The sequence below is a fragment of the Numenius arquata genome, chromosome Z, assembly GCF_964106895.1.
Source record: "Numenius arquata chromosome Z, bNumArq3.hap1.1, whole genome shotgun sequence".
NCBI classification, from domain to species: Eukaryota; Metazoa; Chordata; class Aves; order Charadriiformes; family Scolopacidae; genus Numenius; species Numenius arquata.
The window spans coordinates 16373349-16517224 of record NC_133616.1 but is presented as its reverse complement, the minus strand read 5'-3'; the positions used below and the strand labels follow the sequence as shown (position 1 = coordinate 16517224).

Genomic DNA, 143876 nt, shown 5'->3' with positions numbered 1-143876 from the left:
CTGTGACCGTAAACATGTTTTCAGCCCAAGTGTAAGATCAGAACATTTGTGCATTTATGTTAGAAGAAACATATGTTGGTAGAAAAGAGAACCAGCCTTTTTTTAAACTGGATTTAATGAGTTTCCATTGAACATTTGTCACTTTTTATTATCTCCCTATGTTATTTTTTTAAAAGTAAGGAGATTAGAAAAGGTGCCCAGAGTACATGCTGTCCTGAAAGCCAACTTCAAGGTTTTTACAACTCAGGAGAAGCAGGTTAGAAACAAAGCATCATTGCTGAACCGGACTGCCGACCTCTGTAGTCAGGTATTGCCTCTGCAGGGTGTGAGCTTTCACTGACTATATATTCGTAAGCGCACCTTCTGTACATTTCCCATTTTGCTTTTTGCCTTTTAGAATCAAAATAACAGTCTCACTTCCTCATTCAAAATGTCAGTTACAGCCTAGGACAAAAAAAGAATATCCAAAACTTAAGGGGAACCTGGTCCTTGGCACTCAGCTTTGTCATGAGAAGTCTTTTGGGAGGCAGAGCTGGGAAGAGGCTGTGCAGACAACTCATGTAAACACATTTTTTACTCGTTTTTTGAGAATGACTAAGCTATGTGATTAAGAAAATATTTTTATTTTTTAAATAATAAGGAAGCATGCAGAATTACTGGTCTTTGTTCTATTAAGAAACACAAATCCCAGTGTACTTGTTTCCTGCTTGTGTATCTCGGGATCAGGCTTTCTCCTGAGCCAGCCAACCATGGAAAACATCTGTCATTCTTTCTCTTCAGCACCTGCGGATCCTCTCAGCACACCTCTTGTGGTACTCCTCAAAATTATGAATATTTTTTTAAAACTAGAGATTGAGAAGGGACGGGTCTTCAGTTTCTCCTTTTGCTCACTTCCTCAATGAATTAGGTCATTTTTCTAAACCTACATAACATTATGTCAGCTTTTAAATGTCATATTGGCTGTACAGAAAGGGTTATAATTTGGCCATCTCAAATGATGGGAACACGCCATTGGAAGCAAAGCTTTCCAGTTCACCAGCAATGATGTACTCCTGGGCAGTCTTGAAGACAGTTCTTGAGGTGAATCATAGAATCATAGAATGGCTTGGATTGGAAGGGACCTTAAAGATCATCAAGTTCCAACCCCACTGCCATGGGCAGGGACACCAACCACTAGAGTAGGTTGCTCAAAGCCCCATCCAGCCTGGCCTTAAACATGGCCAGGGATGTGGCATCCACAACTTCTCTGGGCAACCTGTTCCAGTGCCTCACCACCCTCACAGTAAAGAATTTCTTTCTGGTATCTAATCTAAATCTCCCCTCTTCCAATTTCAAACCGTTACCCCTTGTCCTGTCACTACACTTCCTGACAGAGAGTCCCTCTCTGGCTCTCCTGTAGGCTCCCTTCAGATATTGGAAGGCTGCTGTGAGGTCTCCCCGGAGCCTACTCTTCTCCAGGCTGAACAACCCCAGCTCTCTCAGCCTGTCTTCATAGGGGAGGTGCTCCATCCCTCTGATCATCTTCGTGGCCCTCTGCTGGACCCTTTCCAACAGGTCCATGTCCTTTCTTTGTTGAGGACTCCAGAGCTGGACACAGTACTCCATGTGGGGTCTCACGAGCGCAAATATCCTGAGGCTCTGCTCAGAGGTGACTTCCCAGAACAGTTCAACATCTGCAACGTGTTGCTAACATGGCCTTCTGTCAAATGGTACTCCTTGCTTCTTCAGTAACTGGATTTCTGGGTGTCTGTTTTTTGTCTGCCTCTCATTCTCTAGCCTGCAGCATTTTTATGCCCATTTTCCCTGCAGTCTCTGTTTCTTGCCTTCACAGAGGAACAGAGTCACAGAACTTTATCAGCCTCAATTTTCCTCCCTCTTAGTTCTTATTTCAGAGAGATTTTCACTTCCCTTTCGAATGTCAGTCAGCTTCTTGTCTCTGTCAGCACCTGCACCGCATCCTCCTCTCCTCCTCTTGTGGTTTGGCCTCCAAAGCGCTGCCCTGTGAGGAATGATCCCTATTGCTGTGTACTAGTGGTAAGGGCTTTCTCTGAGTGCTTTCCACTGGTGATGATAGCTACCACCACAGTAAGAGCTAAAATCCAGTAAAGGCACCTCCAGGTCAAATGCCTGGGTCTTAGGTTTTTTGTGTGTGTGTGTGTGCGAGTGTGGAGTCAGCTGCTTCAGATGGAATTCAAAATACCTGTGATGAAAGTTTTATTGAAATGGCCAGTAGAAAATACTAAGCATTTCTCTGCAATTTTGGCACTACAGTCAGAGCTGGCACCTTTGTCTTCTTGGTGTGTAAAACCTAAAAACCTCTTCTTCAGGACAAAAACCTGTATTCTTCCAAACAACTCGACTTTCACCCTATTCTATCATAGTTTAATCGTCAGAGAGTGGAAAGTCCTTGCCCGAGGTGCCCAAAGTGCCAAGCAACAGCACAGGCTGGGACAAGGTTCCAGCTCCTCCTGCAAGGGCTGGAGATCTGTGCGGCAGAGAGTGCAGAAGTCCTGGGGAGACCAAGCACAGCAGGAGCTTGAGAGCATCATCTGCTTGTTGGGACATCCACCTGGTGGGAGGGATGTGGGCGCTCCAGTCCCCCCTCAGGTTTCTTCTCTGTTTTATGTGTTAATAAGATGTTGTGCTGAATGTAAAATAATACCACCCTGGGGCCCTAACTGGCTGTTGGGGCAGCCTTCCTGAGAGGTGAGTGTATCTGTACCCTCCCTCTCGGGCAGAAAGTGGCCGGCTGGCTTCTTAGCAAGTGCATTAACCATTTAAAATGTTCACAGCTCAAATTTTAATTCTGGTCTCATTTTTTCGTTGTGTGGGGTTTTTTTGTTTGGTTGGTTGGTTTTTTTTGTTTGGTTTTGTTTTGTTTTGTTTTGTTGGGGTTTTTTTGTTTGTTTTTGTTTTTGTTTTTTGGTTTTTTTTTCCCCAGAGAAAACTACCCACAGATAAATTTCTGATATGCACAAGGCTGAATGAGAGTTATACAGAGAATTTTAAATTCTGGGGTTTTACTGCAGGCACAGGGCCACCTGATTCAGTCTAGAATAGGGGACACCTGAAGAGGTCACCATTTGGGATTTTGGTACCTATACAAACAATTGGAGACAAGTCCAAAGTACAATTTTAAATTATGTCCTCTGTCTATTCATGATTTAAGCCAGTCTAGGAAAAAATAAATTTATTTTTGTGAGTTGATTATTATGGTTATTTACAGGGTAGTGGGAAGTACTGAAGTAACAGATAAGCCCATTGCAACTGTTAGTATATTGAAGCTTTCATCAATTAAGTCTTGCTGGAGACAGCAATGGTCCAAAGTTTTTTTAACATGAATTATCCTGCTTTAACAAGTGGTCAGTGGTTTTCGTCTTCTTCAGTAACCAGCACTACTGTTGCAAAAGAAGATTGTCTGAGGGCAAGGAGTGGGTTAAAGAAAGAGTTTACTCTTGCCTCTGCTTGAGTAACTGGAGAAAGCCATATATAACTGAAGGCATTATATTACAATGCATATTATCGTAGAAGAAGTTACAATCATTAACCTCTGCTCCAAAATTAAAGGTTTGGTTTTACAGAACTGTCAGTTTTAGCCTTTCCAGCAGTCTGGCATTCACAAATGAAAGGTATAAGTTCAAAAAGGATTAAAACAAGGATTTGCTTGGTTTCTCAGTGTAGAGGAATGACTACCTTCTCATTTGCAATACTTTCTGCCTGCAGGTTAGCACTTTCATTTGAGCTTTGGATGCAGTCCAAATCAATATGTCAATAAAACTCGTCACTTTCCTTTAGCTGAACTTGTAACTAATGCCACTGTCAACTATGTCAGTGCAATTCTCGGAAAAGAGTTTCTGGGGTAAATTGTTCTTCCATTGTAACCTGGATGGCTGCCTGCACGTTTGTGTGGAGCCATAGCACAATAATTGCTATTGTTCCCTGCCTTTATTTTTATTTTTAATTTCTTAGTCTCATAAAGCAAAGTTGTTTCCTCTGTTTACATTCTGTTCTGCTCTAATAGGTTTAGCATTTTAAATTGTTGACACATTATATGGCCTCCATAAAGTGGCAAGCGTGTTCCGGGTCTGGCATGATCACAGGTTCCTTGCTGCACTTTCCCATTGAAGTAAATAGACATTTATTTTATTTGGACCCATAAAGGACACCATGAACTCTGAGGGAACACGAGATGTAAACTTGTGCTCAAACTGAGTAATGTGACTGAAGAGGTAAGTTTTATTCAGTATGCTGTAGTTTGTTGCCCGCAGCAGAGAAATGAATACCTGCAGATATATGTACTTACTCTGCGTTTTTGAGTGTGTGTCTGAGCATCCACCTGGGAACGTGTTGGACTTGTCACTGCAGGAACCGGTCCTGAAAAACGTGGAGTGCTTTGGTTCTTCCCCTATCCCCATTTCTCCTACAGCTCCCCATACTCCATACTCCTTCTGTGGTGAGACCCTTGTAACCTGCATCAGGCCTTTAAAACTGTATCCGGAGACCACGTGCAAAACATTTGTCAGAACCAAATAGTTAATTATCTGCAAGGACACAAAGCACCCCATTTTGCAGTGTCAAGCAGATACTGGAATACAAACTCTAATACTGACCAAAGCTGTTTCTTTCACATGTCACTCCAGTAACACCTGCCTCACTGTATTTCTTTTAATCTAGCTTGTTCCTCTCCGTGATACTTTGAAGGACATTAATGCTGCTAATAGGTTTGTCCTTATCTAAGTACATGTTATAAAGGTGTTGTGAGCTGTCTTAGCTTTGGTTGCGGTGGCTTAGCTTTCATAACACAGATTTGTCACTGTAATTAAATGGTGGCAATGAATAAGCTTGTTGGTTTCAACATAAATGACTTCCCTGAAATCATACTTTAAACAGCACACATTATTATCTGCTACTTTTTCTCCTCTTAACAGTAGACTTTCATTTGAAAGTGTTGTACTCTGCATTTGCCCCGTTCTCTTATCCTGGTAGATAACAGCGTCAACCAGAAACCAAGAGCTACCAAGTAAAACTGTGATAGCCAGAGCATTTGATTGCACTATATTCACTGATTATTAGGTGGAATTAGAAAACTGGTGTTGGGACAGTGTAAGTGTAGATTAAAGTCCCTGAAGTTAGCAATTTCTTCTGTCATGTGTTCTGGAAATTTAGGAATGGAAAGAACAGCTGTAATGAGCCAGAGAAAAGGTGAGGTTGGTTGAACAATCTAGGCACTTCCCAAACTGATTTTCTAGTTGGCCCCTGGAAGAGGTCAAAGCAGAGAGCCTGCCCTGCAGTAGCAGCAGCAGTGGAGTCCGGTAAAATACGGCAACTGCCCACTACCCATGTAGCCATAGTGTTCAATTCAGCCAGAGACCGCACGATAATCTTTTGAGGTTTTAGAGGATTTGAACCAGTGGCATATGTCCAGCGTAGCAAGAAATTTGAGAAGTTATTTTCCCCATAGACAGTTTCCCCTATCACCTGCACGAGTCAGAAACAGTCTTTTCCGATGCGACTCACAGAAGTGCTACAGAAAATATCAGCCCCCACATACATATCTTTTTTTTTTTTTTTTTTTTCCCCAATGAAAGCCACAAATTGGTTTGGATTGAGTGTTCCTTCGGTATCACGGGAAATTATTGAAATGGGCTGCAGAAAAGAGAATCAGGAAAAAAGAACTCCTGGAGATGCACCGGCTGCAGTTTCTCTCCGGCTGCCTTTCACCAAAAAGATTGCAGCGTCTCTTCCGTGAACAGCACGGCTGCTGCGCTACCAGTGGGCAGAAGGGGAGCGAGGTGTGCTGAACGACACGGCCCCTGCTGAGGCTCTGCGCCGGCTGAGACCGCGTGGGTCAAAAGCAAAGACAAAATTTGTCCTGGTAGACAGCAAAATGACAATGAGCAAGCAGTGTGCTCTTGTGGCCAGGAAGGCCAACGGAATCCTGGGCTGCATAGGGAAGAGTGTGGCTAGTAGGTCGAGGGAAGTCATTCTCCCCCTCTACTCTGCACTGGTGAGGCCACAACTGGAGTATTGCATCCAGTTCTGGGTTCCACAATTCAAGAGGGATAGGGAACTACTGGAAAGAGTCCAGCGAAGGGCAACAAAGATGATTAAGGGATTGGAGCATCTCCCTTATGAAGAAAGGCTGAGAGAGCTGGGACTCTTTAGTCTGGAGAAGAGAAGGCTGAGGGGAGACCTTATTAATGCCTATAAGTATCTAAAGGGTTGGTTGAAGGAGGAGGGAGCCAGACTCTTTTCAGTGGTTCCCAGTGACAGGACAAGGGGCAACGGGCACAAGTTGGAACATAGGAGGTTCCACTCGAATATGAGGAAGAATTTCTTCACGGTGAGGGTGACAGAGCCCTGGAACAGGCTGCCCAGGGAGGTTGTGGAGTCCCCTTCTTTGGAGATTTTCAAGACCCGCCTGGATGCAGCCCTGAGTAGCATTCTCTAAGCAATCCTGCTTCAGCAGGGGAGTTGGACTAGATGATCTATACGGTCCCTTCCAGCTCTAAAAAAATTCAGTGAAATTCAGTGAAAGCTGGTGCAAAGCCCGGGCGTCCCCGGGGCTGCGCCTGCTTGTACTGCAGCAGGTTTGGTCCACGTTAAAAGTTGCATGTTTAGCTCTCATGGAGATGATACCTTCTTTTTTTTTTTTTTTTTTTTCTGCCTTATTCCTGCAAATATTTGTTTCTGAAGCACTTCTAGCCTTGGCTTTTCTAGTGTTGAAGAGCCTCATCAGTGGGGAGGGTTGGGAGGACCCGGCCGTAAGGCCTTGGGGTTCTGTGTGAAAAATAGCCTCTCTTCCCATCTGGCAAAACACGTAGCCACGTGCCCACAGGCGAGAAGAGGAATCCTGCTGAAGTCCACAGTGCCACCGGGGACGTCGAGCTGCTGCTCAGGGTGGGGCTTTGAGCCAGGTTGGTGGCCGGCAGCAGGAGGTAGGGCCAGGCGCTGGCTCCGGCAGCTAGCCGCCCGCTCCCTGGCTGCGCTCCCGCCGCTCCGGCAGGAATGGATGTGAGCTTAGTCACCCTTCTGGCTATTCTGGCCGTCGCGATTAGTCAGACGTCTGAGAGTAAGTAAATTTTGTACTTTATCTATTTCCCTACTTAAAACTCCTAGAAGTAAAAGAAAGACCTGAGGGGGATCCACCTGGAGTTGTGTCTGCTTGAGCCCTGAGCACGGGACCACAGGTGGTGGCAGCTTAGAGGTCTGTGCTGTAGCGTAAGGAGAGTTAAAAAGTGAAACCTGGCTGTCTTAAACTACATAGAACAATTGGCGTTTGTTTCAGTGGAGTCGGGGCTTTACCTGAACATTTCCTCAATGTTTCTACAACAAACGTGGGGGACTTGGTTCTGTAAAATGGCTTAAGCAAGGAAAAGTCCAGCGGGTTATTTGTCATGGCAAACACCACCAAGAACATCGTAGCTGAGAGATTTTAACTGCTGAAGGCGTAAGACCTTTAAAGCTGTGATTTCCTGAGGGAACACCTAATAAAATTTCACTGTTTGTTTAAAGGGATCTCTCTAGTTCAGCTGCAATTTCCTCCTTTCCAAGATCCTCAGGATGGAATATGTTTAAAAAATCACTTGGTCTTTTTCCTTTAAAGTTAAACTGCCCTGGATCGCAAAGATTTCAAAAAACTTTTTATTACAAACTTCACATAATTGATTTCTCTCTGCAGAAAACTGGCTTTGCATGCAGCTTTGCTCTGCATTCAGTGCAGCATGTCTCAGGGATTCGGGAGATCTAGTAACATTCGCTTTGTCTTCTTGCATTTTCACCAAAATTAAAAAAATTTCAAAACAGATTAGTCAGTGTTGTGCTGGAGTTCTTAGTTTTTCTTTGTGCTTTCTACTGTAAAATAAGCCACGTTCACAGAGAAGATAACTCAAATTCTGGAAGACTTCGGCCTTTGAGATGTTCCTTTCTCAAGTTCCACTGGCTTCAGCAGGAGTAGGAATTGTGGAATTCCTTGAGGATTTAGTCAATACGTGGACAAAATCTACCTTAAAATTTTATCCTGTTAAAATGGCCACTGCACCTGCTGGCGTGGGAAGGCTCCGCAAATGCTCTTCTATTAGATTTATGATCTGGCCAGTCAGCAAGGTCTTGCACAATAAGTCTGGCACGTACACGCACAGGTCAAAGTAAAGGTTCTCTTGGAACACGTTCTTTTGTACTGAACCATCTGGCACAGGATAAATACCTTCACCCCCTTCACTTTCCTCATGCAAACATGCTCCATACTTAGCAGCTATGCCCCGACAGCAGAACCCACAATAAAAATGGGCAGAACTGAATGTGACTGGGTACAGGCACAGCCTACCCTCATCTGAACTAGATTTAGGGTTGACCCTAGCTAGGGTTAGGCTGGTCATTATGCATCCATTTATTTCAGGGTCACGGCACAGATATACGAGTGAGATTTGGGCTGGTACATGCAAACTTGCAAAGGTTTCCTTTGCTTGTGGATGTGAATCGGTAGCTGTTGACAGAAGCCAGGAAAGCCATCTGGTGGCCAAAATTGCAGCCTGCCACAGGTAGGAACATGGCCCTGCCAGGCAGTGCCAGAAAATGAGGTCAAGATTGTTTTGTAGAGCGTGACAGGGATTTTTACTCTTCCGTAATATAACTCAAACGAAGTTTTTGCAATTTTACTGTAAAAAATTCCTGGTAGTCTTCCATCATCTCATCTCAGTGCCAGGGATTTACGGAGTGCGTGGAGGGAAGTGAGCAGCACAGCATGACAGACTATGCAGCAGGGTGGACAAGGGAACTTACTTCAAAGGTAGTTGGTTTGAATTTCAATTTGAGGAGGCAGAATTTCTCTTTCAGAAACTCCTACATATATTTTATCTTGAAGATATGAAGAGAAAAAAATTTATAAGAGCATCCAAAAGAAGTGTTGAAAGCGACAGGGTAGGAATGACAGCTAAATAAGACTGTCCAGGTCTTCCCAAAGGAGTTAGCTGGAGTGATCCTAGCCAAGTTATTCCAGTAATGCTGGTCTGGCCAGAGTGAGGGTGACCTGCGTAGTATGGGAGATGGATTCCCTCTCATCAAATTGCATTGTTTTATAGAAAAAAACCAGATGTATGTTCACATGACAGCTTCTTTTGCAATTTAATGTGAAAGACGTTATGTGGTTTGGTTTTGCTAGAAAAAGCAGAAATTTCACTTTCTGATAAGGCATTGCATACTTGTGTTTGTTTGACTACATCGATATTACACACTGTTTTGCCAATTTTTAGCCTGCATTTCCTTGATGACATAGTCCAGAGCTATTGAAAGACCCATTTGAAAATCATGAGCTATATGATGTATCCATATGTCCACCTTCAGTCAGCCTTCCAGTCTTAAAAATCATAGAATCACACAATTATATAATAGTTTGGGCTGGAAGGGGCCTTTAAAGGGACCTAGTCATCTAGTCCAACCCCCAAATGTCCATATTAACAGCAGTCCTCACAGCAGAACAGGAAAAGCATCATTGCGTAACTTCATCTGTATTTATTCTAGGCCACAAAATTATATAGTATGATTTATATATTTATGTATTATGATTTATACTTTATTTATGGTTCTTTCCGCCACTTCAGCAGGTGTAGCGTAGAATCCTTTCTATCTTTAGTTTATCTCTTTCTCAGAATTATGCTTTACCTGTGTGTATTACCATGCAGCCAAAACAGCGGGATGCACCACAGCATTTTTCAGTATTTGAGTTTCCCTCTCATCTCCAGCTATTAAGTAACCTCCTTGTTTTTACAGAGTACAGCTATGCTACATTTGCCAAGGATTCTAGCATCCCACTATCCTCACCTGCCAACCAGGATCAGAGCCTTCTGCATAAGGAAATAGCTACTGACTTGCTTTAGGTTAAGCTGAGAAGGTACTGCTTTAAGGTACTGAATTCTTAAAATAGCCTCAAGTTGGTTTTTGAGAGACACACTTTCTGGCAGCTTCAGGAGCAAACGGGTACTAAATGAGCTGCCTTACAATAGTTAACATAAAGTGCAGGTGATGTGATAGTAAATTTCCTTCCAAGGACAGATCCTGGATTCTCTGCTCCTAAACCAGCAACACCAGATTAAGAGCTGTCTCTGGAAATGGCTGTTTTGACACCAGAGCATTTCAGCAGATGTCATGTTCTGACTAAGCAAGACATTAATCTGATTAATCAATGCAAGGGTTGTGGGGTTTTTTCCCCAGATAGACAAAGCCTACTTTATAACCACAAAAGAACTCCATTAGGAAACACTAATGCTGATAGCTCCAGGTGTGCCAAAATTGTGCAATCCCTGAGGAGCTGCACCAGTTCATGGTGGACCCGAGGCACATTAGCAGCAGGTCTCACATTTCAGCATAGGAACAGAGAGTGCCTTGGGTTTGCAGATCTCACCGTGTGAGAGAAGCTGTCCCTCAGACCACACAGTACGTTGTGGGATCCCATCCTGCTTAGTAACTACGTGCTTCTTTGCTGGGCTCCCTTAGTTTGTGCAAGTGCAAGAACCATCTTTCTGGTTTTTGGGTTATGTAGCAGAACGTCTACAGCGTGGCCTCTCACCCAGCAATCCATGGGTCACATCCAGTTCACAAAGGTCAGCCAAATGCTCTGCCAGAAATACTGGCAGGCTCGTCTCTGCTACCAACGGGACTCAGGAGGGACCACCAAAGTCCTGGTCAAAACACTAACTTCTGGAGCGAAGCCCGTCAGGAAAAGAGCTGCAGAAGGCCTGCCCAAGGCAGCTGGGTTGGATCTAGAGCAGAGCGAAATGGAGAAGGGGACCAAAAAAATGTCTTTCCCACTCTTCTCTCCTACAGCCCAGCTTTTCCTATCTCTTTTAGTCAAAAGAGGCCAAAATGAAACCAAGCATAGTTAAGAGCAAGGACAAGGGTGGGGAACACAATGGCTCCATCACTCACCATCTATTGCCATGTCCTTCATCTCCTCTTTTTCCTCCATCTATCCCCACTTCCTGAGGCAAAGACCTCAAGACCCCCCTGTTGTGTTTAATTTTCTACAAAAGCCTGGCTGAACCAATGACTGCTGTGTTTCTGCTAGCCAGTGGTCTGCTCTACCTATATTGAGACTTTAACCCCTTCCTACCTACCTAAAAACTGCAGGCAGAGAATAGCAGAACAGCCACCAGCTACTCCCACAGCATGCCATAGCAGGGCTCTTCATCAGGCACTGCAGTTTCCCTAAATGGGTAGGCAAATCTGAGAATATGAGCTCGAAACTGAAGAAGGAGGGAAATGTCCTCTGTTGCCCCAGAAGCTGAGCAGGCAGCAATAATTGTTTTTAATATTTCTTGCCTGAACCCTAGATGATGCGACCTTCCTCAGCTGTTTAACGTGGCTCTCAAGTTTGAGATTGATGATGGAAAAAGCAAAGCAGAAAGGATGAGAAAAGTTTCTATGGAGTGGGTTTGGCCAGGTAGAAGATAGGAAATGGAAAAAAGAAACTTCCGTCAGTCAAAGAGACTTGATACTGGTCAACAGAAGTGTAAAGGCAGGTATAATGAACAGTACTCACAGAGGCCTTGCTCCATCAGAGCCGTTGTTTTTTCTGCGCTTCATTCTCTGGCACTCCACTGCAATCACATCAATTCAAACTCACCGAGTCCCACAGACTTTGGGGATCTTTTCCATTTAGGAGCAATATTTTACTAAAAGAGCTTCTATCAGGTCTAGCTGAATGCAGGTGAAAACAGTAATCTCTAGTTGCCAACTGCTTTCAGGTGCTTTTGAGCCCTAAGAAAGTGACTGACTACTGCGCCACCAAGATTTGACAGGCTTCCAAGGAAACAAACCACCATGGGAAGTTTAAATCAAGTTCTTGTGCTACATTCCTTGAACAACAAGCACTGTTTCAAACTAATTCAGAATTTCAGGGATTTCCTTCTTCTTTTTTCTTTTTTTTTTTTTAAAGAAAAAAATCAAGTGGGTTTTTCCCAAATGTGTTAAACAACTTGTTCTCACTAGAAAGGCAAAGCTTTCTTTTCTCTCCAACTCTTTTGAAATTGACGAAGCTATACATAGCGTGTTAAATAAATCCAGTATAATGAAAAGATCAGCACTATTGTATTCCACAAGACACATACAGCTGAAAAGGGCATCCTTTTTAGGCATCCTTGAGGGAGAAGGTGGGGTGAGTGAAGGTATATTTCCAGTTAATTGAAGTATTTAGATGCCACCCAAAAATATGAAACAAAACCTTTAAAAGCAATAGGTCTTTCCTTGGTGAAAGTTCCCAGGGAAGAAATACCAAATAGATAATACCACCTGCTGAAACAATGACACAGCAATGCCTGAGTGGACCTGTCTCAAGATCCATTGCTGAGCTTGTCAGCCCTTTCAGCAGCTCCTTTAGCTTACTGGTTAAAGAGGCTTAAGTGTCAGACAACAGGTCTAAATAATTTTTGGGTAAGCAGCTGTGGATTTCTGGTTATGCCATTGAGCCATAGAGGCAAATGAAATGGGCAACACTGAAAAAATTCTCTTTGCCTGATAAACGGCACGCAAAAGGTCATGCCAACATCCTTGTGGAAAACCACAGTTCTTTCCTTTTAAATACTGTTTAGACCAACGATTACTAATAAGCCTGATCTAATTGCTGAAACCACAAAAAATTTATGGTATGGGGTTGGGCTGAAATCATTAGCTTTGCTTATTACCTCCTGGTTGCTTCCCACTTGCAGGATTAGAGCGCAGTTACGGTAATAATGGATCGGGCAACGTAGCTGCAGGATGGCTCAGAGCTCCAGGAGAGCAGCATCCCCTCTCCTGGCGCTCTGGGGAAATACAGGAATTCCTTGGCTCACCGCCCTGATAGTTCTTCACACTTGGGAAAAAAAAAAAAATCACTTTTAAAACTGACTCCCACGTAGAAAGGTACCAGCTATCACAAGTGGCTCTGTCAGCGCGAGGTTGCTGATGACACTGCCATGTTGTCTGACAAAAAGACCCTGATGCCATGTATTCATCTGTAATTCAAAGATATTTAATTCCTCTTTTCCATATTGTGGCTGTACTTTCATGCACAGAACCAAAACCAAAAAGATATTTAAAAGTGACAGCTTCTTTTTTGTCAAAAAACACCAGTGCAGATCAGAATTCCTCAAAGCAAACACCCGTACAAACCTATGAAAGCAAGACAGCCTCCCCAGGCACATACCTCAAACAAAAAGCTGCTAGCAGGCTCTCAGTCTCCATAAGACATGCTTTTGCCTCTTCAGAGAGAACATAAGCACCACCTCGTTCACATTTTATGCAGAATTTCAGCCTGCTTTCTGTGGGTATATTCACCAGTTTCACACCCAGTCTGTGGCAGGTCCTCATGTTGAGAGGCCCAGCTTTTTGTACAGCAGCATGAATTAGATGTCAGTGGCTTAACAGTCCAATCCAAAGGTTGACTGGGCACCAGGTAACTGAATTTGGTCTAAAACTCCTACTCTAGTTACATGTGGGATCTGAACGTGCAATTATAAACAAGTTTCTAAAAAATGCAATTCCTGTTGTCTAAGTTCCTTGAAAAAGGGCCATCTGTCACAAATGGCCAGTGAGATACTCAAAGCCCACCTGGATGCATCAAGAATTTTGTTTTATTTTCCTTATATGGGTTTGTGTGTATTTGTCCTTATAAAGCTACAAAAGTACATCAATATTAATTTCTTCTTTTTCAGTTATAAAGCGTACAAATTACTCACGTAGTGCTATATAGTGCACTGTATTTCACTATAAAGTGCAAGACAGATGGTTCAGGTCTGGGGATCAAAGCAAGTGATGTTTCTGGGCACATAAAGTGGGATGAGGGCAAGAGGTGGTGGCCAGGCAGCAGAGAAACCAGGAGAGGAAGAGTTCGGGAGACGGCTGGCTCACCCTAAGGCCTTCCTTAATACCCAGCCATTCCACGGGAGGCTGGCAGTGCTGACCTTGCCAAATATTTTAGCTTACTAGACCCCAAAGAGGCACGGGACTAGACGTCTCCAAAAAGCACAGCCAGCAACCTCTGATAGAGTTTAGGGTATAATTACGCTTCCTTGAGTTTTTACCCTGCATAATCCTTCTGCCAGCTGACTGGCGACAACAAAAGTTCATACTTTAGTGTCACCAAAGTTGCCTTGAGCCCTCAGAAAAAAAAAATTAACTTGGCGGTGCTCAATGAGCTGAATTCCCATTTGCAAACATCAATTAATTGGCTTCACAAGCAGTATGCTATTAAAGCAAGGCAAGCAAAGGACAACACGAAAATAACACAGGTAACATTCAACACTTAATTAATCCTTCTGCACCATATGATTATTTATAGTCCTCCTCTCTGGGCTGCTGAGGAGGCAACTGCTAGGTCAGCTGCTTTTGTTCACCCTCCCTTCCGACTGTGAGACCCCTGGGCTCGGTGGTCAGTCCCACCGGTAGGACAGCCCCCCCGCAAGCTGCCATGGGTCGTGCAACTGGTCTCCGGTGACTCCTGCTGCGCTGGAGCTGCTCGAGCTCATGGCGACAGCTTTGCCAGCATCTGTTATTCCAGCGCTCAGCGAGCTCTCTTGTAAGGAACAGGGCACACAATCTTCTTGCTTACAGGAAAATATTTCAACAGACTTCTCATCTCCTGCTTATGGGAACTGAAATTGATTCTCCTGCTTCTTTTGTTCTTGACCGTTGCACTCCAAGGCTAAATGATTACTTAGAGGAACAACATGATTTACAGGCCAGGAAAAAAAATTAATCAAAACAAATAGGAAAAAGACTCTCTCCCCACTTCTCCCAGACTAGTTCATGGACTGGGGCACAGGGGTCTTTGCTGTGCTCACTTTGATCCTGAGACCCTCCTATCCTAGATAAATCCCTGAGCCACAGAGCTTTGCTTGTTCTTGAGCTGATGGAAGGAATCCCTTTTAGAAGACCTATTTCTGTGCTAGAGCAGAAGAAAATCAAACACAAAAATGTTAGTATTTGTCATCAAAATATCTTGAATTATGATCCGCTTCTTAAAGTTCAATGACTTTTTATTTTCAAGATGGTATTAGTAAGCAGGAAAAAAATATGCAGGAGGTCATTCCCTAGTGGACACACGTTCAGCCACGGGAGCCCTTGGGGCAAAAGAAAACACAAAACCTAGCAACAGCATTAATAATTTCAAAGACAAAAGATAATGGGCCTGATTCAGCCTCACAAGGCAGAGCTTTTAAATTATACTCTTGACACTTCCTGAGTCATTAATATTAGTGGTCTTCTTCCACAAATAAAACACTTAAAGCTTTTTTTTGGTTATTTTTATTTTACTGTAACAAGCTTTTAAATATGTGTGCACAAAGAGGGGTAGTGGAAACTGTTCTTTAAACAACAAAAACACCCATCTGTCTTGTGGGAGAAGCTGGGAGGGTGGTATCTCATCCCATAAGCTGTAATGACAACTAACCCTTGACACCTCTCTGAAATGCTCTTCCACCAACGCGTGCAGCATGGAGAGCAAACAGGAGTCATCAGAATTCTGTCTGCAGGTACAGGACCTCGTTAGGACCATGGAGACATGGTGGGATGGCTCACCTGACTGGTGTGCTGCAATGGAGGGATATGGGATTTTAGGAAGAATAGGATGGAAGGTAGGAGAAGGAATTGCCCTTCATACAAAAACAGCAGCAGGAATGCAGGGAGCTCTGCCTGGGGATGGGTGGTGAGCCAACTGAGAGCTTATGGGTCATGATTAGTGGGCAGACCGACATGGGTGATCTTGTAGTGGTTGTCTGCTATAGACCTCCTGACCAGGAGGAAGTAGATGAGGCCTTCTTCAAAAAACTGAAAAAAGCCTCATGTTCACAGGCCCTAATCCTCATGAGGGGCTTTAACCACCCTGATATCTGCTGGAAGGTCAATACAGCAGTGCTCAAGCAATCTACAAGATTTCTCAAGGGCATTGACGACACCTTCCGGCACAAGGAATCAAGGAACCAACAAAGAAAAGTGCTCAGCTGGACCAGATGCTTACAAACAAGGAAAGACTGGTCAGGGATATGAAAGTCAGAGGCAGCATTGGCTGCAGTGTCCATAAGATGGTGGAGTTGACAATCCTAGGAGAAGGGAGCAGAGCAAAAAGCAAGATCAAAGCCCTGGATTTCAGGAGAGTAGATGTACAACCTCTTCAGAGACCTCTTTGGAAGAACCCCATGGAATATGACCTTGGAAAGAAGAGAGGTCAAGGAGAGCTGGCTGATATTCAAGGGTCAACTCTTCCAAGCTCTAGAAAGGTCTGTCCTGGCAAATAGAAAACGAAGCAAAGTGGCAGGAATTCTCTATGGATGAGCACAGAGCTCCTAACACAACTTGAACATAAAACCAAAGTGTGGAATGAAGGGGTGGAAGTAGGGGCAGGTGACCCATGTGGAGCATAGAGTTGCTGTCTGATTATGCAGAAATGAGGTTAGAAAAGCCAGGGCTGAGCTAAAGTTGAACCTGGCAAGAGATGTGACGTGCAACAAGAAAGGATCCTGTAAGTACATAAATAGTAAAAGAAAGAGGAGGGAATATGTGAACCTGCTGCTGAATGGGGCAGGGCAACTGGTGACAAATGACACAGATAAGGCTGAGGTACTCAGCGCTGCCTTTGCCTCACACTTTACCATTCAAAATGGCCTTCAAGAATCCCAGGTCCCTGAGGCCAGAGGGAACATCTGGAGCAAGGAAGACTTCTCATCAGTGGAGGAGGATCAAATTAGGGAGCACTTGAAAAAAATGGACCTACATAAGGCCACAGAAACAGATGGGATGCACCACCCACCAGTGCTGAGGAGGCTGGCTGATGTCATTGTGAGGCCATTGTCAATTATCTTTGAACAGCCAAGGCAACTGCAAGAGGTTCCTGAAGACTGGGAGAAAGCAAATATCACTCCTGTCTTCAAGAAGGACAAGAAGGAAGATCCAGAGAACTACAGACTGGTGAACCTCACCTCAATCCCTGTGAAGATGATGGAGAAAAACCTCCTGGAAAGCATTTCCAAGGATCTGAAGGACAAGACACTGATCAGGAGCAGTCAGCATGGATTTGTGAGGTGGAAGTCATGCTTGACCAACATAATAGCCTTCTACAACGAGGTGACTAGCTTGGTTGTCAAAAGGAGAGCAGTGGATGTTACTTGCCTTGACTTCAGTAAAGCCTTTGATACTGTCTCCCATCACACCATCATAGACAAAGTACAGGTCAGATGAGCGAATAGTGAGATGGACTGAAAACTGGCCGAACAACCAGGTCTAGAGCATTGTGATCAGTGGCACAAAGTTCAACTGTAATCAAGTCAACATGGTGTACCCCAGGGGTCAACATGGGGGCCAGTACTGTTCAAGGTCTTCATTAATGACCCAGGTGATGGGATAGAATCCTTGGCAAGTTTGCAGGTGATAAAAAACTGCGAGTGGTGGCTGATTCACCATGTGGTTTTGCTGCCTTACAGATAGATGTCAATAGGCTGTAGGAATGGGCAGAGAGGAATCTCATTAAGTTCAACAAGGGGAAATGCAAAGTCCTGCATCTGGGAAGCAATAACCCCAGGCAGTAGTACATGCTGGGGGCCAGTAGGGAAGGGAGGAAGAAATCTGTTTGGTTCATCTTCTTGGTTCACAAGACTTTCAGGGCCTGATAGTGAGGGAAAGGGAACGAATACGTGACCTGCTCAGTCACAGAGAATGGCTGCCTCATAAAATGGCATTAGTTATGCTAACCCATGCTAACTAACCTAACATTGCCAGGGGTTGGAAACAGGGGGTACTGGTCACAGGGTTGAGGAAGATAATCCTTCCCTTCTACTCAGCACTGGTGAGGCCACATCTGGAGTGCTGTGTCCGTTTCTGGCCTCCTCAGTACAAGAGAGACATGGACTTACTGGAGAGAGTCCAGCAAATGGTGACAAGGATGATGAAGGTACTGGAGCATCTTGCATATGAGGAAAGGCTGAGAGAGCTGGGACTCTTCAGCCCAGAGAAGAGATGACTCAAGGGAGTTCTCATCAAGGTGTTGTAACCACCATCCCTGTACCTGATGGGAATGAAAGAAGAGGGAGCCTGGGTACTACTACAGTAGTACCCACTGACAGGACAAGAGGCAGTGGGCACAAATTAAAACACATGAAATTCAATCTGAACACAGGAAAACACGGGGTTTTTTTTTGCTCTGAGGACGGCAAAACACTGGAACAGGTTGAACATCTCCATGCCTGGATATTTGAAAGTTGTCTGAACATGGGCCTGGGCAAGCGGCTGCAGTGGGGTTGGTCGAGATGAACTGTCCCCTTCATATCTATGTTGTTTCTAACATTGTTATTACTCTTTTTAGCTTTGTTTCCTGGGGCCTTTAACTGTTGCACAAAAATTTCAGATGAAATTCCCAAAGGAATTCTCCGAAGAGTGGAGAGGTTTGAAATGCAGAAAGCGGATGGCCTGTGTCACCTAGAAGCTGTTATGTAAGAGATGTTTTGGGTCCTTCGCTGTGAAAGGGGTACTGTCAAGTTAACACCTACTAGGTGCCATTTAAACAAGTAGAATCTTAAACTGCCAGCACAAATTCAATGAAAACCAAAACTGGGTGTGATTTAAGACCTGTCCTTCCTTGTGCTATTTAAACTTCTGACTGCTAAAATTGCATTTCCTTTTCAGAAATAATATTGATCATTATTCAGCCTACACTAACTTTGATACTTGCTTTATTTTCAGAACTGAAGAATGAGTCATGCACCTTAAGACTTCTCTGTTTTTTTTTCTAATTATTGATCCTCTATGAACCTTCCCTAAACTCATTAAATCAGCTTTACTTTTGTACATAAGCTATTTCTTCTTTTTTTTTTTTTTTTTTTTTTTTTTTTAGTACAATATCATACCGTTCAGGTTAAATTGAAAAATTTCAAAGAAATCTTGGACTTTTTAATTTCTAGACTTTTGCATGATGCTCATGATGATAATAATAATAAACTGGTCTAACTAATTACTGGCCATAGAAATGTGCTGTTTGGCACCGTGGTTCTTTTCAGAGCCACTGAAGTAGTAAAGTTTTTTCACATTTTGGAAGACAAGTGCAATGTAAACCTTAGATCCTAACTTTTACATATTTGAAATCAGAAAAAAGTGAATAGACATAGTATAAAATATAATTTAAGATTAACTAATTCTAACTTTGTGGTCTTCATAGGCAAGTGATAAGTATGATTGTTTTAAAAAGTTGGGGGGGTTAAATTTTTTCTTTGAAACTGACAACCAATTTTTGCTCTGGCAGTCTCTACATAAAAGACAAAAAGTTCTGTGTGAGCCCACGGATTAGAAAACTTAAAAAGTGGATGAAGAAGAATAAGCACAAGATTCCCAGAAGAAAACCTCACAGTAGAAAGCAGAGAAGAACCAAAATTATTAAAAAGAAAGAAAAGAAACAGTAACTTGAGGAAGCAAGCTCCATGATGAAGGTACCTGTGGTGTTTGGCACTGTGAAAAGATACCAGACTTCATCAGCTATGGATCATTGTAGCATCAAAAAGACTTTTCAAATATCTATGTGCTAGAGAAAGCAGTAGCAGAAAAAATCACCTGTAGACAAGGACGACGCTGGTCAGATTACCAGCCAAATGACAAGGTGTTCCCGACAATGTCTTGTAGCAAGCGCTCGCTGTACCTTCTAGATCTACTGGTAGACTGAAATCCTCCTCTCTCCCACCCCGCTTTCGTGGCAACCTGCCCCATGACTTCTATTTTAACATGCCAGCATGCAGTTCCTTTTTATTGCTCCATTTTCTCAGTGATGATTGTTTGCAGTCATCTTTGGGCTGTTGCCTGTTTTGTTTCTATTCTTCCAGTCCTTAATCTTTTTTTTTTCCTTCTTACATAATTTTACAGATACCTCTCCAGATACTAGTTCAGTTTAAGTTGGCCAAAACCACGTATCTTTTACCTATTCCAAACAATCTCTGTTCCCAGCTGTTATCATCGTGAAACACCATTTCAGTGATAATAACTGAGCCTGTTCATCGGGCTCAAAGTGTGGCATCCGAGGCTATGCAATAAAGATAATCTCTATTGCTTTTGTTCGTTCAATTCACAATTAAAATCCTTCAGCTGGGTCCTTCCTACCCACTTTGCTGAATTTTTTGTAATTAACATTGAGGATTGCACGTGTCTGTCAAGGCCTTTCTTTGAAGACTGACGAAGATGTCAGTCTGGCTACCGACTCCCACTGCACGGCACTGCCTTCTCCCCTCTGTCACAACCTCCAATTCCCTCCCTCCTTCCTTGGAAGCTTCAAACTGATTTAGTATTTCCACAAAGCCGTGTCAGTCAAAGGCACTTTTCCTCAGAGACACACAGTGGAAAGCAGCAAATGAGGGAAAAAAGAGATCTTAAAAAGAGTAAGTGCCATAGAATGCATACTTAAAATACTTACCTAGTGAGACAAAAATACTTAATATAGCAGCATAATTCTCTTCTTCCTCCTCTTCCACTGCTAATTACTGTTTGTTTTCATTCACTGCATTTGGCTTAAATTAGCTCCTCAGAGTTGTCTCTTGTATTTGTTTTGTGATTACTATGTTTCACTACATACTGCAAATATGGGAGAAAGCATGGCAGATGACAGCAGACTGAATCGGCTGCTGATGCGCTCCCTAAATAAAATAAAGATGAACATCCGTAGCGAGGTCACCAGAGAATAGGTAGCAAACTCCCACGGATGCGTATCTGATGAAAGAAACTGACTCTTTCCAAAACAGACAAGAGAAAACAAGAAACACAATTATCTTCTCTGATGAGCCAACAGCCTGCTAACAGGGATGAGGCAACTCATCTCACTCTTCTTCCAGTTTCTAGGGAATACTGTGTACACCACACACACAACATGCATGGCTCCATCCTCTGCCTGCTGAAAGGGCACGCAGAAGCCTTCGGCTGGGAGCAGGAGCTGGGATTGCTCTGGCTCTGAACGTGCAGAGAAGCTCTTCCTCCTGAAGGCCATGTTCAGCAGGCTGGGGGGGCAGCCCGGGGATGTGACCCTGGCTGATGCAAGCTGCAATGGCACACGTTTTCCACTATTTCACTTGCACTCCGATGTTGCACTGCCTGGACACCACACGCATACAGCCAATGGCTCTTAGAATCCAATCCTCCTAGGCCCAGGTCAGCAGAGCACCAGGAACACTAAATTGCTGACATATATTACACTACGGTACCAGTATCTCACTGTTTCTGGCAGTTCTATTTATTTTCTTTTTCATGTTCTGGTCTGGATTCCAAATTCTACCTTCGTGCTTCCCTCTTGCGCCACAGGTTTCTAGGTGGGTTTATGGTGACATCTCAGCTCCTCATAGCTTCTCCATCAATGCAACAGTGGCCTTCTGAGTGTATAGAGTGTTCCCTAAATATTGACTAAAGCATGGAGTGTACCCCAATTTCCTTGCCTCTTCTGTTGGAGATATTCAGCGTTTCACAGGATTAGAGTATGCAACTAACTTTCCAGGCTTACGCAGAATCATTAAGTATTGCCTTGGTCAAGTTGGTCAAGGCAACTCGGGAAAGTTTGGGAGACCAGAGAAAGAAGGGAGCCAAGTCAAGCTGACAATATGTATAAGAAAAAGTGATGCTGTGGCTCCAGATGAGACCACAACAGCGCTGCCACCAGGAGTGGGAATTCCTGAATTCCTGGATACTCAGTCTGGGGAAGGGAAGGGAAGGGAAGGGAAGGGAAGGGAAGGGAAGGGAAGGGAAGGGAAGGGAAGGGAAGGGAAGGGAAGGGAAGGGAAGGGAAGGGAAGGGAAGGGAAGGGAAGGGAAGGGAAGGGAAGGGAAGGGAAGGGAAGGGAAGGGAAGGGAAGGGAAGGGAAGGTGCCTGTTGGTTTAGGTACAGGCTGCTGGGAAGCTCCACACACTCCTGGCTTGCAGACCTGTCCTCTGCCAGTTCTACCTCTGGTTTGGAGAGAAGTATCTGCTTCCTGGTGGTGACATCTTTTTGTTCTGTCAGCTTTCCTGGCCCCCAGATCTTAGATTCTTACCTGTTCAACAATTACTGCTTTGTATTTGAAATTTTAACACTGGTGCAGTTCATCCTCGTACCCACACTGTATAAAAGCAGCAAGGTGTGATTTAAATGCATTTTTATAGCTTTTAATAACTGGAATTGCTACAATTTTAAAAATATTTTAAGACCCAGCCAGATCTGCAACCCTTATGCTAATGAAATATTTGCATTTACTGGACCTACTTTAAGAGATGGGCTTTGATCATTTTGTTCACATCCCCTAGTTCTTCAGAGTGTGTGTAATCTTGTATCAGGTTCTCTTGGATTCAGTAGATCAAATTGAGAGATTACGAGGTGACAGAAGTCCTCTCCCGGCTGCCAACTGTGTTTCAAGTTTGGGTTCCTGTGCATTCTTTTGGGAATTGAATACTCGTCATTCAATCTGAAAAACTTTCTTCCCCAATGTTGGCATATGAAGCACCAAAACAGCACGTGAAAGATCGACTGTCTGGTACAGCTTCATTTACCCCTGAACCCTGACACACAAATACACAAAAGAAAAACCTTCCAGTTTCCAAACCTTTACTTAGGTGACCTCACACTCTCTGCGCGTGAGCATTATTTTTGACCTCTGCTGTTTTGTACTTGGCAACAAAATAAAATCAATACTTTTTCAGTAAAGTCATCTCAACACTTTGTTTTGTGAAAGAGACTGTTACAGCACATGACCTTGTTTTCCCTGAAAATGCTGGCTAAAGCTCTCTTTTTGACGGATTGAGGCACCTAAAGATGTAGTTGGTCTGAAAACCCCAGTGAGTATTTTAGTGATTTACCACTGTAGCTCCCCTTGAATAAAATCCAAATTAGGCCTGGAATGATTATTCTTGAAATTTCCCATAAATTCACTCTTAAATAGTTTTAAGAAACAACTATAATTGTCTGGCTGTTTAATTCATTTTAAGCGTTATTAACTGAAACTAATATGACAGCCTCTGTTTCTCTAGGACGCTTTAGGAAAAGAAAGTCACAGATAGAGCTGCTTAAGAATTACTAAACAGAAGCAAAGAACCTGTTGAGTCTATTGAGACAAAGCCAGCACCCTAAATTTGATACACTGGCTTAAAACTAGCAGTGAAGGTGAGTCACCTTTACAGCAAATGCTTTTCTTTCAAAACAGTACTGGATTAGGAGATCCCCCCCAACTTTTACACAGCTGAAAAATGGCAAGAGAGACTCAAATTCAAACTCCTCTTTTATCAAAACAGACGGTATTTTAACAGAGAAAGAGGAAGTGTGTTTGTCCTCTCATCAGCAGCACCTGAGCATGTTTCTGTTCCAAGAGTATTCTGAGTTACGCTGAGTTTCTTTGGTAAGACCATCTTTATTCAATGGACCTCTCCTTCCTCAGGTTTCCAAGCTCTAAGGTTACCGAGGCGCAGCATTCATTTTGGTACACTAGTTCCAAATCACCAAATACAGCCTCGACTGAAAAATCTCACTGGACACATTGGCCAAGCTCTAGAGCCATAAAAGGAAAACGACCTGCATTCTCACAAGCTGGGCTGGAAATAGTGGCAATCACGTGTCTGGAGCATAATTTGGTTAGAGGACTATAATTAATTGCCTAAGAGGTCTGGAACAAGAGTCATCAACAACTTAAATGTTATTACTGTAATCTTTCTGAGAAATCCATACAAAGTAATTGTAGTCTATCGCAATAGCAGTATAGGCAGATCCTTTCTTGTGGAGAAATAATAGGAATTTTGTTGTAAGTATTCCCTTGCAGTACACTCAGTGACAGGAAAAGCAGATAGGAGCTTCATAAAGCTGAACAAAAAGAATAATGCTATTGACAAGAATTATAAAATAAATTATACTGATTAGTAAGAAAAAGTAGTAGAGCTAAGGCTATAAAGAATTAGCCATCAAACTAGTCTGCACGAGGAGGATGTCTGGACATGATGTAAATTTAAATTACATCTGGATTCAGAAACATCCTGAGGAGAAAAATATAGTACTTCTAGCAGCGTAGATTAGAGACTTGGTCTGTGAATTTAACTTCAGGTAATTATCAAAAAACTGGGACAGCATTGTGTCCTTGACCTCAGTTTTAAAATTCTGAAAATCCAGCAACTAACTGTCACATTTTACTTTTTATCTTTCCTTTATCATCTGCAGGGTGTAATCTTTAAATGCACTTCAGTACTGGCACAATAGGAGAACATGGTTACAATTTTATTGGCTACAGGTGGTGGTTAATTTGGTGGGGGCATTTTTTTTGCAAATACATAATTTTAAATTAATAGCAATGATTCAATGCATGTCTATGTCATACTGTCTTCTACAACACAGAAAGTTAATGTCAAAGACTACGGGACATCATTCATTACCTCATACCATGGACCACAGAAAAGAAAGCAATAATATAGATCATCTCCCCCAGCTAATCTTAGCAATTTTGGCACCTTTTTTTGATCAGATCTGTGAAGATGTAATAAGGATAAGAAGATTACTCTATATCTGCATTTATTGTTGACGAGACACCAAAAAAAAAAAAAATTGCAAAAACCTATTCTGCCATTACCATTTTGAAAGCAAGTATGACATTAATCAGAAAAAAACCCCACAAAACAACCACCACCATGTAAGAGCAGGCTTACAGGTGAGCAGATTTCAGCTGTCAGGCAGCAGCAAGGGCAGAATGCTCTGCAATGGCCGGCAAGCCAGGAGCCGAAGGTGACAGCAAGGCAGGCAGGGCAGCGACCTCACCAACAAAGGCACGCTGCTCCCGCTGTGCCCAAACCAAAAAAAGTCAGAGCAGGGCCCGTGACGGCAAGCGGGGTCAGCCAAAGGGCCAGATTTCTGGGCAAGCCTGCAGCGGAGCAGGTTAGAGGTGAAGCTGGGAAGTCAAGTCAGTGGGTCAGGATTGGCAAGGGACGCAGCCAGGCACAGCCACACGTCCGGCGCCGCCCAGGCAAGGGACCAAGTTCCAACACAGCTCCCAAGAGAAGGGGAAGAGGCCACTGAGGAGGGTCCTCATGGCTCCTCATCATACAGCTCTTCGCTGCCGCCCCATCCCAGGCTCAGTGAGCATGTTGTACTGGAGCCAGCCTGGTGCCCCCAGCAGCTAAGCCCCAGGGAGTGGGGAAGGGGCTACAAGCTCCCAGGGGGCTCTCACGGCCCTAATGTGAGCTCCTGCAAATCCAAGATGGACCAGTTCATCTCCTCCTGAGTGCCTGGGCTGCTCCAAAGCCAGAACAGTCCAAGTACCCCCACGCCAGGAAACATTTTGCCACCAAAGCATCTCATGAGAGGCTGGCATTAGGAAACCATTCTGAAGTCTAGAACAAGAACACAGTTCTGGTTTGGAGTTTGCTTGTTTCTTTCTTCTTTTCTTTCTTTGTGCTAGGAAAGGAAAAGAAGGAGGAATCGGAATTTTAGATGCCCAGAACTGAAGTTCAACTTTTCTAAGAAGAAGTCCATTTGGTCTGTAGGTACAGAAGATAACCGTGTGTCTACATGATGTAACTGTGCCATCACCTTTTTTGTCCACGTGTTTTTTCAGAATTACAAACAGAACAGGCTTGTACACAGACTGGCATGAGCTTATCAGAAGACCGCAGGGTAACACGTGCAAACAAATCTTCTCAATTTCTCAGTAGCATTTCTCAATCCTTGCACTACAAAGAGTTAGACGACAAATCTGTGATTTTACATGACGATAGCAGATTAGTTACAAGTCCAAAACAGATTGAACAAACACGATAGGACTTAACAGTTTCTATGACAGCTTTTCCCTTCCTTTTGCATTATTTTTACCTGCCCCTGAGATGGTATGACACCGTTTTAACACCCTGACACTGTGTGAGGTGAGCAAGGTGGTGTCTTCTGGTAGCTGTAGCAGTCAGATCTCTCAGGGCCTGACACCAGCTGCTAAGGGAGTGGATTTCTTTGACTGGAGCAGTGTTTTACAATCAAATGACCCAGGCTTTAAAATTTGTGTGTGATTTCTACCGAGCAGTTTCCCACCTGCAACAATGGTTTGTACTCCCAGTAGGGGCAGGGAGGACTCCTCTGGGGACACTCAGTAACCTGCGCAGCAATGGGTAGATATAAATCATCACAGGGCCTAAAGGCTACAGAGGTTGGCATGTAAAAACCATCCATTAGCTAATTGTCCATTTGCCAAATAACAATAATGCCATGAGATGTGGCTTGGCACACCGTGGGTTGAACAGGCTGGGAAGAGACTGTTAGGGAGGACCCGTGGCTGGTGAGACGGGACATCGCACCCTCCCTGGAGCAGTTTCACTGGCTGAACCCCCGTGCGTGCCCCCAGCCCCTGGCCCCGGCCCGCCATGGGACCCTGCACAGGCCAGGGGGGTGACACAGGCCCAGGGCGGGGCGCGGGGCTGCGTTTCCTGAAGCGAGCGACCTGCTTCCAGGCCCCCGGCCTGAGCCTCACGGCCTCGCCACCCTCAACAGCCCCGAGGCTCCTTTCAGCTGCCTCCCAGCCCCTCACCCGCCGCCCGGCCTCGGCACTGGGGGGTCGCTGGGACCCCCGGGCCGGGGCCGGGGCGGAGGCGACGGGCTGGGCGAGCCCCCGCTGGAGCCGGGTGCGCCTCGCCTCGCCTCGCCTCGCGTTGCCAGGCAACGTCCCGCCGGTCTCGCCGGGGACCAGCAGACGTCCTACCCTCACCCGCGGTCGGCAGCGCGCTCCCATTGGCTGCCGCCGCGCTGCGCTCGCCTCCCATTGAGCGCCGGCCGCCGCTGCCGCGTCCTCATTGGCGCGCTGCCCTCTGGCCATGCCGCGTCACTTTCTCACACCATTCCCCCCGCCCGCCGCGCCGGCTGCGAGCCGGCAGGCGGGCGGGACTTGGGCGGTGGCGGCTGTGATTGGCCGGGAGAGCTGCCGCTCAGGGCGCGGGCCGGAGCCCCGGCGGCGGGGCTGTTTAAAGGCGCCTCACGCCGGCGCCCGGTGTTGTATCCCCGTGCGTGCCAGCGGGCCAAGGCGCGGAGCGGCCAGCGATACCGGGAGCCATCACCTCCGACAGGTGAGGGCGGCTGGGCACCCGGAGGGGCCCGCGGGCTGGACGGCGGCCCCGGTCTCGCCCTTCAGCCGCGGCGGGGGAACGCGGAAGAACCGCGTGGGGGAAACACGCGTGGGGCTGCGGGGCTGCCCGCGGTGCTCCGAGGGTGGGTCGGCGTGGCTGGGAGCGGTGTTTTCAGTGGGTGCAGGCGCGTTTGAAGTAAGTAGTGCCTGCAGTGCGGCAAGGGGTGGGGGGCGGGGGAGGGTGTGAAAAAAGAAAAAAGGGAGGAAAAAAGGAAGAAAGAAAAAAAAACCAAAAAGAAGCATGTTTGGGTGCCCCTTAGCGTGGGTGCCCCCCCGACGGGGTGAGCGGTGGTGGGTAGCTACTGCGGGGCTCCGCCGGGCTCTGCCCCCGCCTCGGGGTCCGCCAAGAAGCCTGGAAGCGGCGGTCCTTTCTGCGTGTCGCCTCTCAGTGTCGCGACAGAGGCGCCCACCCAAGTCGGGGCGGACATGCCCCCCCCCCCCCTTTCCACCTCTCCGCCGCCCACGCCGACCCCCGCGTCGCGCAGGGCGAGGGCAGCCGGGTGTCGCCCCCGGGGATGCCGTCGCCTCCTTTCGTGATGGCGATTGTCGCAGGGGTGTGGGCATCCCGGCGGCCACCCCCTGCGGCTGTCGGGGTCCCAGTCTCGGATGGAGGGACGGCGCTGCGGGTGGGTCCTCCCGGGTGAATTCAAGGTGCCGCCTCTGCCGTTTGCTGTTTTGACGCATTTTGCCGGTTTCCCACGTAGCTGCATCCCGTGGGCCGGAGATTCGGGCCACGGTGGGGGGGGAGGGGGTGGGGGTGCGTGCCACGTTCACGCAGGGATGGGAGGCAATGACCGCTCGTGGCGTGGCAGGCGTCTCACACGCGTGTGGTACCTTTGGGTGCGGCGGGGATGACTAGGTGATGTCATAACTGAAGCCACCAGCCCTTCACTGTTCAACTTCGGAAAAATCAGCCCAAAGCGGCCACATTGTCGCCGGTGAAGTCTCTTCCCAAGCCCTTCAGAGGCAGAAGGGCAAAGTTGGTCACCAAACGCATGGCTTGTGGCAAACAGGCCGGGGGCTGGGTTTCTAACTTTCTGTCAGGTGTTCTCTGTGAATTAAAAACTTAAGCGGGGAAATGGTGAGCTCAAATTATTGACACAACACGCTCAAATTCTTGACAAAAGCCACCAGTTGGTGTGGGAGAACGCATTTCTGGCAACACTGGCAGAAAGTAGTGTCTGTTTTATGCTGCTTGCCCATGCCCTACGTGATCTTAAGGGGACACAAACCAAAGTAGGTTTCTCATTTTAATATATGAAGGCATTTGGAGCTCTTAGACTTTTTAAAGAAGCTGTACTTTTGAGTACTCTTTAATTTTCAGTAAAAACCCCAGTGATGGGATGTTGTTTGCTGTTTGACCAGGAGGACAAAAGGCTGTTTGTTCTACATCAAGTAAACAAATTTTTTTCCTGTAATGACTGACTGAGGATGTCAAATGTCCCATTTTCTTCAGTGACCAGAGCAAGCTTATAAAGCAATTTTTTTTTTTTTTTCATTGCAGTACAGCCTGATGGCCCTGACGGCCACTTCATTAGATGTATTTGGTGAGCTTTGGTGTTGGGTGAGCCGTGAGAATACAATACAAAGAGCATCCCTTGAGTTGTCTTCTGCAGAAAGTTTTCTGATGGGAGAACTACGGCGAGGAATGTGAATTAAATGCCAGTTTTCATCTCAGAGCTCTGTGAGGAGCAAACACAGTGCTTTCCTCAGCCCCCACCAATAATGCAAATCCTTTTGGCATACTGAGTTTTCCAGTAATTCCCTGCCAAGTTAAAAGCCACTGTTCTGTGGCTATTACAGGCCAAGTGCATTATGGGCTGCATCTAGTGCCTTTTAGTATATCACTTAAATAAAATTAAGCGCCCTAAGAGTCTCTGCAGCCTCTAATTTTCAGCTTTCTGGCCCTTGGAGCAGAAATGAGCCCTGCTCTGGGTACAAGCCTTGCCCTCGGGGTGGCTGCCAGACACCGTGCTGAGCCGGCAGCGCCCTGTATTTCCTTTTTCGCCCTCTTTTTGAAGAAAAGCGAATCGGTTTTTGTGCCAGAAATGCAGCCGGACACCAAACTCCTTTTCCCAGCTGGTACGGGGTGTCCATGGCTTGTCTGGCATTCAGACGAGGAGTTGGAAAGCTTGATAACGCTCCCGGGGGTGCGGGCAGGACCGGCAGCGCCGCCGCGGCTCCGCTGCGCCGTCGCTGCCGGTCCTGCCCGCACCCCCGGGAGGGGCGTGGCCACCCAGGGAGGGGGCGTGGTTATCTCCGTGGGAGGCGTGGCCACCCCGCGCCTGCGCACTCCTCGCCTGCTTGCTGCCGCCGGCGCAGCGCGCATGCGCAGTGCCCCCTCTTCGCTCCTCCACCCCCCACCCCGCCCCGGCTGCCCTCAGTGCCCTCAGCGCCCTCAGCGAGGCCGGGGCCGCGGTGGCGGCCTGAGGTGAGGGGCTTCGTGACAGGGACGAAGGGAGCTGAGGTGCTCGTCGGGCCGCGGCAGCGTGAGGGCGGGTGGGGGGGAGGCGGCAGGGTCAGAGAAAACAGCGCGGAATGGCTTGTTTTGCTTAAAAGCGCGGCGGGCGCCCTGTGCCGCAGGCGCGGCGGGGAAACCGGCTTTAAACTGCCGCCTTTTTTTTTTTCTTTTCCTCCCGTGTGAATAAAGGCTGCCTGACAAGCACTTAATAATGAAGTAGGTGATCTTAAGCACCTCATAGGTATAGTCGAAGCTTTGTTAGAGGCAATTGAAGCGGGCGGCGAGCCGTGCGTACGTCGGTAAGACTTTAGGTCTTGCCTAAGGCTTCTTGTACCTGTGACGGAAAAGGCTTTTAATATTTTCGGATGCTTATCTTAGTGTGTGTCCTGCCAAGCCCTCGCTCGTCGGCACCGGTGGAGGGAGATGTGGCTTGTCCTCGGCTCTGCTGACAGTAAAGTTAGGGAAGTTTAAAATAAGAAAACTTGGTCTCTTGGGGAAAACCCCTGTGTGTTCATCCCAGCCTGTGAAATACTCTTCCAGGCCTGGTGTTGGGCATTCCGGTGTTACGGAATGCCAAAATGGAGCGTACTTCAAACAAACAAACAAAAAACCCAACCAAAAAAAATAAATAAAAAAAAAACCCTGTGAAATACTCTTCCAGGCCTTGTGTTGGGCATTCTGGTGTTACGGAATGCCAAAACGGAGCGTACTTCAAACAAACAAAAAACCCAACCAAAAATAAATAAAAAAAAAAAAAACCACACCAAAAAAATTTCTGCTGCCTTTGTTGCAAGTATAAACAAAATGGAGAGGCTTAAGTCACTTAAGTTAAAAATAAAAACAATTTTTTAAAAGTCCTGGCCTATTTTAAGGCAGACATTTCCTGGTAAGGATAAATTTTAAACTTCGGTTCTCAATGAGCAACATTTTTAAAAAAATCCAGTCTTTCTAGCTTGCTTGTATGAAATTGAGACTTTGCATATAAACAAAATAGAGTAATGAACATTAGGACAAATTTCACAAACACTTGTAAGCGTGTGTTTTACTTGAGTGAAATAACTTGGGCTTAACCTACATCTCTTCATCTCCAGGGCTGAAGTTTGTATTTTCATTTAAAAATACTGCTTAATATAAAACGTTGCAAAACTTCTAATTATGTTTACACTATGCTCAGATCAAAATCTCCCTGGAAGAAAAGGCTTGCCTTCTGCAAATGACCTTGTAGAATACCTGAAATTTAACTTTTTCTGTAAACCTACAGAAAATGAAAGTAAGTCTCTCAAAATGGAGGTAAATAAATCAGCTGATTTTGTGGTTTTCTGTTTTGTGTTTTTTTTTTTTTTTTTTCTTACAGATCTACCACGATGCCTGGGTCTCTTCCAGTGAATGCTGAATCCTGTTGGCCCAAAGATGTGGGAATTGTTGCACTGGAAATATATTTTCCCTCCCAGTACGTTGACCAGACAGAGCTGGAGAAGTATGATGGTGTGGATGCTGGGAAATACACCATTGGGCTGGGCCAGTCAAGGATGGGGTTCTGCTCTGACCGGGAGGATATCAATTCTCTCTGCTTGACTGTGGTTCAGAAGCTCATGGAGAGGAACGGCCTTTCCTATGATTGTATCGGGAGATTAGAAGTTGGAACGGAGACGATAATTGATAAATCAAAATCTGTAAAGACTGTCCTGATGCAGCTTTTTGAAGAATCTGGTAATACAGATGTAGAAGGAATTGATACCACCAATGCATGCTATGGAGGCACTGCTGCTCTTTTTAATGCTATTAATTGGATTGAGTCCAGTTCTTGGGATGGTAAGTTCAGGGAATTTTCTTGAAAAGTTACTTCATCCTCTCATTTTGCGTGATCTGCCTTATAATGACAGTGTTCTTGTTTAACCATATAAAACACAGAGGGTAAACTGTTTTCTGAAGTCTTTTTCTTAAACGCTCTGGGTCTTTGCTGCTAGTTCAGTTACAGTGTTCAAAATAACTACATGGCTAATAATTGCTGGTCTCTTCCTGTAAATTTCAGTGGCTGCCAGGAAATTGAAATGTGGGGGGGAAAGTCAGGATTGAAGAGCCCCTTAAACTTGGGGTCATGTCCTTTGTTACCAAAGCCTAAAAATTGCTGATGGATATTAAAATGTGCTGGACTCTTGGCTGTTTCTCATTGTTACTTCTGTGTGTTTTTCCCAGGACGCTATGCGCTTGTTGTTGCTGGAGACATAGCTGTGTATGCCACCGGAAATGCCAGGCCAACAGGTGGAGCTGGTGCTGTTGCTATGCTGGTTGGTCCAAATGCTCCGTTAATTTTTGAGAGAGGTTAGTCCTGTGAGAAAACAAATTATTGTTTGGGCCAGATAATCGGATCCATTCTGAAGCCTGTCCACTGTTTTTTCTGTGTTGCTGGAGGGTGGAATTAACTCCCACTAATGTCAGAAATTGTACTTTGTCTCCTCTTGCTCTGGGCTAACTTGGCTGAGTGCCATTACAGGAGGCAAAAAGGAACAACTAGAGATTCTCATATATGTTTATTTCCTTGGAGATTCTTCAATAAAATTATCAAAGAGTCGACTAGAGATGAATAACACTTCCAAGGCGAAATATCTGTTACTTGTGTTTGTCATGCTCAGTCCTATCATACTTAACAAGGAGTTGAGAATTGCGTGAAACATTGCCTTAAAGGCCTGGAGTGCTACAAAAACCTGCTGGACTGGGGCCAAATATTACTTGTTTCCCCAATGTGTTTTAACTGGTGAATTCAAATTGACTCAAAACAGCTGAATAAAGTCATTTTCAACTTTTGTCAATTTCTCTCTGTCAGGGTTGCGTGGAACCCACATGCAGCACGCGTATGACTTCTATAAACCAGATATGGTCTCCGAGTATCCTGTAGTTGATGGGAAACTATCTATACAGTGCTACCTCAGTGCACTAGATCGCTGCTATACTGTCTATCGCAACAAAATCCACGCCCAGTGGCAAAAGGGTATGTAGCCTCACCTGATGGCATTGTGAGATCTGGCAAGTGCTGGAATGTGTAACTACACAGGCAAGGTATTTTCAAGCTTTAGTGTTCAGTCTAAAGACTAGTATATGGTTCCCTTTCTTTGTGTTTGTGTGTTCTGAGGCAATTGGAATGTTTGCTGTCTCCCATAAGAAGGTTCTTATTTCTGTTCATGTATGGCTAGGTACCTGATAGTCAGTAAGCAGTGGTCTTTACAGGCTTTTGTTGGTGTTATGTATAATACCTTGCTTAAAAGTCTGTCATTCCCCAACTTCCACCCAGGCTCTTAAGATATTCAGGTTGATATTTAAATGTTAACGATACTGATTTATTTTTTTTTTACCCCGTATGCTTAGCAATTGCTTCCCTCAAGAAGCATAGGTGTAAAGATATTAGATAGTTAAATGAAGTAGATTACCCAGCATTTTGACAAAATAAATAGAAATATGCAGATTCGGCCCTTTTTCTTCTAGAAGAAGGGCAAGCAGTCAGTTGGTGGAAGAGATCAGTAAGAAACTAATTTTTAAGTAGAACTAGCAGGAGTGTTTTAAATGAACTTGACAGCAATAGTTAGTCTTAAGGTTCTCTTACATGCTGACATGTTATGATGACTGGCATTTTGCTACCCCCTCTATTTTATTTTCATAGTTGAAGTGAGTACTAATCATAAGTTGTAACACGACATTTCTGCCACTTCCAGAGGGGACAGACAGACGTTTCACCTTGAATGACTTTGGATTCATGATCTTTCATTCTCCCTACTGTAAACTGGTACAGAAATCTGTGGCTAGGCTCTTGCTGAATGACTTCCTCAGCGACCCGAATCCAGAAACAGCAAACGGTGTTTTCAGTGGTCTGGAAGCTTTCAGGTGAGAATGGGTTCTGTCTTCCTTATATATAGAATCTTAATTTGTTACACATCAAAGGTGCGTTTTTACTTTCTGCTATTTTAGTAACTGTTTCTGCACTTTTTTTAAACAGGGATGTAAAACTTGAAGATACATATTTTGACAGAGATGTGGAAAAAGCTTTTATGAAAGCCAGTGCAGAGCTCTTCAATCAGAAAACCAAAGCTTCATTACTTGTATCCAATCAGAATGGAAATATGTATACCCCTTCAGTTTATGGTTGCCTTGCTTCTCTTCTAGCCCAGTAAGCATAAAATTGGAAAAAAAGTCATAGCTCTTTATATGTAAGGTCATAAAAGGTTTTTGTTTCAGAAAGCCTTTTGTAAAAGCGCCATCTAGCAAACCTTTTCCTGCTAGAGTGCCTTAAGCAGAAAGACAAGTTAAAAATTATTCTGCACACACAAGTGTGTTCAAGTGACAAGCAGATTCAAGTTTTCTGTGTCAGAAGCTGATCTGAAGCAATTATTTACTGCCTTCCAAAGTAGGAACTCATTTGCAAGGTGGTGTCTTTTCCCAGCTTCAACCTTCTCTTCCACCACCACCCCTCCACTCGGGCCACCCCTCCCAGAAAAAAAAAACAAAAACACTGCAGTGGGGAAGAGAATCAGAATGCCCTGTCTTTTTCACTATAATAATGAAATCCACATTAAATTATTCTTGTCTTAACCACTTTTTTTTTTTTTTTTGCAATGACAGGCTTTTACTAAATCATGTTAAGTTTAAATTAAGCCATTCCTCTTGGGTTCTTTTTTCTTTATTCTGACTTTGCCTTCCAAGATGTGGTTGTTCATTTTAGGCTTTAGGTCACTGAATAATGAAAACTGGCTGCCTTCTAGATAATAATATTCTGGGCATTTATTTGCTCTGTTTTGCTTAGGCAGCTTTGGAACTCATAACAGCAGTGTTTGAAATTTGTGTTTTTAAAAGTCATCATTTATGCGCATAGCATGCTAAATTTGTATTATAGCCAGTATAATTTGCTGGCTGCATTTTCTCAGGTAGCTGCACTTTTTAGTTATTTAAAATAGGCACCTTGGCTTAATTCTCACGCTAACCAACTGTTGCTTGCTTTGCAGATACTCCCCGGAACAGCTTGCAGGACAGAGAATCAGTGTGTTCTCATATGGCTCTGGTTTTGCTGCGACACTGTATTCCATCAGAGTTACACAGGATGCCACTCCTGGTGAGTGAAAGAAAGAGGTGTTAATTAACTCCCTTGAACTGCTCACCTCTAAATGCCTTGTTACGCTACTCACCAGTGTAGGTAAACTTGCAGAGCAGCGCCTCATGGCAGCAATGGTAAACTGAAGATGTGCCAGCTCCAGGGAATGTTTGAGTGTCTCCTTGGGCAAATAAATAATATTCATCAAACTTTGTTAATGTTTTGATTGAGTAATTGGGAATATTTAGAAAAGACTAACAGTTTAGCTTCTGCAGTGCGAAATATTTTGAATGGGCTTGAGATGTTGACACGCTAGTGTGCAGTTCTCAGCACTGGTGCCACCTTATGTGATGGTTTTATATTGTAGGTTCTGCACTGGACAAAATAACTGCCAGCCTTTCTGATCTCAAAACAAGACTTGACTCAAGAAAATGCATTGCACCTGATGTCTTTGCTGAAAACATGAAGATTAGACAGGACACGCATCATTTGGGTAAGGTCTTCATAAATATAAGTCATTCCTAGTCTTACAGCAAAATGCTCATCACTTAGTTCACCTGACTTTAAATGATTCGGGTGTAGAATGAGGGAAATGTCCAACCGTTTCTGCTTCTGAATAGCTTGTGTTCCTTGGCCCAACGTGCCTGAAATGCAAATGCAGACTTGTTGTTTCTGGCTTACTACATCCAAACTGCAAAGGCCTGTGTTGTGTAAAACCCTTGCTCAGCACCAACTAACAGCGTGTTACTGGCTTTTTTTGCAGCCAACTACATTCCACAGTGCTCAGTGGAAGATCTCTTTGAGGGAACGTGGTACCTGGTGCGTGTGGATGAAAAACACAGGAGAACTTACGCGCGGCGCCCGCTCTTGGGTGATGGACCTCTGGAGGCAGGAGTTGAAGTTGTCCACCCGGGCGTTGTTCATGAGGTGAACACTCAGCACTCTTTTAAAGTTTGATATAAATGGTGGAACGGTTTATGTGCTTGTCTCAGCATGTGCATGTATGTTAAACGGGGAAGTGGTTTAACAAGTTACTTTCAATACTTTGTTAACATGTGTAACATACAAGCCAGAAGTAAAAAAAATGAACATGGGATTTTAAAAAAAAAAAGTACATTTCATCATAATGAGAATGAAGCTGCTCAAGAACGAAAACAAGAACAAACTGGCTCTTTTCACATAATCAGTTTGCATGAAGCATGACCGGTTTGATTGGCTTAAGACCGAGCTGTCCAGTGTAGCATGAATGTTGCTTGAGAATTGGACTAGCCATGAAGTATGAATGTCTGTGAACTGGAAAAACTGTATTTAATGTTTTTTTTCCCTTCTTCTTAGCACATCCCAAGCCCTGCTAAGAAAGTGCCAAGAATCCCTGCAACAACAGAATCTGAAGGCGTTACTGTTGCCATTTCCAATGGGGAGCATTAAGATACCTCTGTGAGGTGGGGAATGGAACAAGGTGTGAGGGTAGGCTGAGAGAGAGAGAAAAAGGATTGCAGTAGCGCTGAAGTTTCAGTGCACAGTAGTACTTCACTGGAGCATGGAGAAACTGTTCAAGCTCCTTGAAAAGATTTGTCATAATATGGTGTGCTGATGTAGTATTTTCAGAACACTAAAATCATGAGTATACTGGAGATGGAGGGAGTTGCCAGGGGTTGTGTGGATTCCTTAACGTGTCTGAATTTTTTTAATTGCTGAGTTGTAGCTGTAGTCTATTACAAGGTCTTTGTACATAGGAAAAAAAAAAAGGATCTTCTGCTTGCTCTTTCCATGTAAAATGACTTGAAACCTACACTGTTAACTTCTATTTGTATTTAAGCGTGTGGCAAAATAGTCCAGGCTTTTAACGTTAGGGTTCTCAGTGCCTTGACAGTGAGCAGTCAGCCTTCTGAATACTGCACTTCTTCTCTTTCCCTTTGTCACCTTCCCTTTCTTCTCCCAGCCTGCCTCCCATCACCCTTGCTTTGGGAGAGGTATAGAACCAAGTAACATCCATTGCCAGAACAGACTCTCTCTCCCCTGTCAAAATGACTGGATTAAGAACAGCGAGACTGACAGGTGGTTTTCTTCCCAGAAACTCTGTGACCCACTGTGTTACTTACTACATAACTCCTCCCAACTTCCACATTTTGTATTTTACACCTGCATTATAAATCACCGCAGCCTGGGAGGAAAGAGGAAAAAGAAGGGAAGTAGTAATTCTTTCTTCTAAAGAAACGGGTTCATTGATTTGGCACCTTTCACGATTGTTTAGTAGAAGTATCTAAGGCAGCAGAATTTTCAAATAAAAATTCTAGGTATTGTGGAGCTGTTTTAATTGGCAAACGAAGGGAGGAAGATCACTTTGTCTGGTGCTCTGGCCTCTCGCTATTCTTTATATAATACCTTTCTGAAAGACTATTTCTAACTTTGAATTTGGCTTTGTACTTTGAAGTCCTTCTCACTATTGGTAATATTGTAGGAGTGGGGTCTTTTATTCCTTTTTTTTTTTTTTTTTTTTTTTTTTTACCCAACACGCAAGCTGAAAACTATCCATTTTGCAAGTGGTGGATATACAATGCTAATGGGGACTCCATTCTGGTAGATTTTTAAAGCCCAGATTGGAAATGAACTATGACATGAGCCTTGTAAGCTTGTAATATATATTTAAATTGAGCTAATGTACAGAATGAAGTTTTGTTGAATTTATTCCTTTGCTAATTCTACAAAGCTACATTATCTAATATAAAGTAGCAAAAAATGATTTGTCTGTTGAATTACAAATTTTTTTTTGTGTGTAATGAAGTGTTTGTATTACCTGTCACTCACCAGGATTTAATAACTTGCTGTATTTGTACAGTCAAGCCTTGGTAAAATAGTTGTTTATTATAAATTGATGAATACTAACCTCTTTGTTCTGCTGAAAATGATGGAGCGATGATGCATGATGATAGCGTTTGCAAGTATTTTGGTTCAGGTTGCCCTCGTGAAACTTACCTTGGCACCAGAAAAGCAAATTGCCATGGAACAAAGTCCATTGCTGGCAGTGGACAAGCCAAGAAGGGAGCTACTGGCACAAAGTTAACCACAGGGACCTCACGGTCCGTGAGGTTGATCCTTTATTGAAATAAAGTTTGAGATATTTGAAACTTGTTGGAGTAGTGCTGACTTGTTGGGTTTTCAGGATGCATATTTTTTTTTCTTTAACAGGAAAGACAGAGGAAACTGGCCCTGTGAAAACTTGGAAGTTGTGGGTTCACAAGATGTGTGGACCTTCTGGATCTTTCTTCCTAATATTCCATTACAAAAGTGGAAAGGAAGGGTTGCTTAGGCTGGTGCAAAACCATTATTTCAGGGCTGTGTTTCAAGGTAACAATGGCTTTCATACGAAAACTGTTTGTAGTGGAGGAATTCATTCCCAGCTTATGAAATACAATTCACCTTTATTACTGTTTTACGAAAGATGGTATGTGTTATCTCCCTCAGAAAAACTGTGAAGGAGGATTGGTTCTTGCTCTGTGCTTACCTGAGCCTCACTGAGTCCAGTGTCCTGTGGGTGGCTTTTCAGAGTCATTCTGTTGCACATTTACAGTAATTACGCTTCTTAAAGTCAACTGATGATTTCATCAGTCCCCATAATAGATAGGGGATCCTGCCCTTAAATTTGACAGCACCAGCTGTGCCTCTCTAAACCCTCTATTAGTTTTCCTGCCTTAACTAAAATCACAGGAGCTCAACCCTTAGCTTAGGCAGGTCGGCGGTGCCTGTTCAGGGCAGGACAGCTACTGCACTTTTCCACCATTTGCACTGGAGCTGATGGTGTTGAAGATTGAGGTATAAAATAAGCAATTAAAGCTGAAAATCGGAGAACTGACATCTCAGTGATGCTCAGATCAATTGGGAGTTGTCAGGCTATCCAACTTTCAACTTGCAGTGGTCAGAGAGCATCGGAGTCGGCTTTGTGCCAGCCTTTGCTGCCAAAGTAGTATGGTCAATAAATAAGCAGATTTTGTTAGTGGTTGCCTTCAGCTTACTAATATCTTGTGCTAAAGCAAGAATTAAAACTATATGAGTTTTGGAGTATGCTTAAGTCTTTATTGGAGTGCAAGCAGTTCTAGGCTGCCAGAATCGTGCAGGCGGTAGAAGGTGAGAGGACGGTAGCCCAGCCAGCTGCACACTGGGAATGGCAATCCCACACGCGGGGCTGAAGCAGCATCTAGGAACTCTGGTCAACAACAGCATTGCTGTTTCTTTAAATAAAAATTATGTACATTTTATCATGTTTAATTTGCTGAAGAAGTTTTAAAGGAGAATTTGCAGTTGTTTAGATTATGGTCTGGTTTCTGCTTAAATTTAGTTCTCTGCAAAAACTGTCCTGGTTTGCAGTGGTGTCAAGCTGAGGTACAACTTTCTGAGAAGTTAGCTGTTACATGCCTGTACTGAGAGTCTCCCAAGTGTGTTAAATCAATACTATTTGATCTTTAACAGAAAGATCACCTCCACTAATGATCCCTTGCCCATTTCACTTACTTGGGGTTCCTGCACTGGCTATACCTTGTCTCTGGGGGAAGGGACAAACAAACGCTCTGTATTTGAGCGCTTCACTGTGACTTGAGAAATGCAAAGGAGATGAGGCATTTTTAGTTTATTCAGAAGTTACAAAAAATGTAACACCAGAACTCGTGAAGAGTGAATAAAACCCTTTGTTAAACGTGCTGAGCATAAAGCCTGCAGTGCAACTTACAAAATAGAGCACAGCTTGGATGTGTGCTTCATCCCGCTGTAGGAACTGATTCCTCTCCTCAAGTCTTGTTCTTTGGGGTCTGGATGGGACATGATAGGAACGCACTCAAGTGCCCTTTTCTTCTGTACTTTGTGCAAAATAATTCTGTAGACTCCTGTTATGGAGCTGTGCGAGTCTCTTCCCCGGTTATTTTGAATGTGCTCTTCTGTGATTCCCAGATCTGCCAGAATATTTTTCACTTCCATTTCTTCCTCTTTGAGAGTACTGGTGTCTGATAAGTACTTTGGATCCAGTTTAAACGGCTGCAGAGGTTTGGGGTACTGTATTCCTTGCATCCACTCGCTGTTCATAATAAGTTTGATGGAGTATCGTTCGGTTGGGACTGGCTGGAGGATTCCTTTTATCAGTTTCTGGCAAGCTTCTGACAGGCAGGGAGGCAAACTGTATGTCCCTTCAAGAATGCACTTTTTTAGTTTGGCCACTGTATCTGCCCGAAATGGCATGATACCCGTCGTCATGAAGTATAACAGGATTCCCAGTGCCCAGATGTCTACGTAGATGCCAACATAGTTTTCATCTCGGAAGAGTTCGGGGGCAGCATAAGGAGGAGAGCCGCAGAAAGTGTTTAAAGTTTCATCTCTTTTACTTAATGTGCTGAATCCGAAGTCTCCTACCTTAACACAGGTGTTACTGGTGTAGAAGACATTTTCTGCTTTCAAGTCCCGGTGAATGATATTGTGCTCGTGCTGGAGAAGAAGAAAATTTGATATTAGCTTGTTCACAGGAAAGTTCTTGAGTGACTAGCTGGTGTCATTGATTAACTACCACACGGGAAGAAGGGAGTTATCTTGGACCAAGTCAGAAATAAGCATCGAAGACTTAAAGTATTTAAACAAATTTAACTTAATTCTCTACTGATACAAAAACAATAGCATAGGTGCAGAAGATGGGAAGAATAATGCTGGGGTTTTTTTAAGAATAGCAGTCTCGTGCTAACTAATATAAATTATTTTCATGAAACAGATTTGTGATGGCATCATGGCTAACCGTACACGACTAGGTATCTTCATGTGCAAAATCTGTATCACTTCAGATTTCAGAACACTTGCTTTTGCAATGACTACATTTCTGTCATGATGTAAGTAACAAAAAATAATTTCTTTTTAACTAATTCCATTTTTTTATATATTGTAAGCTTGTGGACTTACAACATAAAAGAATTTAGTTCACCAAGTGAACATAATTGCAGATAAAGTAGGTTGCTAAAATTCTGGTGTGTGATCTAATGTCCTGTGAGGAACTGGTGGTGCCAGAAGAAACGGACTATGGGCTTGTGCCTTGTGGTGTTTCATGTTGTTGCAAGACACCAAGTTCAGTGATGTCCTCTAGTTTCCGAAATCTAAAATGAATACATACACGGTGACTTGTACTTTTTTTCCCTTGGAAATGGCAAGTGGTAGCCAAGGACAGAAACTGATTTTGTTCTGCTTAGTGTCGATATACCTGTCTTGATTAGGTAAGGGTTTAGCTTCATCTTTGAAATGGGGTATGGATGCGTTTGAGCACTCTCTGCCTTGCCCTTTAAAGTGACAAGGGGCATGTATCTGGGGGCAAATAAGGAAACCCTTAAAATGGTCATCAGTAACAGGCAGGGATCTTCTGTCCTCGTGTGGACTGGCAGCAGTGAGATGTGATTTAAGTAGCCCGGATTTGATGGCTTAGCAAAAGTAAAATGTTTTGCAGGAGCGTATTTGCACAAGTGAAGAGGTTGACCAGCTTGGTAGTCTGGGTTTAATGATAAGAAAAAACTCAATCTTGCAACATTAAGTATCAGTAGCTGCTGAGTATGTGTCCTATGGAAAAGGTGTTGAAGCTCATCCATCAGTTACAGGACTTAGGATAATTTTGTCAAAATATCTAAAAATAAAAGCTGTTTCTATATATGCCAGGAGCAGTTTGTAATGAGTTTCTAGGTGTCTGACCTGGGAACATCCTTGCTTTTACCCTCACCTGAGGCTGTTACATGGCAGGAGAGTATAAGCCACCGGAGGGCACCCTGAGCCAACTTTAACAAATACTCCTTTCACATCTCAGACTTGCAGAACAGTCTTCCTGTGTTTTTTATGCTGGTGTTTGAAGGAGCTGTAGTTACTGTGCAAGGTTCAGAGGAGATGGTACCAAAGTAGTTAATTGCTCCTTTTCTGCCTTTATAAGATGGTTTGAGCTCTACGCAAATAACACCACCCTTGGCAAGGGGAAGCGACTTACTGGGTGTTAACTTCACAGATTTGTGCCAAAGGGAGGACCGGGAATTAACCATCTTAAGTGCCAGTCTCCCACACTCATTCATAAGCAAACGGTATGTTTGCAACACCTAACAAGCCTCTTCTCTGGAACACTTTGTTCTATTGGAAGAGTGACTGATCCTGTGTTTTTAAATAGCTGGAAGGAAGAAATGAAGCTTTGTTAGCTGGTGCCTACAGAAACTTAAAGCAGACAGGAGAAGGCTGTTGCTAAAGGGATGGTTCCACCCACCAGGTGTTCCCTGTGCAGTCTTCTCACAAAAGCTGTCAACAGAGAGGCAGTAATTTGAGGTGGAAGTGAAAACTCTCTCAGATGCCTTAAGACAGCTCTTCTCTAGCAGTTTTGCTCTTCAGAATTGTGGGCCTGAAATCTTGGTAACTAGCTGAAAACCAACAGATGCATCCAGCAAATCTGCTAGAGTAGTAAGGGGCAATGTGCCTGTGGAAGAAGAGCAACTTACCATGTGCTTCACCGCAGACACAATCTGGGAGAAGATTATTTTACACTCCGTTTCTAGCAGCTTCCCTTCTGTGCTGACTTTAGTGAAGAGCTCCCCACCTCCTGCGTACTCCATTACCAGGTGCAGTTTTGAGAGTGTCTCCACCACTTCGTACAGCCTGATGATATTTGGGTGGTGCAGTTTTTCCATGCTGGATATCTCGCGAGACAGCAAACGTTGAGTCTTCCGGTCTAGCTTTGTCTTGTCCAAAATCTTAATAGCAACTTTCTCTGAAAAGAAGAACACTCGTCCCTGTTGTTAAGGGCAGTAGGTACAAACGGTAATACTATTTACTTACAAGGATGCTTGGTTATAGAAGCGCAATAGGATTTCACCTCTGATGGGTATAAGCCAAGCTGCAGAGACCTGCGAAGCCCTGTAGTCTTTCATGCACACCCTTTCCGTTGCCCCTGTCCGTCTACAGCATCCTGCTGACTGCTGGGGCAGCGAAAGGCTGGCAGAGTATCGCAAGGGCTGAGTAACCATCTCCTGTCTCCGTGTGCTCTGCTGCTGCCGGGCTAGTTCCTCTCTGATGGCCGCAGCTGCGGCCCCTGCTTTCCGTGCCTAACGCTGGTAACGAAAGTCTGCGCTTTCTCCTCCGTCGTTAGCAGCTCGGTGCCCCTCAGGGGAGCTAGGCCCTGAGCCTGCTACTTGCCGACTGACGGAGGTGTCAAATTTAGGTGCTTTGTTTCAGAGCAGACAGACGAACCCTGGGGGTAATTTAGGGGCTCTGCCTATGGTCCTGCAAGGTGATAACGGAGAGGCGTTTTTAAGTTGGTGCGACTTACAGAACGCTTCCCTAACTTCTTATCCCATACCCCCACGAGTTCTCAGTTACCAAAATCAGCGCTGTAGAGGTTTGTCTTTCTCAGGATAGGTGTGCCAGTTTTTCCAACACGTTCATGTATGAGTAGTTCTTGGTACTGTACAGAATACAGGAAGAGGACATTTTTATGTCTACATGCCACAGTGGGCCATGAATCCACATCACACACAGACTTTATTCTGAGGAAGGGAAAAAAACAGTGAAGCAGAATAAGTTAAAGGAACCCTGTAAGAGAGCAAATCCAGCTGTCTTAAGCTGTCCTGGTAATCCAAAGCTGCTGTTAGGCTACAGAAACACGTAGAACTTATCTATAGCGAAGCCACAGCCACAAAACACAGACAGACATCTGCAGCTGCACCACATCACCAGGGTAGCTCAGAGCAGTTATCAGGTCAATCACGATTGCCCTTATGTTTCTGTATTAATTGGTAGGTTGTGGCTTTTGTCTTCACTCTGTTGAATACAGCTGGTATTTGAAGGATTAGGCTGGTTAAAATAGGTTTACAGTGGCTTTGTATAACTTGTCAGGACAGCAAAATTAGACTGGATTGTGGCAATAAAAACAACTATTTATTCCTGGGAAGAAGTGTTGTTTTCCCAAGAATATCTTAGTCAAACATTCACAGATTTCTTAGCAATTAATTACTTTTATTGAATCATTCAGGAAAAAACTTCACCTCAGTTTCTAGTACATGGGAGTAAATTTAGAGAAAAAAAAGCCAGTATTGTTTACTTGTTTCTTTAAGAGAAGAGTGACAAGATATTACATTTGTACGTGTGTTCTGGTATAAAAGCATTGAAAGTGTTTTCACTTAATATTATGAAGCTATTTAATTCAAGGTTAGTATTTCAGCATCTCTCAAGGAGGTGTTAAGTATACATATGCACGTATCTGTACAGATCAAGAAAACTCCGTGTTTGGTATATTTACCTTTCTTAGTAACATACATGCATAAATTGATCTCCCTACTGAAGTGCAGCAGATATTCAGTGATGCTTGTGATTCAGCAGATCTGATTCCTGTGAAAGGTGCTGAATGATCCCCTGATATGCCTCTTTTCAGGAGGAGCCTGTGCTGGCTACAGGGCAGGCTTCCCCCCGCCGCTTCTCTCTGAACCTGTTCCATGCTTTCCAGTGAGCCCCTTGGGAAGGCGGGTACCTACCCCTGCGCGGTGCTGCGGTGGGGTGATGGGTCAGGAAGAAACATAGCTACTGAGCGGTTACAGCACAGGACACTCGGTCCTGGCAGAGCTCTGACTGCTGACCTAGGGGTAAAAGACTCAAACCTTTGTCAGGTTGGTAGCGTCCTGATCACCTAAACCAGGAGGAAAGAGCATCAGCTCTCAGTGGGTAACATTTGCACCCCTAAATTCTTAGATATCACAGGGATAACAGTTCTTACAATCTTAACTATGTGATGGCATCACTAAGTCTTGATTGATAAAGTTGGGGGCGTTTGGGCTTTACAAAAAACACTTCTAGGTTAAATTCCTTCCTTTTCCTTTTGCTGGAATCTGCTGTTACTCCTGCTGAGTTTTGCTGCAAAGTTTTAAAAGGAAGCAGGGCAGGGGGGGAAATGTTTAGCACTGAAGGGCCCGATCCTGTCCACACACTCCCATAAGTCAGGACCGAGCTCCTTTAAATCTACATCCTTGCAGTTGCATATGCATGATATGCAAAGGAAACCAGCCCACCTAAAGTGTAAAAACCTGACACCCTCCTTTTCTTTTTTAAAGTCATTCCCTCTCCTTCCAAAAACCACTTGCTTTACAAATCCTGTGTTACCCTTGCATAGCAACCATGCTGAACAGAATGGCATTTTCAGCAGGCAGCTTATTTACCGAAGTACTAAAACTGGCTATATGCAGTGTATGCTGAGGTTTGAAAAGAGCTAGCTGAAATCGTAGGAAGAGAAGTTAAGAAAAGGTTGAGAAATAATTTCAGGAAGAAGGGGAATATGCTCTGGTGGTGAAAGAAAACAAAATACAAACAGAACTAAGTTTAAAAAACTCCCAGAAAACTAAGTGCCTGGATGCTCCTGCCTTTGTAATTGATGTTTCACATTAGGCTGGCTTTTTACTAGCTGTAGATTTTGGATGCTTTTAATCGCATCTATTCAGCTGTGCTCTCTTACTACATTTGTCAGCTGGAAGGTATTATAAAATAAAGGTTACACAGAGCTTAGGAACCTAGTAGTCCTTAGCAAGCAACTCCGCAGGTCTCTAGAGAAAATCTCTGCCAAAATTCAAGTTAATAAAGTAGGCAATGCTCCCGAATAACCCAATACACATCACTGCACCAAAGATTTCCTGCATCCTCTCAGCAACCAAGGCAGCTCTTGTGAGAGAAACAAGATTCTTCATCTGATAGGATCCTGCAGGTTTTCCCTTTCTCCCCCTAGAAAGCTTCTTCCACATATCCTGCTGCCACAGAACAGCACACATATGTAATTGTAACAAAAGCTTATCTTGGTAAAGAACAAAATTGTTTCCTTTTTCAGTATAGGGTGACATGTAAGGAGAAAGACCATACATACTTAGAACTTAACACTATGACAGTAACTGAGGAGTTGAACATCTGCCTGACACAGACACCTCCCCCTGCAACCGGGACCCAAACAGCATTAATAATGAAGCCTTTGTATTTTATAATCAGCAAAAAGAAAAAGACTTGTACTCATTAGCACTGCGCAGGAACATCACTTCATTACCAACACAACGATGCTTATCTACTGGAAAAAACAGAATCCTCTTTGTGGTTGGTGTTGGGGGGGGTGTGTGTGTGGGTGTGTGTGTGTATGCATGTGCTCATGGGCGTGCGCACGTGTGCATGTTCCTATTCTGTCTGCATACTGTATTTTACGAGGACAGATAAGCTCACAGGCAGAGATGAGTCAGAAGATGTTTATGCTTCATCCTTCCTTCCTCATGACAGTTGCAAACTTAGTATCAAGAAATGAACTCCTTGCCCAGTGAACAGTTTAACCAAAAACATCTACTAACAAAAGAAAAATAATTCGAGAGTTCTCTGATGAAAAAAAGAACCTTTACAAGAAAAAAAATTATGATTTTGGTATTAGTTTGTCCAAGCTTACTGTATTCACTGAAGTTCAAAATTTTTCAATCAGCTCTATTCAAATGCTGAAGCAACCTGTCTCCTAAGTAAGTTCAATAGGTAAAGGTTCATCCAGATCAAATTTATAACTTCCTTTCATTAGCATTCCTCCTGTTCCCAGTACAGAAGCAGCATTTCCTCCAAGAGTATGCACAAGACAGTTTTCTCTGGAAAAAAAAATAATCACAGAACAGAAGAGGAAATAACTTGCTGTGGGCCAAGTAGAACAGAGATGCTTCTCTGAAACAAGCAAAACCAAAAAATCCACACCCAGTTAAAGCAGCCCTTAGGCGTAGGCAGGCTTAAATTTGGAAGAAAAATAAATACCATCAGTTCCCCATTTTGATTCCCAGTGCAATGACTGCTGCCCATGAGGGATAGATGTGAGCTTCCACACCTCCACAGGCTGGGCAGAAAGAGGTGCGTAGAGAAAATAACAACAGATAATACGGCATGAAGGCTTTGGGGTGTATCTCGTTCTCTCACCTGTGAGATGATGGAAGAAGAGTCAGTCAAACTGGAAAGGAAAGACTATGAGAAAAAAACCAAGATAGTAGTGTACAAAGATGAGGGGGAAACTAGTCATCCCTGAGGGAAAACAAGAACAGTTTTTGTTATTGTCAGACAGTCAGAGACAAGAAGAAACAGGACAGATGAAGACAAGTTCTTAATTATACCTATAACTGAAGTGTTTGCTGCAGTTACCTAGCCTTCCTAGTTCTTCCTAGAAGCAGCATATAGGGTGCTCTTCTGTACTTAAAAATAGAGAAATAATTGACAATTCAACACAAACCCTGCTTTGGCTGTACCAGAGCTCGTTTCCCTGCACCTGCTCAGCCCACACCTGTAGCCCTGTCCCAGCTTTTCACAGTGATGAACCACCTGCAAATGAGCCCGTAAAGCAGCCACAAAATTTCTCACCAAAATTGCTGTGACCAAATAAAAGCTTCATCCATGCCAGGGAAATTTGCGCTGAGCTTAGGAGACCAAGGAAGCCTTGCTAACCCCGTCTGGGGGTGGGAGCAGGCCTCACCAGGCTGCCCCGGGGGTCTGCCACCTCCAGCCCTGCAGTCGGTGAGCTGGGGCAGGGGAGAGGGCAGGACAGGCCGAGCTGCAGGAGGGGAGGAACAACACCATGCTTCAAAGTGTGGAGTGTCTGAGCCATGGGATGAGATGTGTTAACTCCATGAAGTGCAGAGGTGAACTTTTCTTGCAATAGCTGCCGTCTGGTTTCTTTAAAGCCTAATCCAAACCTGGGCATTTATCTGTGACCCTGCCTATAGATTCACTCAACAACAACAAGAACAAAGACACATATGCAAGTATTTAAGGTTCACACAGCATCTTTCTTGCCAAAGAGGTCCATTTGCAAACACATGGAACTAGGATGTTCAACACGCAGGCGACCCACACAGCGGTGCCTACCTTTGGTTAGGGAATGAATTCCAAGCTTCACTTGCGAGAAATTCCCACTTCCTATTTCTCCTCTGACTCGATAGAAGCCAATTCTCTTCCCCAGGGTTAATTCTTTCACCACTTTTTCATTCTGGGACATATCCTGCATCAGTTTCTCAAATGGGGTCAGCCTGTGCTGCCTGCCCTCTTCATCTCCTCCATAGCACTCCGTGTGCCCATCGTCTTCTCCGCTGTCCTCACGATGCCACCGTGAATAGCGGTGTTTTCCAGAACTTCCTCCATCCACATAGCCTGTTGTCATAGTCTATAGGGTAATCACTTCCCCATTTAACAAGATGTCCTGGTAAGGAGTTTAAATGAAACAATTCTGTATGAATATGCAATCCTGCACATAGTGGACACTGCAACAAACTTGGGAAAAAAAGCAGCTTACTGAAATTCCAAGGATTAGTTTGGAAATTTCTTCAAAGACAAATCTGGCATCTCTGCATATTGGAGTTCTGTTGAAAATCAGAGAGAAAACTGGAAGCTGTTTACATCCACCTCTCACTAACAGATTTAGTATGTCAGTATCTTCAGCTACAGGGTAAAAGAGGTTTTGCAATTAAAACTGTAAACTTTGTGCAAGAAAGCAGTGAGTTGCTGACTGTCTATGCAGTACATTTGACACATGCAAAACATTTGACGCGAAGTTTCAGGCTTTAGCTTGCTGCTTTGAAAACTACCTTGATAGATAAAGCTCACACAAATAGCCGATTAACTACTCTCAATAAATCCAGATGCTTCCAGTTCATTTTGAATAGCTGACCTTAAAAGCGTAGTTCTCCTTGATTCTGGTACCAGTCCAAGAGATGAACGTAGGGCTTGCCTTTGATTCATTCTTCAGCCCCTGAGCTTGTCACTGCGCCTTGGAAATGTCACTGTGCCTTGAAGCCTTGCTGTAAAAAGTTTGTTGCTCCCTTGTTTCCTCCTCATGGCAGGTTTCACAAAGCAACTGATCCTGGAAGATGACAGGAAAAGCACAATCTGTGGACCAGGCAAGAGAAAGGCTGCGCCTCAGTATCCCTGCAGTCACATGGGAGGACAATACAGGATTAAGTAACTGCAATGTCACGTTAACCCTCCTTTATTTAGATGAGCTTTCTTTAACGCCTTGAGCCTTCTCAAAATTTTGCCAGACGCATGGTGTTCCTAAGCAGACAGATGAAGAAAGTCATTAAAACCTTTACATAACAGCCATACGCTTCACTAAATGACAGGACATACCACTTCACCAATTTAACTCTGTTTGGCAGCACAAAGAAGTCCTGACTCTAAACGCACAAGCAATCACTTACCTTTAAAGCAGTACACCATTTTTTTTTCCTTCTTTCACCTTGAAAAATTAGCAACTGCTAATCAAGCAGCTGAGGGCGGTGAGCCGGGCAGGAAAGCTCTGAGACAGCGCAGGCGGTGGCAATGCTCATCTCCCCTGCTTTCAGGCTGCAGCACCACCTGACTGAGGAGTGCAGGAGACACCTCGCTGCCGCCCTGTATGGATTCACCAGATTGAGGGGGAGAGAATTAGACCAGTAACTCCATGCCTGGAGCTTAGGGAAGGTAGACGGTCACCTAAGGCGCCACACTAGAAGAGGGCATGTGACACTGCCAGGTGGAGCTGCCCTCTAAACCCCAATCTCCTGCGTGAGCAAGAGGACAAGAGGCCAAAGGCACCACCTAAGGGCAAAAAAAAAAAGGCAGCTGGGGACGATTTCATTAAATGGGAGTCAGAGTGGCACAGGAGCACTCAGCTGCTTCTACAGAGAGCAGCCAAGGAGACAGACCTGGTCTCCGCTCCGGGAAGCTGCTCCTTGCCCTCAGATGCATGTGAGGGATTTTGCAAGTCGCTTCTCTTCTGGCCCTGGGGAGAGGCAGGGAGCCTGGCTTCTCCTGGCTACAGGAGGCTCCGTCACTTCTCCCTGTCGCTTCTCCGAGCCAGGGATGCTTCTTACTGTGCCTGCTGCCGACACAGGGCTGACGCAGTTTATAACTGGAATGGAGGGAAAATGTACTTGTTCCATGAGGCCTTTGAACTCTTGTAACTCCTTTTGTTTTACTCCTTTTTAAAGAAAAGGGCTGTTCTCACAGTTGACAGGAAAAAAAAAAAAACAGCAAATAATTATATGTTATTCTCTGGATCTAAATAGAGCCAAAACCCTGACAAATACTGCATATGTGCAAGAACTATTGGCCAAATCCTGAAATTGTTAGGAGGGGAGAGACTGAGTGACAACTGAACAAAGCCTTCAGTATTCTCCCATCAAACCAGCCTCACTTAGCACCAAACGTTCCCTCTGACTTTATTATTCAATAGTAAGGAAGAGAAATCTACATGGAAGGACACCCCCTCTCCAAGCAAAGCAAACAGCCACCTAAACCCAGACCTTAACATTCTCTATTTGTTTTCCACCTCCATTTGGGGAAAGGATGACTTCTTGCAGGTTTGCCTGAATTTTGGCGCAGAGTTGTTTTCTGTTTTAACCTATTTCACATCACAATTTTAAGAGTATTTTAGGGTAATAAGAAACTTGTTTTATGAAACTCAACTGTATTTCACAGTTTTAATGGTGGAGACAGCGCTCTGGCAGAGCAGGGCTTTTGGAAGCCACGTCTGCTGTGCACCACCACAGCGACTCAGGTATTAGAGAGGTCAAACTCTGTTCCCATTCTGCTGTTTGGCATTGCGGAAAACAACAGCCACTCAGGTTGTCCATAGGAAAGGTGTGGAAAACTCTGTGAGCAATGTCAGAGATGCTGTGTACAAGCTACAAACTATTATTTAATTTAGTATCTTTGGATGCACAGTGACATCCTTGCCACCTTATCAAAGAATCATAGAATGGTTTGGGTTGGAAGGGACCTTAAAGATCATCGAGTTCCAATCCCCTGCCATGGCAGGGCTACCTCCCACTAGACCAGGTTGCTCAAAGCCCCATCCAGCCTGGCCTTGGACACCTCCAGGGATGGGGCATCCACAACTTCTCAGGGCAACCTGGTCCAGTGCCTCACCACCCTCACAGTAAAGAATTTCTTCCTAATATCTAATCTAAATTTCCCCTTTTTCAGTTTAAAACCATTACCCCCTGTCCTATACAAGCCCCTCCTGAATACACTTGGTGAAGGCAGAGAAGGCAGCCAGCCTTCAGTGGGCATTCAGTGTCACAGGGACTAACACATCACATGGAAATGCCAAGACCTTGTGGGGACAGGGGTGTCAAGAGAAAGGCAAAACTACATTAAGGCATCAGCACATGGCTCCTCCAGAATTTGTCCTTGCCGATTTCTCCTGGGGCTCAACGTGCTCTTTTTTAGAGCACAGCCTGCCATTAATCTCTCTTTCAGGCTTCCCACTAATTGTCAACCCTGCAATCTCCTGGCACTTGGCCAACTGGCTAGGTTTCCCCTGCCTTTTAAGATGAGCTATTTCAGTATTCCTGGTGTTAGCAGAATATACACCATCTATTTACGGCCTATGTTCCTTCCTGTAATCTAAACCAGTAGAATCCACCCTGATCATACAAAAGGGCACTGACTGTAAAAGAAAATAATTCTAAGAGAGAAGGAAGGAACAAGGAAAACAGAAGTCATGCAAATACAATGAAGGATAATGATTATTTTTTTTTTCTCCAGTCTGTCTGCCCGGTGACCTGAAAAACCTCAGGAGAACATATCTGCCCAAAATATTTCTTTAAAAAACAAAATACACAAGCAAAAGAAAAAAGACTACAAAAAGGAACACAAGACAGAGTGAATAGTTGTTTCAACCCTTTAAGACCTGTGCCAGCTCAACACTGCTGTTGTTTAACCTTGTTTTTCAAATATTTCTAGGTAGTGACATTCCGGTCCTATTCTAGTAAGTGCTAAATACCCTCAGGCTTCAGCTGCAGGCTCAGTTTAAACCCTGCATCCCAGCTCTAAGGAAATTTAGAATCAAAAGAAAAAGGATGAAACCAAAAGAAAAAAAAAAAAGAGATCACTGGATATATGGACTTCAGTTGCTAAAATCCCATCTCAGCAGGTATATACAAGTGACCTGGTTGTAAGAAACTTTGAATGGAGCACATGGAAACATAGAAGCAGCTAGACCAGGGCTCCAAACACTGTGTTTTGCAAATTAGTCTCTTTCATTAAGCCTGTCTCTTGGAGAGGCAAAAAGCCATTTAGCTTTGTGTGCTTGGACTGCTGCAGCTCTTCTTCCATGAATGAGAAAGAAGTCACACTGGATGCTCTCCTACCGCTCAAATCCTCAGAGTAACAGGGTTTGTTGTAAGGGTGCCACTGGATCCCTAGATTCACTAGAGTCCCCTTTTCAGCCCCTCTGCTGTCTAGCCTGAGGAGAGCAGGATTTTGGAGGTATTTCCCTAGGGTGAGGGATTAGCTCCATTTGTTTGACTTCCCTTGAAGAACAGCTTGTCTTCCGCTTCACAAATTACATGCACCATGAGCCAACTGTAGAACCAAACTGAATTTAAAGTAGTGGGGATTTTTTTAAAGTCACCCATAAGAAAAATACTGACCCTTTATTTCAACCATAGCTTTGAAAGTTCAGTTATTGCAAGAAAATACTAACAACCTAGTGTATTCCTATGATTAGAAGGCCTATCTTTTACAAAAGGTGAGACCCCAGCAGAACAGTGGACAAGACCTGTACCACAGACCAAACACGACACAAAAGGTCTCCTGTGCAGCCACACACCACGTTCACCAACACAGGGAAAGTAATAGCTCCACTTTTGTACTTGTGCTCAAGTAACATTAGTTCAGTGCATGGCTGTTGTGGCCAAGGGAAATCAATGTTTGCTCAAGGTTTGCCCTGAGCACGTTTTCTGGATCTGAGTAAGAAGCACTCTCAGTGTTACTTCTGTGAATGCCAGAAAAGCAAGTGACTATATAAAATATGCACCCCAGAGCTTCATGTGAGTTGTTGAAAAAAAGATTCAAACCCCACAATATGGAATTATACAGTGGTTTAGGTTGGAAGGGACTTAAAGATCATCGAGTTTCAACCCTCCTGCCATGGGGAGAGACACCTTCCACTAGCCCAGGTTGCTCAAAGCTCCATCCAGCCTGGTCTTGAACACCTCCAGGGATGGAGCATCCACAACTTCTCTGGGCAACCTGTTCCAGTGTCCCACCACCCTCATAGTAAAGAATTTCTTCCTAATATCTGATCTAAATCTCCTGTCTTTTAGTTTAAAACTGTTACCCCTCGTCCTATCACTGTATGCCCTGATCAAGAGTCTCTCCCCATCTCTCCTGTAGGCCTGGTTTAGGTATTGGAAGGCTGCTATAAGGTTTCCCCAGAATCTTCTCTGCTCCAGGCTGAACAACCCCAGCTGTCTCAGACTGTCCTCATAGCAGTGGTGCTCCAGTCCTCTGATCGTTTTCATGGCCCTCCTCCGGACCTGCTCCAACAGGTCCTTGTCCTTCCTGTGCTGAGGGCTCCAGAGCAATACGCCAGGTGGTGTCTCACCAGAGCAGAGGGGCAGAATTACCTCCCCTGATCTGCTGGCCACACTTCTTTTGATGCAGCCCAGGATATGGTTGGATTTCTGGGCTGCAAGATACAGCACAGTTGCACACACCTGTATGTTCCCAGCTCAGGTAGGAGGAAATATGACCAGTGCATTGTCTGTGGAGAGCCTCCAGAAACAACTTGCTCTCTCTGCCCAGGCCCACATGCCACCCATTTCAGTACATCCCTGAATTACTACTGTTAGTTAGCATAGCATTCAGTTTAACAATTATTGTTTGATGAAAACCAGACACGCTCAACATCATTCTTAACCTTGTAAATATCCTCGCCTAAGACAGGACATTGTTTTTCCACACATGGAATATTAACATACGCAGCAGTCCTGGCCAAGGCAATATAAAACAACACTGTACACACTTTTATAATCATGCAAGTACGAGTGCCAGATGGAAATAAGAGTTGTTTAGGACAGTGGAATGGGAGACAGGCCCTGTACAACAGACTATGCATAAGTTCTATTTACTTTTTCAGTTAAATATAAGCCTATTTGTTTAATATAAGATATATACCACGATATTCTAAGAAAAAACTGTAACATGCCTTGGAGTAAGTTACAGCACTCACTCCTTCCACCACCTCATTTAGCACATTTTAGATTGTGACAAGGCACAATGGAACCCACACATCCAGGTCACACTGTATCAGCAGATCTTCTGACAGTCTGACACAGCACCTAGGGGGCTGTCACCTTCATCTCTGCCATGGACCTCCCAGTGAGGCCACACAACGTGCAGACACGGGGTCACTCCAGTCACTGGTGGCAATAACTAGAGAGAAATCAAAGTGCTCTGCTGTCATCTGTGCACACCTTTGACAGACACAGATGCAAGACTACCTACAAGATGACAAAGTGAAAGAGAAGGCTACCAAGAAATTAATATTAAAGATCATGGACTCTATTATCTTTCCTGCTGCACATCACTTCGTGAAAGAGAACACAAACACCCTCTGCAGCTTCCGTGCAAAACCTCACTTGATGGCCGCAGCACCAAGAGGGGAAGCAGGAGGAGGTAACAAATGGTTGTATTTGTATTGACTCCTTCACCACAACAAAAGGCCTATTCTATGTGCTGCTGCCAAACCAAGAAAACAAGAAATCCTAGTGTAAAAAGGAAAAAAAAAGCTAACCAAAAATCCCCAGCTGGGAACACACTAACTCTAGTCCACAACTTATTCTACAATTGGAACTAAGAGGAGAAGACCAAGGGCTTTGAAACCTATTTAGAAGTTTAATAAGCCTGAGCTCTCCATACTGAAGCAGAATACAGGTGGATGCTTGATCAAGTGCCCCCCCCTGCAACCTCATCGGAAGGACTGAAATCCTCATCTTTTGGGTTAATCCCATATTCATTCTGGGATGGACCCCTAAAGACAAACCCAGATGTTTACCTGATGGAACTTGACCTCTCACTCAAGGACATTACCTGACCAGGCCACTCCTAGAGCCACTGACCAGAGACAGGTCAGGATCATGGAGACCACCTCTCAGCACAGGTCACTGTGGTGGAATATTATAGATCCAAGCAGGATCCTATGTTCATTTAGTCTAACTTCCCTCTCACCAAGAGCAGAGACAAGAAAGAGGAAAAACCACAGGTGTGGCCAAATCTGTGATCCACCCCTAGAAAATCTCACTATGACTTCTACTAGGTAGTCACTGGCTGTATCCAGAGAGTGCTATGACCTGGCCCACAGAGAGCCACCTAGTAGGTTGACCATCAGGCTGGGCTGCCATAAGCACACCGACCTGCCAGGCAACACCTGTACCAGCATCTACAGTAGCAGCTCAGAGGAGTCCCGCAGGGCTACTGACAGGCTATTCTGGCATCGGGGTGCCGCACACACTCACCTTTCCACCTCCCCAGAAGTTATCTGCTGACAGGCTGGAATAAGCTCTTGGACGAGGACATCAAGGACGAGATGCTGCACAGAGCCCTCAATGTTGAAAGGAACTGCCCCAATCACCACCAACACAGGTTGGGCACAGCCCAGCTGGTGGAGTCTGACATCAAACCCCCAGTGTATAGACTGTATGGGGTATATTGAAAAGAAAATAAATGCACAGCAATCAACATCACACAAACTATACTAAGCTAATACAGTAAGACCTGTGAAGTAGAAACTAAAACATGGGGGGAAAAAAAAAATCCCTTTCATCCTTTTGCAGCATTGCATGATAGAAATGGCTAGAGAGAGAATTAATTAGTCTTTGAATTGCACAGACTTGCATTAAAAGCAAAGACAAAGAAAGACTTTACTAGTAGAATCCATTGATTTCCTAGGTCTTTGAAATACATGGGAGGGATTAATTTGAAGTCTGACTGCATTTTGAAATTTACCCTCTCAAAACTTCAACCTGGCCAGTCTCTTTTATTTTGTTCCACAAGGTATAATGCAAATCCACTTTGCCATGGAATTGTTCTTCCAAGGTAAAATCAGTTTCCATTAAACACGTATTCTGAGGCAACATAAGTGCAACAAAGTATCTATTAGCCTTTTAAATAACAGGACAAAAGATACATCTGATTCAATTACTTCACTAAAAATTAATTTGATTCATAGGTTTTCAGTGAAAACAAAATAAATTATCTGGAAAAAGCAAGCTATAGTACAAGAAGTAAGAAGCAAGAAATACTTTGAGTCCCACTGAAACCACTGAGGAAATCTGCCTTTACTTATTTCAAGAAAATGGCTGTCTTTTTAGGCAGATATGCGTCGCTAAACAGATGGCCTGCAATAAAATCACCCTGCTGTTATTTGCAGGAAAGGAAAACCTAAAATGTGTTTCCATACAAAGGAAAACAGAAAATGTTCTAGTTTATGTTGCCTTTCACAGTTTTCTCTCACTATTCCCCACTTACCTATTAGATGGGCTCTAGCAATTACAAATAACTCTACTTACCTCTTATAAGGTAATCAAGTTTAGTTGCATCAATATATATGCACTCCTCAAAAGTACTGAGTAGTAAAAGGTTAAGTATTCATAAGGTAAATTTTAAATGGATCTGGGCAGAAGATAAGCAGTTGCTCTTATTTTCCAAGGAAGTATCTGGAAGGATATAAATCCTGTACTCCACTTTGAAATGCCCTTTATACTGCCTGGCATCGCCAGTTTTTCAGAATAATGTCTGAGACATTCGAGATTTATCCTGAATCGGCATTAACAAGCCACTGCATTACAGTAATTATGTGACTGAGCCTGACTGAAAGAAGGTGTAGGTGTAGATGTACAATACCCATGTAAAAGCTGCAGGAGCCATGGAGAAACAGAGCAATGCCATAAAGGCTGTCTGGTTGGTTTTAAAAAGTGCTGAAGGTTGAAGAACTATCCCTGAAAAGTGTCATTGCAACTGCTCTACCCTTACCAATTTTAAACATCCCAACGTGACTGCATTACTGAGAACTTTTAGAACATTTAGAGAAAAAAATCTAGATAGAAAGACACGTATTCGTACTTTTTATCTAATTGACAATTAGACTGGAGATCTCTAGAACCCATAACACTGAAATGGAAAACAGTCTCAGCTGTATTTCTCCAGCGATATATGAGCATGCCGCCTTCTCAGACCGACATGGTCCTCTGTCCATGCAGACCACCTGCTCCTCACACCGTCTCCTGCCTTTGAACTTGTATTTGGATACCACGTACTGACAATCTTCTGCAGCGGGCAGTGTCCTGCTACTGGGTCTGCCACCCAACCAACCTTTGCAGGCCATTGCAAGGGAATAAGCACAAACTCACCAGAACCGCTGAAGCTTCAACTAGTCCCTGGAAACTGCTTAATGCATAGTAAGTCTTCAAGACTCAGCAAGAAGCTTGGCAGGAAGCGATCTGATCTTACTTGACGGATCCTACAGGTCGTAAGTTACTAATATCTGCATATCAAAAAATGTTGCCCATTAAAGGCTCCCCTTCCACTGGAGTGAGAACAGAAGTGAAATTAGAACAGGTAGCTTTGAAACCAGCGCCTGGAGAAACAGTATAATGGGTATAACGGCAGCAAGTGGTGTTCAAGACAGTTGCACTGTCCTGACAGTTGGACTCCTGACAATTGAACTGTTCTCTCAGCTTCAGCTGCTGCGGCGCACACTAAGGATCCGAAGTGAGGGATATTAAACCAAACAAGACGGAGCACAACTCTAAATTTTAGTCTTCTTTCGCAACCTTGACTTCAATATAGCAGCTAAATACTTTCACATGGATCCTACTAAAATAAGCCTTTTTTTTTTTTTTTTTCCCTCTCTTAAACTTGTCTGGTTTTGGAGCCCTGGAAAATTCATAATATTGTCTCTGAAACCAAATATCCAAATACAGTGGTGTGTGCCGAGGAGCCTGTACCCCAACACATTTAGGCAACTGCCTTGTCCTTCTGCGAGGCTCGGCAGGGAAGCCGGGGTTTGAGGGCAGGGCAGGGCAGGGAAGGCTGCCAGCACTTGAGGGCAGGCATGGAGCAATACCCCTCTTGCTGTATTCTTGCTTCCCCTTCTTGCTCTGGGAAGGGGAACACCTCAGAGCAATACCCGGCTTGCTACAGATCCACCGACAGTCAGGGTAATGCTAAAATGCTGCTACGTCCCAAATCCCTAAAACCATCCTGCTTTTCATATCACCTTTGAACAGCAAAAGCTTTCCTGACTTGAAAGAATACTAATGTTAATAAATTTGGCTGGTATTTAATTTCTTTAGCTAACCTTATTGAGATTTGTTGAGTATCTGCCCTGGAACGCAGATTATTATTTTTTGTCAAACTGAAGACTTACATAAACTGTGTTCCATTAGAAAGAATAGGGCAAATCTGAGTATCCAGCAGCATTAGGAAACCAGGCAGTGTTCTTTCCATTTAATTTTTCTAATTAAATCCACTGGAAAAGAAATTGTTGTTCCAAAGATTTTTGGAACTGCTAAATATATATCATGTGGCATTTGAACTGCCATACAAAAGATTGTAAAATTTACCACACAGGAGACCACAAAACATCTCAAAAGCTAAGACAGATGATACTCGTTAACATTTTAATAAAATAACACATTCAATGTTCAAGTTTGGGAATCGGATTTTGACATACTTGCAAAAGTGGAAATTAAGCCTAAGCCCAACTCTAGGGTATTTCACAGACACAAATTACATTCCATGGTTTCAGGAAGCGGAGGTTCACTAATGAAGGAAAAAGCCAAGATACGCAAAAGTAGACCATAAACCAATTTTAGAACATTTTTACACCATAATCTTCCCTGCAAACACCCACTCCCCCTCATGCAGACAGTTGTATGGTGTCTATACTTTCACAACCACCATTCACATCACACAATCCAAAATCCCAAGTTAATGCAAAAGTCTATAGGTAAGACACTCCAGTTCCTCACCTTCCCTCAATTTGAAGAAATCTGCAGGAGAATTTCAGATTAGAATCCGAGAATAGAGACACGCAGGAGAGTTTATAAGCTATTCCTATTAGACTAAAGTTCTGGAATAGCAATCTATTTTTAAATAGATGACAATATAATGCTTCTAGCATTTCATTCACTGACTAATCTATACTGGATTTGCTTAGCGCTCTACCCCTTTCTAGCAGCCTTCTATCAACACAAGAAAAGGCAGTTGTCTGAGTGCAGTGGAACTCAATGAAAGGGAAGAAACTCTCTAGTTTCATTTTACTCCGTAAAGCGGGAAAAAAACGAACTAGCTCATAATTAGTGTAAAAAAAAAAAAAAAAAAGAAAACCAGAAAGAAAGATAAGATGTAGAGTCAAAATATTATGAATCTGTACTACTTTAATGGTGATAATTGCTTCAGCACAACAGATTTTTTTTCCATTTATCATTATAATGAAACTCGAAAATCTGTCGGGTGGAGGTTTTGTCAAGACACTTAAAAATGAAACTGCTGTTTAAGTGGCATGCACATGAAATTATATGCACACAAGAAAACATACTGAGACAAAAAAAAAGGCTTTAAAACCATAATGATGCTTTTGTATAATACTAAAGGCAATATATCACAGTGTCACTTGCAGTTCAAGTGATTGCATATTTAAAAATAAAAAGTTATAAGACCTCCTAAGGTTTCTGGCATAGCTTTTGTGAACAGAGGAAAATGGGAGCAAGAGATACAGAAGAACAGCCTGTTCAGATTTTCTAAACTTAGCAGGCTAACGCCACGAGGCCAGCAAGATGAAATGAGATGAGAAATGCTTAACATTGCCCTGAAATCTGAACGGAGTACAGCTGGCAGTCCAGAAGGTCACATTCTCTCAGGTCAAGCTCTGTGACTTGGCCAGGTGCTGGCCAGGACGACAGCCTGGGCACGACCAGAACCTTTTATGGCAGTAAAAGGCCAAGTTCCCATGTGATGGATGCACATCACCCCTGAGCTCAAAGGCATAATGGCAACTCTTTTCCTGAGAAGGGCACCCTTCCACCATCCTGATTATAAAAAAAATACATGGTGGAGAACTGTAAACTCAAGAACAAGATCTTCTATTCTTCACAGCAGTTTATAAATGGCATTACATCGTTTTAGCACTACAGAGCAATAGCAGAAAACAGGTCTGGAAATGAAGATGTGGAAAGAGCTGCAGTATTTGCAGTAACAGATAGCTATATTTACAGCTAAGAAGGGACTTTGACTTGTTTGATCTCCTACACCCTCAATCTAGAAACCATGTTCCATTAGGAGTCTGAAACCTCTCAGGTAGCAGATTCATGATCAGCTCCTGAAGAAGTGTATTGGAAGCAATTCTTGGAAGCAGCTCAGAGTAGACATGACACTGTCTTTAATTTTGCCTGATGACGTACCACATGTGAATGGAGTCAACACTGCCATGAGCTAGAACTGCCTGCTTTGCTGGCACTAAGCTTTTCAGCCTCTAATGTAAAGATTAACAGATTCTTTTGGCTCCTCCAAAGTTTGGTCTCTGACTGAATCTTCATCATTTACTCTCCTGTCTTTCCATGGCAGCAGCATTTCTCAATGCCACAGCACTAAGTGAGAGAGAAAAAGAAAGAAAATGCACGTCCCTTGCATCCCCTTCATAAAATTAACACTTAAATCCAGCTAATCACACCACTTAATCTGGTGACAACATGCAGAGATCAACAGGACTGGTAAGAGGTTGTTCTCATAACCTCTAAATTATATGGCTGGCTTGAACGAACAGTTTCTCATCACTGTTTACTGGAAGAAAGAACTTCATCCTTTTTTGTCTCTCATTTTTAAATCTGGGGATACCACTAACCACTTAAAAGGCAAAGACACAGTCATTTACCACAGTGATCATGATAGTACTCAACATAAAAACCAGAGAACCGTTATTCTGAAAGCCTGGTCCCATCTCAAAGCCAGCATCAACCCTATATCCTGCACCCCCTGCACTCTCCATATAGAACTCCAGAATTTTTCATAGACATGGTACAGAACTGAACATATACAACATTTGTGGGCATTGCTAAATCAAAAGCAAAGCAAAAAAGACAACGTCTCCTTCCATGCTGTGCTCTCTTCTTGTTCATGAAAATAAAATTAGATGTGCACATAGACTAATTTATTGCTCACTCTAGGCAATGTCACAGCTCCTGCTTACTGCCCCTGATGATGGTACTCCTGATACTCCTTTAAGGTGTTTTTCATATTTTTCCATTGTAAGAAACAAATGCACAAAATTACTGCTTGTATGCACAGTTCGCTTTGGCGAAGTAAATAGGTCAAGCCAACAGCTTCAGTGAGTTGTTAGTGTGTGCTTAAAATGCACACACAGGTTATGACAAAGTTTCATAAGCTCTGGGAACTGAATGTGAAAGATTGCTGGAGGAACCAGGCTGCTAACCTGATGGCTGAGATGCAAATGATGGAGTCTCATTGCTGATGAAGATGGAATCAGTTCACCTTTTCTATTTTATTACCAACATGGAATTTCTCATCATGTAAAGGAGTCTTGGCAATACATTTGTGTCATGGTTTAACCCCAGGCAGCAACTAGGACTATGCAGCTACTGGCCCACTCCTTGTGCCCTCCCCACCCCGGTAGGGTAGGGAGAAGACAGAGAAAAGGAGGGGGGAAAAAACTCGCGGGTTGACTTAAAGACAGTTTATTAGAACAGTAATGGAAGAGGAAAAAAAATTAATAATGGTAAATACAAAACACAACACAAGATGCTCTCACCACACGATGATTGACTGCCCAGCCCATCCTGAGCAGCGATTGCAGATCCCTGCCCCCTGGCCAACCCCCATTTATATACTGAGCACGACATCTATGGTTTAGAGTATTCCTCTGGCCAGCTTGTCCTGTCTGTGCTCCCTCCCAGCTTCCGTGAGAAGCTGAAAAAGTCCTTGACCAATGTAAACGTTACTTAGCAACAACTAAAACAATATGTGTTATCAACTTTATTCTCATACTAAATCCGAAACACAGCAGCTACTAGGAAGAAAAGTAACTCTATCTGGGCTGAATCCAGGACAATTTGCTGATTATGAAATTCTTGTATTACAACACAAGATTTAAGATATTCTTAAAGAATTCTGAGCTTTCTTTGAAAAGTTCTACAACACTATTGAAGCAGATTAAAAACACTTATAGTGGGACTTCTAATATGGGCTGGTGAAGGTGAGTTCTCTTCCTTCAGCCCATATGAGAATTCCAGTTCTGACAAAGTTTTCTTTCAATTATTATTTCAGAGTAGCTTAGATATTTTTATTCTAATTTCTGACATACTAATTCAAGGAAGACAGAGAAAATAATGTAAACAGACATTTTTTCATCCTTCCTTGAATAATTTCACCATATGACCTAGTGTTTGCACTCCAAGATTCAGATAAAATACAAACATCTTTTGAGCATCTCCATATCCCCTCTGTACTGAAACACATTTGGCAATCCCTCTATTAGCAGAATGTCTTACACATAGGAAAATTATTGCAGCAGATGTAAAACTTGCCTACAAATGCAAACAGAATCAGAGTCCAAATCAGCTTTAAAAATTCAGGAGGCCTTGCCAGCCAGTGCCTATTCACAACACTGAAATCCCTTATATACACCATGTTGTATTTACAGTTGGGAGGACTAGCACAGACCAAAACCAAATGCGAACTCCCAGTGCTAAAGCTGCCAAATTTAGGGATTCTTCACAAAGCACTCCTGAATGATAAAATTTCTGTGGAACACTATTGCCACTAATTGTCATCTCAGAATCTGCCAGCTGAAGCTCGGGTCCTTGGTGGAAAAAGACTCCAATATGAGCAAGGAACTGACTCATTTTCATACTGCAGCAGTCATAAACCAGGCTTTTCTGTAACATCATTTTGTGGAGACTCCCAGTCACAACAGCAAAATCGTTGCTGAGTGTGCAAGACTTCAAAGCCCAGATACATTTACTGAACACATTCTCCAAAACTGGCTCTGACTTTAAACTTTTCTCAGCATTTCTCCTCACATTTGCAGATAATTATACGTGTCTCTAAGGTGACCCGAACGGTAACATCAAATCAGAAGAAAGCCTTTCTCATTGCATGGACACACCTGGCAGAGAAATCCAGGCTCCTTCAGTGGAAAAAGTTAAACAAAAGTGGGGTCAGATGCAAGTGTGTGACCTCAAAGTTTCTTGCTCAACTTTTTCCCCTGTCCTACAGCCCTGAATTCAACATTTCAAATTCACATCCTTCTGATCCCAAATTCAACTAAATCTTACAATATACCTATCACAAAGACACATACATAGGCAGATAGCCAACACAGACTCACACGGGCAATATCCAAAGAAGAGCACTAATCCCCAGAGAACTGCGGATTGCAGGAATTCCTCATTCCTGCGTTGGCTCTGACCACTACGGAAGCACCCGCTGCTGTTAACACAGGCTTTTCACTCCTGACAGACCGCCAGTGCTTATTCCTCACTTGCTTGAAGAGAGCAAAGCATGGAGTGAAGGTCAATGGAAACAGCTTCTCCCATTCATTCCCAGATGTTGTAGAGCCAACAACTGCAGCACTTTCCAATTAAATATCGCTGTCACTGTGGGGCAGCCCAGTTCAACACAGCATGTCCAAACTCATTCAATGTACTCATCCAGCCATGCAAATGCTTTTACGACTAAGAAGTTCTCGGATCAGACTGAACAGAGGAAAAATAACAAAGAAGAAAACAAGGAAACTGCCAAGACAGGCTTTTCTCTGAAGGAAACAATTTCTGAAACAGCGCATGTGTTAAGGAAGCTACTTTCTTGTTTTGAGTTAGTGATGATTGGCTCTACTTTTAAGTTTCATTGATCCCAATAACTTTTCCCTCTGAATAGCATAAGAGTCAACATCCCAAGACAGTTTATTTTTTTGTAAATGTCCTGTATTGGCTCATATGTGAGTTACGTGGAGTTAACAAAGCCAATTCAGTTTCTTTAAAGAATGAGAAGTTATTCCACCTGTGGACTAAAACAACTTTCATATGTTTTTAAACAAAACAAACAAAACCAACAGAACCCAGGTCAAAAGAACTACCACAAAGTAGCCTTGTGACTGGAGCACCTACTCAGACTTTGGTGGTGTATTTGAATCCCTGTCCTAAACCCTGAAGAAGGGTTTCAGACCCAGTCTTTCACCATGCAGGAGAATGCTGTCACTGCTCAACTATCCTAGAAGCACACCTTGAAAACTGCAAGCACTGTAAAAGCAAGTTCCTAGAGATGTGGGAGGAGGACAACTCCTAACTGTGATGCAGACCCGTGTAGCAATTTATACATAAAATGTACATACCAGACTATCACCCCTGTCATGTGAAGAAAAGTAAAAAAAAATAGTTTCTTGGCATCCGGCTTATGGGAATAGCTCTATGCAAGATACCCAAATGAGGTAATGGCATGTTTAGCAGAAGTAAGCCTCAGTTACAATGTATTTTTCTGATCATTGAGTACAGAAGTTTTGGCAACTCCAATCTATATTCCCATAAATATTAAATATATTTTCTTGATGACTAAATTTTCATGCGAAGTGTGAGTTTCTAGGTATCTCTTAGTTTCAGGCTTTCATTTTGCTACCAAACATCCTCACGAGGTCGTCAAATCCTGGGTCACCAGAGACCAAGAGCAGCAAAGAGGATGATATAATCCACATCTGGGAAAAAGGCCAAACCCAGCTCTTACTGATGCTCCAGCACTTTGATTCTAAAGGGAAACCTGCACTTTTTTTTTTTTTTTTTTTTTCTCCTTAGCAAGGTATCAGCTGTTTCAAGTGGCATCAAGTAGCTAAAATGGGTCTGGGAAAAGCACGAGGGATTAAAAAACCCAAAGCAAACACAAGGAAAAATAAACAAGAACGCTTTGAGATAAAATAATTTAAAAACATCTTCATTGTTGATGCAAGTTGTCGTTGTTAATTACAACTGAAATGCTGTCAAGGAAATCTCCTCCACCAAATGAAGCTGATTACACTTCAAATTAACTTAAAAATCAGCCGTTGATATGCCTCAGAAGACCCAACACTTTGCATTAGCACTGCTTCTAAAATGCTTTCCTTTGATGTTTTTCTCCTTGCTGTTTTTTCAAAAATCTGATCCTGCTAGAATCTCAGCGTTTTTCAAGATGTGGTGAATGTCCCCAGCCTCGGGAGAGCCCTCCATGTGCACCCCCAGCCTCTAGATGACACCTGCAGAAATGCAGTCCCGGTGATAAATGTGATTACAAGCCCTTAGGGACGAGAGTGCAGCCACCCTCTCCCCTCGCTGCAGCAGCAGCACAGATGAAGGAAGCCTGCACTTGATTCGATCCCTTCCAAGCAGAAGGATACAGTACACAGAGACACAAAGGGCTGCAACGTCCCCGTTCAGTGCAGTGGTGTAGCTGGGCAGGGCACCCGCACGTAAACAAGCTATGGACGAGGACACAAGGGGCAAGCTGTCGGTAAATGCCTTGCAGCTTTTTCCAGGCAGCTCTTCGGGAGAGTGGAAAGCATGACAGCCAGAGTGGCTGATCGTTCCTGGAAAACTCAAATCCCCGTGCCCCTCTGGCATGCTCTTTGGTAGCTCAAAGAGCCTTGTGCACTGCTGAGAGTACCTACTAATGCTCAGAGGGATTTACGGCCTCGCTCACCCTAAGGCTGTGCTTTTCAAGAGGGGACAGAGTTGCATGGCAGAGGCCGAAGCAAGAAGCAAGCACGGCAGATGACATTCACTCTGAAGCTTTAGCTTTTTATCCAAACAACCTGCACACATTATTTACACCTTTATTCTCTTGATAATGATGGTCTTTATGAAGGTAACATGAAGGAGAAGCTACTAAAATGGAAAATATGAAACAGCAGCTGATATTGTGTTCACAAATCAATGTTAATACCTTCCAGACCACTAGGACCTTTCAAACGCTATTTTCACGATAGTTCCAAAAACTACACTCCAGTAAGACTTATTAGAAATTCACGTCAGAGCTACAGGCAGAGGATTAAAACAATTGCTTGAGAAGTGTTTTCTCCTTCCACCCCATTCTTGGATAAAAAACATAAGATACTGTAAATCTAGAAACCAGAATTTAAGAGAAAACATTGTACAGTCTCATTGCTTCCCAACCCTCCTTCCCTCTGCCACTTAAGCTGGGGTAGGGGCAATCACTGACAGTAGCACACATCTCAGGGTATTTCCAAGTGTTAAATAGCAATTACATATAAAAAAAAACATGTATGCAAACACAAGTATGTAAAGAATACCAACACTTCGAAAATATAAAAAGTAATTAAATCATCAATAAATACTGTTATCCAAGAGAAGCATCACTTTAACCAGGTGATACATAGTTGCCCGAAGAACAGATATTTCCAAATATGTTACAATGAAGCAAACACGTAATTATCTGCAGGCTTCCGAGCTGTGACATTTCGCAGCCCACCAGCATCCAAAAGGAAACAACGCTGACAAAGAAGCAGCAGCCTGACATTTTTTTACTTATAAAATAGTAAAATGATGAAACTATACAGCCAAATCCTATAACGGACCTGCCTACTGGTGCTGGGAGAGCAAACACAGGCCTGGCTACTGCAGGCGGTGGCCCACGGCCTCATGGAGCCAGGCAGCTGACAGGGTGGGGGGGTTTAAGGGGGCATCCAGAGACTGACCCTTACCTGAGCGCATTCCAGGCACCACTCCCAGCCCAGGGGCGCAGCTGTAAAACTAAGAGGTGATTCCACCATACGGCACAGGAGTGTTGGGAGCAGAATTATGGACAATCTCTTTGTAAAAAAACTGTACAGTTTTGGCATGATGAAGGTATAAACTATAATGAGAAAAAATCAGCAGCAAGAGCAGGTTACAGATGAAAACCTGACGCTAACAGCTGATAGCAGGAGGTTTTTTGCACTCTATGGATCTAAATCAAGTACTTGATCCAGAATGTTTTCTTATGCTTAAAATAAAAAAATTAAAAAAAAATACATGTAATAATGAACTAATTGTTAGCAAATTAATAAAATTAACATGGGTATGATATCCGTGCATCCACATGCTTTGTGGGTGAAGCAAACACGGGGTGGGCAAACACAGTGGGAAGAGCTGCCTTGGGAGGCTCGAGATCAGCCCAAGGCCACCAGCACACACAGCAGCAGACACCCCAGGGAAGGTGGAAGAGCAGAGGAAGAGAGAGGATTTTTAGGTTTTATCACCAGCCCAGGGCAACAAACATATAAACTGTTTCATAATGTTCATTCCAGCTTCTCTTACTTATTCCACTGGATTTGGAAAATCAAGGCTTCCCTGTTAAATGCTAATGAAAATGAGCTACTGGGATTTAAGCACTGATGACTCATTTTAAATGTTACATTTATTGATACTAGTAAGCGATCAGCTCTCCTTCAGTGCAATTATGCCATGCTTGGCCAAAGAAGTGGAACGTTATTTAAGAGCACAGCCCCGGGCTCAGTTCTACAGTGCACCTTTTGTACCTTTTGTACCTATCAGAGAAGGCTTGGGCACAAGCTGACAGACACTCTTCAAGTTGACTTTTGCAAAACCAGGCTTCTAAATGAGGATTCTGTGCAACCTGTAACCAATAAGAAAAAACAATTTAGACAACTGTCATGTATAAAAATGAAACTGAAAAAGGAAAGCACTGGTGGATTCTTCCTCTGTAGCTATTTAGCCCAGTTTCATGCTGTCCCTCTCAGAATAAACTCAATTCACAGTGGCCTAGCATGGCAGAGAAGACAACTGCCAGCACAATCGCTTCCTGCAGGACTCAAAAAAGCTGATTCTTTCAATCGTGCTGTATAGAAAACAGCTTTATATATGGGCCACTGTGGAGGAGAGAGTTGTCACATTAGACAAATGCAGCATCTCGAAGAGGCCACCTTGCACACATTAACCAGGCCTGGTTACATTGACTTCATGAAAGCTTTCACAAACACTGAAGTTTATGAGCATATCTCAGCAAACTGTAGGAAAAACTATGGAAGAAATAACATAGTAATTGCAAAATAATAAAAAAGGGGATCTATAACTGAGGATCAATTCAAACCAGGAATAGTTCTCCTGAATTGTTCAATGCCAGGTGAGTATTCAAGCACAATCCAATTGCCTTGCAGTGAATACTCACATTTTCTAACTTCCTTCCAGATTAAATACTTTCTCATTTTGCAACAAAAGCTTTAAAAGTCTTGATAGTATCAGCACTCATTGTTGCACAGTGTTAAGAACCAGATTATCTTAATGAGGGACTAAAGAGTCCTTAAACTTCTGGTACAATCTCAAAAATATAAATGACAATAACTTAGACTGAAAACAATGACCTATTATAAACACCTGAAAAGTGTTTGGCTTGGGACACTGAGCCAAGTCATACACTGCTATTACAGCAGCAAATTGCTCCACAATTTAACACTGTTTCGTTCCCAGAAGATCGGAGGAGCATCAGTTGGACTTCAGGCGCTGTTTTAAGAGAAGAGAAAGGCAAGCATTTAAACCAGCTGCTATCTAGCAGCTCAATATTGATGATACGATTTGGAAACTGGATTAAACTGCAAGGATTAACACACCGCTGTCCAGCTGCATGGATTTATGGTTGTCATGACAACCAGCAGAAAATGTATCCCACTAATCCTCTCCAAGCAGGTCCATCTCCATGCAGTATTAACAAGATTTACCACTAGCACAGACATACTTACAGTGATTTCATTGCAGATACCGAGATTGGTATAATTTCTAACTCTCCCTGAATTTTAAAATACTAATTCACAACCAGAAGGAAAGAGAGGGTCATTTTATGAATGAATGCTGGAAGCAATGAAACATCCTTGGGTGTTATCTGAAATTTATTTCTTAGAAAATGTTAGTGTTTTCCAATTAATTTTCCAGGGTACTGAGTGTGCAAATATGTATTTATTTTATAAACATAATGAAGTTACCATTATGCTATGTTTCCCACATTAGGTAAAGTCCTCTCATATTTCAAGCAAGACACATGCTGATTTCTATTTTGGAGTTATCTTTCTCATTAACTTGTTTTCCTTGCCATAAGGAGAAGAGTCTTTGACTTTATGCTCTACATGAAAGTCAGGAAAGAAAATCAGGAAGCTGCACAGTGTTTTTGGTTCCACTGCTGCCTGCAGAATTGTTTACTCTGCGTAACAGTAGTAAAGTACAGAAAAAGAAAAACAAATGGGAAAATAAAAGCCATTTGCCTACTTTACAGAGACAGTCAGAGGCTGAGCTAATTTGTCTTTGCCAAGTGCCCTAAAAGAGAGCTGTCCATGCAAGAAGGACTACTTTCTTCCAAACACCCTGTAGAGCCATCCTGAAGATTTTCTCAGTGTTAGTCAAATGTTTCAAAGGTTGCAGTTTATTCCCTGCCTCACAGTGAAAATCAGGAAAAGAAGCAAACACTACTGACTTCCAGGGCTCTGGAAGAACACCGGAGGCCAAGACTGGCCATGCAAAAGTTGTGTGGTGTTGCCAGCTGTAAGGAGTTAATCCCACCACTTGCCTGTACAGTTCAGTATGTGTTATGTTCCCCACTCCAGTGTAACTTCACCTCCAGAAAAAAAAGCAAAAACCACAAATCCCCCTTGCAAAGAGCACCTTTTGAACATATATCTTACAACCACCTCTTGTGCTTTCCCCAGGCAAAGCACTACAGCTGCTACGATGCCGTATCTGCTTGGGTCAGCGCTCTGTATCTGGTGAAGTGGGAACCTGCAACACCTCCACTCCAAATAGCATCTTGTGTCCTGAGTGGGGAAGTCCAGAAAATCCTCCCATGAAGTTCAACCTACATGATCCAAAGAAACATCCTTTTTAGCAAAAGGCTAATTGATCAGTATATTGTAATGTGGCTACAATCACAGAATCACAGAATGGTAGGGGTTGGAAGGGACCTTTGGAGATCATCTAGTCCAACCTCCCTGCCAAAGCAGGTTCACCTACAGCAGGTTGCACAGGATCATGTCCAGGTGGGTTTTGAGTACCTCCAGAGAAGAAGACTCCACACTATCTCTGGGCATCCTGTTCCAGTGCTGTGTCACCCTCAAAGTAAAGAAGTTTTTCCTCATGTTGAGATGGAATTTTCTGTGTTCCAGTGTGTACCTGTTGCCCCTTGTCCTGTTGCCAAGCCTCACTGAGAAGAGCCTGACCCCGTCCTCTTGACACCTGCCTTTTAGACATGTATAAGCATTGGTGAGATCCTCTCACATTTTGCTCTTCTCCAGATCTCTTAGCCGTTCCTCATAAGAGAGGTGCTCCAGTCTCTTGACCATCTTTGTAGCCCTCTGCTGGATCTCCCCAGTAGTTACTTGTCTTTCTTGAGTGGGGGAGGGGGACAGAACTTGGACACAGTATTCCAGATGCGGTCTCACCAGGGCAAAGTTCAGGGGGAGGATAACCCTCAACCTGCTGGCCGTGCTCTTTTTAACGCACCCCAGGATACCACTGGCCTTCTTGGCCACCAGGGCACGTTGCTGCCTCATGGGCAAGTTGTCCATCAGAATTCCCAGGTGTCTCTCTGCAGAGGTGTTTTCCAGCAGCTCAGCCCCCAACCTGTACTGGTGCAGGGGGGTTATTCCTCCCCAGGTACAGGATCCTGCACTTGCCCTTGTTGAATTTCATCAGGTTCCTCTCTGCCCAACTCTCCAGCCTGTCCAGGTCTCCCTGAATGGCAGCACAGCCTTCTGGAGTGTCAGCCACCCCTCCCAGTTTTGTGTCATCAGCAAACTTGCTGAGGGTACACTCTGTCCCCTCATCCGGGTCATTAATGAATATGTTGAACAAGACCAGACCCAGTACTGACCCCTGGAGAACACCAGTAGCTACAGGCCTCCAACTGGACTCTGCACCACCGATCACAAACCTCTGAGCTCTGAACAAACAATTCTGTTCCAGGTGACTTAACTGCCTTCAGAACAGATTCACTAGATCAGAATGTATAATAACACATTATTTATATTTGCAGTAGTGCAGTCCCTGTGTTAGTTTACCGAATTGAGTATTTTCATGTGAAAAAGCCAAGGATCCCACAACTGGACAATATTTTTTTTAATACCCCAGAGGCTGCAATTTTTAAACCAACACTCAAAAGATCCCAAAGAAGTAACTGTAAGCTACTGGCATATTCAGGTTTCTCAGCTTCTAATTCCCAAACAGACCAACTGTCTAGAACTAACTGAAATCCTCATATCTATTTGTGGGATAGGACAGTATTTAGAAAAGAAGTATCAGTTGAATTAAAGGCACTAGAAGATAGATGATAATATTTAAGTGGTTGGAAAAAATAAAACCAAATTATTCGCTCATTTACAGCCATGGGATTGCTCAGCCCCTGGAACAGCTTTAGATCTGAGAAAATATTTAAAAAGAAATTATCCAGTACAAGAAAAAAACACTATATATGTAATTTTGCACTCATTTTGACATTTAATTCAGGTTTTTACTCGCACAAGCAACCCTTCTCGCCCTGAAAATGAGCATACCAGTTTTCAGTTTTCCTCCTGAGCTGTGGCCTGTAAACAGGCGGTAACACGCGTGCACCCCCAGTGTCAACAAAACTTTGGTGAGAATGAACTCAAATGTCCGCTTACATCCCGAGAGCCTGTCAGTGACACACATTTCTCTTGTGACACCCGCTGTTAGGTGCTTGACAGCGGCCCTGCCAGCCCCTCCAAAGCCATGCGAACGGATTACGCTGTATAAGGAATAATATCCCAGCCCAGAAGACACCGGAGCACGTCCTGGCTTCCTTCCCTGGAATCAATCATACACTTTGTACGTCAAGCACAACATGGGATTTCTTAGGCTGAAAATATTTTGGCTTTAGGCTCCAGCATAAGGCTCGGGGGTGTCAGGCGGAACACGGGTGTCTCTCAAACAATCTGCATTTACCTGGCAATTAAAGCCCACCCGCACGGGCACCGACCCATGCCCCCAGCGCAGCGCCTGGCAAATTAACGTACAAATTAAACCAGCAGCGGCAAAGTACTACTGACGCTATCATCACCCCTCCAGCGGCACCAAGAACGGTGCGCACCGGCGGGGTCTCCCCGCCGCCCCCCGGTTAAAGCGCGGGCGGGCACCGGGGGCACAAACCGAGCTCCGGGCAAAGGCTGGGCTGGAAGAGCAGGTACCTGACCGCCGGCTCCGCCGGGTCTCGCCGCCCCTTCCCGGCCCCGCACCGCGGGCCTCAGCGCCGCCGCCCGCCATTTGCTCCCGTCAGGCGGCCCGCCATTTGCCCGCCTCCCTCCTCTCCCCCGGCGGGAACGGGCCTTCCTCCCCCCACGGCGACCCTCGGGAGAGGCAGCTCCCGGCCACCTGGCTGAGGGGGCCGGTCGCCCCGGCTGAGGAGGGTGGGAGGGTATGGCGGCTCTCCCGGGCTGAGGGGGCCGGTAGCCCCGGCAGAGGGGGGTGCGTGGCGGCGGCCCGGGCTGAGGGGGCCGGTAGCCCCGGCAGAGGGGGGTGCGTGGCGGCGGCCCGGGCTGAGGGGGCCGGTAGCCCCGGCAGAGGGGGGTGCGTGGCGGCGGCCCGGGCTGAGGGGCCGCCTTTGCCGCCGAACCTTGGACAGCTCCGTCGGCGGCGGCCCCCGCGGTCGGGCACCGGCCCCTCCCGTCCTCACCCGCTCCGGGCACCGCCGTCCCCACGCTGGAGACCCGCACCGCGGGAGCTGCCGCCTGCACCCCCCCCACCCCTCCCACCCCCTCACCCCGCTTCGCTTCAGGTCTTTTAACGGTACAAATGATTTCCCCCAAAAGGCCGCCAGACCTCACTGGAGGAAGGGGAAGGAGAAGTGCCACCAGAGACGGCTATGGATGTCAAGGCCTGGGTTCGAAGCAGAAACCCATTGGGCGGAAATCACCACGGCGCTGAGCATCGCCCACCCTGAGCGCTGGCGGGGATGTGGATGCGCTCATGGGACTGGGAACAGCCACAGCTGAAGCAGGACTAGATCGGAGCTGGCGAGTGGGGACAGGGCTCCGGCTTCTGCTGGACCTGCCCGAACTGCCTGTTGTTTGACAAAGCTACAACTTGCTTGTATTGTCACTATCAACAGGGTGGTTTCATTTTCAAATTACTTGCTAGCAGCAAACCCTACAGCAACAACAAAAATCTAACTGCACTTTACATTTTCACCATAGTCCCTATAGAAGAGATTCCTCAACCCTTGAAAATAAGCAACCAAATTAAACATCTATTATAAATGTTTTCTCATTGGAAATAATGACTTACAGAATTTGTGTAAAAGAGTACAATATTCTGCAACAATGGCTACTTAAAAGTTCCACTACAGGCAGGTGAAACAAACCAGAGGCTGCATGATCTTCCTCTAGTGACCATTTCACACAGGACTGACATTTGATTTCATCCTCATAAGCCTGCAGATGAAATGTTTTGGCTCAGGAAGACTGTTTTTTGTTTTTTTGGGTTTTTTGTTTGTTTGTTTTTGTTTTTTTTTAAAAAAAAAAAAAAAAAAAGCAGCTAGTCCTTTCTTATATTGCCTGAATAACTCAGTGTTTCTTGAACTACTGATCAGCTTCCTTTCCCCTCCCTGCTCTGCTTTCAGAAATACCTTATGGCCTGCCATGAATATTACATATAAATCTAAAAGTCCACCTCTAACCTTCATCTCAATTTAATGCTCCATTTTATTTTCTATCCAGACATACCTCACAGGTTTTGTTGATTCCCATTTGTCTACTTCTCACTGCCTAGACCCCTCTGCTTTAGCTGATTAGTTTCATTTGGTGTAAATTCAAGCATTTACCCCCTATTCTATGATATTGCAAGTTATAGACTAGTACTTGTATAACACAGGGTTCTGGGACCAGCAGTATATATGGTTTTAGAAGGAACCCTTCCAATGGTGCATGCATACATGCATAATAAAGACTTTGGGAGAGGTCTGTGTGTCTAGAGAGACCTTTGGGGCAGAAAGAGGGTGATGGCCAGGGGGCTGCTCCAGGCAGCAGCCAGAGCTCCGAGTTCCCCATCAATCTTTCCTCCCCCAGTATTGGCCGTTGCAGTAAGGAGGCATGAGAGACTCCACCACGGGTGGGAACAATTTGGGTTTCACACATTTGGGAAGGGAATTTTAGTGCAGAGGCAGTAGCAAAGGCAAAGGCTCCCCAGTGGAGCTATTGCCTGAGGAGAGCCTTTCACCCTGTCCCTCTGGCTGAGGGAGGGATCCCACTGTGCTCAGCAGGAGTCTGGCTGGGGCAGCGCTGGGCGCAACAACAGAGCATTGTTTCTCTCCTACCAAATTAATGAACTGTTGCTGAAAAGGTGAGATCAAACAGAAGAACAAAGAAAGAGCCCAGCTGTGCTTACCAAACGGTGGCCCTGCTACCAATACCACGTAACTGCTCAATTTACATTGGACTTAGATTACCTAGCAGTTAGCTTCATTGGTCAGACACACAGCCAGATTGTTCCTTTAATTCCACAGATACAGACCTTGTGTCTTTATGCACAAATACCTAAAAAAGTAGTTACGCAGCTAAGCAAGCAGGCCTGTCCCCTCCGTGTTATCAAAAGATGAGCTTCCTATCAGAAGCCAGGTATAAATACAATAGCCAACTTTTACTGACATTATTAATACTGGGCCACATCCTTCACTCTGCAGAGTATCTCATCACGTATTACTTGCACCTCAGAAGACAAAAAATATGTTAAAAAAGAAAGCAAGTTACATTAATCAAATTGTTTGAAATTTTAATTGAGATCCACGTTTGTTTTGCAACAGTTTCTTGAAGGCTATGATGAATCACAAGAATCATTTTGAGTGAGACTAAATAAAAGCACAAATCCCAGGAAAAGAATCTGCATTCGGAGAAGACTGAATAGAAAAGCCTGATTTTTAACTAAGATCTACAAGATTACCAAAAGCATTAGGGAATGTCCTTGCAAAAATTCCTCCCTGCAGTTAAGGCTTTGAAAGTTTTTCAGAAGTGTGGAGAACCTCTAATCGCAAGGCAATAATTGAGAATTAGAAGTCCTTAGCATCCTTGAACAAAGAACTAGACAATTATTTTCTAAACAAATCTAACTTTACTGTAAAGAGCTATTAATTTTATTACAAATGAGATTGATTCTCAGCACGGAGAGCTGGCACTGTAACTGCTGCTCACTCGCTTGTTCCTAATTTATTGGATGAAACAAATAATGCAACATTTCATGGTTGGTATTGTTTTATTGTCTAATATTGATTAAATTATTTACAGTCCTACTTTTCAACCCACAGTTTAGCACTCATACCTATGGCTTTTATGTTTAGCACATCTTTGTGTCAAGTGTCAGAATTTCTTTAAAAAATCAGGAACCTGATACCATATAGACAAGTCTCCTATATATTTATGTTTAAACATATTCATTTTCAAAAATGACAATTTATAAAAGAAGAGTCTGCTGGTAGCTTTCTTCTAGCTCATGTTTACCACAGATTGTACTGAGCTTTTCCTTTTTAAAGTGTTCCTTTTAGAGTGTCCTGCTTGCCTCGACATGGAATCTGTTTCCTCCCTCAGCCCCCTGTCTCTAAATTTAATGCAAGAACATAAAAATCAGTAGCTGACAGTTTTAAGCAAAAATATAAAGCACTATAACATTACCTACATTGCCTTTTACCGAACTAGGTTCTTGAACACTCTAGGAACTTTGTGGAAATTTAATCAGTCAGTGTTGAAAAGGCACGGGATTTTTGTGCTCAGAGACCTCCAGCAACAATGTTTTTTCCCCAGCTTGAAAGTTAGGGACCGCTGTTAGGACACAGCAAACAGTCTGATCCGAAAATTCAGAAGTACCAATTGCCACTTAGAACAGAACCTATCAGATTTTACTGATTCTTCTGCCGGAGACACTCTGCAATTCTGTAACAGCAGTTTGTTTCTGTTGCAAGAGGAAAAGAGGTGAAGTTACCCTCACATATACCCAAGGATGGTGTAACAATGATACAACCTATTCATTATTAAAATCCTCACAAAGCTGTCCCTGTCTGCCGTAGTTTCTGTTCCATGGTATTACATGAATGGGAAAGTTGTTTTTCACATATGAGAGAAGTTTAGTTGTACATGAAGAAAGCTAATTTTGGTCCACTTGTCCAGCTTCCTAAAGACATATTGGAAAGCATACTGGAAAGGTGAGCACTCACGGTTCAAAAACCAATGTAAAAGTTAACAAAAATAATTTGGTATTTCATTCTTGAACCTGCAGTGTCATTATTTGTCCTAGTCATCCACCTTTTCATTCTGTGTGTCCACTAATTGTTGAGTTTTTAAGTCTTCAGCTTGTTCATGATCTTCCTTATCTGCATCATCTACTTGATTAGGTTCCTTTTCTTCTGCTTCTCTTTGATCGACACTTTCATATTCTACTTGTTCGAGGTCTGTTCCATCTATAAGTTCTGCCTGAACTTCTTCCATCTGTATTTGATTTACATGCTCAACATGTAACTGCTCCACGTGAACTTCAGCACCTTGTTCAGTCTGAATATGTTCAACTTCCAAGTAGCTAATTTGCACCTGTTCTTGCAGTTCGTCTATCTGTGTGCCTTTCACTTGATTGTCCTGTATGAGATCCTGGTGCATCTGTTCCACAGTCACCTGTGCAGGATCCACTTGTACCTGAATTACTGGTAGGACATGAACTTGCTCCACTTGTTCTATTATAGTCATTGATGTTACTGGTTCAGCTTCCACAGCTTCCACTGGAAGAACCTCTTCTGCCACTATTCGTTCTGAAATATTGTGCATTTCTTTGAGATGCCTTCTCAGCTCACTGCCTTGCATAAACCACAGATCACATAAAGTACAGTGGTTGGGTTTGTCACCGGTGTGTATTACCAAGTGATCCTTGAATTGATCCCAGCTGTTAAACACACTGTTACAAACCTGAAACAAAAGATACAGTATATTAATCAGTGCCAATAGCGCCTATTTCAGATCATAGCTTCACATAAATAGTGTAGCTTCTTTCTACTTGGATTAAAAAAACATATGCTAGAGGTTAAGAGCTGAGAAGCCAGCTTCAGATGAGAAGAAGACCTGGTATTATTTATTTTTAAGAAACAGTGTGTTATTTTGAGCTGTGCATTCACAGGACACATACAAAATTTATGAAGTCAGTACAGCATTTGAAAGTTTTCTTATTTTAACCTTATGTGAAACTCATGTACAGTATCATGCTCCAATAAATGTCTGGTGCTAGAGTTTTGGGTGGAAAGCTATTTAATAATACCGTACAATGGTATAATAATAATAATAATTATATTATATATATATAATAATACCGTACAACGAAAGTGTAATACAAACTGTCCTTTTACTGAAGTTCTAGATGCAGTACCACTAGCCAACTCTTCCTTACAGCTTTCATTTGCTCATGGCATCATGAGGTTTAACTGGCTAGACTGAACTCTCCCATTTTGCCATTTCAAAAAAAAACCAACCCACACGTGAGTGATTTCAGCAGATAAAATCCTCTTAAAACTCCATCCCTTTAATTCCCTTCCAGCTAGAAGTGCTGCCTCAACTGCAGACACGCTATTTTCACAGAGCACATGAGCACACTTCCTTCCCTTCAGCTGGCAGCGAGGTAAGTAGCCTGAAAACAACACACAGAGACTGCAGAAATGAATGAGGTGCCAGGGCAGGAGAGAGAGAGGAGCAGGGTAGAGTCCGGCTTGGAGTAAAGAAACAGGCTCAGTATCTTTGTCCATGCAAGTCCATTTCAACACCCCTTCACTGCTGGCAAATAGTTTTGAAAAAGAACGTTCCATCTCCTCAAAATTTTCAGTGACAGCACAGAAGGATGATGTAGTAGCTGACAGGGATTAACTCAAGAGCAGGTCTGTGTAGTGCAGCTAAATACCTCCATTTTGGTGTTGAAGTCTGTCAAAATGGGTTTGTGATGCTAGCGTCATGCTCTTGCCCTGCCCCGGGCTCATGCTTTAGAATGAAGTCGTACATACACGTGTTAAAATACTAACCTTATGGATCAGCACTCAAAGTTACTTAGTCATACATAAAGGTAATGACTATTGGTAATGCCCAAGCATGTAATTATTGTTCCTGCCACGTAGAGCCTAATTCAGTACTCGAGGCATACAATGAAGAGCACCAAAAGTGCTCAAAGAAGTACAATTTTGTTATCTCCTCTTTGTTCAGTGAGTCAAGATTTCTTTATTGAACACTATTCACACTTAGTTCTAAAGAGAGAAAAAAATCAAGAAAAATTTATCGAAGAATTTCTGTAGTTTCCATGGGCTGAAGAAACACTAATCCACATTCACAACATCTGTGAAAGGATGTGGTATCAATTTAGAAAGAGAAAGCTATGACACCAAGCCATTAGACCAAAGGGTCACAAAGACAAAACCATATGTTCGATGAAGCTATTAGGTACAACTTTGTGTTATACAGTAATTCTCGCATTCAGAACAAACTTATCTTTCAGACAAAGGTATGGTCCCAAGAATTAACTTCAGACTAGCATAACAACTAAATGATGCAACAGCACCAGTGAAACTTCTCATTAATTGATTTGATCAGCAACACAAAATTAATTAATCTCCTACAGTACTCAGTGCTTTCTGTGAATAAGATCACTCTCTCTTTTTGAACAAATAAAGCTGATATCCAGCAGTTTTCTTCACTATGCAACCCAATTTAACCTCAAACCGCAGCCATTCTGTGAACTGAGTAAGGCGAGAGCCTTCAGGGATAAACAGAGAGAGAGAGAAAAGAAGGGAAAGAGAAGGAGGAAGCTGGGGGCAGGGGGGAGAAAGAGAGGAAGAGAGAAAGAGAGAGAAAAAGAGAGAGAGAAGAGGGGGAGAGAGAGGGAGAAAGAGTGAAGCAAGAGTGAGTGTGAAAGAGCAAGAGAGAGAGAAGGGAGCAGAGAGAAAGAGCACGTCAGAGAGAGAGGTAAGTGTATTCTTATTTGAGACTGTCCCAGCAGTGGGGCAGCAAAATGGCAAATAAAAATGCTGCAACAAACCTCAGCTCCTGTATTTTCTAGCTTTTCAGAATCAGCTTTTGAAATGTCAGTTATGTATAGTGACCAAGTACCATAGCTATCCATCTACAGCATTTCTATTTCGTTAGAAGACATTACAGATTATCATCGTAAATTGGAATGACTTTCCAGATGAAGTCAATATTCTGCGTGTCAAACAGAACAATAATACAATAGGAAATAAAACAGCACTTTGTATTTTGGACTTGAGTGAAGCATGCTCACAAGCGGGAAAGACCTAGGTCAGTGCATCAAGAGCCTTGAAAAGGAAGCAGAAGGATCAGTAAAATGCAGATGAACACAGAATCTCTCTGATTTCAAGTATTATGAGGCTCCTTATCAGTAATTCTGTATTTTAAATAGAACTACTTAGATACAAGAATTTATCTGCACGTTGTGGTTGAATGCAATCCTTGTATTTATTTTACTAAAAGTAGCTGTTGCAGACATAAGTCCACTCTTGTTGCCTTTCCTGCTCCGTAGTCCCACGCTGCCTCAGGACAGGAAGGAGGTATCCAGCCTCAGACTCTGCTACTTCCATTACCCACCTGACATTCGTACAGCTTCTTCCTTCCCTTTTTGGCTCCAGCTCCAGACTGACAGGCCGTCAGGTGACATTTGAGCGTGCTATTCCTAGCAAAACGTTCATGGCAGTTTGGACATTCGAATGGTTTTTCACCTGTTAAGACAGATACAGGGATTTGTAAGCATATAAAACCAGCCAGTTTTCTGTCAGATTTCTCTTCTTCCCCTCTCTTCCTTTTCTTTAGCTTGATAAATATGCTGTAAAGATGTGGCCAACTGGATTATTCTACAGAAGAAGAGAAAGACATTGTGTGTAAACTTTATTTATGTAAATAAAAGGGCAAAAACTTAATGTGGAGTCATAATTCTCATTTAGGAAAAAAAAAAAAAAAGGTAACAGTTACCAGTGCCATTTAAGGTACACTTAAGTTTTTATGGAAATTAGATTACTGTTCTGACAAAATATCTTAATGAAATAGCAGCTATTTCTCTTTTTGTCTGATAATATTTACAATTAAAGAATCAACATCAGTAAATATATGGTGTGACACATAAAAGAAGTAAGTACTTAAATAATGCAAAGTTTTATTTTCAAGAACAGTAACAGCTTATGGTTGAGAGCTGAAACTGAGCTCCAGAAAAAGAAGCTGGCATGGAATGACTATGAAATAACAATGCATCAGTATTAAAACAAACAAACAAACACCCCATTGTGTCCTCCCCTGCCCCCCAAATTCCAGTGAAGAGAAAGCACAGTGGGATGTAAATGGGAACAAGGAAGATAAAAATTCCTTTCACTTCATTTCAAACCTGGTACCAAACACAGAAGCCAGCTAAGGACAACAGCAGGGGAGGCTGAAAACAGGTCGTTTCCTCTTTTTCATCCGAAGTAGTATATTGTTATTACTGTCATCAAGTAGTAACAAAGAACAACTTGTGTCTCTTGTTTACTAATTCCATCATGCACAAACACAATGAAATTCAAGGAAATTAAAGTACAAAAAATTAGGAACAGTATGTTTCTTCTGAAAGACTGATAATTAATCTGTGGAGGTACTGACACCAACATCGCTACTAAAACAAACATCTTAATGAATTCCAAAAGAGGCCAAGACATTTCATAAGAATTGTGTTATTCAAGAATAACATAAGAATCTATCCTATCTAGTTTGAAAGCCTGCGTTTTCAGGAATGCAGTAGTTATCGACTATTGAGATGGAATGCCAAAAAACCTCTATTTTCAGAAATTTAAGATATTCAGAAATTCCTAATTAACTACTCAAAAAAAAGCCTCAAGTAGCCTATAATTCTCAGTTATATATGTAAAGGCTACAGAAAAATGTTAAACGGTGGGAACGTTCCCCTTAATGGTTCCAAAATGCTACGGTTTTGGAGACTGTTGTACAGGTAATGCAGAGGATGTTGAACTGCCACAGGTCTTGCAGGTCAAAAGTCATGGACTTTGCCCAAGCAACTGGTGGATACCACAGGGAAAAACTCACACCACAGACCTTCACCTGCCCTGTGACCTGGCCGCATTTAAATAGTTACCAGGAGCAAGACACCAGTCAGGGACAGATTTATTCTATTCTTACTCAGATTCTTCAGTAATCTCCAACCTATTCTGCCGAAAATGTCTGAAAGTGACAATTCAAAGATAACGATGGCAATGTCCAAAGACCAAAAGACATTGCCCGACTTCTTGCACAGTGCAAATCAGTGCCGTGAGCTGGGGTGCACCAGCCACGGCAGTGACGGAAAACACAGAGAGTGTCCCAGGTGTCTCCTCTCTTCTCTGAGAAACACACTGGTGAGCTGGGGGCTAAACTCCTCTAAAGGTGGCAACTTGCTTCTCCTCCTGGTGTGTCATCCAACTATGAGTTTAGTCTCACCTAAGTGAGATTTTAAAAAGAGGGAGAGTTTTGGCCTTACCTTTTTCTCCCTTCATGAGAATAGATGAGATTTCACTTGCCAATGGTAACTCACAGGACAGAAATTCTATCACTGGAGATAGTCCAATATTGTGCAGGTCCTTTCTAATCTGAGAGTCACAGGAAGGAGACTGTCCCAAATAAATATTTTTAACCCAAAGAAATTCATAACAACACATTAACTTTTATTTGCCTAATATGTAAGAAATACCAGGGAATTCCACCATAACTATGAAACTACCATATCATTATGTAGATTGTGATTAGAGAGAAATAGTAAACCTAGTTATTACTTTTTTCCCACATACACACCAGAGGCAGGCATTTAATAAATGAACTTCTTGGGATCATTTTTTCAAGGTACATAAATAGAGTCCATTTATTCACTCCTATGGAAGATGGTATTTGCAATTTAAAGCACGCTTCCTGTAAAACATATTTTAGATTTACCAAGAATGGCAAAGACCTTGATTAATTTTTACTTGGAGGTCTGTATACAAATTACTTCAGTTACAAGTTTTTCAGACAAGGGCAGATTAATTTAGCTGCTTGGAGCACATCACGACTCCTTCACTTCCACCTTCACTCATGTGAGCACACACACACTCTCCATAACAGGGCAACAAGAAAAAAAATAATCAAGAATGCCCATGATTGAGAAATATTCAGCAGTCAAAATTCCCAGTAAAATCAGAGGGAATCAAAGCTGTTCAGTGTCTCTTTCTGCTAGGGAATATAAGCTTTGCAAAATATCAGCATGTTGAGAGGAGTAGCTTCATTCTAAGATTTATTTCTGTATGAGGAAATTGCTCTTCTTCTGTAAGACAAATTAGAGCTATTGAACTCAACAGATATTCATTACTTCAGTGCAGCCTTGCAGAATTTCCGTCATGTGCAGTACTTAACGATTGGCAAGTGAAATCTCATCCACTGTCATAAAGGGGAAAAAGACAATAATTAGATCAGACAGAAACTCCTCCCTCTTTATAAATTCTGGAGATTACTTTGTTAATACTTTCAGACATACAAGATGTGAGACACTTCTGAGGTATTTTTTCAGAGACTCAGAAGCTTCCTAAGGCACTGTATGCATGAGTGAGAAAGAAACTCCATGGATCTCCTTCATTTCTATTATTGATACAAAGGCAAAAGCCATTGGTAATGTCAAATTCCTGCATCACAAATATTAACACTGACAAGGTGGCTATTTCTGCCCCAGTTGCTATTTTCATGTTATTGCTAGTCTTGTGATTAAGGAGCAACAAGATCAAATACTTCATAGGACATTTTGTCCCAGGCCTTTTCATTTCATTTTAGCATTCAATCGGTGCTATATAGAATTCAGAACTTAGCCTTTGGCTGAATGGGATTTTTTGCACTGACCTTAGGGGCCCACAGTTAAGCAGTAGTATCTATTTTAATTTTAAGCTTAAGGATTTTGAAACTGCTAAACCAGGAGTAATTAGATTCCATGCATTATGCTTGTATCAATACGTAATTAGAAAGCAGTGTGTACCTCCCATGATATGCTAAGTTGCTTTGTCCCCAGAATCCTTCATTGCAACAGCAACCAACATATTGTGATATTTGGGTTACTCTGTTAATCTGCCACAAACTTTTCTCTGAAAACACTTTTGTTAAGTAGCTTGTATTTGGATTGCTCGTGAGAAACACTCCCTGCTTCATAGGGAATAAGGACTTGCCAACAACTGTTTATAAGTGGAACTTTTAAAAGGCTATTTGGAATAGACTGGACACAGTGTCATATATCAAGACTCAGTAGTCCCATACACAGATATAAAGAAATTAGAATTAAAAGGTTTTAACAACAGTAAGAAGCTGTGAAAGAAACAGGGCTGCTACCCTCCATTAAATTCTTATTGACGACTCATGACGGACATATTAAACAAAAGCATCTGCAAGATCAGGACCACGTATATTTTACATTCAAGAGTTACTTGTATATACTCAGTATCTGTTCAGACAGTAGACTTTTCAGTGAGATGAAGAAGTAGCATCTTAACCTCCCATATTATAAAGAAGAAAGAAGGAGTACAAGTCATTTTGTATTCAAAAAATGCTACCCAGATTTCAGAGGCTGATTTTACAGTAAAAAAAAAAGAAAAAAGTGCACTATAGTCACTAGACATGTTTTGCTATGTTAATTAACAAAGAAAAATCAAATCACAGATGAGATGTCAAGAGCAAGGGTGAAACTTTCCAAACAACGTGGTACAAGAGAGAATTCTTTGGGGGTATTGTATGCCTAATGGATTAATAAGCATTCGCTCAGAAGTCCTGTTACATAAAGAAACCTTCTGAACTGTATTCCACTGAGAAGCTCACAGTTCAGATCAAATTTCAACAGAAATATTTACTAGTGGAATTGTGAAAATAAAAGTAGCTCCTCAGCTTGTTACTTTTGAAGAAGGAAACATGCCTTAAGAAATGATTTTGAAAAAATCTTTTAGTTTGAATAGACTTGAGAAAGAAGCTTCATTAGTGCTTTCTGGTTTTAAGTGCCTATTTTTAACCACTTCAATCCCTCAAAATTGTACATCAATTGAAAACAAAACAAATGAGCAAACAAAAAGACAAACCAGCATTTTGATTATAACCAGAAGCCAAGTATTTCTACCACTCAGGACTTATGTTCTCTTCAGCTTATTCTCTGTTTCCTCTAAACATGCAAAAACACAAAATGCCAGAGCCAAGGCCTCAAGGACCGGGCTATAGCAGCACTCTTACCTGTGTGCTTCCGGAGGTGCTCTTTAAAATGCCCGAAGTGGTCAAACTGCTTATCACAGTACTGGCATATATGTATTTTCTTGCCAGGTCTTTGCTTCTTGCTGGCACCACCTTCATCAAGGTGGTAACAGGTGAGGTGCTGTTTCAAAGCACTCTCTCGTAGGTACCTTTTATTGCATATGTCACACTTGTAACTCTCTGTAGAGTGTGTTTTCATGTGTTCCTTAAAATGGTAAAACAATTTAAACGAACGGTTACATTTCTCACAGTGGAACAAATTGTTCACGTGTGACAGCTGAAGTTCCACAATTTCAATACCTTCTACCTGTTTGCATGAGGGATCAGTTGCACTATCACCTTCTTCTTGGATCTGGCATTTTCTCTCTCCCTGACGATACTTGCTGGTGATATCTGCCAAAAGAGCCAAAGCAGATTCATCTGATGTACCCGTTGTCTGGATGTACTTTATGGATTGCTCTGCAGAAGCTACTTCTTCAAGTGTTTCGATGCTGTCATCTTCGACTTCAATTGTCCCTTCAGCAATCTCAACCTCAATTTCAACAGGCTCCGATTCTGCAGATGGCAGTGTTTCTGTGATAACATTAGAGGTTTCAGCTATCTTCCTCTTTTTTGGTTTATTTTTGCCTTGTGCTTGATTTGATTCTAAGGGTGATGAATTTTCTTTGTTCCTGTAAAGCATTTGCATGAAAAACGTTAAGATCCATAAGCACTGACATAACAATTCCTACCTAATACTGAGCTTCTGCATCCAACATTCTCTAGCTGTTCCTCAAAGAAGCTGAATGACGAATGACCACATAATCTGCGTGTGTGTAAGAAACTAATTTGTCCTTAACCTATACTCCTCAGGGCTGTAAAACAGCATAGTTAAAGCTGCAGAGTGCTTGACGTAAGGCTACTAAAGTGTTTTAAACAGCTCTGCTTGAATGATACAAAGCACCTATCAAGAAGAAAGGCCAGTTAATCTAATGACATAGGCTTATCTAAGAAACTTGTGAAATTCTGTATTTGGAAAGAAAACTTCCCCGAAGGAAGGAGTTCTTTGGTGTGCCTGCTCAGAAATAAGATTCAAGTCCTTCCTACGCTATTCCTCCTGGAGTGTGTGCAATTGTTTGCAGTGCTTACAGCTTGTTAGAAAACACCACAGCTGTGACTTCATACAATGACTATGATAACATCATGTACTTCAGGAAAGTACACAGCTAACAGCTGAGGTAAAAATAAAAGCCCCTGCTATGTAGAAAGAGTATTCTAATTTCATTTTCTGGGCTTAAACACAACCACCAGCTCTGTTCCTGTTCTCCCTGCACCATAAGACACAGACACAAGCCCCTTCTCCCAGATGTCAGGGACAGCGTGCCATCTCAAACACAGACAAAGCTGAGTGGGCCAGTGCTTTCAAGTCACACCTTCAACATCATCCACATCATCCACAGTTTTGAAAATGAGTGGCTATCAAATCAGACTGACAGGAGTAAGCTGTGCTTTTACCTTCCTTTGCAGCATGGTGAATACTTCCATGTAATCTACCCCCTATCACTTTCCCATTTTCTAGTAATAGGAGAGAGAAAGCTTCGCCCAGTATCCGTAAGTCATATGTGAGAGATGTGTTGCTAATGATCTAATGCGGGATACAGCTTATTAAATTGCACCTTACTCTATTCAGACACAGGAATACAGGGCATCTAAACTTACAGGTTCGTCTAGCCTGGATTTCTAATGTCTAGAAGGTGACAGTTTGCACATTACTGCAAGGAGCTCCGGGATCACGTACTAAAAGAATAATCTGCTCAGCAAAGAGGAGACTAGCATCCTCGACCACATTCTGTGAAACTTTGAATGGGGATACACACATACAGCACGACTGCTCTTTAAGGAGTAACAGCTGGTTGGTTTTTTTCTAGTCTAGATTGTGTGATATGCAACTTTGATGCATTATGCAAATAATTCTGAAGGCTTTCAGTAAGAGCTCTGAAAGCCTTTTTTTTCTTACTATGAAAGAGAAAACAGGGTCTGACAGCGGTACTCAAGTTTGCCTTTCTAACCGAAAAAAAACCCAAACAAACCCCCACAAAAAATATTTCAAAATATATGCACAATGGAAATACCTCTAAGAATAGCCTGGCTTGCCTAGTGTTTATTACGCAAAACATTGGTTTTTATGTAACATAAAAATTACAGCGTTTACTAGTGATGCATAACCAACAAACTGCATAACATTATACAATAGTGGGAAATAATTGCAGGCTGGACAGTTTAGCTTGATGGATGGATCTGAACCCTGGTTCAACAGGTCTACCAGTGTACACTGATGCAAAACAATACAATTAGAACACACTTTTTCAGTTTCAAGTTTCTTTTAAACTCCTCAAGCAGACAGCTAAGGTCTTGGTTTTTTTCCTGAATAAAAAAAATATAATCTTTTGGTGGTACCATGCTTAATCTGAATAATGTCAAAAAAGGGTGTTTGTGGGGTTGGAGGGTAGGACTAGAAATGCATGATCTTGTATCTTTCCTATTAAAAAAAATATACATACTTATTCAGCTCTACTGCCAATCCACAAAATAAGTTAATTCAGAAATAGATGCTGATGTTGAAAATCAAGTTTCCAGTGTATGATATCATAGAAATGTGGGTTTTTTTAAACAAAATGTTAGCAACCGTCTTTCCTTAGCCTGAATGCAAAGACCTTTCAGTGGGTCTAGAATAGAAAGCAAGAATAACTGTAAAGCTGGGAGCATTTATTGCCCCTCCCTCTGCTTCATGCCAGCAGAACAGTGTAGCATGCAGATGGAAGGAGAACGTGAAAGCACTCCATGAAAGTGAAAGTGAAGGAAGGGGAATTAAAACAGCATGATGGAACTGGCACCTGCTTTTCTCAGGTTGGAGTTTGGCAATGGAATACAGTTCCTGGTACCGCATAAAAGGTGCCACAGCAACATTTGATTAAGTATTGATCCCATATAAAACTGGTTATAACAGTTACATTCATTCAAGAAGTTTGAGAGGTTAATTTTACAGAATTGTAGAATCCTTATGGTTAGAAGAGACCTTTAAGGTCACCAAGTCCAACCATTAACCTAGCACTGCCTTTTGCAGCAAAAAGTTTTAAGATCACTGCTTATTCTCTCAGAAATAGCAGGAAGCTGCATGGAATCAAAACACCAGCACAAGCTACTTAATGTGGTCTAATTACCTGAGGCATGTCACCACTGTACACCCAGCTCCCAATCAGGTGTGGGCAGTCAGATAGCACAGAAGCCTGGTATTAGTTACCACAAAGTCACAGCCCTACAATGTCTGCAACATTTACCAGCCATGTCACTTGTCATCAAGTTCCAGCCCAAAGAACGTGACATTAATTTTTCAGCCTGTATAATTCTGACCTGTATCTTACAGTAGAAGAGCATGTGGTCCCATAAAAATTTAGGAGGTACCAGGATAAGAAAGAGCACTGCAAAATACTGGCAGCCAGCTCTTGTAAAAGGATTCTTGTGACTCTGTATTTCAGTGTTGGGAAGAAAAAGAGGCTTATGCGCTTACCTGATTTCAAGTGCTTTGATTGCTTCTAACATCTGTAGATACTCAGCTGCTTTCCAAACATCATTTGCTTCTTCCTCACCTTGGACCATTAGTTTCGCTGTATAGGTGAACTCAATTAGGTGACGAAATGCCATGTTACTTACACCTGTATACAGGCAAGAAAAGCAACAGTTTCATTTAGCAATTCCTCGGTCTCATCTGTCTGATGAATACTGCAAGCTTGCCTGCTCACTAGTTTGCTCATGGTACTATAGCTGCTAGTTTCATAAAGACAACACCCTTAAAAGGCTTACGTTGGAATAAAAAGTCAACTATAGAAACACATAAATCTGGAACAACCACATAGTTATGCCATGGAAAAGACAAAAGGAAGGGTAAGATGGACAAAAAATGTTTGAATAAAAAAAAGTATATATTTAAATACAAAAATACAACCTCTCTCTCAAGAGACCTCTAAGCAGCATGTTACTGGATGCTGAAATATCACTCCAGGAATTTGCTTTCTGCCTACCGGGCAAGTACTGTTCCCTGTCTATCCTGTTCTTGCATCCCAGACAAGGCATCTGCCATTGGCCACCACTGGCAGCCTTTTTCATCTGACCAGAATGGCTGTTGTCAGGGAAAAGATTATATGTCACACTGTTAGTTCTAGAAACATACAGGGTCTGCCTGACTCCATTAGCCATGTACTCAAGGGGGGGAGGAAAAAAAAAATGAAAAAAACACCCAGAGAACCCCACACTTTTCCTTCTAAAAGATTTAATTCAAGACTTTTCTTTTTCTTTTTAGTTTTTCTTCAGGAGAATTTTTTTTCCACTGGTGGCAGCTGCTTCAGACCAACTCAAGAACTGAGACCTAGAAAGCCAATTTATATGATCAAGCATGTATGTAAGGCCTTACTAAGGATACTACATTCACTTCCAGCTCCGGCACACAACTCTGGAGGTTTTTATTTGCACAAATCAGATTACCTTCAATCTCCACCAAGGGCTCCTGAGTGAAATCTTGGAAGAATTTGTAGAAGAACTGGCTACAGGCAGCAAGAACAGCCTTATGAGCTTTGAAATGGTGACCTACAAAGCGAGACAAAAAATTTTGGTTCAGGATACCTTCCTCACTCATAATGCGAAATACGTGCAGATGCAGAAAAGAGATCACCCAGTCTACAAATGTATTCCAGCACCATATAGTCACTTAGTACCTCTCCTTGTAATACGGGATACTACTGCAGCTAGCCTGTCCCATCCCATGCAGACCCTTGCTGATATCACTGACCTTGCCGAAGCTCTGCAACTCAATCAGCTGGAGGACTCACTCACTCCAGCATTTCTTTTTTCAGATATTTAAGTTATGGGAAATTCCTATGCAAACTTTTTCCTGTATGTCTTGGGCTCGGCTCTTGGGTTTTATCCAGGTTCTCCTTGTTTTCTGTTGCTTTTACAGACTGATCTATTTTATCACCACTTCTGCCAGCATGAACACCACTGTACTGTAGGACAGAGGTGGTTCTGCTCTGTTCTTCCTGGTTTCCAGAAAGAACTGCATATTCCTCATCAATGAGTTGCCTTCCCCTGACGCAGGCCTGAACATTCACAAGGCTCCACGGGACAGAGATAAGAGAAGCAACATGAATTAGAACTACACAGCCGTGCACAAAACCAGCTTTCAGCTCAACACATGGATTTGGTAATACCAGAGCAGGAGCAAACGTTCAGGATAAGTTTTGTGCAAGTGCTGTCAGTCAAACTACAGTAATTCCTGAAGAGTAATTTTTACTTCATTTGCTTACTTTCTTCTAATTTGGGCTCTGTAGAACCCCTTCCCTTCAAATGAGTTCTTGCTATCTCTGTCATCCTTTTGAACTAATACTTATGTCCTTAGAGCACATATAAAAAGAAAACTATCTATTAAAATAACAGGCAGATACCAGAGAAGCAAGAAGTAAATCTTATTTCAAGGTGGTGTTGTTTGTTTTGTTTTTTAAAAGTACACTATTTGTACAAGTTTTCTGCATGGAAACAGTGAGCTCAAGTTAGAGAAAAATATTTTAACAGTGTTTTGGAAATCCTAAGACAACATGTTAAATATAGCACAGCAGTTTCAAAGTGGGCTTCTATCTGAACCCTTGTTTGGAAAAGCAGAAGCAAAATCATTAATCATTGCTGGAGACTCTGTTCACCCTGAGATTTTAAATGAAACTGCAAGCAACTCCAGTACAGAACCAAGAATTTGTTAGCAGCCCAGTCTGACAGCTGACCTGTGAAAAACCCAACAGGTTCCCAACACAGTTTTCAGAATTCTCTGTATATTGACTGGTTCTCAGGCCTGTGCATACCATCGACAATCAGTGTGATATCCGTAAACTGGTCCTGCTCACGTTGTTCATTCAGTCTATCCAAAATAACCTTATAGTGTTCAGGGAATTCCTGGATACATTCCATCGTTTCTTCGGCTTCCATGGCAAAAGGACTAGTCTGCAAAAGATGCGGTATAAGAGTTTGAATACTGCACCACTCAGTAAATACTATGCACAGTCAGTTTCATATACAAACATGAACTAACTAGCACTTTTCAGGGATTACAAAGCCAACAGAAACACTAAACTGTCTTGGTAACAGGTTGACAAGATTTTTGCTGACAGGTAGGAAATGGTAGGGTTAATGATGTGGAATATTGCCTTATTTATACACATGAAAAAACAGTCAAAGTGCTAAGTGTATCTCTTTATTCTACAGATTCAGCAGGGATGCACCTCCCTCAAAGCAAATACTGCAGAGATGTAACATCTCCACAGCCAACTACTCAACAACACCACAGTAGTGTAACGTCAGAATCTTCATGCAGTTACTTCTCGCAATTCTACCAATCCACTTGGTGGAAGAACAGTTCTTACAATTTTCAGACTTAAACCACATTTTGAACCTAGTGAACACAAGACGTTTACTTCCTTTAAATAAAGATATAATAAAGTAGCACTTTTCAGCTTCTGCATACATACGAGTTCCAGGGATTTAATGTGCTGTCACACCCAGGAGCAAAGAGCATCCTGTTCACCCAGCTTTCTTACAACTCTCCCCATGCTGGGTGAAACATTCTTTGCCAACCTTTTGAGAGAGATGCATATGCTTGTAATCTGATGGCCCTTCCTCCCTTATACAACATAGTTGGAAGGCAGCAGTTGCAGAGGTTCCCAAACCTGAAGAGGTTTAGCAGAACTCTGTGCCTGTGGACCAGATGCAGATGTTAAGTCTGCTGCTTATGCAAAAGAACCTCTGGAGAGTGTCCAAGTGCTTCAATGAATGCATTTCACAAATTAACTCCAGGCAAAACAACTTCAGATCTGTGCAGCAGCACTCATCTTCAACTCCCACATTCACATGGCTCTCACACTGAGAATGCCACAGAAAAGGCAAAGCCATTTCAAAGTCACATTAGCACAGAAACATTGTTTCTTTTCACAGCCCAACTCACTTTGAAGAACATATTGGAGGCAAAAGGAAAACTAGAGAAAATGTGGGCGCGCTGTTGAATGAGATGGGTGCCATGGTGACAGAGGATGCAGAGAAGGCGGAATTGCTGAATGCCTTCTTTGCTCCAGTCTTTACGGCTCAGGCCAGCCCTCAGGAGTCCCTGGCTTTGGAGGTAACAAAGAAAATCTGAACAAAGGAAGACTTCCCCTTGGTTGAGGAAGATCAAGTTAGAGAACAGTTAAGTAAACTGGATATCCGCAAGGCCATGGGTCCTGATGGGATGCACCCGCGAGCACTGAGGGAGCTGACAGATGTCAGTGCTGCGCCTCTTTCCATCACCTTTGAAAGGTAAGGTGCCTGAGGTCTGGAGGAAAGCCAACGTCACTCCAGTCTTCAAAAAGGGCAAGGAGGACCCGGGAAACTACAGGCCAGTCAGCCTCACCTCCATCTCTGGAAAGATGATGGAACGACTCATTCTGGGCATCATCTCAAAGCGTATGGAGGAAAAGAAAGCTATCAGAGGTAGTCAACACAGATTCACCAAGGGGAAGTCATGTCTGACTAACCTGATAGCCTTCTATGATGGTATGACAAGATGGATAGATGAGGGGAGGGCGGTGGATGTTGTCTACCTTGACTTCAGCAAGGCTTTTGACACAGTCTTCCACAGCATCCTCATAGGTAAGCTTAGGAAGTATGGGTTAGATGAATGGACAGTGAGGTGGATTCAAAACTGGCTGAAAGACAGAGCTCAGAGGGTTGTGATCAGGGGCACAGAATCTAGTTGGAGGTCCATAAAAAGTGGTGTTCCCCAGGGGACAGTACTGGGTCCAGTCCTCTTCAATATATTCATCAACGACCTGGATGAAGGGATGGAATGTACCCTCAGCAAGTTTGCTGATGATACAAAACTGGGAGGGGTGGCTGACACTCCAGAAGGCTGTGCCGCCATACAGCGAGACCTGGACAGGTTGGAGAGTTGGGCAGAGAGGAACCTGATGGAATTCAACAAGGGCGAGTGTAGGGTGCTGCACCTGGGGAGAAATAACCCCATGCACCAGTACAGGTTGGGGGCTGACCTGCTGGAAAGCACCTCTGAGGAGAAAGACCTAGGAGTCCTGGTGGACAACAGGATGACCATGAGCTGACAATGTGCCCTTGTGGCCAAGAAGGCCAATGGCATCCTGGGGTCCATCAGGAAGAGTGTGGCCAGCGGGTCGAGGGAGGTTATCCTCCCCCTCTACCCTGCGATGGTGAGGCCCCATCTGGAGCACTGTGTCCAGTTCTGGGCTCCCCAGTTCAAGAAGGACAGGGAACTGCTGGAGAGGGTACAGCAAAGAGCTACAAAGATGATTAGGGGACTAGAACATCTCTCTTATGAGGAAAGGCTGAGGGACCTGGGTCTTTTTAATCTAGAGGAGAAGACTGAGGGAGGATTAACGCCTATAAATACTTAAAGGGTGGGTATCAGGAGGATGGGGCCAGGCTTTTTTCAGTGGTGACCAGTGACAGGACAAGAGGAAACAGGCACAAACTTGAACATAAGAAGTTCCATCTAAACATGAAGAGGAACTTTACTTTGAGGGTGGCAGAGCACTGGAACAGGCTGCCCAGAGAGATGGTGAAGCCTCCATCTCTGGAGACATTCAAAACCCTCCTGGACATGTTCCTGTGCAACCTGCTGTAGGTGGACCTGCTCTGGCAGGGGGGTCGGACTAGATGATCTGCAGAGGTCCCTTCCAACCCCATATCATTCTGTGATTCTGTAATGTGGTTTCTGAGTGAGTCTTATAGGAATTTGAGACATACCCTTCACCGTACTGTTATACCTAGTACGGACGAAAGGAAGAAAGTCAGGAAAGCAGCCAGTACTAAACCAAACACTGAAAATAGAGATGGAAATTTCTGGCCTGGCAAAGAAGCAGTTTTCTTCAGAGTGTTAGAAGAAACTAGAGAGCAGGTGCTCCACGACTTCTGGTGCAGATTCTTTTTGTGTGCGATTAGAATTGTAAAGTCCTGAGTGCAAAACTGTTCTTTATGTGTACTAACCACATGAGCTGATGCCACCACACTTGTTAACACCCCTGTGTGGCTGTGCAAATGCTACCTCACTTACCACAAACACACATAGGGGTATACAGGGTTTGATAGAAGTAGAGAGAATGACACAGTTATGATAAAAGCAAAGTTATTTTCTTATAACTAACAGCCATCAAGTAAAGGGAACTGTGGAATTCCTATTTTCACTACAAAACACTCTTTCTTGCATCTGTCGTGGTTTCAGTTGGGATGGTGTTAATGTTTTTACTAGCAGCTGGTATAGTGCTGTGTTCTGGATTTGAGATGAGAAATAGTTTTGATGGTGCACTGGTGCTTTTAGTTGTTGCTAAGCTCTCAAGGTCTTTTCTGCTCCTCATACCGCCCTGCCAGTGAGCAGGTTGGGAAGGGACACAGCTGGGACAGATGACCCCAAATGATCAAAGGGCCATTCCACACCAAATAATGTCATGCTCAATCTATAAACTGGGAAAAGAAGGGAGTGGGGCATGTTCGGAGTTATGGCGTTTGTCTTCCCAAGTAATCATTACACTTGATGGAGCCCTGCCTTCCTGGAGATGGCTGAACACCTGCCTGCCAAGGGAAGCTGAGAATGAATTCCTTGTGTTGCTTTGCTTGTGTGCAGGGCTTTTGCTCTACTTATTAAACTGTCTTTAACCCAGCTCATGAGTTTTCTCACTTTTACTCTTCTGATTCTCTCCTGCATCCCAGATGGGGAGAATGAGCGAGCAGCTGCATGGTCCTGGTTGCTGGCTGGGGTTAAACCACAACAGCATCTCAGAAAAACTGGCTCATGGAAAATTCATTTTTCCAAGACCATGAAAGAAGAAGAGCGGAAGCAACGACGTATGGAAATCTAGCTCTACCTGATACCACTGCTTTGCCAAGCAAATGCTGAAATACCTACTAGGGTCTTAAAGAGGACAGAGAAGACCAGCCTGTAAAGGCAAGGGAGAAGGTGAGGTGGAAGGGAGTGGATGCTGCTGCTGCATTCACTTCACTTCATCTGTAATGATGGGTCTAAGACAGATGACCAAGAGCTCCTGCCTTTTTTGTCATCTGGTATTCCACAAAGTCTTGTGTGGGAAGCTGTCAGCCATTTACTTAACTGATTAATTCTTCTTGCCAATTTCTGACACATCATAAAAGGATAGATGACTTGCAGTTAAAAGCATAATTCCTTAAAAGTTGGAACAAAATTTTCACCTCCAACTTGCATGATTTCCACCTACCTAAATGCAATTTACTTCAAAACTGGATGTTCATAGTGGTATCCTACCAAGAACCCCCTCAAAATAATAATCTCCATGCTACGAAGTCTAAGAAACTAAAAAAAAAGTGTCTTTTGCTCAAAAAACAAAGCAAGCATATAACTTATGATAGCTAGTTTATTGTAATGAATTAACACAGAAATAGTAAAAACTACTGATTTATCAGCCCATAACAACGGATGCATCTCACATGACAGAACCATAGGATTGTCTAGGTTGGAAGGGACCTTTAAGATCATCGAGCCAGGAGACGCATAGGCTCTGCAGATTTGTTTTTAGACATCTCCCTCAATGAAGCCATCTTATTATTGCTACCTCCCTGGACTACGTCGGGAACTCCTTGCATTTTATGCACCAGGCATTTGTTTTCCTTGCCCACGGGGACCACACAGGAAGGTGGGCAGGCAGAGTGGTGTTAGGGCAATCCCGGCCGAGCAGACCAGCACCTCGCTGTACCCATCTCAGGAATGGGGACTCAGGGGGGGGTGGCGGGCAACAAGTGCCTGCTCCCAGCTAACACGGACATGAGAATTTCTTGACCCCTTTCCCCGGAAAGTGGCAGCCGCGTGGCAATGACGCCAGCCAGCCCCCCGGTCCCCTCGGCCACGGTCAAGGCCTCGCTGCCGCCGAGGCGGAGGCAGCCAAGCCACAGGCCGGAGGCCACCGGGCCGGGGCCGGTGAGGCCCCTCGCCGCCCGCCCCTCGCTGGGCCACCCCGACCACGCGCGCACCTCCCCTGGGCTTCAGCCCCGGTTGCCCGCTCCAGCCTCCCGCATCCCCAGCCGCTGTCCCATTGGCGGGCGCCGATGGCAATCAGCGCCACCCCCGCCAATCGTAAGGCGGCGGCAGAGCCCGCCCCGGGCGGAGGAGCCAATCAGCGCCCGCCGAATCCCGGGAGCGGGAGAAAGCGGAAGGCCTAGTCGGCGCCGAGTGCCCGCCAGGCACGGCCGCTCCCAGCCCGCTGCGGGCGGCCGCCGACGGCGGCGAGCGCCCGGCGGGAGAGCCGCCGAGAAGGGGACCCGGCCGGCGCCGGCCCCGAGCCCTGCGCTTGGCAGCGCCGCCGCCTCGTTAGTCCTTATTACGTCATCAAAGCGCGCATTAAATCGATCCCTTTTCAATTCCTGGCCGGGCCGCGGCCCGGCGGCGCGGCGCCCCGCGGGGCGGAGGAGGCGGTTCCGCCCGGTACTCACCGCGAGAAGCAGCTCGCCCCGCCGTGCCCGCTCCGCCGCGGCCGCTTCCTGCTCCCCAGCGCGCTGGAAAGCGGGGCGGGCGCCGGCCAATCGCGACTCGCATTCCCGGCCTGCACCACGCGGAGGAAGTGACGCTGGGAGGTCACCTTTCACACCGCAGGGAGGTGGCGGCGGGTCGGGGGGGGTGGCGGCCCAGTGCATTCTGGGAGTTGTAGTCCCGATGTGTAGAGGCACAGGCCAGGCCGGGAGGGCTGCCCCCCACTTCCACCGGGGCTGGCACTCCCGGGACGGCCGCTGAGGGCCGGGTCAGGGCCGGGAGCCCCGGCGGCGGGCAGGAAGGCTGGCGGGGAGCGCCGCCGTGGCGCCCGCTGCAGGGCGGGGTGGCGGCCTGGGCTGTGGCGGCCCCGGGAGGGGCAGGGCAGGTGGCTGGGGATGGAAGGAGAGTGCAATTAAATCCACCGTTAAGATAAGATTAAACACCGTCGTTTTCCCCATACAGCGAGTTGACACATCAGCTGGTTTCAGAAGTGAACCAACAAGTCGACAGGACGAGGGGTAATGGCTTCGCACTGGACGAGGATGGGTTTAGATTATTTATCAGGAAGAAATTCTTTACTGTGAGGGTGGTGAGGCACTGGAAGAGGGTGCCCGAGGAAGCTGTGGATGCCCCATCCCAGGTATTATTCAATACCAGGCTGAATGGGGCTCTGAGCAACCTGGTCTAGTGGGAGGTGTCCCTGCCCATGGCAGGGGGGTGGGAACTACATGATCTTTTAAGGTCCTTTCCAACTCCAACCATTTTGTGATTCTAAGTCCATGCTGATGGCTGAGGGAAACGTGCATCTTCTCTTCTGGGTGTGCTTTGCAGCTGCATTGCTGTATTTTGGGCGAGTGGCTATGCTCCTTAATGTGGGCTGCCAGAAGGTTCTGGAAGGCAGGTGGTGGTGGGGCCTGGAGCACGAGCACCCCTAGTCCTCACCGGCACCACTCCATGCTCACAGCATTCTCCCCAGCTCTACTCACTGAACCAGACCCCCTCCATTACACAGCCCTTCTTCCACACAGGGCTTGCACACTACGTTATTTTCCTTTCATAATTTAAATAAAGTGGTACTCAAAATGAGTACCGTGAAGTCATGTTGAAAGTTGCCCTGAAATTCGGCCCAGCAAGGCTGCCATTCCCTTCCATGGTGCCCAGCTCTGCCTCTACCAGCCCTAAGGCCCCACAGCAGAAGAAGGAAATGGCAGACCAGCACCTCACAGCTTGGGGTATTGGCTGAGGTGCCGTGCAAAAAAAATGAGTGGCACTGGCTGCAACCAACCCCTCTGCTATCCTGCCCCACCGCTGGCAACATGGAACTGGGGTTTCTCTTCTAGGCCAGAGTCTTCAAGGGTATCACTAGTCAGCCAGGCTTCCTGTGGTGTCACCAGATGAAAGCGTATTCATCCAAATAAACCAGTATAATAATTCAACTTGTCCGAACAGACACAATGGTCATCCATTTGACAGTCTCTTTGTCAATCATGACCACAGAAGAGCTGCCACGTGCAATGGCTATATGTTCTTAGGAGCTTGCCCTCGTGATTCCTGTGAATGGACATGTTTATGAATGCCATCACTTTTCCTTGGTGCCAGGTCTACATGATTACTTTTGCTGTGTTCATCCTCTGCTAAAAGGGCAAATACCTATGAAGTTAAGGCAGCTGTTCAGCATAGAAATCCTATAACATCAAATAAAACATAAATAATAGACATTCAGTCGAGTTCAAATTAATTTTTATATACTCTTTAATACATAAACTCCCAAGACTCCTCACAGTATTTTATCATATAGTAATATAAGAAAGTTGTATCAATACTGATGCTTTGTAATATAATATTAAAAAGTTTGAAGAGAAATTTATGTCCCTTTTATTTCCTCCTGTTATTGCCTAATGGCCTTGCTAACGTAACAATACTATTGTTGTTGTTAGTAGGTCTGCTCAGACAATTGTTTTCAATCTAGGAGTTGTCTGCCACACCCATTCTTGTTTTCTGGTACACAGCAGTACAGTAGGAATGTTGATCCCTCCTGCATTTGAAAAATATAAAGGTTCATTTAAAACTATTATAGATCAAATTTTTAGTTGAAGAACTTTATCTCCAATAGCTTGTGATTCAAATTGAAATATTGCTTAAGTTACTGCTATAGGACCAAAATACAACACCAGAATTAAAAATTTCCATTCCAGCACCTTCTACCTATCCAGACAAGGTCGGTGGTTTGCTTATTTTTTATTATTTATGGTTTTTTTCTTACCATTTGCTTTTTTTTTTTTTTCCTATGGCCTATTCCATAGTGGTTTTCTTTACTTTTTTTTTCCTATGGCTTCACCCTTCTAATTGTACTGTCAGGTTAGATGTGAGCTTTTAAATGAACGGCTTATAGTTTGTCCTAATAGCTTTTTAAATATAAAATTACACTGATTGACCCGTAACTTTTCAGGTTCTCCTTTTCCTGTCGTTGGGAGGGGGGTGGTGTTTCCCAGCACTACCTCTAGGATTTCTGAGAGTCATGTCACAAAGCAATACAATCTAGTTGTAAGTCTCAAAATAGCCTGGTTTATAGTGCATTTTATTTACACGAGGAAAAAAAAATGTTAGGCAAACATCCAAATGATCTTTATCCATATTTCTGCTTCAAGCCCTATTAGCCATTTGTATGGCTAAAAATTCCTTACGTTTTTTATCTTTTCCAGAATCACCTCAGTGACACTCTGGAGAAATCCGTACTCCTCAAGATAACCTGATAAGCCACCTGAACACAACATTCAGCTGAGTTTGGGAATAATACCAAAGCATAGATGTTCTCTTCCAGCCCTGGGCTTCTCATGGCAGCGTTGAAGGCGGCAGAGAACACCCGGCCAGACTGGGTGGGTGTTGGTAGCCTCTCCCAGGGAGAGCTGTGAAGGAGCAAACAGGCGAAAATGAATACTGAACTAATCATAGAAAACTGTGAACTATACATTTCCCTTCTTTAATAATGAAAACCTCTCTTGTGTGAAGAAATGAAGGCATTAATAAACCGCTGATATGAAACTAAGAATTCAGAAGGCGTGCTTATGTGCAGGACTGAGTAGGTGATAACTGTTTTCCAAAAGCAGTTGATTCAGATTATAAATGAAGGCCAGAAGGCACCATTAGCTTATCTCGTTGTCATGGTTTTGGCCAAATTTACCAAAACCAGACTGACAGATGGCCCTCCACCCCCCTCCAAAAAAAAGAGAGGAGAGGAAGAGATAAGGAGATTTAGACGTTTAGAATGAACTACTTTAATGAAGAAATTTAATATTAAAATAAAAAAGAAGAAAATAATGACATAGATACAATATGTACAAAACTGTATCAACTTCCCAGGATGGTATCACTGGCAGGCACAGGGGAAGTCTCTCTTCGGAGAGTTAGAAGAGGCCTAGCTAAGAAGTAAACTTACTGAACAGAAAGTTGGTTCTGTTTTACTTCAAACTGGGACACTCGTGCAAGGCTGTGCACCTCACAGCCTGTGCCCTACACCCAGCTTGCTGGAGAGTTCTGCCTGGCTCCCAGTGCTCAGTGCACGCCTTACCACCACACCTCCCACCACCTCGTCCCACATCAGGACCAAATGATTCACCCGGGGAGGCGCCGAATTCAGATAGCTACAACACAGCCTTTGCTGGTCTCTTCTGTTAAAACACGTCTTACGAAACCACCTGCTCCCTCCTGTAGTGATATCAATCGTTTGCGAGAAATCTCTGTATCAGGTGACTCACCCTGTCTCCATTGCACAATGACTTCTGTACATGGAAGCGCTTCACTGTCACGCCCAGAGCAAGCCAGATGTGTGCTGTTACGCAAGAGAAAAACGCTTCTGTAGACCCCGTTTGGCAGGTATGCCTAGTGAAACAATGCCAGTGACCGTTCATAAAGTTTTAAAGGAAAATAAATATGGGTTGTGCCTCTGACAGAGAGCTGTTCTGTTAGTCCTCCTCATCTCTTTCCTATTTCAAGAGGGAACAAAAGATATAAGGAATCGATGACAGTCAAAACAATAGTGGTAACTGTAAAATGCAATGCTTGAAAACTGTAACGTGCTGAATTGTGAATTGATGTTAAAGATCCTTAAGGCTTACATCTGTGACACAAAGGTGTCAGCTTGTTCCTTTGTTATCTTCACATTTTCAGAGGAAATGCAGAGCTAGGACAGGATTGTGTGGACAAGCCCCACATCAAACCTTATCTACTGTGTGCAAGGTTCATATTTTTGTGACCCCATGAAGATCAGCTGACGAGTGAAATCAGGGAGATCAGCGTTTGCTGAACACTGCAAGAGAGGGTGGTTGAATTCTAGCAGTCTTATCCAAATATTTTCTTTTATATTATTTTAAATATCTGGAAGAAGAATCACCTCTAAGAACCTAGTGTCTATCAGTTTCATAAACCATAGTGATTTGGATTCTGCAGAATTATGAGAAGCATGCCTAAAAGAATTGTATAGTGGCTTAGTGCTTAAATAACACCAGGTATAAAATACTTTGCCATTTTTTCCTTTTATCCCAGAATATAGAATCAGAGAATTACAAAATCATAGAATGGATTGGTTTGGAAAGGTCCTTTAAAGATCATCTCTCCAGCACCTGGTATAAATTCAGCAGGTCAGTACTTGTCTGGGAAGCTTCTTAAGGAAAACCTCTGTTATAAAGTTAGTTACCTGTGTTGACTGTTAAAATAAGTACATAACATGCCATTTTTGTATGGGTATGCATTGTGCATCATGAGTAGAAATAACATACATACACATTGTTTATAAAGATTTTGTATATGTAGATATTCCCTCTTCAGAGGTAACCCAGATTTTCGCAAGCAAATCTTCTGTAACTCGAATTGAAAAATGTTTTTGTTTTGTGGGTTTTTTTATAAGCAACAGTAAACATAACGCATCAGGACATGAAATGTGGTGATTTTTCTATCTCTCTTTAGTAATCCATGGAAATCTACAGTCTGGAAAGGATTAAAGCTAAACTGGAAGAAAAGGCTTTGACCTAGCCCACTATCAGTGCTGCAGTTTTATGCATTATACGTGCAGAAACATTAACAGACAATTTTAGATTACTCCTTCTATCAGGCCACGTAATCTTCCTAGAAAGCTGTAAACCTATGGACCATATAATTGCTGGGAGAAATTACGTCTGACTGATAGGTTCATAAAATGTTCGCTATAGATGAAAGTTTACTTTGGAACCTGGAGACAATCAGGGAAATAATCCACATGCAGTTAAGATAATAATAAAAGCAATAAAATGTTGGAAAAATGGACAACCTAGAAATAATTCTTCCCATTATCTAGGGGAATATTTTTGTCCTTTGTCATGGCTTAACCCCAGCTGGCAACTAGGACCACACAGCAGCTCACTTACTGCCCCCAGCTGGGATGGGGAAGAGAATCAGAAGAATAAAAGTGAGAAAAAACTCATGGGTTGAGATAAAGACACTTTAATGGGTAGAGCAAAAGCAAAGCAACACAAGGTTCATTCACCACTTCCCATGGGCAGGCAGGTGTTCAGCCATCTCCAGGAAAGCAGGGCTCCATCACGTGTAATGGTTACTTGGAAGACAAATGCCGTAACTGGGAACGTCCCCCTCTTCCTTCTTCTTCCCCCAGCTTTATATACTGAACGTGATGTCGCGTGGTATGGAATATCCCCTTGGTCATTTGGGGTCAGCTGTCCTGGCTGTGTCTCCTCTCAACCGTTTTATGCACTCCCAGCCTGCTCACTGATGGGGTGGTGTGAGGAGCAGCAAAGGCCTTGAGAGCTTAGCAACAACCAAAAACATTAGTGTGCTACCAACACTATTCCCATTGCAAATCCAAAACACAGCACTACACCAGTCGTTAGCAAGAAAGTACAATCCCGTCCCAGATGAAATCATTACATCCTTCAAGAACTTTTTTCTTTTTGGCACAGCCTTCCATCCATCAAGTGTGTCTTCCATCCACCCGTGCAGGACCATGTATGCTATGTGGCATATGGACTGTTACTGTGCCGATTGTAGCAGCAACTTGACTACTCCCTTTGTAGACACACAGGCAGAGCATCTACCAAAGCACAGGTGCTACTGAAAGAGCACCTGGCTTCTGTCTGCTCTGTCCTTAAGACCAGCCTCATGCACGATCCATGCTGTAAACCTCAAACTGTGCCTGAGCCGCTGACTGCACCATGTTTTGCCTGAACAATGGAGAATGAACTCCTACATTTGGCCTCAGGACAACTACATATGTGAAATCCTGCATGATCCTTTAATTATATATTTTGTAACTTACCTTGGGCACATGTCTGTGTTAAAGGATCAACAAAAAATTATCACTAACTTAAAACATTTACAAGCAAGACATCATGAAGTCTTTGCAAAAAGGGGGATATAATTAAAAAGCATTTCTTGTTAATTATTACTGTTATTGCAGTCATGGGATCACTTACGCATTTAGTTTTCTGGTCTGTCTCTCCTCCTGAATGCCAGCTAGCTGTGTTGGAGAGAATGTTCTGCAGCTTTTATTGCCATGATTTTTAAAGTGCTACAAGTTTTTTTCACTTCACTTTCATATTTTGTTTCCTCTTCTTGAGCTCTTACAGGAAATTTGGCAATGATCGTGGTGCAGGATCAGCACAAATCCCTACATTGTTTTTCTTCTTTATTTCCTTTTTTTTTTGCTGACAAGAAAAAGTTCTGAAAAATTCAGCTTGCTGTTTAGAGGGCTGGATAAAACACTGGTGGTGAAACACAGATGTGGGAGCTGCTCAGCTGTTCTACCATGAGATACTGAGCCTGGGCTCTACTGGGTATACTACCACCTCCTTAAACCCAATTCTTAAGACTGTTATATGCCTGATATGTAAACAATAGCTAGTAAATAATACAAGGCATACCTGAGTAATATTTTGAACATGTCTTCCTGCCAAGAGACAGACATAAAAAATGAAAATAGAGGTCAACTAGAGATGAGGACTTGACAAAGTAAAACGCCAACCTGGCACTCACCTCTCCTGTAGTTCTACAAGAGTCTTTACAAATGAGCAGCCATGCAAACTTCTATTGACAGGAGAGGTGTTAAGGCATAGTGTGATGACTATATCTTGTCAGGACCAGGACTCACTCGCTTTTCAAGTTCCACAAGTTGAACCAGTGCTTTTAGAATGGGATGAGGAGACTCGAAAGTGGGTATTGCTGTTATTGCCTGTAATTAGAGAACATGACATGGAGCCCGTTCAGTGTGAATTCTCAGGCAAGCCAAGAGCTCCATCAAAACACATGTGAACAAATGAACTAACCACAATTTCATGGAAGCAACCAATAGCGGCTCCTTGAATTTTCCTGGGCAGATTTTTTTTCTTGCCTTTGCTATTTGCAGTGATGTGGAGTAGTGTGATGGTTTGTGCAGGTAACTTCCAAAGGTGTCCTCAGACAAAATGTCATCATATCTTCCCTAGCCTCACTTCTCTTTCTTTCAAACACCGAGTTAGTTCCTCTGTGTTGGATTCTGCACCCTTTATTCTGGAATGCTATAACAGTTCTACTACTGTGATTTTCACTTTCCCCTCAACCAGCCAAAACCTAGGAGACCAAAGCTGCAGGAAAAATAGGAAGACTGCCGGTGTCAAGGGAGGGCTAATATGTTTGTCAGATATAATGGTCTCCAGTCTTTGCTGGCCCGTTGTCAAGCTAATACAGAAACAATATTCTGTACTCGAAATTTTACCTTGCCTTCATTGTTGCTTTCAAGAACTGTGTCTGTGGAAAATAAAATATAGGACTGTAATATCAGAAGATTGGGGACTTCTGTTATATGTATTTCATCCAAAACACACAAAAAGACATGTATGTTAATAATTATCATTTTCAGCAAAAATGTGAACTCTTCAGAGTAGGAAACACTTGGAAATCTGAAGCCAGTAATGGTCTATCTTTTTTTTTTTCACCAGTTAGTATGAATTTACGATAGCTACATTATATACTCTAGTATTAAAGCTACTCTAGTCTATTAAATCAATAAGCATTTAGCACTTCCAGAAGGTGTGCAGTTATCCAGCTGACTATAGGCATACCCATTACATTCTGAGAGTGGGTTGCAGATATCAAGTAACTGTATATTGGTAACCGGTACCGTAGCTGCTGAATGTTTGAGAAAGTACTGTCTGCTGAAGGCAGAACCTGTGAGCCAGTACAACTTTGTTAGCAGAAATCAATTCTAGGCAGGGCTGAATGGTAGTCACTATTACTAACTTTTTAAATAATGACACTGACAACAACAGGAAAGGTGTTACAGTAAGATAGCTGCTGTAAGTCCTCCTTGCATATCAAATGATGCTTCCTGATATAAATCAGATAAAGATCTGACTCTTCCAGATTTCTATCAGCATTCAAAAAACAGGAGGCAGTCAGTCTGTTCAGGGTTTGATTGTTGAAAGCATACGTATCAGCACTGCTCTCCCTCTGCTTTTATATAGAACGCATTTAATAAGCAGTTCAATTCTTCCACCAGTCCTCAGAAGGTCAGTGTTGCTTTACAGTATTGCTTTATCTACAGAGACCAGTCGAGGTACTTACATTTGGAATCCACTATGGTACAAGGAGGCCTGTTTTTTGTGAAAATAGTTTTTACCCATGGTAGGAGTAAATGGCTATCAATCTCAGCTTCCTGTGTGCTGCAGCAGCAAAGTATATTTTGTTAAGTGAAAACTTTCACTTAGACCAATCTTCTTTTGTATCTCACCTGCAAATTGTTTCAGCAGTTCACAACAATTTGCTACTTTGAGTGCTTTGATGCTGAAATGGCAGCTGCTTTTGAATTTCCAAGATGGACAAAACAGTAAAAAATGGTTGATGTAGCCAGTTATACCTTCATTACTGGTGTTGGTGACACATTCACACACTCTTGCCCTGAGAAAGGCGCACAAGACTTTTTTCACAGTTCAGCATTCCAGGACTGTACTATCAAGAAGAATCATCAACAACCAACCTTCAATATCATGTATTCGAAGCTGTTAAGTATTTCAGTTTGTCAGGCTCCGTTTCATGTAAAGCAATCTCCGTCTTGCGCTCAGCTGTCTGAATCTGTCCCTGAGCTCTCTTAACACCTCTTGCAGACCGTGATGAGAGTGCAGCATCCACTGCTGCACTCTCAGGAAAATAAAGCAACACAGCACCACAAAGAGAAATTTAACCAAGAATACATCGTCCATTTTTAAACCACAATTCAACAGTTTTTCATATAGAACTTCATAAGAATACCTCTTATTCATTAGCTGGACCCAGTTTTCATTTCAGTTTTCATGTACTTTACAACAGATAAGCAAAGAACAGACTTGAACTTCCTTTAAGGTTCACTGTATATTGTCACTGAATCTCATGTACTGTGTTGTCATAATTTCCATTCCCTGGCTGGGGGTCAGTGCAGTGAACTATGCTTGGGTGACCTGTTATAAATCATTAACAAAAACTTGCTTGTATAGGTGTTTCTGGTGAGAAGACTTTAAAGTCACCTGGAATGAACTGCTGTAGATTTAGCTGGTGAATCATTTTCCTCCACATCTCCTAAGGAGAGTTATTGGGTATAAAGACTTTAATGGGAATTGTTTGTATTGCTGATGATAATTGTAAAGGTATAATTACAGTTATACCCTCTTGAAGACCTGATCTGTTAATGTACAGAAAACTGTCTGAATACAGAAGGGTTTTGTTTAACTTTCTTTGTATTCATTGGTCCAGATCCTTAATCACTTTAGTTATGCATTGACTCAGGGCACCATACTGGAAAGCCTAAAGCTGCTTGCTGTATTCCTGGTGCAACTGCATCATTCCTGTAGAACTGGGGATCACTGATCATTTTGTGGGATATGAGATCCATACAGGACATCTGTACAGATACCCTGCTTTGGGCATTGCTTCTTCTTGTTTTACCGTCCCCAACACCAGGAGCCTAAGAGTCACACCAAGCCTAAAGCAGAGTGGCACCCCACTGAAGGGATTTTCATTTTTCTTCTGTAGATCACAGGACTGCCACGTATGAATAAATACACTGAAAAATACAAAAATACACAAGATGTTGTACAGCTATGATCTTCTTAACCACCTCTTGGGTATCATCAGGTAATTCGTCCTTCCTTCAAACGATAAAAGGACCACTGGTTTTAGGCCCACTGAGGTGACATGCGGAACTTGTGGGCTGATAGAATTGTTGCAGGATAAATGCAGAAAGTAAACAGAGCCAATACGGAACACAGAATACATGTAGGTATTCAGCAACTTGGGTCAGTTCGCATTTGTAATCTGTGCAATGACTATGACTTAGGACATATCTGATAAGAGAAGATTTTCCTTGCTAATAACAGTGTGCTACAGATAGGTCTAAGTAGAGAAAGATACTTCATTATTATAGTGAAATTTCCAAACAGAAAGCCAAAACATTTTTTCTACTAGATCAGAGCTCCTTTAAGTCTCATTTTGATTTTAAGTATACAATTGCGTGTATCAGCTATTCCTTTGTTCACTGAAACAATCTCCAGGCCTAAATCAGAGGATGTCAGCTTTTGTTGTTTCCTTTGAATTCTGAGAAGTTTGCATTTAGTTATCTTACTCTGCTCTGGATCTCACATGAGAGGAGCACGAGACCAATATTGCACCACTATCCTTCTTTCTGGAGCTACTTTAACTAATGAACTTGTGGTTCTAATTATTTTGCTGAATTTACATTAATGTGTCTTCTTAGCCTTCGTTTAAATTACCCTTTATTGACAGCATTTAACCAAGAGTTTAAGGCCTCATAAACAAATAGAAATTTGTTTATGTAAGCCTCAACAGCCTGTTCTAGTTGCAATTTATTTCATTATAGAGTATGAGTAAGTCCATTGAGTTGACACAGTTATGCTGTTATAAAATGAGGAGATGTGAGAAGAATCAGTAGAGACTTATGATCTGCCAGTGGACTTTGAATTCCCTGTTTGTGACATCCTTCAGTCACAAGAGCAAAACAGACACTGAAGTCCTAAGGTCTCATGATAGAATTCATGCTGGATCCGTGTTCTGCCTCTCATTATTTGCACATCTTGGAAATCACGACAGCAGACTTTACCAGAATATAATTACTGACAGCCTCATAATTCCATGTCCATTTGAGATTTTTTTTTTGAAAGAAACGTACATGTTACCAATCTTGATAACAGAAATAACAAACATCAGTTATTTTCCAAAGACATTGGTATTTCTGTGCTGTGATGCTTTGAAAAGTTTGAAACGTCAAAAAAGGGGATAGTTTATGTTCAGTAAGAAAGGAAGGGGGCTGTTATTGCTACCAGGACCATTATTCCCCACAAATATGACTGAAAGTGAGTAGGAACAGGATGATAATTAAGAAAATTATTGTTTGAAACTGAAGACTTGTCCAAATTAGAGTTCATAACTGCCTCCTGCAGTGAGATTGGAACATACTCAACAACTAAGAAAATACTTGCAGTGGAAAGGAAAATTAAGATTTAAGACAATTATTTCTTCAGAAGCTATGGACAAAGAGCTACAGGAGCCTACGAATTAAACATGGATTAATATAAGAAATGGAACGGTCAGACTCTTAGACTGTAAATTTAACATTTATTCTACTATTTGTAAAGAAAATGTGGAAGTGGATTTATTTCCATTCAGAAAGAGTAATGCTTCAGACCAAAGTGTAAACATATTTAGGGTTTATACATTTCTAAACCAACTGAACTAGGTCTATCTAAACCCACAGCCAACATTATAGTATTCCCTACCACTTGCTTTCAGACAGAGGAATTTTTTTCCTCAAAAAATCTTGAGGCAGAACAATGATAAGGTGACTGTTACAAAGCAAGATGCTTATGTCTTATCACTGTGAATGTAGTTAAGCTCCCCATAATATTACAAAGGTTACAATAAATATAATAATAAAAAATAATATAATAAATAGTATTTATTGGCACAGTGATAACTGCTAACAACAGCTTCTCTCTGTAAGGGAAGTGAAGGTCTGCAGGTGTTTCTGCATACAATATGGGAGGAAATACTAAATTTTCAGTAGCAACCCCTGTACATTCCCATCGTCAATGGGCTTTCCATAGCAATGTAGCTGTTTTATAAGTTAGCTGCTTCAGCTCAGTTTACTCTGTCTGGACCTTTTATTCACCAGTACTTGTGAAGTGCTAGTCTCAGCAGCATTCAGTGGTATTACATGTAGCTTATAGGCTCTGTGGTTGTTCATCAAGCCTTGTGCACATCCCTCTCTACAAAGCTAAAAGAAATGGAATATTGGTCTTTATTTGATAGTATCTCCATCGTGTTGCAATAACTGGCAAGAGACCAGCTGTCAGCCACTACTGAGCTGCATTTTATTCCTACTAATAGATCTGCATCATTTCTTTTTGGCTGCTTCAGTGTGTATTTAGGAATTGACAGACATGATACACACCAAATACTTACTTTCAGCCAACCCTGCAGGGCTTTATTAGTGCTGAAAATCAACACCCTATCCTGAGGCAGGAGGCCCACAAATATTCTATCATTTTGGAACAGTGAAGGATATCATCACAGTTATGAGGGCTTGGTCCCAACCTAGCAAAGAACACAAGGATGTGTTTCCCTAACAATATGAGGAAAGTGAGCACATTCCACCTTGTAAAAAAAGTTCAGTCCCAGTCTGATGGCTGCCTGTTTTCTGCATCGTGTCCTCCAAGACTATTCGTGAAACTTCAGATCTTTTGTCCTTCTTTCCATTGACTTGAGCATAGGACTTCTACAGGATAAACTCCAAGGTTGGCAGTTCCATTTCTCACACCCAATCAGAAGCATAAAGCTCATCCGTGCAGGAGACAGACTCAGGCCACAGAACTAACCAATATAAATCTCACCACCTTAAATTCTGAAGGCAGACCAAGTTTTTAGATAGTTATTTCTCCATAAGCACACATACAATGTACATTGAAGGGAATCAAACTGAAGCAACCTGCAGTCAAAATAAAACACGCTGCGCATAAACAATTCTGCCACTTGAGAAAAGAGAGTAAGGAAACAGTTTAACCTTAATGTCCACCGATACCTCAGTGATGATGGTGTTAAGGAAACATAGATTCATAGATTGGTCCAGGCCGGAAGAGACCTCCAAAGGTCATCTAGTCCGACCTCCCCGCAGTCAGCAGGGACACCCCCAACTAGACCAGGTTGCCCAGGGCCTCGTCGAACTTCACCTTCAATATCTCATAACATAACATAACAGAGTAATTTGTGGCTATTGCCAATTGGTAGAGCTTCATGGCTTTCATGTAGCTACATGGATTTAAATGGCTGAAGATCTGGGCTCTAACCTTCAGAAGCTGGTAAACTAGCAGGTTCTACAGAAATAAGTTTTAAAGCTGAGCGATGTAATCAAGAGCAGCTGGGTAAAAGGAGCTCTGTACTGTACAGTCCCTCAGACACGGTACACCATTCTCTAAGGCAAATAGCAGATAAAACATATGAGACCAAAACCTGCTAGCTCAGCGTTTTTATAAATAGAGAAGTACCTTCCCCCTCTCACTGTGGTTACCACTGTGTTCGGAAAATAATGACTCTTTGGCCCACCCCCCTCCTCTGACTGTACCACTGTCTCCAGCTGACTGGGGTGACTGACAAACTGCAGAACCTGATATTCAAAGTCATTATATTAAAAATACCTTGCCATTCTGCACGTAAAATGGTTTCCCCTCAGAATTAGTTAATGGAGAATAATTTTGGCCACTTTTGCTAAAGGGGTTTGCTTTGCTTGCAAGGTCGTTCAGAATAAGCTCCCTGAACTTTGAACCGTATCTGCAAAGTGAGATAAACAAGAGCTGTATAAATACCACAGCCCTTCTCCCCACACTGTTTTCTCCTGCAGCGGAGTGGAGCAGAGCTGCTTAGAAGCGGGGAGGGGGGAGGAAAGGGTAAGTGTGCTGGTTTTGCTATGAAAGAGCTTCATGACTTAAGATTTGGCAGAGTGTCTGCGTATTTCTTTGGCTGAAAAGGCTGACTGTGGAAATTTCCGTTGGGAACCGACGGGAAAGTTGAAATGCAAAGAGGAGTATAACTCAGAACATAGCTCTCGCCTGGTTGACAGGGCAGGACAGCTGTTGCTGGGAGCTGCATGCCAAGGGCTGCAGAAGGATCTCAAGATGTCCTACGATTTTCATGTGCTTATGATGGATATAAAGGCGGGCAGCTTTCCAGATGTGTGGGAAGAGTGAAAAAAATAGCTCTGTTGATATCTATTGGAGCACAGTTTAATCTTCAACATACTGCACCTAGAATACTTTTGGTATTCTAGAAAGGAGAACGTCAGGGACAGAGGGGTTTCACAAATGATGTTGCCTTTGCAGCAGCTGGCTCTTGTTTTGAAAGATCAACTATTAAAATATTTTAATTTTTTTTAGAATATGACAATATTGATGAAATGCCTGTTATTTATCAGAACTTAGTGTTTCCAAAACATTCTGTGTTTACTGTCAGACTTTGATGCGCAAATGTTGAAATTAAACAATTCTACAACCTAGGACATGTTGGGGAGCAGTTTTATAATTTTATATATTTCTTGATAAAGAGTGTTTTCAGAACATACTAAGCCAAAATTATAATGTTAATAGAATCAAAGGAAAACATAATTACAGAATTTCTAATATGCTTTGATTTTCATAAACATTAAATGGACTAAGTGTGGGTAGGAGATTTTGTAATACCCGAGGAATCCTGAAACTGAGTTTTCATTTCCTGTTTTTGCAAAACTGTTTCTAGTGCCTGAATTCTTAAGAGATTTTTTTCAATGGGATCCAAATACTACAGACGAACTTGTAAAAATCTTAAAGTCTTTCTTTTTAATTTCTTTTCTTTTAATTTCTGCCAGGTTCTGTAATACTTGCCGTGTACCAAAATACAAGGTGCAAGTACTTTTAAGTCAGTGGAATTACACTGGAATCTGGAGTCAACTGGTCTAGATTCTTACTGGTGTAAACTGGCTCAGCACAACTGATTCCAACACAAGAATGAGGCCACTTTAAAATCACTGAAGCGTTAAAAACAGTCAAGAAGAAATTACAAAGAGGAAGGGACAATGCATTCTGATTAGTAGCATTTTAAAAAAATCCAGTTATTCTCAATGCTAACTTTTCAGTTGCTTACATACAACAAAAAAATACTGTCGATTTATTATAGGGGAACTCCACAGCAAAATGAAAGAAATACGAACAAGCAGGAGCAAAGTAGCTCAAATATTTTTTTTAATTTTTTTTTGTATTTTTTTTTAAACTGAGTGGAGCCAATATCCTGCTGTGTTTTGTTATGGGAATTTCAGAGTCTGAACTTTGTTCAGGCATTGATCTCATTCTGTTTATTTTCTCTCTTTTCAGATAAAGCCCAGCCATGTGGGCAGGGCTGGGGCTAGTTCTGGCTCTCTGCCTCCTCCCAGGAGGAGGGGCAGAGATCCAGAACTGCAAGGAGCCCCCAGAATGGCGTATTGGGGACGAGAACCCCATGCTGAACTCTAGGGGCTCAGTGACAGTGGTGGCTCTCCTCCAAGCTAGCTGATACTTGTGCCTGTTGCAGGCTTCCAGGTAAGTGTAAATCTCTTTCCCAGTTTTTGTTAAAATGTGACCAACCAATTTTTTAATGCCATTTTAATACATGTGCCCAATGCAGATGCACTCAATGAACTCAAGCTTCCTCAAATGCCACCATCCCAGCTGGCGTGTGTGACCCAGTGACCAGGTTAACTCTCAGCAGGGACATTTTGTGCCAGTGGCTCAGATTCTTTATCTCTTGACCTAGTCCTGACTGACAGATCATCTTCTCCAGATAGTATTTACAACACACAAGTATGATGAACTTGACAGTCATGAAACCCAAAATACATGAAAACCCAACAAAAACAGTTCCTCAAGACCGCACTTCAGTTAGCAACAGATGATTAATGTAGCAAAGATGCTGAAACCAGGAAACACCGTAATTGTCTGACATGGCTATAACACCTGAGACCTGAGGCAGAGAGATCTATGATCATGCATTTCTTGTGTAAGACCTGTAGGGGAAAAGGCAGATGAACACATGGGCTTTTCATGTGCTTTCCCAGCTCCGGTTCAGAGGTCCTAGATATAAAAAAAACATTCGGAATATAAGGCAAAGACTGGCCTTTCAGAACACAGATGAAGCATTCAAGGAAATCATCAGTGTTATATTTTCATACAAGACCTGGGACATTGATGGTCTGGTTTCTAGAACCTACTTCTGTGCAAATAATTAGGTATCATGACGGCAACAGCAGCAAGAAAGTAATTTTGAGCTGACCCAAAGAGAAATTAATTCAGCCCTTATCTTGGATTCATTTAGTGGTTGTGAAATCATTTTGGTTTAAAAATTGATAGCATCGGTTTCAGAGCTTGACTTTAATCACTGTAATAACATCTCAGTTTCCCCCTCTAGGTTGCATAACTTCATACGATAATAGTCTTGGCAAGTTTTAACAAACTAGAACTAGATTTGAAAAAGTGGTGGTAAATCTCTGGCTCCATCAGTGCCAAGTCAAAAGTGGGCTTTGTGGTTGACTTTCGAGGTAGTTGGGTTTGATTCTCTACATTTTAGAAAGGTTTTAAAGAATCTTTCAAGCTCTGGACTATATCCTGAAACAGAAAAAAAAAAAAAAAAAAAGAGTTTTCTAAAGCAATCTAAAGCAATTAAATAGGAAGGATACAAATGAAAAGGAAAAAAAAAACAACCCCACATTGTACAGCAAGAAAGCAGGTTTCTGCACTATAGAGCAAATAAAGACTTTTGTGAGGTGAAAGGTAAAGACTAATAACTGCAAGCCAAGTCATGCACACATTCTATAGCCATCCTTTTGACCCAGTTGCTGTAATACTCCTTTTCTGGCTGTTACAGAAAATAGGTATGTCAAGATGAGTGGGAGATGAGCTTTTACTACAGCTTTGCTTTCTTGATTATTCATCTTCTGCTGTATTTACAGTATGCATTCTTTAACCAACTATGTGACCAAAACCTCAGCATTTAAATAAAGACTTCAAATAAACTCACTGTGTAAGACCAGTGTGAAAGAACTGAAATAAAAATAACACTGAATTTTGTCTGAAAACAGAGGTCTGCAGTAGCACTGCATTACTACTGACATCTTAGTACTGGCATCTTAGTACTGCATTCTACTTACAAGGACAGGACCCATGGCATATTAGCTATTGTAGACTCTGGTTTGGTGACAGTATAGTTGATAGTCATGGCAAGGATGTTTTAATAGTGTCAGATGGTTGCTATTAAAACTAGGAGAAAATAGCTCACTATAATAAAAGCACCATGGAGCATCTTAACTTCGATTGAACATGGCAAATCTTACGATTCTCTAATGATTTTTGGTCTTGCTTCTTTACATTTTCCACTAGATTGGAGGACCTGCGAGTGAAGTTGGAGAATGAAGGGCTGGTCAATATCTCGTATGTGGTTGTCAACCATCAGGGAGCTTACTCCCAGAGGAAATTTCACCTACTGAAGGAAAGTGTTTCAGACTACATTACTGTCTACCAGCAAGATGAACAGCAAGCTGATGTCTGGACTGCCTTAAATGGAAGCAAAGATGACTTCCTCATCTATGACAGGTCTGTGTTTAGAGGGGAATAAGGGAAAATGCTTGCATGTATTTAGAGTAACGCTTTGTGAATCCCTGTATTATTTCAGTGATTTCCAAATAACCTGATTATCTCACAACCAAGACGTCATAATCAACTTCTAGGTTGCACTAAGAAAAGCATTTACATTTACTGGGAAAAGGAAGTTACAAAAGAAAAGTCTGCTTTTGCTTAAGCACGTTTGGGATAAATAAACTTTTCCTTATAATTACTGTGGATTTAGATTAGTATAACTGCGTGTAGAATTTGATAGCATGATTCTGGTCTCACACTGGTTTTATTTTCAGACAACTTCGTTACATGTGACAGTAGAACCAAACAAGAAAAGCTATCTTAAGTTCTCATGAAAACATTTTGACCAGACTTGTTGAAAATGTCACGTAGCCATACGTAAAAATTAGTCTTTGGGTGAATATAAAAGCTTTGGAAGAAAACAGCTTTTTGATCATAGGATTCTGGGACACGTATCTTTTGGCAGAGCCAGTAATAACTCTTTAATTGAAATCCTGATTTTTCAGTTTTGATTTGATGAAAATTATTTGGCAGGTCCTGCTCCTTTGAATGTACCAGTTGCGTAATCAAGTTCGATGCACATTCCAGTCAAAACACACGTTATGTTGCTCCAAAACATTCCTAGTAAGGATGCAACAGCCGTGTGGCGGTTTGTACCGCTATGCAAACAGCCCTCCTCATTAGCAAGATAGGTGTGTAATGGGTGTACCTCCACTAGCCTAAGTGCCACTGAACCAGAGGCTTCTACCAGTAGAGTTACTACGTCAGCCAGAAGTGGTGCGTCACCCTCCTGAGCCATGCAGCTGAGTGGGCAAACGCCATGGGACTGTACACTGTGGGTGGGCGGATGTGAATAAAATGCACTCCGATAAGAAGACATACTTAATTTTAGGTCTGTCTTTATGTGTACGTAACCGCAAAGTTCTTTCTCTCCTTAGATGTGGCCGTCTAGTGTATCACCTGGGTCTGCCCTACTCCTTCCTGTCTTTCCAGTATGTAGAAGAATCGATTAAGATTGCGTATTGTGAAAGCAAGTGCGGGAACTGCTCTTACACGGTATTTTCTTGTCTTATTCTATATATTCTAGGAAAGGAATCTGGATTTGACTCATACTTAAAAAGAATCGTTTCAGCGTCATTAATCCAAAACCCCATGATTTAGAATTTACATAAACTGCATGTGTCTTGACAGAGAGCTTTTAAACATTTCTCAAAGTTAATTAGATCTATTTAAGAAATTCTTTACTGTGAGGGTGGTGAAGCACTGGAACAGGTTGCCCAGAGAAGTTGTGGATGCCCCATCCCTGGAAGTGTTTAAAGCCAGGCTGGATGGGGCTTTGAGCAACCTGCTCTAGTGGGAGGTGTCCCTGCCCATGGCAGGGGGGTTGGAACTCGATGGTCTTTAAGGTCCTTTCCAACCGAAACCATTCTGTGATTCTATAATTTATAATAGACTGATTATCTGAATTCCTGCCCTTAATAGAAATGCAAATCATTTTCAGAAATCTAAACACAATCTTGGAGGTTAATTCTGGGGTTACATACAGCTGATAAGCAATTAGCTACTCTAGTTTTTGGGGACAGCCAGGTACTTCAATAAATAGGTTTTTTTTAACAAAAACCCTGTGAATCAAATCCAAGCTGGTTTGAGTTACTATTCATTTTAGTTTACATTTACACACAGTATACAATAGTTACCTTAAAAAAGTGATAATACAAGGTGACAAATTATTGTTACCTTTATAAAAGAAGGGTAGTTTTGTTTTACATATAGCTAAAGATCAGAACTACTTTAAGGATTATCAACAAATGTATGTACATAGTCATGGAAGTTCAATGAGAATAATAACTTTCCATCCCATTAGGCAGTTTTCCAGCTAAATGTAGGCCTCAGGGAGGTCAGATGTGGGATCCTAGAAAAAAAGAATACTTCTATTAGCAATTGCTTGAATTATAATTCCTAAAAGTTTACATTATGAGCCCTGTTTGGTTATCAGTGGTGTTGTAAAACAAGGTTCTTTTTTGATACATTCATAACTTTCTTCAGCAAAGCAGCGCAAGTAATTTGAAATTGGGTTTCAGATTCTGCCAAAATGTTAAGATAATTAATATTTTACAACTAGTTTGCCTTCTACTTAACACAAGCTTCTGTTTTGCAGGAACCTGATATTGAAGGTGTATGTGAGAACATCACTAAAAGTGCGGATGAAAAGCTGGCGGAGATAGAACTCAAACCATCTGGTCACCATTCACATCACCACCACGGGCACGGGCACAGGCACGGGCAGGGGCACAGGCACAGGCACCACCACCACCGCGAGGGCAGTCGTCATTCCAAAAATGAGAACCATCAGGCTCCTTCTGAAGCTCAAAGACATCACCCTCACAGCAGTTGGCGTCATAGAGTTTTTGGTCATAACAGACATGATCAGGCAGGTAGTCAGGAACAGGTAGACACTGCTCCTCCGGGAGAAAGTGTGGAAATTTCACAAGATAAAAGGCTGTGAAAAAAAGCGAAAACCAGCTGTAAAAACCAGCTAACTTGAAATTGGCAGACAGCATCAGACTCCGCTTCGAGTAGCTGATGCTGTCATTGTCGACACCTTTTGTTTGAAGAGCTGGGAAATTCTGTCACTTGACAGTGTCGTGGAGCACTTCCAAACTCGTGCAGGTGACACGGGCAGCTGTCAGCAGAGGACATCACTGAATCTTGACAGTGACGTCTGCTCACTGCTGCCTGACAGTCACCGGCAGCAGGAGACAGTGAAACCAGTGACACCTGACAGTGACAGGACAAGGCAAGAAACTGAGCCTGAAAAACAAACTAAGCACCTTGAAAAATGCAAGGGAGTCCTGCTGCCCAAATTCATACAGTTGCGAGAGTGGAAAAATGAACAGCTATAGTGTTTTCATTGCCCCCAATTAAAAATTATACTACGACAGGTGTGTAGAATTAAAATATTGAAAAGAAGAATTAAAAAGCAGCAGTCATACAATTACATAACACCTGCCAAATTCCATCAGCGAAAAGCTTCATAATTTAAAGGAATTTAATTGACCTGTAGTTTGTTTTTCAGTTGCACAGAGAAGGTGTCTGCATTCTTGGTTAATTTGTCTGTCTTGTTTCTCTTCTAACGTTCTGCTTGCATTTGTGAGGACAGGAGCGTAAACTATGACCTAGGGGCTCCTGTCTGATGTTTTGCAATCAAGAATAGAGGATAACCAAAGCAGATAGTTTAATCATTTTTATTAAGAAGATGGACTACATTCAGAAGTTGTGTTCTTTTTTTTTTTGTTTTTCTCTAACTTGGGGATACAAATTATTTACAAGAACAGTTTATTCCTAAGCAACGCGTGAAAATAACTTTTTATCTCAAATGTAAGATACAAACATTGTAATTGCATTATTTTAAAGTAACAATTAATATGCTTAACTTTTGTCACTTAGATATGGTATCAGGGCCCATTAATACATACTACTGCAGCTTGTAAAATCCCACTAAATCAGTAAGGTCGTGCCTAAAGTGAGACGAAGCATTAACAACTCTTCGTGAAAAATCAGTATCAAAAGGAGGGAGGGGCAGAACAAATTTAATCTTGGTTTAATGTCTGTCTTTGTTTGTAACAGTGCTGAATTTGATAAATCTGTATTGATTAGTGAGGTAATATATACCACTTAAACCTCAGTAACTTTACTGTCTGTAGCTTAGCATTCCTAACCTTTGATTAACTGAGTTGAAGTAAAAATGTAGTTGTTCGAAGGATTCTTGGATGAAGAACAGACTATTCAAGAAAGGGAAACTGCTTTGGAAGCATACACCATAATTAATGATGGTTTAATAGGGAAATTTTTACTCCTATGAAACCTGAATCTTTTTATTGTGAATGCTGATTAGCAAGAAAGTAGCCCCGAATATACACAGAATGCATGCCTTCGGAATATCTGACAAGCGGGTTTTCAATAAAAAATATTCTGTATTTCTTCGTATCTTGTTTTTACTTGCAGGTGCACAGTTTGAAATATACTGTTCCTATTTCACGCTGTATGTACACTGAAATACTTCATGTCATTTATTCAAAATCGTCTCCGTTTGAGGTGCAGGTCTTGGCCTTTATTAAGATGTTGCTCCAAATCTCTTATGGTATTACGGAGAATTTCAATTTCCTTGTTTTTCTCCTCCTGGAGGTGCTGCAGTTTCTGCAAAAATGCAAGCAAAGGCTTCATTGTTAAACATCAAATAGAACTATGTAACAATACAATATGCTATTACTAATGAGAAATACTCTAAAAAAGAATATTTTTCTCAGGATTTTGTATCCCAAAATTGCAAAGAGGACTTCACCAGAATCCAATTTTTTTTACATCCTAGAGTCCCAAACCTATAAAAACAATAATGCAGATATATAATTTATATCACAAGTCATTTATGCCAGTCCTAATCTTAAATTCCCAGGTTAACAATTCTGTACTAAAACCACTCCACATGCGGGTTTTTGTTGTTGAACCCCAGCTATATCAACATTGGTGCAAAGAGACTGGACATTAGTGGTCCGGAGGTGGGAGGGATTTGTGGGAGATTGAGTGAGATGGACCCTCAAGGCATGAAACTCCACCCCCACTCACTCCATCCCCCCTGAAAGCTTTGCTGCAGAACACACACCGTCAAACCCCAGGGAGCTACTGCTGCAAACAGGCTGTAACAGTACTTGCTATCTGCAGGACACAGGCTATTAAACACATACCCTTCGATAGATACTTTGTGGCAAGGCAGAAGCCTCTGAAAATGATTTTGTTGTTCTATTCTGAACTCTTGCCAATTTAGCATTGAACTGAAAAAATCAGGAAATGACAAAACATTAAGAACTGACAGGAAAAAAAGTATGTTAAATAACACCAGTATAATTTTAACTTCTTTTTAATTGGATTTTGTACCTGAAAGTAATAGCAAGCTTATCTACTACTTAATCCTAGGACAATGAAACTACTTAAGTTGATTTTGAAAAGAATGAAATTACAAGTTATGTTTCATTAAAAAAAGCCTCAAAAATGGAAAAGTAAATAGTACAAATATGATAAAACACATACATTTAGATGAACAGACAACTACTAAAAAAAATCTGAAGGCTCTACAGCCATATGTCTGCAGGAGGAGGAAAGGCAGAGGATGCTGAAAACCTCTGAAACAATCACACTTCCCTCACATTCAAAGGATAACTTGGCCCAAACACTTTCATACCTTACTTCTTTTTTGATACGTGAAAGGTTTGAAGTATTTCCTTAATTGTTTCTGTAACGAGAGTGGCTTAAAACCTGAGCCATGAAATATATGGTGAATTCTGTGACTCAAATCTACATAGAAGTCTTTAAGCTCTTAGAAGTTTATGAAAAAATACATGTTCACAGCATCCAGAAATTAAAAAGAATAAGCAGAAAGCATTGTTTAAATTTTTTAATAGTTCAAAAACTAGCAAAATTTTCAAAATAATTTCATTTAAAACAAGAACACAGCAAACTTCAGTCTCCCTATACAGTAGGTAGAACTCTATTCCTGAGCAGAAGTGACTCAGGTACCATTATGGAAGGGAGCACATGCCACTGATCTTTGTAAAGACAATAATTTTTTAAGTTTCCTAGATGCCATCATATTACTTTGTTAAGTGCTAATTATCATTTTTCACTTTCACAGTCTCTTCTAAGTTTACCCAGTGCCCAACAGATCTTTAAATAAGCTTTGTAATACATACCTCTATCTGCAATTTAATTATTTCATTCTGCTTTTCTTCGTTTTGAATTTTCAGCTGTCTAGTTAGCTCTAGTATTTCCAATTCTTTTTTCTCTGACTGTTCTCTATACTCCACTTCTTTTACTTCAACTAGTAACACAGTAACACCAAATACAATGATTACAGAAGATGTTTAGATGGAAAAATAACATAATTTCCCAAATATTAAAACCTTCTTGAACAGCAGGTCTATATTTCATGGGAAAACTATTTCACTCAGTGAAATTTCATTCCCTGTGTCTGTTCTACCTGTTTGGGAATTTCTGCTCATCCTGTGTTGCTGTACTATTATTGCCTCATTGCCGCTGCCTACTCTCTTGAACAAAGATAAAATTCAATCAAACACTGTCCACTTCTAGCTTTCATGTTTCCACTAAGAAGTGGAACTTGTAATTATCCTAGATGAGGTATAGCTCCTATAGGTTACCATGTGTTTTACCCCATGCTAAAGCATTCAGTCTTGAGAAGACTTACATTTTTTCCTTATGTTGCAATTCAGCTGTGTTATTTCTAATTTGTGGTCTTCCTCTTTGTTTTTAATTTCTAACATAAGTTTCTCAATCTGATCTTTATATTCCTGTGAATGTAAAAAGCTTCATAAAAATCTTGAGGGTTCTGTGCTATTAGCCTTCTGCAAATTACAACATTCATGTAAAAGTGTACAGCACTATAATTCAGTACTTGTTTTATCTTTGATCTAGTAAATTCAAAATGCCCTGTTACTTCTTATACAATCTGGCTGAAGTCCACAGATGAAAAAATGTAGTGGATTCCATTGCATCATAGCTATCAGTTAATATCAAATTAGAAATTGTACTTATTAGGAGAACAAGCAAATGGAGAGGTAATATTCCTTTCCCCTATCTAGGACCTGATAAAATGCTGCAGTTAGTTAAGTGACCACAGTATTATTTTTGCGAATTTTTGACTATAAGATTGTATAACAAAAATCGTATTTAAAGTATGAATTTTGTTAATATTGCTTACACAACCTTGTTAATACTGATTCCACAACTTCACACTGGCAGCAGCAGAAACACCAATGATGCCAGCAGCAGTGATGCTGGTGGCACTGGTGCTCAAGTGCAGCGTCTGAGCACACCTGTTGTAAGTCTGCTCCTGTAACTACCCCAGAATTATCGAGGAATAGGCTGTAGCTGGTGCGTAGAGGTGCTTGCTCCGAAGCTCTTATCCGAGCTGTCTGCCAAGGTAGGTAGCCACTCGCCAGAGCAATGCTCGGAGGGACTCACAAAAACAGTTACTGATTGCTGGTAATAGTCTACATGGACAGAGTCAACTAAGTACCTTCACAACAACACTAGGAAAGGTTCCACCGTGCCCATACATGTATATAATGTACAGAATCATAGTTTTCTCATGTCTTTCAGAAGGCATCACTTATTTTATTCTCAAACTGTCAAGATAACAGCTCTAGTGCTATAAAAAATTAATTTTAACTCATAGTTACTCCAAGCACAGGCAAAGAAAATCAGCAGCGAGATTTCCCAATCCTAGACAGGTACAGATCCGTAATCCTAGCAAGGAGAACCAATACAACTTGTGACTAGCCCTGCCGGTGTTACCTCCTTTCCAAAAATGACTGGCATAGATAAAAACCAGAGAGACGGTCAATGGAATTTGCTATGAGACGCAGATCAAACCAGAGACCTATCATCTTTCTAGAAGTTACCCCAAAAGACGCTATAGACAAAATTCAGACAGTTCTTGATTCTCTGGCAGTACAGCAGGCATCGTGAATATCAAAACACTATTTCAATACAAAAATGTATTTTAATGCGATGGATTAGATTTTAGAAAGTGAAGTTGAATTTAAAGCTAAACACAGCGAAAAAAAATAAGTGCATCTTACACTGAGGCAGAGTTCTCAGCACTTAGCAGTTTTGACCTCTTAGTCCCTCTAACGCTTTCTCATATTGATACTCTCATGAGAACAAATCTTTTCTTTTTACACGTGATAAATGTTAGGAAAAGTGCAACAATAATGCTATCAGTAGTGAGCCCAAGAATATAAATAGATATGAACTGCTACAGTCGAGGTAAAATATTATTCCTCTACCTAAAAAATGATAATTTGTGACATACCTGTTCACAAGCCTTTAATTTCTCTTCCAAGATGTGAATGGTACCCTTCAGTCTATCATTTTCATCTATGTAAATAAAAAACTATATGATACACTAAAAAGTACATTTTGACAGTATTATTAGCATGAAAGCAGAATAAAGAAATTACTTTCGTTTTTTGACTCTCTGAACTTTAAAAAACTTTTTTGTAGACATGACAATCATCATTTACAGAACTACATAATCTCAGTCTCCATTTTTTTTACAAAAAAATCATAGTCTAATCATAATATTTGCCTGGTATTACTACTTTGAACTGTCTTTAGCCTTCTGATATCTGATGCATTCAAGAAAATGTAGATCTTTAGCCCAGAAAATAAAATATTATTATCATGGCTACAACAGTTTTGAAGATGCAACTTCTTAAGTACTTGTTTCTCAAAAACTACAAACTAGTATCTCAAAACCAGAATTTAGAAAAAGCAGATAATGCTTTTTTTGATCATTAAAAGTCACTTTGAGTATTAAAAGCAGCCATATACCTCAAATTTTTAGAGGTTTATTAGTATTTATGCTAATATGCCTTGAGCACACCATGGGTATAAAATCAACTACACATTGTACAGCTAAACTGTGGTATAAAGATATTGCAAATATTTATATATTTTATTGTAAGATACAATGAGTAATTGCCAAGTATTTATGGATAACAGCTAAATTTTACTAACATTACACTGACTCTTTAAGACTGTGCGGTTTAACAAACTGACAAAAACTATGCATAAACACTTCAATAGACTACAGTCCAACAGATGAATGACACTTTCTCACTTTTTGTAAAATTGCCTGTGCTATGCTGCAATAAATTTAAAACCCAACTATTGATTAAAAAAATCTCACTAAGGCAGAACTTCTTATACATGTGGATTCTAAGTAGGATAGTAGCATTAGACAGTCATAAAGCATATAGACCACCAAATTCTGCAGAAGATTGATTTTAAATACGTTTTTTTCCTTTCTCTCTCTCTGCCACTAAGTTTCTCTCTCTGAAAAAAACAGTATCTATAATAAAAAAAATTAAATGCCCGGTCATTCTAAATTGCAGTACTTTATATATAAGAAAATGTTTGCTTTTACCTTTCACGTTACATTGATTTTCAATGGTTTGTGTTAGACCTTTTATCACATTCTGTAGAGTAGTACATTCTAAAAGAAATGAAAAATCCAGTATTTTTGGATAATTTCTCACAATTTTAATTTTATATTTTGTTTATAAACTTTTCTCAAATATTTTATAATCATCTTGATTAAATATTAGTCTAGGTCTTCTTACTGACTATAGAAATAACTCCGACTATTATTACATGGTTGCCCAAACCACGACACTGGTTAATTTTAGCTTTTAGTTTGACAATAGATTAAAAACAATTTTAGCTAGCAATACAAACAATTTCATAAACCTGTTACATTTTTGTTTCTAGCCAGAAAACAAGGATGTTGTTGTTTTCTGGGCAATCACGGAAGTTTTCCATATCAGCATTCCAGCAATTTGATGTAATTAATGAAAATGAGGCTTACTTTCCTGACAGCATTTTTGCCAAGATTTTTTTTAATATTAAAGACCAACCCTATCCACTCATTCTCACCCCCTTTTTAGTCCATATTAACATTCATCTTGTGGCTCAACATAAACTTGGAGAGATTCAGAATATGCTACTATATTCCCATTATCTCATTTTAAACAAAACGTGTGTGTATGTTTATACGTGCAACTTGCTATCAGTTTACACATTTGTCTTTCATAATTTTTTTTAAAAAATTATTTTTAATATTGGAACACCACATGGACTGCTTGTACTGCATAATTTGGTTTTCATTATGTATAAATTTTATCCTTTATGTTTCTTGTAACCTTATCAGTAAAGTTACAAAAGATTCAAAGACTGGGAAGACGGGGGACACTAAAATTAAGGTTGCTTACTCTTAAAACCTTTCTTTCTATTTCCTGAGTACCACTGCAGTTCTTAAGTGGTTTTTAATTTCTGCAACAGATAAAGTATGCAAATAACAGCTACTCGTCTCATAAGACCAAAGCTCTGTTGAAAATTGGAGATCATTCAATTAATGACTACATTACAGATAATGGAGTCAGGAAGAGAACTAAGATTCCAGCTCAGAGATTCAGTTTTCCACTCAATCTTTTTGACCTTTATTCTCCCGTTAAGTCTGCACTTCATGCAGCTGAGTTAGCCAGCTGTATTCTTCCCTTCCATGCATCTAAAAAAACAGTAGAGGGAGCACGAACAGCACAGAAACACTGGCTGTCCTCAATTCCTGCACTGGGTCAAAAGCATTTGTGGAAAAATCCAATTCAAAGTCAGAAGCACTAGGTTAGCATGCCCATTTGTACCAACTACTTCTATTGCAAATTTTCTCCCATTCGAAAATGTATGGAAATAAACCCAAATGCTTGCAATTTATGGACAAATTGGAAACATATATATGCATTTGAGTAAACGACAGGACTGCAGCCAGTGTTACAATGAACCACAGCTATTTAAGTGAAGGCACTCTTTTGTCCAGTCCCAAGAATATTTGCTTATCTTTCTTATCTTTAGAGGACGTATCTTGGTAAATCCCTTATGTAACTACAGTTGTGACTGGAAAGAATTACTGGCAACCCACAAATTTTGCTTGCCTACATTAAGAAAGAAAAAGCAAAATTTTGCTAAATGGCTGCAACTTTCTGAATCACTGGTATAGCATTTGTTACGGATTCTTTGTGGTTCCTTCCCTCTAAAGAACACTCCCTACATGCAGAAACTGCCTAAGGGCTCTTTTTCCATGTTTAATATCAATATTTTATTGCAGTTTCTTCCATCTGCATTTAAAACTGAAGCTATTGGCTTTTATTATAGGGCAAATACATCAACCACCTTTTCCTTTAACACCTTTGAAACACTAAGTCAACAAATATGCAATCCTGAAGATGCTAAATAGAGCCACCTGAAGTGTTCCATAGACAATACTGTGATTGCTTTCTTGTTAGAAGCTACAATAGTTTTTAGTTCAGAGTTGTAGCCTGCACCACAAAGAGTCCATTTAGTCATCACAGAAAAGGTTTAAGAGCAGAAAACAAGAATGCCAGACTTGCGTCTCTCTTAAGAGGATCTGCACCGATTTACACTAAACAAAACCCGTGCCCCTGAATCTCACCTTTGTTTAGCAAAGAACCTATCAAGGCAAAACAAAGCTCATTTATGACCTTTCAGAACATGTATACGCTTGCCCAGTTGCTCATCTTTTCCCACCTTATCTTTGCTTCAAGTGTTTCACTCTCCTCTCTCCCTTGAGTGTTAGAAGTTTTCTTTCTTTTACTGTGAGGGTGGTGAATCACTGGAACAGGTTGCCCAGAGAAGCTATGGATGCCCCATCCCTGGAAGTGTTTAAGGCCAGGCTGGATGGGGCTTTGAGCAACCTGCTCTAGTGGAGGTGTCCCTGCCCATGGCAGGGGGGTTGGAACTCGATGATCTTTAAGGTCCCTTCCAACTCTAACCATTCTATGATTCTATGATTCTTCCTTTGCATTTCCTTCAGAATTCCCAGTCTTCTTTTACCTTAAAGAGTTCTAGAGCGAGACTTCTGGCAATCAAGGAACAAGAAGCCCTCACGTTCTCCCTTCCACTCATTAGAGATTTCTTGGGGCACAAAATGCTATTCCTGTTTCTGTTTCTCATACTAAAAAAGAGTTCTTCAGCCAGAATAAAATTCCACCTCCCTCACCCCGCCACCACTAGTAGCCATAAACCCCAGGAAAGGCAGAACAACAGCCTTTCCTTCTAGAGTGCTCTTTCTCTCTGCTCCTCTGTTGTAAGCAGCATGTTTACTTGGAATCATATGTGAATCATTCACCAGCATGTGATTGCTCATGTTTTTTTCCTTAGCTGTTCCGTGAACTGCTTTGTGGTCTACTGATAAGCCTTACATTCTAAGGCTGAGTTGTCTACCTATTCTGTAAATTTATTTGCTTTTACGTTAAATTTGTAATCGGACGAACTTGAGAATGCTCTTCAACTTGAGAATGCACATACATTAAGATTGTGTGTTGACGCTGTTCATGAAGAAATCCACACAGCAGTCCAAACCCAGGAATTTCAGTTGCCTTTGGACCAACTTTTCAAATGATATTTTCAGGAAATGTGGCTGAGCTGGGATCTGGGAAACAGCCTGGGACATAAGGCTAGAAGAAATCTTTTTTCCCAAGCCACAGTTGCTAATATCACTGTTACAAAAGCCTTTCGTACAACTACAGTCTGTTAAAGACAACTGTTGCCTCAGTGAGAACAGAGGTATCAATGCTACATTTCGTCCCTTACATCTCCTCCAGTTCTTCAAAGGATCCCTGTATAACCCCATCAGTAATAAAGAGTGGTTTTTTAATCCCACAGTGCTTTGACTTTCAGAAAGTTTTTTACAAAGAATAGAACTATTAGATGCAACATTTTCAGTGCTCTGATTCTGAATACACAGTATTCAGCTATTACCACTTCTGAAGGGTCAATGTTGCAGGTGAATTTGATAAAGGTGCAAAGACCATTTCTATCCATTTCAAAAAGAAAAAGCAAAATGCTTTAGAAACATTATATACTTACTCCATTTTATAATCACTACACCAGTTGTAATGTCCTTTTGGAATACTTTTAACATCACAGTCACTGCTGATCTCTAGTAACGTGGTAATTTTTTACCTGAAGGTTCCTCTGATGGCATCCGCCACAAGTTATGGCAATCTGCTGCCCAAGGTGTCTTGTGAAACTCTGCTTTCTGATCACCATTAATGATTACAGTTCAAAACTTATAAGCACTTCATGCCATGATACTTGAAGTGTTTACCTCATTGGCAAGCACATTAACCTGACAGAAAAACCATGATAACTGTCTTAATTTCTAAAAACACTATCTTTTTGGCATCTCTCATTTACCTTTTACTTCCTTAGCATCAAGCTTTCAGAACCACCTCTTGGATGTCCCATGTTGTTCCAAGTTCCTGCTTTTCACTTTTTGTTCTTACTGCTACTAACAGCTCTGCAATCTCTCTTGGTCATTGACCAGAATCCTTCTCTTCCAACAATTCTGCCTCCTATCTATATCTGTACTAATTTGTACAACTACTATGACTTCAATATTACTGAGATTTGTTTTTTCCTGACTATCCCTACTGCTAAAACTTTAGTTCATATTTCATGCTGATTGCTTTGGTATTTTTACTTGGACTTCTGCCATCCCATCATGTGTTTCAAAACAGTTCCAGAGGTTGTTCTCTTCCGTTATATCAGCATGACTACCTCCTCCAGTCATTTCACTCTTATCCAAGTGAGGCACTAGTATTTATAAATCTCAAATCCCTCTTCTGACTTTCATCTGTTTTCTACTTCCATAGTCCTTGTTGCAGTCATCCCAGCTGCTCTGATTTCCTGAGTTGTCTCTTTTACTTTCCCTGCTTTTATCCCACAGGTTCTATGGTAAGAATAATTTCTTCTTTTTGTCCACCTTTTCCTTTCCCTTTCTAAAATCTCATTTTGGATAAGCTCCCTCCAGTTTTTGTCAATAATGAAGCCTCTTGATCTGTTTGAAGAAAGCTGGAAGACTCAGAAATGGCTGCCCCTCCTTCCCTTGGGAGCTGCATTTAAGCTGAGGCTTTTGCCCTTGGCCTGCTTTTAGTTATGCTACAGCTGTGTTGCAGCCACATACCATGTAGATCTAGACCCTGGTCATGACCTAGGGAGTGACTTCCTGGCTTGATTTCAGACCTGCCTCATCGCTAGGGACCTGATAGTGATCACTAGATCACGTCTGGCCCTGGTCATCATTTCTGAACCTGATCCCAACTCAGCCTCCTGTCTTGATCTTGGACCTGTTCCATCACTACGTACTTGTTTGGTAACGTGGACTTTTGGCTGATTCTTGCAGCCCTCACTGGGCCAGCCTTGCACGGGTATGGTGGGACTCAGTCTCAGCTGGTGAAGCCTCTACTTCTGTGGGCCTTGTTATATGATTGGTTCCTGATTCTCTGTCTCTTGCTCCTCCCTCACATTACCAAACCTTTCCAACTTCTCTGTTATCTTTTCTAGTTCTGATATTTTCATTTTGAAACATTAGGACCAGAAAATTACCTGAAAATCACAGACTATACAGGGACATGATGTTTGTTTCTCTATTTCTTTCATAATCATGCCTATCACTGTGTTTGCTTCTTTGACTACTAATATTTTCACAGAACTCTTCAGAAGGACGCGAAGATCTCTTTCCTGAGAAGTAGCCAACTAGAGCCAACCAGTTTATATTAAATGCCTCCAATACGCACTGCTACTGGTTTTCATCTCCTCTTTTTATCACTTGTCATTCTGCACCGTGAGATTTTTCGCATAACTGAATAGATTAGCATCATTAACAAACTTCACTTACCCAACAGTTTTTCCAACTGATTTCTGATTATGCTAAATTATTTAAGTCCCAGCGAAGATCTAAGTGAAACCAACTGACAATCTCACTCCAGTGTGAATCCAAGCTTATTGCTATCCTTTCCTAACTTTTAGCAAGTTGACTTGTCAAAGACCAAAGTTCTACAAAAAGATGCACCTTTCAGCAACTCTAAAAACTGCAGAAGAATAAGCAACCACAAATTTATGCTAAGTACTAGATATTTCTATATTTCTCTTTTCAAATACCCATCTGAAAAGACATGCTTCTAGAATAAAAAAAACCAAACCCAACTTATTTTAATAGTTTTCTCTTTAATTCTTCCTTTAATTGGCAACTTTTTTATTATGATGTAGAGGCTTATAATTTCCACCTGTAAAATAGTAAATGTCATTACATTATTTAGCTTCCACTGAACAGTTTTAATCCTTTTAATAATAATATGAGCTTTTATTACCATTCATACCTATTTAGCACCATAATGACATCTGCTATAAAAAGTAAAAGAAATATGACCAAAACTGATCACATTAAAGCTGACAGTACCACAAGTACAGGTTATGGAATAAACTTACAACAGCAGTATCAGCTTAATTGAACTCAACCTTGAAGGATTATATGCTATTCCTTACACTTTATAACTGAGTTGGAAATGTCACTGAGATAAAATCTTGACGGTGGCATTACAAACACAAAATGGGCTGTCACATTGACCTCTTCAGAGATTAAATCTTACACGGATAGAAAGTATAATCACTTTGGACAGCTTTTAAGTCCTCTAGAAGTTAAACAAATGCCTAGGCAGAACAAGACACCGAGATTCCATCAACAGCCAAGGTCCTTACAGAACTAATTTAAGTAAGCAAAATTCAAAGAGGAATACTAAAACTTCAATACACCAGTAAGGTACAGGGAAAATACATTCCAAACCCGAAACTGGGCTATCAGATTGTCCCTAAACAAACCAAATCACACAAGCAACTAAGAAATACAATTCTTTATGTTATCTGGGAGGACCAGCCCCATGAGTCCAACATGCCATCTCCAATTACAGGCAAGCTTTGACATTTCAGAAGGCAGCAAAATATGCGTTCGAGAATGCGTCTGGCTCATTTCTCATTGGGCATAATGTTTCTGGTGACCAGGTGAAATGTAACATTTGTCATATTGATACCAATGGAACGGCCAAGCTGGGGGCATGACAGTGTCAGTGCTGGCCTTGCTTTTCTCAAATGTTGACCCTGTTGTTCTACACAGACATCTGAACTGCTTATGGATGAACATAAGTCACAGACGAGCACTTTAAGTAAAACTACTGATGTTAGTTTGCTTAAAAATGCTGGCTTTGTAAACTGTGGCAGTTCACTAGAAGCTCAAGAGGCCTGTGGATGGGAAAGGTAAACGTTGGGGCACAATAACATCATCAGGTGCACCAAGCTCATCTGATCCTCTCCCTCTTTCCCTCCCAACACATTCTTTCCTTGGAAAAGGACAGAACACAATCAAAAGAAAAAAGATGAGGGGGAAAAATCAGAAGAAAATACAAAAGGAAAGCTATTCTTTCATAGATATTGCTTGCACTCAAAAATCCCTTAAGGTGGATGGATATTAACATCAACCGGAAAATAGTTACTTTAATGTGGTCCTCATGATATGTTTGTGGATTAGAGTTATCTGGCTTATGCAAATGAGAGAGATTTCATTACATGACCCAAAAATAAGAATTACTGTTTTTCACACAGTATCTTAGATACTTGCTATTTCATTTTGTATTTTATATGACTGAAAATAATGGAAATATTTCTCAGAATTTCCTGAATATATACAAAAACTGTATTGTTTTTTAAAAGATAACTTACCTTCTTTTACTGATTCTTCCTTTGATTGGCTTAATGTTAATAACTTGTTACATTTTTCCAGCTGAAGAATGAGTAGGTTATTTGCTTCATTAATTTCTGATATTTTCTAGAAAATTGGCAAAAGACTAAAGTTACAGTAATATATTTTGATTTAAGTTTTAAATCTTGAGTTTTAAATCAATGTAAACTTTAACAGTTTCACAACAGTGCAGTCACAAACCTGTATTATTTGCCATTCTGGCAATTCTGTTATAGAAAAGAACAATGCTACAGTTGAAAGCCTGTGCTATTGCCAGTTTACCCTGCAGAACTAAATGTCAACCTACATCACTACTTATAAACTGGTTTCTTCTCAATTCTGTAGTCCACAGTCTGGATCAATCCTTTTCTACTGCTTTGCATATGAGGCTGTCAATACCCTCACTGAGCACCAGCATAAGTAATGGGTGTGCGCAGCAATTGGTATAATGTTTTTTCCATAAGAAATGTTAGATTTATTTCAGGTGCCCCTTTCATATTACCTCTACTATGGATTTACTGATCAGAAAATCGTCAGAGAGTTAGCCAAGGTGGGTATAACAAGAAATACACTACTGATTTTGGTACTCGGTGGATCATTTTTTTAAGGACTGACACACACATAAAATAAAAAGAACTCAATGTATATGGAATGTAAAAACAGATGCTCCTGCTATGGCAATGACATTTTTCTAGAACAAGGAACAATTTCTGAAATGATAGTCCAGCAAAGCTGTGGAATACTGCTATCTCCAATAGCAGCTTCCAATACAAAGAGACACTTCCACGCCTTTCCTGAGAAGTCAAAATTGGCCTTTGCACCACTAAAATTCTAGCACAGAAACAAAGGCTTCTCAGACTCCACAGAAGTCACTCATATCACTCTGAGATAGAGTCAACACACCTTCTGAACAAAGTTGGCATTAGAAGGCATATGAATAAGAACTAGCTGATATCACTTAGAAGACATTTTCAGGGAAAAGCTTATTAAAATGTCATTAAGTATTTATAGATTGCATTTTCAACATTTTTACCTTTTTCGCTTACCTTTTCTATCTCTGAGAAGTTATCTAAAAGTTTATCAAGGTTCACCACACTGATTTTCTTCACAGATTCTTCATGGCTGTGATTCATTTCTTTCTGGACCATATAATTCAGTGATGACTGTATATATAAAAAATAGGTCTATGAATTCATATATTTCTCATTCATACTATGTCAAAAGATTTTATATGCACAAATGTAAGCAAAACATGGTACACTTTTTAATTAAAACTATTTTTGCATGTGAAGCTAAACTTAAACAACCTAAGATCTTTCATTTCTAGGAATGTCAGAAAGCCCAAGCAAAATCTATCAAACTGTTAGATAATATAGTTGAATTTAGAATTTTGTGCTGTAATTAAAAAATAAACCTGAATCCACTTCCATAGACACAATGGTGTAATTTTACCTAAATATATTAGTGGTCTGCATATAGGATGCTTTTCAAAAATATTATCAATTTTCTCTAGATAGATTGCTAAAACAGACTGGTCTTCCTTGTCCTCACATTAAAAAGTAGGAAATGCAATCAATTGAAACAATTATTCACTCTCTACTGTGCGTATTTTAGAGGCAACAGGTGAAATTTTGTTAATTTCGATTAACTTAAAAAATGTTACTTAAGTAAATGAGATTTTGCCACGCACACATTAATGCAGGGTCTAGACCTTATACCTGTGTAGATGCTCTAATACTTAATGACTCAGGCTTCAAGTTCCTTACACATTTTCTTATATTTGCATTAATATCAGTGATGAGACACTGCAGCGCATAAACCTTACCAAATGAGTAAAAAGACAGTATTTTGAAAAGCACCCATATAACTCCAGATTATTAACACAATTCCTATTTTTAGTAGAAGTTCTACTTACTGAATCTTCAACATAAACATGCAAGATGGATCTGAGGGACACAGTAGGAACGCTTCTAAAAATATTGAAAGTATCTCTGAGCATCAGGCTCCATGAAACAAAAACTCCAGCACCAGATAAACCATGTATTCCAGACAAAATCTTCAGTACTGTGTGGTAATGTATGAATTGTCTTTTTACAAATAACAAAAAATTTTAATGAGAGAGATGAACCAGAAGTTAGAACTTGTGCACTACCCAGAAACTGAATGTGTTTCCAGACAGAAATACTTATGGTAATGTTAGGTGGAAATAGATATGTAAATGAACAACCACTGAGCAGGATCCAAAGTTATGTAACTGAATTATTTTCTCAGTATTTTCTCTCATTCAATACTCACAAATCTTTACGTGTATGTAACTTCTTTACCAAAGCAGTAGGATATTGGTTCTGTGTGTTTAATACTCACTTTTCTCTTGTATCCACTGTTTCCTCAGAGGACTAAAATGAATTCATTAGCTAAAGCTAATTAACTTCTCTTTTTCTTAAAATCAACAATTCTTAAGAATATATATAACATTAAAGAACTAATGCTTTTAAATTTGTGATTTTTTTTACTAAGTTAACAATCTTAATGACTTCTAAGTGCTATTACAATGCAATGATTTGTTAAAATGGAGTTTAAAGTATTTATTCAGAACATTTAGTTTTGTAGAAGAATTATATATCTTAAAATTCTATTAGTTGATAATCTAAATGTACACTATGAATGCCAAGCCCTGATTTTTCCGGTCCTTATCATGGACAGTAGCTTATCTGTTTGCCAATCACTGTTTGTTTTAAACATGCTCTTAAAACTGCAGTTTGCCCTCTGAATTTTGACTGAGGATGGGAGTTCAGGGAGTTGCCATCTTGCATGCTCTTTTGTTGTGTTTCCTTATTCCATGGCATCATTTGTTTTCTCAGAAGCCTGGATGTGCTCAGCACTTGGCAGCATTAGGCAACAGTGCCACCAGGAATAAAACTCCTGCTGAACTGAAACAGTAAATTAAGAATGATATGTTGTATTATTAATGTTATATTTTTCCAGCAGGAAAATTCATCACTTTTATTTTTGTATATAATATTATTATGTATGTTAAGTCTTCCAAAGGCATTTTTGTTAAGGCTCCTGTCCCTGTTTTGAACTATAGTATTTATTTCACTAGGGGGAAAATGAAAGATTTAAAATGTATTTTTGACTGTGATAAAACTTGACACCTTTATTTAATCTCTTTAAGCCCTTGCTGCCGATGTTTTCTCAGTTCCTTTTTGAAGTATTAATTGACGATCTGGCCTTGAAATTTAAGGTATCATTTTTGCTTCATGTAACAATGAAACCTGTATTTGTAACAAAAATAAAATTAGTAAATATTAATTTTTAACTGCATATGTCAACTGAATATAGTTGAATTGAATTATCCAATAATAGGCAGTCCAAATAGTCTCCTCATTTTTCTGAGCTCCGCCCTTCACCTGACATTTGCATGGACTGTAACCTTGGTTTCATTACTCACTCTTTAAAGACCCCACAGAGGACATCTGAAACGTTGGTTTGCACATCAAAATTATGACCACCAAGCGACACTCCCAAGTGGGGCGATCCCCATACCCTCACCGGATTTCACAGACAACCACAACAGGGCAGAGGCACCGCAAGCCCCACCAACAAGGCCTAGCGACCCTCTTTCCCACCTCTACCCTTTGCCTGCACAAAGCGCCCTGGGTCGCACCCTCTCACAGCCTCAGGTGCACTCAAAGCACTGCCTTTTTTATCCCCCAGGGCGCGGGCAGGACGACAGCGCTCCCCACAGGGGCGACAGGACGCGGTAAGGGGCGACAAGCCGCTCCCCCTCACCCTGCCCGGCTCCACCACCAGCACCTGAGAGGAACGGGCGCGCGCCGGCCCGGCAGCGGGAACCCCGGAGCGCACCACCGCCCACGCCGCGGGGGGAGCCTTCGCCCCCCTCGGCGCCCCCCGGAGGTGGGCTGGACCGCATGCCCGCCCTGAGAGCGCGCTGTCGCGGGGGGGGCCGCCGCCTCCCCCGGCCTTGAGGGGAGCCGAGGTGGCCCGCCGTTTCTGTGCCCCTCTCGCCAGCTCCCCACGGGATAACCGTCCCCTTGGGGACAGGGTGAGGGGGCAGCCGGGGAAGTGCACCCCAATGCTGGCTTCAGGTAGCCTCAAGGGCAGTGCCACTGCCCCTCACCAAAAAAACCCAGACAAAACCCAAACGCCGCAGCAGAGCACCTGTTGAAGCCCCGATTTATTCTATGAAATGGTTCCTCAGATTGCTGAGGCACTGGAACAGGTTGCCAGAGAAGTTGTGGATGCCCCATCCCTGGAGGTGTCCAAGGCCAGGCTGGACGGGGCTTTGAGCAACCTGGGCTAGTGGGAGGTGTCCCTGCCCATGGCAGGGGTCTTGGAACCACATGATTTTTAAGTCCCTTCCAACCCAAACCATTCTATAATTCTACAAGGGGGGCACTTCATGTGTGACTGAATGTTCCTTTGAGCACCAGCCAATTGATGTTGGATGGGAGCACTTTGGTGAGTGACAGATCGATCGGTTCCCTTCATCGCTGGTTTCTCAGTATTTATACTGCGTGTGTAACTATGGCTACTGAGCAGTGGTCCTCCCTGGCGTAACACTCCTTTTTTTTCTGAGGAAAATTACCACAAAGATCTTCTGAGAGAAGCTGGTCTTCTGGTCCAGCAGGACCGGTGGGACACGCTCTGCTCCGCAGGCCGGGTACTCCCAGCGCTGCACTGAGGTGCCGCTGCGATGCTGGTGGTCACCCAGGGCTGTGCTGATGCTTTGGGTAGTCGATCCTTATGAAAAGGAGAAGGCTACGTCATTATTTCAGTTCTGTTACTGAAATTTGATAGCAAGTCCTCTTAAGGTTACCCTGTCCTAACATATTTAGTATCCTGCCAGGCTTTTTTTTTTAACATAGACATGTAGGACTGGTAGGGACCCACTTGATTGCTGGATAACATCCCTGTGAAATCAGAGGCAACCAAGCCCCATGGTCCCTCAGGAAAATGAAACAACTCCCCTTTCCTACAGCTTCTTCCCACCTTATTACGTATAAATTCCTTCTTTTCTAGGCTACAGTTGAGTTGATGATCAAGACATACCAACCTCTCTTTAACCCTGCTAGGAGTGTTTAATGTAAGGTTTAATACCTTACCATGGAAACAAACTGTGCTGAGGCAGTTGGGTTCATATCAGTGAATGCTGTAACTGTAGAATAGGCTTCTTAGCTGAAAAACCTTGCTGAAAACTTCCCAGAAAAACATTAGCCATTTTGTCATTTAGATGACCATAACTAGGTTTCAGGGTTAGTAGTGCTGGTTGAGTGATTATTTGTCATCCTTTGGAGAATCACTGAATAATTTAATTTGGAAGGGACTTCTGGAGCTTGCCTCGTTCAAACCCGTTCTCCAAACAGGGCCAGCTTCAAAGCTAGAATGGATTGCTCATGGCCTTATCAAGTTGAGTTTGGAATATCTTCAAGGAGAAGATTGTTTTATGGTGTAATCTGAAGAGATATTGTTTTGCAGGCTTGGACTTAGACAGAAAGAACTGTTAATTTACTTTATGAACATAATTATTTTCCAGAAACGGGCTCTAAAATTACATTCCTAGATCCACATCTGCATGCTAGAAATGCTAAATATGCCGTAATAGGCTCAGATGGTCTGGTTTTGTTTGTAATAGAGAGGGAAGGTGTTACGTCTCGAATGCTGGTTGATGCTGTCCTCAAAAGCAGAACTGCCTGTTGTGCAGACCAGAAGCTGTGGGAGCATGCGTTGAGAATAACCAGAGAAATAACAACCTACCAGTCATGGTCACAAATGCTGTTTGCAGGCAACTGCTTTATCAGAATGTCTGGGGAGACATTGACATAGACAAAGTGATGAGAACAATTTTTGAGGGTAGATCTGCAGCTGAGATGCAAGTGGAGAAAGGACACTGCCAAATGTGTCACGATGCCCAATACTAATAGGGGTAGGGGTACTTGCTGCCATCTCCCAGGAAACTCAGTACCTGCTGCTCCTGTTTTCTAGTTCACTGTCCCCACTTCACTGACCAATTTTTACAAAATCTGTTACATAGTTACAGTTGTACTTGTCAACTGCAGCACCCTCAAAAACCTGTTCAAAAGATTTAGTACTTTAAAAAAATCCTGGTTTAATACAGTTATTTGTTAGAGAAGACTACATCAGTGTTTAGTTCAAAGTGAAATGTCACAGCAATAAGTGCTTGTCTTAAACCGAGAAAAAGGTGCACAATCACTACTTATTGCTATAAAGATAAAAAAACCCCAACATACTTTGAGTGCTGAGGATTTAATGCACAGTAAACCACAGTGTATTGCAGAGACTGTTTTCTGTTTTAATTATTTAGTGGTGGTTTTATTTTATAGATTACATTCACAGGAAGATAGGGAATGAAGACTGAAATCCAATTCTCATGATTAGGCAAAAATGTTTCTCTATGGCCATATGTTATATTTGGATTAATGCTATGCTGAATGAACCGTATGTAAATACGGCATTTAACTACTGGGAAGGTGATTGCTATGAGCAGACTGGGAAGAAAATGCAGAAAAAACCTTTGAGGGAAAAACATATGACAGGTTTTGACGCAGAAATATATGGAACAAGAAACTATATGATAGGGACAGAACATTTAAATTATAATAGGTTTAGGAGTCAGCAAATAATCTTTTGTTTTAGCTTTTAAAATATTGCTGCTAAACGGGTAAGCAGTTTAGTACTGTGAACTTCCAAAATATGAGAGTTTTTCTATAGTTCATTTAGAGTTCATTCTATATTTTTTTTTTTTGCTTTTTTATAGGGTAATAAATTCTCTGGCAAGACAGTTCAAGAGTCTGGTGGTCACTGAAAAAATGTCTGACATCCACTGTGTATTAGGCAAGTAGGGTGGTCTTTTCTGGCAGAAACCGGCAGGTAGCTGGGTGATCCTGTATTAACACAGTGCAACCTACAGAGGGTTCCTAACACAAACCGAAAACACAAATGCCTTTTATTGCCATTATGGGCATCCCTGCAAGAGAAACTTCTGTGCCAAAGACCTATGACATGGCACTCCCAGCCGTGTTTCCAATTCTATTTCTCACAAGCAGCATCATCTGAGTACATTTAAAATCTCACAGTTAGGCATATGCTTGAGTAACTTTTTACTGATCTTCATGTTATTATGACATTTTGATGGTCTTTAATACCCTTCCTTACAACCCCAGCCACATCAAAGCACTGTGTCCGCTGCCTTTACAGGGTTAAGGTTTACAAGATTCAACTCAGTTTACAAAATGATTCTTTCCCTCTTGTTCTGAAGAGCACATGGAAGGAAGAGCGTAGCTTCCAGCCTGCCCTAGGCTGCTACGGCACTCATCACAGTGTTTAACGCACTGTCAAGCTGGAGGGTAGCTTAGTACCATGGGGGGGATAAATTGTACTGTCATGCATCTTGAGTGCCAGTGTACTGTTTGCTACGTTGTATTCCTCTTGCTAAAAGGATTTATTTTTCTGGTTTAGGAGGTGGAAACTGTCCTTCAGGAGGGTTTTTTGGTGTAGAAGCACCAACTTCTGTTCCTTTCTCTGAAATGTTCTGTATTTGTCCAAAGGATGAAAGCATACAAATATATGCAAATACATACAAGCACATGTTTATTAGGTAGGTTAATATACTGGAAAGCATTTAAATATATTTAAATATATAAATAAATAACTATATATTTGTGTGTGTAGGAAAATATATCTGTTAAAACAGTATCTGTAGCCATTAACATAACCTCAGTAAAAATAGTTGATTGCATGTTACTGTCACTCGTGTGTTTGTTACCTAAGTCTTGAGGTGGGAGGTTGTAGAAAAAAAGAAAAAAGAAAAAAAAGAAAAAAAAAGACTGCGTTTGTGACCTTATCTTCATAAATAGAGCCAAACAACATAAAAGGCCACTTAGTTTCAGCATGTGCTTGAGCTGTTATTTTGTTCAGAAACAGAACAGAAATGTTCTTCCACAAAGTATTTTTTCCTCTGTACTTGTGTCTTTTTTCTTGACAAAGGATGACCTAATCTTTGCTTTATAGTGTCAGTAATTGAAAAAATAAGGGCTTAGCATTAGTGTTTACGATATGTGTGGAAATACAAGTTTGTTTATTTGTAGCAGGACATTGGTAGACAGTAATTCTGATATTGCTCATGTGATTTCCATATTCTTGTAATCTCAACAGGAGTGTTCTGTGATGCAGGATGAATTAAAAAGAAAGAAAATAAAAGAAGGTAAACACTAGGTAAATTGGAAATGAAATGTCCTAAAATGTGTATCATTTTGTGACTCTGTAAAAACCTGGATTTTCTAATCTCCAGGAGTCATTAGGTTCAGATCTAAACATCATACAATCTTCTGTGTTAGCTGTACCACATGCTCAATTTAAAATGGCTTTGGTTTGACTCCTGAAATAACTTTCTAAATTACTACAGATGGAAAACCAGCTCACTGCATCATGCTGTCTACAAGCCTTTGTCTGGAATAGCCTGTGCTCGTCTGCAGCATAACTTTTAATAAAATATTTAGCCACATGGTGTTGAAGGTAGACAGCATGTTCCAGGACTTTGTTGCATAGACAGATTGGTACGTGCTGTTTCCAAGAGGAAAAAAGCCCCTCATATGTCATTAAAGCCTAAGAGACCTTTGCAGTCATTTAGCTTGTCAGAACAATATTTTTGTTTTAAAAGTCTCAGCCATCACCCAAGCAGGAGTGAAAATGTTAATTTGTAGCACGGTTTGTTTGCTCTTGGTCTGACACAGATGCTCATTTATGTTGACCTTGTTTAAATTTTCTCAAGCATATAGATACATAGCCATGCCTAATACCTAAACTAAATAATTTAACTACACTAATACAAAGGTTTAACCTATGTTACAGGTAAGAGCCTATCTGCTCACAGGCAGATGCAGATATTCTTATACTCTTTCAGTTCTTCTGTAGTCAAGTATTCTTCACTAGAGTTGAATATAATCCACTTGGAGTCAGTTTCAGAAAGAACATAATTATGCAAAAATAGATTGTTGATTTTGATGATTTGCTTCTGTAAAACTTGAAGTCACTAGAATAATTTTCTCCTCAAAAGATTTTCACTTTACGAATTACTGTTTATACTGCAGCCATGTCAGTGCTCCAACCATGCCAAAGCTCTGTCCTGCAAGCCTTGATGCAAGCCTACAAAAAACTTTCTTTGCATTTAACAGATGGCATTTAACAGAGAGATATTCTATCCATTTTAAATAGGTTGTAACGAAGAAGACTGATGAACCTTGGGGATGAAGAGCAGAAGAGAAAGAAGGATGAAGTCAAGAGAAGTAACTGTATTGCTTCCACTGGCTTCCTATATAACCTAGTCTGCATTCCTTTGCTTTCCCATATACATCAGATTTATCTTTTACTGATGGGTCAAAGTGTTATAATTTCAATGTTAAGCACATTATGACAATTGTATTCTGATAATTTGTTTGTAATTCTGGATCTCTTGTACTTTTAAAGTAATGCTGAACTTCTGACCTAGTTTTCTTGTGCTCCCCAAAAAATTGGGTTGGTACTGAATGTTTGAACCACACAAATGTGTGTGTATGTGTGAGATTGGCAAGGAGCATATTTTCTTAAATACATCTAGTGCACAATAAAAACATACTGCTTTGCTAGGGACTACATTTTCCAGAGATTGCCTAATTCTGAAGAAGCCCATTTGGACGGTGTTTTGTTTGTTTTCTTTTATTTCTTACTTTTCCCTCCATTGACTATTAGCCTTTATTCTGTGGAAGTTAAGCAGTTGGGGGTAGTCTTGTGAGAAAGCCGTGCTTGTGTCTAAAGCACCATTTACTACACTATGGAAGCAGGAAGATAACTTGTGAAGACGCATTTGCTTCTGTTTTCCTGTATTTCTGTTTGTGACAGTGCTCAACTGTCAGTTCCAGGCTAAAAGCACACATTTTTCTTCTAAATAGTCATTTAATACATTCCTCAATGAAGTAAATTCAGAAGTTTGCTATAATTGATTGACTGGTGATTGGCAAGAATCAGCTAATTAATACTAATCATATTCTGAAGAATGTGATACAACTTTGCCATTATTTACACTATAAAAGCAAGAGACACTGTGTCCCCAGAGCTTTCATAACATAGGTCATTCTTTGGCTTGTCTGTTCCTGTAGTCTGACTACCACTACAAATTGTATGCACTATACTTGAGTAACACTTTGCTTTTTTAAATATTGTAGGTTTACAAATCTCATTGCAGTTAGCACAGGTCCTTGCCCAGAACTGCACATTTTTCCAGCAGTAGTTTGGCTTAAAAGTTTTTCACTTAAAAGTTTACATGGCATTTCAAGGCACTAGCAAATCTTTCTGGTTCCATCAAAAAATACACCATGACAAAGAAAGAATTCTAACTAATGCTCAGGTAAAAACTTAGCTTACAGAATCGCATGCAGCTAAGCCACAGATGAAGGACACGGTGCTCATAATGACCATAACATCTCTGGGTAACAAGCATACCGCGCTCAGGCAGCTGTTGAATAGGGGTAGGACCCACTAATTTGGTAGCACAGTTTTGCTAGGAATCATGTTGTCTTTGGTAACTTTCCAAGCTTGTGCCTTACTCTTCAAGGAAAGTACATTCGGTTGGCACACAGAATTAGTTCCTGAAGAAGTTTTGCATTCAGAAGGGCAAGGTTGGTATTTCCTTTGTTTGTAACTGGAGATTGTGGTCCTGTACATGCTACAGAGATAGCTTCTGTGAAATAGATCAGAAAATTTAACCTCTTTCTTAGTATAAGAAAGTCACCTGACACTGTATGGTTCTATACTTTATGTCTTTCTGGTATGATATCATATGGTTTCATATGCAAGTGAAAAAAATAGATAAGATATATGTTCTCTTAATTTTACTGCTGAAGAAAAAAGTGTGAGGAATCAGTTTCCTGGCATGCCTAGGCCCCAGGTGTGTCTTATGGAACAGATTTTGTTTCCTTCAGCATGATCTCAAAAGCAGACCAAGGATGGTAGTGGAAGCATCATTATAACATCTGTGTTGGGAAGCTACAGAAAGTTGTCAGCTCTTCAACTTTGCCTTTACTCCCACTAAGTCTTCTGCAGACTTTTCTTCCTTCCAGTCTGGGGGAGGAGAGTTCAGCTCTGTTCTCTGATTGTTTGCAACATGATATAGAAGGATCCTCTGCTTTCTTAGACTAATTTCAGGGAGCTAATAATGTATCATTAGTCAGCTAAATTTCATATGCTAGGATAAAGAAGTTCATGTTATGCAAAAGAAATGCTAAAGCCTGTGGTGAAAAAAATTAAACCTGTCAAACTTTTGTGTCAATTTACTAGGTGTATCGATTTTAATAGCTGCATCTGATTTCACTACAACTACTGACTACAGTTGTCATCTACACCACTCCTACAGCTCCACCTACAGCTAATTACCCTGAGCTTGCTGCCTGCTGACAGCTGCTCCATTGGGCTTGCTTCGCCACCACTGTTAACGGTTTCTCTTCTCTTCCATCTGTTTCTGAAGGTTGCTTACTTACTTTCATAGCTCTGAGTAGAGAAGGTGAGGAGGTACTTACACAGTGCAGTTATGCCAGAGTGTTTAAGTAATATACAAATCATGGAAATGGATTTGGGTTCCATCCTACTTCTTTGTGGGCTGAGGGTTTCTGTGGCGGTTAAAGCACTGTCTGTGTATGCAATTAATAACGATCAGTCAGAAAGAAGAATTTGAACTGTAAAATTACATTTAAACAAAGGGAGTTCCATCCACTGGTATCTCCTCAAAGTCAATTGGCTATAAAAGCTGGTTGAATTCTTACCAATTCCACAGTCTTGGTGAACTAGGATATTCTGAAAAATGTGTAATGAATGAGCTATATGCTGTAGTGTTTCCCTCTTTGCCTGCCCCCCAAGTTTGCATTGCTTGTTTAACAAAAATAACAACATGCTCCAAACTTTTTATCCCTTTTTCTCTCAAATCATGCAATCTGAGTCAGGCACTTCTTTTTCTAGGGTGTCTGGTAATGTACCCCTGAGAAAGCACATCTCAGTGCAGGAAAACAAGCTTGTCTGTGGCTACGTGTTATATGGTTTTAAGTTTCTCTTTGAACCAGAGCCTGATTTCCCATTCTTACAAATGTGATGCTGCATACATAGTTGTATATATTAAGCTAGGAATGACAGTAGTGTTCCCAACAAATATTGCCATCATTAACTCAAACCATTTCTGAAAGCACATTTTTAATTCTGATTCTCCACCCCATCCCGCTGGAGGAGGAGGAGTGAGCGAGTGACTGTGTGGTTCTTTGTTGCTGGTTGGGACTAAGCCATGACAGCATGGCAAGTCTATAGAACACTCATCTCTTCTTTGTTACTCCTGCTACTTTGAAATATAAAACATACCTTCAAAAATGTTAATTTTCATTCAGAAAGAGTGAGTAGCTCTCGTAATCTGCTGATCCCACCCCCTGTATCGTAAGTCAGGAAAAATGTTTCAACTTGAGTAGTAAAGAAGCGTAAGTCATTATGTTTGACAAAATTATTTCTTATCTTAATGGAAACTGGTATAGATGGTGCTGTTTCAGTCTCTTCTAACACTAACTTGAAGCCTTGGAAATGCACATTGTCTTTGATGGAGAAAAGAGGCTCAAACGCAAACTCTTCCAAACCAAGGCTTTGATGACACCAAAAGGCAGCCAGCAGAGCAACTTGAGTCCTCCTTGCTTTTGAGAACCAACATGGTTTCTGAATACAGATATTCATATATGGCCTCTGCCAGGCAGTATCTGGATAAAATGTCATTCCAAGAATGGGAACAAGTGCGGCCAGTTTGCATGCCAAAAGCTTCAATGTAATGAAAGTCACTGGATTTACCACCAAAATACTCCTCGCTTGCAGTGTCTCTATGTGATGTCTGTTTCTTTTCACCTTGAACATTTAGTTATTGATTAAACTTGGAAAGTAAAATTTTAGTAGGCATTTCTAAAAGAATAAATTCTGTCACTTTTACATCGACTCACGTGTCTGGCATTGGGACAATATGTAGCCTTACTTCTCAATGTGAATAAGAGAGAAGATAAAAAATTACTGGTCTAGAGGTTCTTTCTGTAGAGCACAGATCTATTTTTTCCCACTTCAAAGAAAAGGTGAAAGTAAGTAAACAGGTTGCTTTGCAACCGTGTAATATAAGATTTTCTGTATCTGGCAAGTGCATCAGATCTTGAAATAATAGGTTGCTGTGTTCTGTAGGAAAACAGCGAATTGCCAATATAAAACATAAAGTTCAGAGACAACTGCAAGTTTGACGCTTGGATTTCCCTTCTCAACACCCACATATGAACTGTACACAGACTGCAGTCATTAGGCATGTGATTACGTGAGCTGCACTGCTGCTGGAGATGGGAAGGAACTCAGGCTGGCTTTTCACAGTGCCCATCTGGGACTTTGCTCAATCAGTTTAACACATTAATCAACAGGAGGTAACTTCTGATACTTTGGTTTCATGATTTGCTCAGGTTTTAGAAAGTTGGATCTGCCCATGGAAGGGCACTGGTAGCTGGCACAGGTGAGAGCAGTGGGAGCTGGAGTCCCCCACCTGGCAGTGGTGAACCACTGTCTTCACTGCAGTTTCTTAAAGTCCAGCTGTGAATCCTCCAATTCCCACTGGAGCTCAGGTATTTTTAGAGCCTTATAAAAGGCATAAGCCTTCTGAAGCTTAGTTCTTCAAGCAGGAGGTATCAGCAAGCATATTTACTCATCAAGATAGTTCATTTCCATTGAGTTCTACAGATGAAGTTGTTCCTACAGAGAGTATAAACCATAAGAGGACACCAATGCCCCTCTCTGGCTTACCTTGTCCAATGGTTCGGCTAAGGTGAAATTCACATCAACATCAAGACGCCTTAATTAGCAAATATATTTGGTTTCTGAGTGTGAGCAAGGTGTCCATGCTCCTGTTCTAGTCTGAAAAGTGGAGAGCCCTAATCAGCTCACCTAAAGCAGACACTTCTATCTGGTGAGCTAAGTAGCTCTTTAGGCTATTAACTGCAATGGTAACTCAGATGTACCTGACACAAAGATGTTTACATTCCTGGAGGTGTTTTCTTCCACTGGGGATCAATTCAACTGCCAAAACATAGGCATCTACCGTCATTCAGGCTTTTAGATAAGACAAGATCTACACAAGACCTGTGCTGTTCCGGACCAGCACCTGGGAGCCTGATTACATACCCTAAATGGCACTGGATGTCCACGTGGATGTCCACTAAATCACACCCTGATTCCCTTGGGAGGAAAGGGCTTACCCTTGTGTAGCCAGATTCCTCCAACAGCTCCCTCCCTACCTCTGGAGAGAGAAGAGAGGCAGTAGTACATTACCAAGTTACACACTGGGAGACAGTCAAGATACGGCATTTTCCACAGAGATGGAGTATCTGACATTTCAGAGTTCATATACTGCCAGGTTTTAACTATTGCTACAAGTAACTATTGAGGTTTGCCAGAATATCTGATTTGTGGATTCAACCGTAGGTGTAAAGCTTGAGCTAGGGCAGCTTATTTATTTGCAACCACAGGATGTTCCAGCCAAAGGTAAATGCGTCTGCCAAATTAGCAACACAT

General features: G+C 42.0%; 5 protein-coding genes across 7 annotated transcripts; 2 read left to right on the top strand and 3 right to left on the bottom strand.

Moving 5' to 3' along the window:
* Positions 1-30913: 30913 nt before the first annotated feature.
* On the top strand, positions 30914-37754 carry HMGCS1 (3-hydroxy-3-methylglutaryl-CoA synthase 1). 2 transcript variants are annotated; one of them, XM_074166299.1, is made up of 9 exons: positions 30914-31364; positions 31749-31874; positions 32377-32541; positions 33260-33428; positions 33541-33711; positions 34544-34650; positions 34997-35122; positions 35393-35556; positions 35965-37754. In XM_074166299.1, the coding sequence occupies exons 1-9, from the start codon at positions 30917-30919 to the stop codon at positions 36055-36057; spliced, it is 1569 nt and encodes a 522-aa protein (XP_074022400.1). In that variant the 5' UTR covers positions 30914-30916; the 3' UTR covers positions 36058-37754. The 2 variants fall into 2 exon arrangements, with proteins under 2 accessions (XP_074022400.1, XP_074022399.1); XM_074166298.1 differs by lacking the exon at positions 31749-31874 and having other exon boundaries at positions 30917-31364.
* Positions 37755-39239: 1485 nt separating this feature from the next.
* Positions 39240-58669, bottom strand: NIM1K (NIM1 serine/threonine protein kinase). 2 transcript variants are annotated; one of them, XM_074166704.1, is made up of 4 exons: positions 58452-58669; positions 47521-48511; positions 42117-42385; positions 39240-40098 (listed from the first exon to the last, which is right to left on the bottom strand). In XM_074166704.1, exons 2-4 carry the CDS (start codon positions 47810-47812, stop codon positions 39349-39351), a joined length of 1311 nt encoding a protein of 436 aa, XP_074022805.1. In that variant the 5' UTR covers positions 47813-48511; positions 58452-58669; the 3' UTR covers positions 39240-39348. The 2 variants fall into 2 exon arrangements, with proteins under 2 accessions (XP_074022805.1, XP_074022806.1); XM_074166705.1 differs by lacking the exon at positions 58452-58669 and having other exon boundaries at positions 47521-48702.
* A 17076-nt stretch (positions 58670-75745) lies between these two features.
* Positions 75746-89761, bottom strand: ZNF131 (zinc finger protein 131). The gene is made up of 6 exons (XM_074166623.1): positions 89635-89761; positions 88271-88372; positions 87300-87444; positions 83735-84423; positions 79079-79209; positions 75746-76408 (listed from the first exon to the last, which is right to left on the bottom strand). Exons 1-6 carry the CDS (start codon positions 89756-89758, stop codon positions 75746-75748), a joined length of 1854 nt encoding a protein of 617 aa, XP_074022724.1. The 5' UTR covers positions 89759-89761.
* Positions 89762-110741: 20980 nt separating this feature from the next.
* Positions 110742-116996, top strand: SELENOP (selenoprotein P). The gene is made up of 4 exons (XM_074166214.1): positions 110742-110932; positions 112766-112978; positions 113959-114076; positions 115179-116996. The coding sequence occupies exons 1-4, from the start codon at positions 110742-110744 to the stop codon at positions 115845-115847; spliced, it is 1191 nt and encodes a 396-aa protein (XP_074022315.1). The 3' UTR covers positions 115848-116996.
* Positions 116997-117094: 98 nt separating this feature from the next.
* On the bottom strand, positions 117095-130375 carry CCDC152 (coiled-coil domain containing 152). Its single transcript, XM_074166775.1, has 8 exons — positions 130289-130375; positions 129224-129329; positions 122022-122090; positions 120906-120970; positions 119277-119379; positions 118765-118892; positions 117763-117849; positions 117095-117217 (listed from the first exon to the last, which is right to left on the bottom strand). Exons 1-8 carry the CDS (start codon positions 130373-130375, stop codon positions 117095-117097), a joined length of 768 nt encoding a protein of 255 aa, XP_074022876.1.
* Positions 130376-143876: the final 13501 nt, after the last annotated feature.

What these genes read in the sequence shown, in the direction of transcription:
- HMGCS1 (XM_074166299.1), top strand. Translation starts at nt 30,917, where the DNA reads ATGCCTGGGTCTCTTCCAGTGAATGCTGAATCCTGTTGGCCCAAAGAT. An exon ending in TGAGTCCAGTTCTTGGGATG is followed by an intron (nt 31,365 to 31,748) that starts GTAAGTTCAGGG and finishes TGTTTTTCCCAG; the next exon opens with GACGCTATGCGCTTGTTGTT. An exon ending in TACACAGGATGCCACTCCTG is followed by an intron (nt 34,651 to 34,996) that starts GTGAGTGAAAGA and finishes TTTATATTGTAG; the next exon opens with GTTCTGCACTGGACAAAATA.
- CCDC152 (XM_074166775.1), bottom strand. Translation starts at nt 130,375, where the DNA reads ATGAATCACAGCCATGAAGAATCTGTGAAGAAAATCAGTGTGGTGAAC. An exon ending in ACTTCTCAGAGATAGAAAAG is followed by an intron (nt 129,330 to 130,288) that starts GTAAGCGAAAAA and finishes CCAATTTTCTAG; the next exon opens with AAAATATCAGAAATTAATGA. An exon ending in TTGCAACATAAGGAAAAAAT is followed by an intron (nt 118,893 to 119,276) that starts GTAAGTCTTCTC and finishes CTGTGTTACTAG; the next exon opens with TTGAAGTAAAAGAAGTGGAG.
- NIM1K (XM_074166704.1), bottom strand. Translation starts at nt 47,812, where the DNA reads ATGACAACAGGCTATGTGGATGGAGGAAGTTCTGGAAAACACCGCTAT. An exon ending in AATTCATTCCCTAACCAAAG is followed by an intron (nt 42,386 to 47,520) that starts GTAGGCACCGCT and finishes TCTTCTTTTCAG; the next exon opens with AGAAAGTTGCTATTAAGATT. An exon ending in TGTCTGCGGTGAAGCACATG is followed by an intron (nt 40,099 to 42,116) that starts GTAAGTTGCTCT and finishes CTTCTTCTCCAG; the next exon opens with CACGAGCACAATATCATTCA.
- ZNF131 (XM_074166623.1), bottom strand. Translation starts at nt 89,758, where the DNA reads ATGGAAGCCGAAGAAACGATGGAATGTATCCAGGAATTCCCTGAACAC. An exon ending in TATCACACTGATTGTCGATG is followed by an intron (nt 88,373 to 89,634) that starts GTATGCACAGGC and finishes CTCGCTTTGTAG; the next exon opens with GTCACCATTTCAAAGCTCAT. An exon ending in AGAAGCTGTACGAATGTCAG is followed by an intron (nt 76,409 to 79,078) that starts GTGGGTAATGGA and finishes CTTTTGTTTCAG; the next exon opens with GTTTGTAACAGTGTGTTTAA.